The following is a 114,166-nucleotide window of genomic DNA, read 5'->3' as shown; positions in this document are numbered from 1 at the left end:
AAACATGTATATGAACTCCATGCTTGTCTTTCTCGCACAGCCTTTTTGTGAGTACTGTCTCTAATCCACGAGAGTTAATGCCATTATAAACTAGTTAGTCTTTATTCCTGTGGTGGCTCATATCTCACCACGCCTCATCTTGTGGACTACAACTCCCATTACGCATGACCATTCCCCATGCTCGCGGGGGCTGATGGGAGTTGTAGTCCAGAAGGTTTGGCGGGAACCCACGACGCGGGCTACCCTCGCTTTACAATAACTCCTTTGTTGCCTTTTGTGACACGACTCTGAAAGGAACTCTTGGCGCGTTCGCTGTTGGATAAAAAGAAAGCGCAACGTCGCCTCCCGCCTTTATTTTCCGCCCTCCCAGCCAATGATGTTTGAAGAGGAAACCCAAACTCGCCACTCAGAAGCGAGGTGTCGTCACACCCGCCGGTGATTCCCTATTGGCTCAACTGAAGAACGCAGGAAAGAGATTGACGTTCGGGGCTGGCCAATCGGCGTCCTGGCTTGTCCTCCGCTAACCGCCTGCGTTGGGGAGATGGTGGCAGGTTTGAATCCTCTGTAAGCGCTGAATGAGAAGCGAAGGCGAGATCCTGGGTGCTGCAGCGGGAAACGAAGGTAGGAGAGCGAATCTGGGAGGTGAAGGATGGACTCAGAACGGAATATATGTCTTGCATTATTATTTTTATATTATGCACAGCTTTCGTTGTATAGTTTATGTATCTGTTTATCGTGTGTATGCATGCATGCATGTATGTATAGATAGATAAATAAATAAATAAATAGATATTTATCTATTTGATTTGATGTTCAGAAGTTTAAGCCTCATGAAGTTCCATAGGGCTTACTCCCCCGTAGAAGTGCATACGTTTGCACTGACGTTCTTCAATAGATTTCTAAAAAGAAAGAAAGAGGGTTGCAGGGAAGACTTAACCACGCACTTCAATACATGTCTGCTCATAAGAAACTCTCGTTGCATCCAGTGGGGCTTCCTCTCAAGTAAGCGGGGGAATAGAATTGCAGCCTTACTTCCAGGTAGGTGTAAATTTAAAATGAATGGAAATTTTGAAGCCATTGAAAACTGCTCCCTGGCCCTCTCCACCTGTCTGGGAAACACAGTTCTTGGAGGGTTCAAAATGTTGCATTTTGCAGGACTTGTGCGTTTTGTTTTGTTTTTTGTAAGTGCTCTTTACATATCAAAAGCCACTTCGTTATTCCAGGAACATAAAACTAGCATCTGGGCCCAATTCAAAGTGCTGGTTTTGACCTATAAGCCTTAAATGGCCCAGGACCGCAATGTCTCTCTCTTTTTTAAAAAAATATTTATTAAATTTTCACAAATTATATAAACAAACACAACAATTCAAACAAACACACATACAAGAAAAAACAAGCATAATTTCAAATCCTTATTTTCTTAAAACTTACTTCCCCGACCTCCTCATACCTTCCCTTTCTGCATTCCAATTTCAAATATTCAGTTCAGCAAATCCTCACCCTTACTTTTATGTAGTTATTAACCTTTCTTTTCTTTTAACTTAATCTTTACAGCTGTAATCCATTTAATTTCTAAAACCACATCATTCTAACACTCATTGATTTTACAATGTTTCTTAAGATAGTTCTTGAATTTCTTCCAATCTTCTTCCGCCGTCTCCTTTTCCTGGTCTCGGATTCTGCCAGTCATTTCTGCCAGGACCGCAATGTCTCAAGGTCCACCTCTCTCCGTATAAACCGTCCCAGACTCTGCATTCATCATCTGAGGCCCTTCTTCATGTGCCTCCTCCATGAGAGGTTCAGAGGGTGGCAACACAAGAACAGGCCTTCTCTGTAGTGGCTCCCCATCTGTGGCATGCTCTCCCCAGGGAAGTTTGCCTGGTGCCTTCATTATATATTTTTACATTAAGAGTAAAAATGTATCTGTTCTGCCTTCTAATGAACTATTCGGTTGGTTGCCATAGGTTACCAGGAAATTCATGTAGGCAAGTGAGAGCTGGTGGAAAGGGAAACTATCTGTCCAGTCTGTTTAGAGACTGGTGTTGAAAGTCATAGTGCCTCTGATCCTGGGTGAACCGTGTAGACATCATGTCTACTAGAAGCCATTGATAGGCTGATCTCCCATGAATTTGTCAAATCCCCTTTTAGAAGTTGTCTAAGGGACCATCGGTTAGTGGGTCATGCTGCCTTATTCAGAGCAAAAGAAGCATCAGCTTCTTTTTACAGTGTGTTGAGTCCCTCATGAGGAGAATGGCGCTGGGCACCTTTGTAATGAAGGGCAGGATATAATTGTAATTAATATTAATCATAATACCAAAAAAGATACATTGACATATATAATCAAAACAATATAAGATCATAAAAACATAGTGCCTGGCAATGGCATACCTGCATAGTGGATCAGCCAAAATATGATGGTGATCGACTCACCTAGGTCTGTCTCAGTCATCACAGTCACTGCCTCCTTTGCAAGTTAAGCTGCATCTTAGCTGTTCCTGGCCAGGGGATTGGGGTTGTGAGGAGCAGTGTAAACCTTAATTTTCTGCCCTTCTGTCAATTCCTTCTGGATGAGTGTTAATTATGCCTGCATTTTTGGTGGTGTAAATTACACTGAGCTCTATGAACGGGGCAAGTGAAATTAAGGGAGTTTGGGTGCAGCACAACTTTGTTTATCCCTCCGCTTGCCCCCAACATGCTCACTCCCTGCCTTGACAATCCCCCCTTTTTTGCCCTCCTAATCAGAGGGGCAGCAGAGCTTCCCTTCAATTGCCATCAGTAGATTTGCCAGGGTAGGTCATCCATGCCAGCTTGAGGCCTCTTCAGCTGGGGAGATACACCACATCATTAATATATATATATATATATATATATATATATATATATATATATATATATATATATATATAAAATTAAGATTTTCCTATAATAAAACTGCAACTACAGAAAATGCAAACAGAATAAGTAAAGTATGGAGTGCTCTCTTAAAAGTAATTCATGGCCCTTACCACCCACAGGGGACAATAGTTCTTCCCAGCTCTCACCTGAGATCTTTCCTTTCTTCTCCCAGCCTCTCACCCAGGGAGGCTAACCTTTCCCTGTTTCTCAATCAGGGTCCTCCATAAACCATCTACTACCTCAGTGATTCTGCAGTCTATGGACCTTAATAAAGGCCCCAGATATAGAACTCCAAAGGGAGGAGAAAAACAAAAGAAAGAAGGGGGGGGGAAGGAAAAAGTGAGATAGGGAAGAATAAAATAAAAAGAAGAAAAGAACAACAACAATTGGCAAAACAATAAAATAAAACACACAACCACATCCTGATCTCCCCCATATCGCTCATCTGAAGGTTAGGATTACAGCATGACTTAAAAATGTTTGCGTACTTGGTTTTTATTTGTATAAACTACTTAAAAATTGGCTTTGACGTTAAGTGGCATATAAATTAGTAATAACTGAGGGCTCTATCCACGCACCACCTTTCACCTCAGCCTTCGGCTCTGTAGTCTCTGTAGTGAACAAGTAAGACCCCTGCCCCATGTCACCAGCCCACTTTCTTTTACACACACACACACACACACACGCACACACACACACGGTATATCACCAGTCAACAGTATAACAAAACAAATAACATACATAAAAGAAAACATTTCTATATGTAAAATATTCCTTCCACCTATAATGACTTCTGCCCACTTTCTAAATTAGTACATAACTGAGGAACAAGACTCATAGACACAAAATCTATCCTTTATTTCAGTCATATGGACCAGCCTTTTCCAACCTGGTGCCCTTCCAACAATTTGGGCTGATAGGAGTTGTAGTTAGAAACATTTAGAGGGCACCAGCTTGGCAAAGCCTAGCAGAGAAATGTTTGTGGACACTCAAAAGGGCAATGCCTTTAAGGTCATTATTTTTCTTTTCTCCCCCCCCCCCCCTCTTTGTGAAGCCTTCTGTTCCTTAAGGGGTTGGAATCTGACGAGATGAGCTGGGCTGTGGAAGAGTGGAAGGAAGGCCTTTCCACAAGAGCCCTTCACAAGATTCAAGAACTTGAAAGTCAACTTGAGAAGCTCAAAAAAGAGCGGCAGCAAAGGCAGTTTCAGCTGGAGTCTCTGGAGGCTGCTTTGCAAAAGCAGAAGCAGAAGGTAGTATAACTATATAGATATAAATATAGCACCAATTTAGGGGACAATCTGATATTGCTAGTATATTCTCATAATTTTTTCATTGCTTCAATTTAAAAGGAACATACTGGAAATATGTAGTATTTCTGCTTCTAGCAAGTTTTTACTGTTCGACCAGTTTAATGACTAGAAGCTGAGAGGGGAAGAGCCACAGTAGCCAGAATCACCATGAATGTCATATATTATCCTTGGGGGCAACTTAAAAAGGATGACACTATAATTTATGTACAAGGACACTACACTGGCTAGCTTTAGTTTAACACTTAGACTTTTCATATTCCTCTCCAATGTTATGTTGATATCCCATTGAAAAACAGTCCGAATAAAAATAGTAACTCTTCTCCAGAACTGATTGACGAGGTTTTTCACAGAACAGCAGTGAAAATCATCATCTTCATCACTTTTAATTTGTATACCGTCTTTCTAACTTACAATACTCAAGACGGTTTACAAGCTGAAAAAAAACAAAGAATGTACACCTTATAACAATCTACTGCAATACAAAAATGTGATAATAAAGCATAACTTTTAAATAAGCAACCTACATCAAGTCATACCGGGTGTGGCTGTGTACTCTTCCGATTAGGTGGAAAATGAAAAAAACGAAGGAGCGACGCTGAAGAGAGAAAACCAGAACCTGATGGAACTCTGTGACAGCCTAGAGAAAACCAGGCAGAAACTTTCTCATGAACTTCAGGTGAAAGAAACACAAGTCAGCGTTCAAGAAGGACAACTCCTCTCGAGCAAGAAACAAACTGAAAGGCTTGAACAAGAACTTAAAAGGTGAGGTTCTACGAGCCGAGCTCCTCCCAACCAGGGGTTAGCCATCTTTGCTCTATTAGATGCAAGGTAATTTGCTTCTAAGTGAGTATGTAAGTAAGTTATTTGAGCTTGGATCACAACGAAATCATGGCTAACTTGTCCCAATGATTTTAATGTGACCTAAGTTCAACTGATTTAGTCTGAATCCAAACTTACATTTCTTATTATTAAGGTAACTTTATATGCCTTTATTTATTTTTTTATTAAAAAATAGATACAAATACGAACTAGAAAAAAGCCAGAAAACTTTTGCTGCTGCAGATATATCTTTCAATAGTACACCACAGAAGAACTTTGCTGCTCCTTCAACACCAAGTCACAATGGTATGCTTTGTTTTTATCTTAAGAACTTTATGAATAGAATTCCTAGATGTTTTTTGTACCGGTATGTTTTTAAAAGTCAACAATGGTGCAATCCTGCCCACATGGCCAACTGTCATCCATATTACAGTGGTACCTTGGGTTAGGAACTTAATTCGTTCTGGAGGTCCGTTCTTAACCTGAAACTGTTCTTAACCTGTAGCACCAGTTTAGCTAACGGGGCCTCCTGCTGCCGCTGCACCGCTGGAGCACGATTTCTGGTCTTATCCTGAAGTAAATTTCTTAACCTGAAGCACTATTTCTGGGTTAGTGGAGTCTGTAACCTGAAGCGTCTGTAACCTGAAGTGTATGTAACCCGAGGTACCACTGTATATATTAATTGTGTTGCGTTCACATTGAGGGCAAAGTGCCCAGAGAGTGACTGTGTTCACATGTAGTGGTAAACCGAGGTTCTTAAAAAGCAAACCCTTTATTATTAAAATATATATATAATTGTGCATATAAGCATTTTCAAACTTCCTGGAAAATCAAAAAGCCATTTACAGTAATATTGCGGATTTTATCAAAATGCCACATGAATAAAACCAACCTTATTAATGTAACAAATAATGCTTAAAACTTAGATTTTATCTTTAGTTTCTTCATATCAACATATAATATAATCTATCCCAGTATCTTGTGTTTTGAATGCTCTTTTTATGTACAGTATTGCCCAACCGGCCTCCAGACTCCAGTTTTTCTCTATAATTTCCTTGTTTCCTTAACATTATGTCCAGCTTAACAACTGCTTTTTGCTGTCAAATATTTCCATCTTTCCTCGTTCCCAACTATCCTTCCTCACTTTTGCATGCATAATTCTGACGATCGTTAAATGTGCAACACTTGGATATCAGTGTTCTTTGTTACTCTTTTTCCTTAACACAATTCAACAAACATAAAATTAGTAATCCAGGGCTCTTTGCTCAATACACCATATTGTGCTGGTTCATATAAACAGTTGCCCCTGATTTGTTCCTCCTCTGGTGTGAGTGGATGAACAAGCCAGAAGAGGACAGCTTAGCCTTATGCCTGTACAGTGGTACCTTGGGTTAAGAACTTAATTCGTTCTGGAGGTCCGTTCTTAACCTGAAACTGTTCTTAACCTGAGGTACCACTTTAGTTAATGGGTCCCCTTCTGCCGCCGCACCTCCAGAGTACAATTTCTGTTTGCATCCTGAAGCAAAGTTCTTAACCTGAGGTACTATTTCTGGGTTAGCGGAGTCTGTAAACTGAAGCGTCTGTAACCTGAGGTACCACTTGTTAGCCAGCCACTCATGGTTGGTTTCTTACGGAAAAACAAACCACAACCCCAGGTTCAGACATAACACTAGACCGTCCTCTATACAGTGGTACATCGAGTTACAAACGCCTCAGGTTACAAACTCCGCTAACCTGGAAGAGTTACCTCAAGTTGAGAACTTTGCCCCAGGATGAGAACGGAAATCGTGTGTCGGCGGTGCAGCGGCAGCAAGAGCCCCCATTACGAAAGCACGCCTCTAGTTAAGAACGGTTTCAGGTTAAGAACAGATTAAGTTCATAACTAGTGGTACCGGAACAAATTAAGTTCATAACTAGAGGTACCACCTGCTTTGTTTGCCCTAGGGATGGCGAATCTGCAGCCTTCTAGAAATTGTTTGACTGTACCTTCCATCAGTCCTAGCCAGAATGACCAACGGTCAGGGATGAGAGGAATTGTAGTCCAGCAATATTTGGAGGGCCACACATTCTGAACTTCTGGTTTACTTTTTTTTTTTTAAAGATATTTATTAAGGTTTTCAAAATATTACAAAATGGAAAAAGAAAAAAAGAAAAAAACAAAATAAAAATAGTTAAAAACAATTCAATCTTTCAGTCACTTATCTTTCATTTGCTTATTTCCTGGACCTCCTCACGCCTCCCTTTTCTGTCTTCCAGTTCAATTTGTTAATTTAGCAAATCCCTCCCCTCTTTATTCATCCTAGTCTTCAATCTTAAAATATTATAACATTAAATTTTTACCTATTAATAATCCATTTTCTCATATTCCCTTATAGCATTACAGCTAGAGACCACTTAGTTTCTATCCAACATCATTCTAACATTCATTAATTTTACAATATTTCTGTAAATAGTCTTTAAACTTTTCCCAATCTTCTTCCACCGACTCTTCTCCCTGGTCTCGGATTCTGCCAGTCATTTCTGCCAGTTCCATGTAGTCCATCACCTTCATCTGCCATTCTTCCAAGGTGGGTAGATCTTGTGTCTTCCAATACTTTGCGATGAGTATTCTTGCTGCTGTTGTAGCGTACATAAAGAAAGTTCTATCCTTCTTTGGCACCAATTGGCCGACTATGCCCAACAGGAAGGCCTCTGGTTTCTTTAGAAAGGTATATTTAAATACCTTTTTTATTTCATTATAAATCATCTCCCAGAAAGCCTTAACCTTTAGGCACGTCCACCAAAGCTGAAAGAATGTACCTTCGTTTTCTTTACATTTCCAACATTTATTATCGGGCAAATAATAAATTTTTGCAAGCTTGACTGGTGTCATGTACCACCTGTATATCATTTTCATAATATTCTCTCTTAGGGCAATACATGCCGTAAATTTCATACCTGTGGTCCACAACTGTTCCCAGTCAGCAAACATAATGTTATGTCCAACATCTTGTGCCCATTTAATCATAGCAGATTTCACCGTTTCATCCTGAGTATTCCATTTCAACAGCAAGTTATACATCTTTGACAAAATCTTAATTTTAGGTTCTAACAGTTCTGTTTCTAATTTTGATTTTTCCACCCGGAAGCCAATTTTCTTGTCCAAATTGTATTCCTCCATTATCTGATAATAATGAAGCCAGTCTCACACTTTATCTTTTAATTTCTCAAAACTCTGCAATTTCAATTTGTCTCCTTCTTGTTCCAAAATTTCCCAATATTTTGGCCATTTGGCCTCCATATTGAGTTTTTTCTGAGCCTTCGCCTCCATCGGTGATAGCCAACTTGGGGTTTTATTTTCAAGTAAGTCTTTATATCTTGTCCAGACATTAAACAATGCTCTTCTGACAATATGGTTTTTAAATGCTTTATGTGCTTTAACCTTGTCATACCACAAATATGCATGCCACCCAAAAACGTTATTAAAACCTTCTAGATCCAAAATGTCTGTGTTCTCAAGAAGCAGCCATTCTTTCAGCCAGCAGAATGCTGTTGATTCATAATAAAGTTTAATGTCTGGCAGGGCAAATTCACCTCTGTCGTTTGCATCAGTTAATATTTTAACTTTTATTCTGGGCTTCTTGCCCTGCCAGACAAATCTAGAAATGTCTCTCTGCCACTTCTTGAAACAGTCCATTTTGTCCAAGATTTGCAATGATTGAAACAAAAATAACATTCTTGGCAATACATTCATCTTTATAACAGCAATTTGACCTAACAAGGAAAGCTTCAAGTTTGACCATATCTCTAAGTCCTTTTTCACTTCTGACCAACATTTCTCACATTTCTCATAGTTATCTTTAAATAGGTTTAAGTTCTTAGTGGTCATAATAACCCCCAGGTATTTTACTTTCTTAACCAGTGTTAAACCTGTCTCCTTCTGAAACCTCTCTCAATCGGTGTTAAATTTTTCTCAAGCACCTTAGTTTTTAACTTGTTCAACTTAAATCCTGCCACATGACCAAATTCCTGAATCAATTCTAATACTCTTTTAGTACTAGATTCTGGCTCCTGTAACGTCAATACTAAATCATCTGCAAAAGCTTTCAATTTGTACTGTTTAGCTCCGACCTGTATACCTTTGATCAAACGATCCCTCTGAACTTCTGGTTTACAAGATGCCATTCTTCTAGTTGTCAGGAAGCTCTTGCTTTTTCCACGCTCTGGTTTCTTAATCCAAGTACTTTAGCTTGCTTCTGTATGCAGACAGAGCCATTGTGTATTGTAAAGGATGCTCCTTACATCAGAATGGCATGATTTGCTAGTATGCCATGTTGAGAAACATCACACTTCAGTATCTTTGTTCTTTTTATAAGGACACACACAGATGTATAACATTTGCTTCACAAGCTTATTGAGATGTGTATATTTTTCACGAACAGATTCAAAGTTTGAGGAGCTTCAAGTAAAATACAACAAAGAAACAGAAGAAAGGAGGAGGTTGGAAGCTGAACTGAAGAGCATGAAGTGTCAAGTAATGGTATGAAACTAGGCTTAGAATGCTGTTAACACAAAGAATTGGTTCAGAATAGGAAAGGTGGAGTTTCTCAACCAAAAGATAGCTAAACAAAATAGTGAAGCAGCCCACAGTTGACTTTCAGATTGCAAAACTGTCATACAGGTTGAAGAATGATGAATGGGTAGAGGTTTTGATTCTCCTCATAAAAAACAGTATGCTAGAGAGTGACCTCTGTTGTTTGTTCCAGCTCTCAGTAGTCAATTCTTTTTCTCTGAAGAATCTTCTGTATTGAGGCCAGTCCAATTAGGTAAGCATTTTTCCCCTCTCTTCTTTTGTTTTTAAAAGAAAACAATCCCCTCGCATCCTGAAAGTACTATAAGTCGCAGAGAAATTGCCCGGCAACAGGCTTCCTCCTCTGTGTTCTCATGGCAACAAGAGAAAACGCCAAGCCGGCCTTTATCCAGTAGTCAAGAAACTCCTGTGAGCAGCGGGTCAATGCCATCGCATTTTCCTTGGGAATCTGGGACAACTCCTAGTCACAAAGACTGGAGATCGGCAAAGAAAGAGTTCACCAGCAGCGTCTCAGACAGTTGCAAGGACTCTTCATTCACTGACAAGATGAAAATCCAGAACCAAGGTATCTCGCAAATATCATAACAAACTTGAACTCGTTCTTGAACTTTGCAGTTAGTCTCCTGCAACACAATGCAACTGATGTCCTTGCAATGCTGGCACTACAGTGGCATAGTAGTGCTCATTCCAGATTGCAAATGCTTGCATCAGTGATGGAGAACCTGTGGGCCTCCAGATGTTGGATTCCATTAGCCCTGCCACGAGTTGGGTATGATGGGAGTTGGAGTCCAACTATATCTGGGGATCTACAGGTTCTGCATCCCTGAGTTACATGCTTGCCCAAGAACAGGACATTAAAAGGTGTCCTGCAAACATCATCATCATCATCATCATCATTATTCTATCTAGAGAACTCCAAAGAATTTAAGTATTTCCCCTCCCCATTTTATTATAAATATCAATACATTACAAAACAATATACAGTGGTACCTCGGGTTAAGTACTTAATTCGTTCCGGAAGTCCGTTCTTAACCTGAAACTGTTCTTAACCTGAAGCACCACTTTAGCTAATGGGGCCTCCCGCTGCTGCCGCGCCACTGGAGCACGATTTCTGTTCTCATCCTGAAGCAAAGTTCTTAACCCGAGGTACTATTTCTGGGTTAGCGGAGTCTGTAACCTGAAGCATATGTAACCTGAAGCATATGTAACCTGAGGTACCACTGTATACTTAACATTACCTTACATATATTACATACAAAACATAGAACACATACCTGATCTTCACCTCCCCTTCTACCTACCTACCAACCAACCAAGATGCGAACATACTGTGATTATTGACTTCCAGCCAGTCTCACTGTGTAATTTTGTCACTCATTAAATCTATGCACATTTCATAGTTTATTTTGTTTTTCTTTTGTAATAATTACATCTTTTCTCTCGTCTAACTTCTCTGTTTATTAGATTTATTTATATATCTGTCAGGACATTCGTATTTTCTATATAAATTTTGAGATAGTCTTTAAATATTGACCAATCTTTATTGACTCTTTGTATGGTGTTTCCTCTTAATCTCCCAGATAATTTGCAAGCTGTGAGTACTCCATCATTTTTACTAACTAGTCAATTTTTGTGGGAATGCTATTGCTGTTCCAATTTTTGGCTATTAGAATCCTAGCTGCGGTGGTCATGTATATAAATATGGGTCGGGCAGTTTTTGTAATTTCTCATGGCATAATACCAAGTAAAAGAGCTTCAGGTTTTTTGTTAATGGAGAATTTAAACATTTTTTAAAATTTCATTGTAAATAACCTCCCAAAATTCTCTTATTTTCTTGCACTCCCACCACATGTGGATAAATGTTCCTAGTCCTTCTTTACACCTCCAAGACATATTTGTATTATTTTTATATATCTTTCCCAATTTGACCGGGGTTAAGTGCCACCTGTATTGCATTTTCATTATATTTTCTCTTAAATTACAACATAAAAGTGAACCTAATATCTTTTTTCCCATAATCATTCCCAATCACTCATAGCTATATTATGCCAGAATTTAAGTATGATTTTTTAAGAGGGTTTCACGGCAGATGTGTTTACAAAGCTAAGCTAACAATGCATTTTACAAACTCGTATGCAGAGATGATTTCGATATCTCCCTGTAGAGAAGCAAGCAAACTCTGTCCAAGGTATATGAAGCAACACTATATTATTCACACTTTTGTGTATATGCAGAGTTAAGATCCAGGATTCAAGAACTGGAACGTAACCTGCAGATTCAAACACAGGATTTGAAATCAACCACGGCTAAACTTCAGGAAACTAAGCTGCAGCTGGAACATATAAAAATGGAGTTGACAGAAAAAGATAAAGCTCTGAACAAGAGTAGAAACGAAGTAACTAGAATTAACGCACAACTTGACCAGACCACGAATCAGGTAAGGTGCTTTCTTAAATCTTAGACTTTTTAAGAGGCATTTCCTACATGCATGCACAATGCTCACTGAATACTTTTGTGGATCTGATATTGGAGAGACATTCATATAATCTTAGAATCATAGAATCATAGAGTTGGAAGAGACCACAAGGGCCATTGAGTCCAACCCCCTGCCAAGCAGGAAACACCATCAGAGTACTCCTGACATATGGTTGTCAAGCCTCTGCTTAAAGACCTACAAAGAAGGAGACTCCACCACACTCCTTGGCAGCAAATTCCACTGTCGAACAGCTCTTACTGTCAGGAAGTTCTTCCTAATGTTTAGGTGGAATCTTCTTTCTTGTAGTTTGGATCCATTGCTCCGTGTCCGCTTCTCTGGAGCAGCAGAAAACAACCTTTCTCCCTCCTCTATGTGACATCCTTTTATATATTTGAACATGGCTATCATATCACTCCTTAACCTCCTCTTCTCCAGGCTAAACAGGCCCAGCTCCCTTAGCCGTTCCTCATAAGGCATCATTTCCAGGCCTTTTACCATTTTGGTTGCCCTCCTCTGGACACGTTCCAGTTTGTCAGTGTCCTTCTTGAACTGTGGTGCCCAGAACTGGATATCTGCTGAAGCAATGCTTTTCAGTGGACCTCGGTACTGGTTGTTGTGGAGCAGAACCATGGAACCACCCTCCCGACATTGCCTATGCAAGCCTGATGTGGTGGAATTCAACTTTGTTGTCCAGTCTACCATCTAATTAATCTAGTTTGCTGCCTAATATGATTTTAAATTTGGGATTGACTGGCCAACTCTCTCTCTCTCTCTCTCTCTCTCTCTCTCTCTCTCTCTCTCTCTCTCTCCCCAACCAACCAAAAAATAAAATAAAATCCTGGCCCTAATTTTAAGTCTTCCATTATGCCATATACTGAAATAAGTTATGGCTATATCTATTGAGTTGTTGTCTTTGCTAGTAAGAACTAGGAAAAAAGCATTTTAACATCAGCAATCCTACCTGAGCAGGTGAAACGTAGTCTTTCCCATTGCTCTGTGAGGGTGACAGCTTCCTTACCTCATGCTTCACAATTATTCATCTATAAACCATTCATTCTTATTTGTTTTATTCTAAGATACTCTACTGGTTTCCCCCCTTCCGGCTATAATTTAATTCAGTTCATATTAGTTCCAGATACGTCTAACCCTTGTGATATTTAAATTACTCATTTTGTAGCATACTGCATCCGAAGAAAAGGTGAAAAGGCTTTCAGAGGAGCTGAACTGCCAGAGACAAAATTTTGAAAGAGCCCAGCACTCTTTGCAACAGAAAATGAAAGAGAAGGAGAAAGAGTACCAGGAGGTAAAGCCAGGGAAGGGGGAAATTTTCACAAGTGAAAAGGGGGGTTGGGGGAGCCCATGGGTCCCTGGAAGGATCCTGCTAATGTTCAGTCCTGCATCGCACTTCCATCAGCCCACATCCACAGGAGAACAGCCTTACTTACAGCTGTGGCGTTTGTCCTCCTAGGTGTGTGACATCATACTGGGTCATAAAGAAAGGGTTAACTAAGTGTGAAATGATTAACCAATAGGAACCCAAGGGGAGGAGCTGAATTAGAGTTGTTAAGAAGTCAATCTGGAGTTAGAGAAGGGAGAGGGAGGATAAGTCTGTGGGTTGGGCTAGTTTGATGTGAGAGAGAGAATTTGTTAAGAGGAGTCAGTTAAACAGTTGGGATAATCAGTTAGAAGGTATTAGGAAGGTATAGGCCGGTAAAGAAACTAAGGTTAAGAAACTGACAAGAAAAATTATCTGAAACCATAAACTTGTTAATGCATATAAAATAAACTTGTTTATTTGGTTTAATGTTAACAACTGTCTGGACTCAGTGTGTACCCGAGAGAAACGGGTTGGTGGCAGCGGGGAAGCGAGCACAGTGGTGGCACAGGGATCAATAGACTGTCAAACGTCCGGGGACCCTGTGTGATCGCCACCACAGCACAATCCATTTTCATGTCTGCTCAGAAGTAAAGCCCCATTCAGTTGAGTGGGAGTTACTCCCAGGCTGTGTGCACATAAGACTGCAGCTTTTGTAGTGAACATAACTTCTAATGTACTTTGCACAGTTGCAAAGGAAATTGCTTACACAAAGGTCTGGCCAAATTGGTTTAGAAAAATCTTTCCTTTTCTCCTTTGGTAAGGAAAATAAAATGTTTGGGGTTGTTGCTTGATCCTTGGGATGGGATGGGAGACAAAAGGGCGTAATCCAGAGAAGTTGGCATGCAGTGGTGGTCTTCACACATATCACTGGCAATGAACGGAAGCAAGTTCACCGGCTTGTTTCTTGATTTCTTGGGCATCTTTCGAAATACGAGGACCATCAAGGTTTAAAGAAGATTTGCATTTCTTTTAAGAATGAAGACCAGCAGTAAATTAGAAATATATATTCCCATTTCAGTCCATGGAAAAAATGCTTCTTTTTACCTTCTAAATAAGTGCATAGGATTGCAGCTTTAATCTGCCCTGCTCCTTAATATTTCTTTCATTCCAGCCCCAGATTTCCTGCCACAAGTTGCATACCAGCAGATACATTTGATTTCTCTCCTACGTCCTCCAACGTTGCCTACTTAGGCTAGGATCCGCACATCTACTTACGCTAACATGCAGGATGTGCAATTTCAGTGGAGTTTTTGCCTTTCCCCCTTTTTTTCCTTTGAACTCCTAACCTTCATGCCATGTCACAAGCTGCTTTTGAAACTCTTCTGGTTTCCAAAGCAATTTGCCATAGGAGGGCAGCTGTTCAAGAAAAACTAAGTCTCTAAAGCCCCACTGGGCTGATGGTACTAGTTTTACAGGCCATAGATGCGATTCAGTGAATTGCATATGCAATTGAATCCTTCCCACCCTTCTTGTCAACGAAATCATTATGAAAAAGACTGAAGTGGAACAGTAGAAAATATCTATATATTCCAATTTCCTCATTGTTCCCTTCTTCGTAAAAGGCTCACCAGCAAAAAGACATGCAGGTCTTCAGGGTGCATAGCAACTGAGAAGTTTCACCCATTATTTTTTTTCTTTTCCTTCACCACCTGAGATCAGGTCAGGAATATCTGACAATTTACCACTTTCCTGGTTTATAATCATTTTGGTTTTCCCCAACGCCGCTATTTTAGGAAGCGTCTCTCCAGCTCAATCAGGTGAAAACGAAATTGCAAGGGGAACTGCATCAAGCCAAGAACAACTACAATCTTCTTCAAGCAGAACTCGAGAAAGTAGGTACTTTTTAAACATGACTGGTAAGGGGGAGGGATCCTAGAGCTTTATAGAGTCGGATGGGATCTTGGAGGTGATCTTGTGCAGCTCCCTCAGCACAAGAATCTTTCAAGTCAATGACATTTTTTAAAATAAAAAAACAAAACAAAATCATCCAGCCACTGCTGAAATAACTCTCGTAAGGGACAGCTCACCATATCCTGAGGCTGTTTGGTTCACCAAGAGCTCTTTAATTAATTAATTATTTTTAATTTAGTATTTTTATTACATTTATATATCCCACTTTTTCTCCAGGGAGCTCAAGGTGGCGCGCATATCACCTTCTGTATTTTTTCCTCACAGCACCCCTGTGAGGTAGGCTAGGCTGAGAGATAGTGAGTGGCCTGAGGTCACCCAATGAGCTTTATGGCCAAGTGGGGATTTGAACCCTGGTCTCCCAGGTCCTGGGTACTAGACCACCCTGGCTCTCTTAATACTGAGCAGAAATCTGCCTTGGTTCTAGGCCTGCTCTCTGAAGCAACAAGTCAGTTCTGTCTTCTGTCTTCTCCCCTTAGCCTTCTCCAGGCTCAACAAACGTGGCTCTTTCAAATGTTCCTTATAGGTTTCTAGACCCCCTCATCATTCCAGTCACTGACCTCTAAAAATATGCTTCTAAGTGGCCTCTTCTGTGAGCTGCACTGAGAATATTTCTGTATCTTTTAATGTCACACGTGGCTGCAAAGTAAAACTTGCCATCTTTCCCCCTTTAGACCAAGTCTGCAAAGCAGCAATTGGAAAAAAAGGTTGATGATTTTTCACAGAAGTTGAGTCGAGCGGACCAGGCTGCTCAGGCAATGCAGCTGAAGGAAAGCGAACTGAAAAAAGCCTGTGAGGTAAACAGAATTACAGGAATAATTGCATATTTACGACCCATGGCCTGGTGTCGCTGAGGTGAATCCCACTTGCCCTTTCAGTTCTGGCAAAGAAGAGATATATTTAGGAGCAGGACACTGCATGACCCAACCAACTGCACAGTTAACAATATCACTGTGACCTGGCCCAGAGCAGTCAAAATGGCTGCCAGCCGCGATCTGCAAGCCAGAGAGAGCGCAAGTGTTAGTGGCGAGAGATAATGGAGGTTTTTGCCTTATGATCGTGTATTGACCATCAGCCGATATATATTTGAACTTGCAATCTGCAGTGAAGGGCCTGGTTAGGTGAAGTGTACTGTTCCTGCAAAGTTGAAATTATTTAGCCACTCCCACTGTAGCCCCGTGAAACACAGCCCACAGTTTTCTGTAGGAATCCCCTCCAAATCTCTGGAGAGACTTTTCAAAAGGTGGCATCCAGGAGACTTTTGTGGTATCTTCTGCCCTCGTTACTGGTGCATTCAGCCAAACGAGGCAAGCTGCAGATCCGTCTGGAAACGCCTGTGACTGCTTCCCATCCAGTGAAATGCAGCAGACTCGATTGCTGCTGCTGAGCCTCTGGTCCACGCAATGGCCAGGCTCCCAGACTGGCTGAGGTTTTGCTAGACCCCCGGCTACCTAAACTGTTATTGGGGAGGGGGCGGTGACACTGCAGGGCCCCATCATTAATAAGAGGCTCCTGCAAACGTTAACGGAATCTACAGCTCCTTGCACCTGTCATCTCAAAAGAGTGATATGCATAGCTGTCAACTTTTCCTTTTTCTTGCAAGGAATCCTATTCGGAATCAGGGAAATTCCCTTTAAAAAAGGGAAACGTTGACAGTTATGGTGATGTGCCTGCTGGTAGCATCACTGGGAGAACTGGGATGTGGGAGGAGAAAAGCCAAGCCGGGGGGGGGGGGGTGGCAGGGAATAAAAAAGTATCTTGTTGCTTCCTTGCGCACAGTTTGATTCTGAAGGCCAGAGCTCGTGTCTTCTGTCAAAGTCCCGTGAGCTTATTGGTCCGGCCCCTAATGATAATCACACAGGATGCAAAGCCCCGTTGCTCTCTGCATCCGTTTAAGCCACTTGACCGTGATCGTATTCCAGCAGCGCTTTTTAAATCGCCGGCTAATGGTCCTTAGGCTTGTGCTTAAAACTGTTAAGGAGCCTTTAACTGCAGGATGCTCATTATGCGCTGCGCATCCCCCCCCCCCCCAAAAAAAGTCAGAAAAACCCTGAGCTTTTGCATTTGGGCACTTGTGTGGGAAACGTTGGCGCTGCAGTTTGCCTCTTCCCTTTCTTATGGGAGCTGAGTGGGGGTTGCGGCACGGGGCGTGCGGGGAGGACGGGCGATGAGCAGAAGCAACAACAAGTTTAATCTTGCTCTCGGGCTGATTTGCTTAAATAGCTGGAAATACAGACCTGCTTTGCCAGCAAATTTCCAGCTTATGCTTCCCATCCTGGTTGTCCCTTCTCTTAAATTTGGCTTTGGTGCGTTTGGTGCCCATCTGCTAGTAGTAACTAGATGGATAATTGAGGGCTCGAGACCAACAAAGCCCTGCCAATGCCATCTGTTATCTTAGCGGCTCAGGAGTGGGCGGTATGTGTTTGTACGTGCCATTTTCTTTAGGAACTGGCTTTTCATTTTTGCTTCCCAAGAGAGAGTGAGTTATGATGACAGGGGCCAGTTCTTTTTTTTCTTCTAGTGCTTTCAAGGTTCAGTGCAGAGTGCTCCAAATTGTTTCACACTCCTTCCTGGGGAAGAGTTTAGATGCAAGGCGATTGTGTGTTTAGGATCTACTGTGCAGGAGGGCGGCTAGCTTTTGATTTATCTATCCGCGAGATACCTGCTTTCTGCAGAAAAGACCTGGCCCCGAAGCCTCCATGAGTTCTAACCCTGTCTCTGATAGCAGTTTTAACTCAGAGACCTTTGGCTGCAGACTTTCCCTCTTCCATTAAGCACTAAAGGGGCCGTGATTGGGTTGTGGTTCTCTGATACTCCCCCCGCCCCTCTTTTTGACCTGCAAAACCCCCTTGTCCTGGCATAATTTATAACAGGCTAGAGGTTTCCTTACTTAGCATATGCCACTTGGCAGCTGCTTAGAGTGCACTGCCTGTCAGCTGTAGCCTGCCAGTGTGATAATATTTCTGCTGCCGTTCTCTTGGTGTATAAGAAATGATAGGGCAGTTGTCAACCGATAACTCACGCTTGATGGAGGAGAAGGTTGTTTGCGTTTGTGGAAAAGTGTGGTGGAATTGGGCTACCAGACCAAACATGGCTTCTTTCTGGAAGCCCTCTAAGCCAGAAAGTACATAGCATAAAATGCTTTTTTTGTTTCCCACAGCTGAATTGCTCAGATGTGTGCAGAACATGTCAGGAAGTCTTCATTCTCTTTTGCATCTTTTTTATCTACTTAGTTCAGACAGGGAGAGGGTAAAGGTAAAGGTAAAGGGACCCCTGACAATTAAGTCCAGTCGCGAACGACTCTGGGGTTGCGGCTCATCTCGCTTTAAAGGCTGAGGGAGCCGGCGTTTGTCCGCTTCCACAGACAGTTTTTCCGGGTCATGTGCCAGCGTGACTAAGCCGCTTCTGGCAAAACCAGAGCAGCACACGGAAACGCCGTTCACCTTCCCGCTGGAGCGGTACCTATTTATCTACTTGCACTTTGATGTTCTCACCCCATCTTGGGATTTGAACTGCCAACCTTTCAATCAGCAAGCCCAAGCTGCACAGTGGTTTAATCCACAGGGAGAAGCCTTATATTTCAGTGAATACTGTCTTGAACTATTTGTAAAATTATGGTCCCGATGTTGTGCAGTTGACTTTGTATTATATCTGTAACACATTTTTGTGGGTTTTTTCCCCTTCTAAAATAAGCCACATTGAGGACTATAAACCTTTAAATGATTCTAAGCACGTTTCAGGGTACTCTCCTCTTTTTTTGGAATACACTGAGGGACATCATTGCATCTGGCAGACATTAGTTGGGATTTACATTTAGAATGGGTGTTTCTTAAGCAGCTAGTGTAGCTTCAAGTTCCTTTCGCATTTTAGAGACTTTAGCCCTACAGACCACCTTGATACAGTCCAGAGCATATAGACCATGTCTGGACTGGTAAGGCTTTCTCCAATAATTATTTACTTATTATTTAAATAATTTTGTACTGCTTTGTATGTAAAAAAACAAACAAAAAATTCCTCAAAGCGCTCCACAACCTAACTTAAAGCATCAAATGAAGCATTGCAAAAGCATCAACATAAAACCTTACAGATGAAGGTCAAATACAAAATAATGCATTTCAGCCAATGTATTATCAGGAAAAGAAAACATTTTCTTAAATACAAAAAATACAGGAAGATATCAAATACAAAAATACAGTAAAACTCCACTAAACAGCATCATTGGCAACTAAACGAAATAACTGGAATAGAAGCTGTGCCTACACTCCTAACCACCCCTCACACGGTGGGAACCTCTCCAAAATGCACCCTTAGCAGTCCTCCTAGTCTCACTCATGCATTCCCACCAGGAACACAGATAACAAAGCTAATTCCCAGCCAACCTTTTATTACAAAGCAAACATCTGGTCTACAAAAATACATAGCAGCATTAAGCATAATTGACAACCAGCTCATTCACCCACCTCAGACTAAGGCCATATATATAGTATATAAAGAGCAACATTTCCACCCTCCTTCCTGTCTCTCTCCAATGCAAGGTTCAGTTCAGTCTCTCACGCTGAGAGACTGTATTAAGCAGCTCTGAAATGCACAAGTGCAGGAGAATCGAGACAGTTGCTCGGGGCGGCAAAAATGCAGTTCTAGCTACTGCCCAATAATAATACACCACACACTTCCTCCTACCGGGTAATGCATTCAACAGTTCAAAATTAAAGGGGTTGGCGCCCTCACGGCGATCCCTAAAGGCCTTCATTTCAGCAGCCCTCTTATCTTGGTCTGTGGGCTGGGAGGCAAGTCAATTAGCCACAGCCGTTTCCACTCTTCTCCTGATGATGGGACTGTGTGGGCCAGACAACCTGAAAAGGTATAGCCGGCTAGATAATTGCAATGTTCCTACATGTAAAGTGCCTGAATTATATGTTTGGGCTTGGATGGTAGGCTATACATCCAGAAAGAAAAGAAAGTATGGTTTAAGGTCACTGTTGTGCCTGGAATCACATTGGAGACTTCATCTCCCTTGATATTTTCCCTAGCAAAGCCTTCTCAGCAGTTGTTTTTGTTTTATTTCTTACTGGACCCCCTATTTGCAATTTAAAAGTTCCCTGCAAGCAGTGGCTATACTTTAGCAAGCTGGAGTTGTCTATGCACTCTCTCTTCCCTTTCTCAGCACACTGATCCTACTTCCATTATGTCTGAAAGCAAGGAACTGTGGTTTGAAGGTCAGCTTATTAACCAGGATCTTAAACGATGGGTAGTAAACCGACATTAAACCACAGTCCCCCATTTTGGGCATAATGGGGGAAGTGTGGTTTAAGCTTCTGAGAATAGTACGAAAGGAAGGGATTGGCTACCCAAGATTGCTGAGCAAGGGGAGAAGACCCGCTGCTAGTTCCTGGCTTGGTAAACTATGGTTTAGCAAACTCGGAATGTATGTCTCAGCTGGCCCAGTGAGTCAAAGAACCTTAGTCAAAGGTAGCCAATTCTTTAACTGTCACTTGTTTAATTCTTGCTGTCCAAGGAAACAAAGAAGCAAAATGGCCTCCTTCACTGCCAGTCGGCTCAACAGTTGCAAGAAATTAGTCAGTTAAAAGAAGAGCTCTGTGTAACCAAACGACTTCTGCAGCAGAGTCAAAACATCATTGAAGATATGAAAAGTGAGTCACCATTTTTTTTTAAGGTTTCCTCCCCATTCCAAACCTTATTCTGTGTTTTGAGGTCCCTCTGTATAGCATATACTGAGTTAAATCTTGTTTAGCATGTTGTAAGCAGCTTGGGCGACCATTGTAGTTTTCGATAACTGGACAAAATATAGCAATAATAATAATAGTAATAGTAATAATTTTTTTAATTTATATCCCGCCCTCCCCAGCCAAAGCCGGGCTCAGAGCGGCTAACAACAATAAAAGTAACACAGTTTACATAAAATCACAATCAATTAATTGAAATGCATTCTAAAGTCAATTCATTCTAAAATCAATTCAAAATCAAATTAATGGCTACCATTGGGCTAGAGTTCTATGCAATATGCATTATGTTTTGCAGTGTACAGGGAAAAAGATAAGATCCAGGTGTGTCTGTGTAAACATTAAGTTACCAGATGAGAACAAGTGGGATAATATAGATAAATTAAACGAATAACACTAATAAAGAAAATAAAGGAATCTTACTTTTTGTAAATTAAATACTTCCCCTTTTCTTTCAATCACTTGGATTGCAGATAAAAATTGCTCTCTGGAAAAAGAGTTAAAACTACTTGAAGAGAATTTGAGCAAACAAGAGAATCCTCTCACTTTGGAGAAAATGAAACTTGCTGTTTCTGAATTGGAAAACCAACAAGATTCTCTCCAGCAGCTTCTGAAGCACAAAGAAAACACCATTAAAGAGCTCAGTGTAAAACTGGAGGATCTGGAAACTTTGCAGAAAGTTCTTACAGAGTGTGAAGGACTTAAAAAAGAGGTTGAGCTTCTTTCCCAGTGGAAAAAAGAAAGTGGGCAACTCATAAATGAACTTGTTTTAGAAAAAGAAGATTTGATGAGTAAGATTTGCAGCCTGGAAAGGGCCTTAATGACCGAACAACTTAAAAGTAATGAGAGAGTAAAAGCTTTAGAAGGTATGAATGAAAACCTTTGTGTGGAGATTAGAAATCTCAAAGATATGGTGGAAGACAAAACAGCAGAGCTAGAAGCAGAAAGAAAAGCCCACAATGACCTTCAGGATAAAACAGCAGCATCTGAGGAAAAACACAGGAAAGAGAGAGAGAACAATTCGCTGAAATTATCTGAGTTCACCAAACAAGTGGATGTTCTACAGAAAAGACTGGAGACGGTAGCAGAAGAAATGTTGGAAAAGGACAGGTGTATAGCCTCTTTGGAAACATCCTTAGCTTCCCACGTGCAGTTAAAATCCAGCTTCCAGAAACAATGTGAGGAGTTGGTCCGAGCCAGAGATGAGACAGAAAGAAAACTGGCTGCAGCAGAGCAAAGGCATAAAGATTTTGCTAGGGAGAAGGAAAAGCGCATAAGTGAGTTGGAAGCGGCTGTTTCCGAAAAGCAGGACTTGGTCACTAAGACTTTTACGGCTCTCGAGGAGAAAAACAAGACATTGCAAGCACTGATCGCAGAATCGAATAGGCAGCAAGCAGAGATTCTGGATTTAAGAAGCAGTAACTCTTTCCTTGAGGATACAGTGCAGCGCCTGAAAGTTACGCCTCAAACAGTTAGCCACAAGGAACCAGATTTGTTGGCACCAATATCCTTAAATAAAAAGCTAATTGAAGGAGTTAGTGATGAAAATCTCGGCTTTAAGATTGATATCAGTGCCATGAAGCAAAGAAATCTAGACTTAATGCAGACAAGCTTCCATCTGCCCAGAAGCCAGAAGGAGAGGGAGGAAAGCCTCTTGGAGCTGTCAGAAAGGCCTAGAGAGAAAAGCTTGTTGCTGTCTAAAGCCGAAGAAGAATCAAAAAGGAAATGTGGATCAGTGGAAGCAGAGGATAAGAACTTAGAATGTCCTTTAAGGGAGCAAGCATGCCATTCTGAAGTGGAGAAAGCCACATTTGAAGAGCGAGAGAAGCAGCTCATGAACGAACACGAGGAGCTGAAGTGTAAGGTCATGACCTTGGAGAAGAAAAATAACACTCTGCTTCAGCAGCTTGAAAAAATGCAGGCAGTACCTGAAGAAACGGAGATTCTAGGACAGGAAAGGGCAGCACTTCATAAAATGCAGCATCATAACGCTGTGTTGCTGCAGGAGAACGAGGAACTTGTCAAGGTACTGGAAATAAGGGACGAACGTGCAGCTGGTGGCTTTACTGTGGAGAAGACTTCACTGGGACAGCTGAGAGGATCTGCGGAAGAAAAGGAGGAGGAACTGAATAAATATCAGGTTCAGCTAGAGCTGCTTCATATGGACCTTGAGGATAGAGAGGCCTCAGTAGAGAACTATGCTGATCAACTAAAGCAGCTGGAGAGTGCTCTGAGAGCTATGGAAATAAAACTGGAAGAAAACGAAACGGAGAGAGAGAGGCTGAACCACGAATTGCAAGCTCTTAAAGATGTGGAAAATCCACATTTAGAGCTTACAGAAGGGGAAGGGAACGACCAATCAGCAGCCCATTTCAATGCTGTTTCCAAGGACAACTTTAGCGGACAGATAGGTGCCAAGTGTTCGTCAGTTCCTCATGATCTGACGCCCAGCCAAAGTGATTATGTCCGATTAGTAGCCTCCCTGCACATGACAATGAGCAAGCTCAATGAGTTGGAGAAGATGTTCGAACACCTGCAGATTGAAAAGTCAACATTAGCATCGCAGCTGAAAGACTCTCAATTGAAATGCATCGCAGGCGCAATGGCAGAAGAGCTCATCGGCAGAATTAATAATGTAACAGAAGAGAGCGCTGCTTTTTCTGGTGGCTTAATAGATCACAGTAAAATAGCAGCCCAATCTGATATTGAGCAAGTGCCCTTAATAGCTCTGGAATGCTGTGATGGACTTGACTGCAAAGGTTTGAAGCCATCCAGCAAAGAAATTAAAATGCACTTTGACGGGGTCAAGGAAAAAATCTTCTCTTTGACAAATGAATATAGCAGCTTGCAAGAGCAGCACTCGGGTATGGCCTACAAAATATCAGAGCTGCAAAGCTATATTGACATGCTCAAGGAAGAAAATGCTGCACTATCAACCAGCCTCGACCAAGTCACAAATTCTTCCTTCACAACGCAGGTAACCCCTCTTCTAATGAATGAAGAATTTCATTCGGATGGAAAGTTCCCCATGAGATTTCCTTCTTGCAGCAAAATCTCGTGTACAAGTTCAACTCTTATGGAATCTGATATCGACTCTGATCAGTACAGACCGTCAAATGAAATAAGTGACCTAGATAGTAACAAACAAGCTGATCTAGAAAGTACCCCTGAGGAACACGGACATTTTCTTTCAGAAGGGAATGACAGTGACACATGGGCCTGTATTATGAAGAAGAGGCATGCCATGCCTGAAAGATATCATTTAAAAAAGAGAGTCGAATACCTTCTACGTGAGGCTTATGAGAAGTCCTTCAGGATGCTTGAAGAATCATTTGAGTCGCATAAAAATCTTGAAGATGAAGAGATCCAAAAGATCCAAGAGCTGCTCCTTTCTGTAAGGAAGGAAGTTGATGGTCTCCAAAAGCAAAATATATCGGAAAGCAAACAGTGGCAACAAAAACTTAATGATGTGGTCTTGCAGGTGGCATCTAAATTGCCAGCCGAGAAGAAACATCCTGATCTGTTGCCTCAGGAACTAGAGGAACCACTGCAAGGCCTTGATTTAGGTTCTCAGTCTCTGCTTTGTGTTGACACTGAACACGTAAGTGTGCCTAATTTCTTATCATGCAGTTTTGCATGTATGTTCAATAGATTACCCATGTGTACTGTTTTGGGAGGGAAGGGAGGAAGTCTCTAGACTGGGAGCAAAGGCTGTTTAAAAAGCACAGCGGCTAACTTCAGATGTTTTGTTGGACTTCAAATCCCATCATCCCATCATCCCTGACCCTTGGCCACATTGGCTGGGGCTGATGGGAGTTGTAGTTTAACAACATTTGAAGGGCACCCTGTTTTAAAATTTCTTTCTTTCACACACGCACCCAATTTGAAACTATTTTGATAACTTTGAAATGCTGTAGTTCTTATGCTAAGAAATAGTGTGAATCAAGGTACGTAAAGATTTGGTTTTGTATATAATTTCTGAAAGAAGAGCTCATAACTTACTCATTTTTAAAGCCTCAATTTATGGCCATTATTGCCATTTAAATTCTGTCCCTCCCTGGCTCCAGTCAAGTAATATGCTCAGAGAGGGAAAAAGAGTATGCTTGATAGCAAAAAAGCAATCTTGTTGAGTATGCCAAGGTTGCTAAATATTAGTATTTCAGTTCCAGGTTCTTTCATATACAGTAGTACCTCGGGTTACAGACGTTTCAGGTTACAGACTCCGCTAACCCAGAAATAGTACCTCGGGTTAAGAACTTTGCTTCAGGATGAGAACAGAAATCGTGCTCCGGTGGTGCGGCGGCAGCAGGAGGCCCCATTAGCTAAAGTGGTGCTTCAGGTTAAGAACAGTTTCAGGTTAAGAATGGACCTCTGGAACAAATTAAGTACTTAACCCAAGGTACCACTGTATTAAATCCAGCAACAACAGCTATGTGTGATTATTGCTAGGTAAAGGCACCCCTGACCATTAGGTCCAGTCGTGGCCGACTCTGGGGTTGCGGCACTCATCTCGCTTTATTGGCCGAGGGAGCCGGCGTACAGCTTCCGGGTCATGTGACCAGCATGACTAAGCCGCTTCTGGCGAACCAGAGCAGCACACAGAAACGCTGTTTACCTTCCCGCCAGAGCAGTACCTGTTTATCTACTTGCACTTTGATGTGCTTTCGAACTGCTAGGTTGGCAGGAGCAGGGACCGGGCAACGGGAGCTCACCTTGTTGCGGGAATTTGAACCGTCAACCTTCTGATCGGCAAGTCCCAGGCTCTGTGGTTTAACCCAAAGCGCCACCCGCGTCCCAATTTCAGGTTAAGAATGGACCTCTGGAACGAATTAAGTATTTAACCCGTGGTACCACTGTATTAAATCCAGCAACAACAGCTACGTGTGATTATTGCTACAGAGGGCCAATTTATGTAATAGGGAATGACATCAGTAGGTGGGAAGAGCCTGCTTTGATGAAATGTTACATAAGAGATGAGGTGTCTTCAAGCATTCTGAAAATGTGAGCACCAAGTTGTGTAGCCAGTGGGGCCCACATGCAAGTCCTGCCCCCAATGTCATCATGTGCTCTGCCCCCACCTGCCCAAACTCCCCAGCCTTCCCTGTGTTGGACTAGGAAGGTCTGTGCTGCAATTACGTTTGCATTTCTCTGAAAGTGAGTAGAGCTCTCCACACAATCAGAGCACCCTGCAGAAAACAATTTTCCCGGGTGATCAACAGGAGTGCCCATATTAGAATATTAAAGTGTGTTCTTTACCTACCAAAACATTACATATCGGTTCCCATTTTATTCGGCAGAGGTCATTGGCATTGTTTTTGAAGATGTGTTTATTATTTTTTTGCCACCCTGGACTCCTTTGGGGAGGAAGTATCACAGTTAAATGTAAATATATAAAAGAATAAATATATCAATTTGATAAAAGTGACTTATTAATTAAAATGACTCTCTTTTTTCCATCTACTTCTAGCAAGTCCAGATTCCCAGTAAGCGAGCAATTGATCCCTTGGGTCAACTGGAACTGTATGGCATGTCTAGTGAAAGCACAACATTTGAAGTTGAAAATAGTAAAATATCAGCAAGGGCAGGTGAAGCAAATAGAACAGAAGATGAAGAATCTATTTGCCAAGCAATCGGCATGAAATTTAGAGAAAGTGGCCTTCTGGACTTAGATACAGAATCCAGAAATGCAACAGATATATCCATAAGTTCTCCAAACTATCCTCCTGAGTTATCGTTTCTTCCTTCTCAAAACACTGATGCGATGTCTGTGAACACCTTGGAAAGCCAAAGGGCCCCTGAAAAGCCTCGTCTAGAAGAAGAGCAGACATGTAATAAAATCTCCAAGCCCTTCCCTGATGTGGAGGAAAGCAGTAAAAGAACTGATATTCTACTAATGGAGATCCAAAACCTAAAGTCAGGCCTGGATTCAAAGGACAAAGAGCTGGCTGCCGAGAGAACTGCTTGTGCAGAGTTGGACAAAACAGTTGTAGCACTTGAAAAAGAAAAAGGAGACTTAAATGAGTCACTTAAGTCTGTTACTTTTGATAACCAACAGTTGTCTTATAGCCTTATGGCTCTTGGAATAGAACTTGAGAAGGTAAAATCTGATATGGAAATGTACAAGGCAAGACTGTCCAATACAACAGAGACTCTGGAAGATTTGGAAATGGACAAGGCCGACTGGACTGAGAGGCTTCTTGAAACTGAAAATGAGCTGAGGAGGATAAGATCTGAGAAAGCAAATATTGAGAACCATGCCTTATCCATGGAGACCGACATCGAGGAGCTTCAGTTAAAGAACGAGCACTTGGAAAAAGAAAACGAAAATAAACTGAAAAGCATTTTTGGCCTTCAAGAGCAGCTTCATATACTCGTCACTGAGAGAAACCAATTTAGTCAAGATCTGAGTGCTTTGTTGAAGGATAAAGAAGAATTGGATCAAATGTGCCAGAAAATGCAAGAGACTATCAAAGAACTTGAGTCAAGTAAAGGGGATTCTGCTGAATTTATCAGGATATTGGAAGCCGAAGCTAATACTCAGGCAAAATTGCTTCAGGCCGCGAAGGCCGATGCTCATCAGTTATCAACAGAAAAGGACAGACTTCTGCTGCAGTTACAGAATCTGGATCAGGTGATGAGGGCTCTTGTGTTAGAAAAAGAGGCAGCGCAAAGCCAAATAGAGCATCTGAATGAGGAAAAAGAAGTGAGCCTTAGGGAATATGAAACTTTACACAGCAAGTTAAGTATCTCTGAAATGGAATATGCCAAGATATCAAAGTCTCTGGAAGGGTCGCTAATAGAAAAGGGTGAACTTGCAACTAGGCTGAACTCAGCACAGGAGGAGTTGTCTCAGCTGCGTCGGGGCATCGAAAAGCTCAAAACAAAAATAGAATCCGACGAAAAGAAAAGGTGTCACCTTGTGGGGAAACTGAAAGAAAGCGAACGGAAAGCTGACTCCCTTGCAGACAGAATTGAGAATCTCGAAAGAGAATTGCAGATGTCGGAGGACAATTTGGAAGATGCAATTCTTCGGGCAGAGACAGCTAAAGCAGAGACAGAAACAGCCACTGCGGAGATAGAAATGATGCGTGCGACTTTGCAAAGCTTGGAATGTGAGGTGAATGCCTTAAAGTTAGAAAAAGGATCTCTAGAGAGAGAGCTGAAAGAAAATCAGGATAAAGTATATGATTTAGAAGGTCTTAATTCCATGCTTGTGAAGCAGCTGGAAGAAAGGGAGAAGGAGAATGTGCAAATTAGAGGTGAATTTGAAAACGCACTGGTGTCGATGGAATCCCAGTTGAAACTGGCCCGTGAAGAAGTTAAACTTTCTCATTGGGAAGAAGAGAATTTCAAGACAAAAGAACAGGATCTGATTGATGAAGTTGCTAGTGTCAAAGAAGAGAATGGACGGTTGGCTCATCATCTACAGGAAGCCAAAAACAAACATTCTGAAATGGAGCATTTACTAAAGGTCCTCGTCCAGCAATTCCAAGACCTCATACAAAAGCTGGATGACAGCGATCCTTTTCTGGAGCAGTTGCCAAAAAATGAAACTCAGTCTAGTCTTGAGGCTACAGAGGTGGAGTTGGAAGCTGCAACTTCTGAAAAACCTGCCTTCCTTCAAAAGGTACAGCATATTGTTGACATCATGGGTAGAATATCTTGTAAGTTAATAGGTTCCTTCTGAAATTAAAGGCTGATTTGGGTTTTTTTTTTAATATTGGGGGAGTTTTATAGAATTTGCATGTAGAGATTAAATACATTTTAGGTAAAGGTACCCCTGCCCGTACGGGCCAGTCGTGTCCGACTCTAGGGTTGTGCGCCCATCTCATTTAAGAGGCCGGGGGCCAGCGCTGTCCGGAGACACTTCCGGGTCACGTGGCCAGCGTGACGAAGCTGCTCTGGCAAGCCAGCACCAGCGCAGCACACAGAAACGCCGTTTACCTTCCCGCTAGAAAGCGGTACCTATTTATCTACTTGCACCTAGGGGTGCTTTCGAACTGCTAGGTGGGCAGGAGCTGGGACCGAAAGACGGGAGCTCACCCCACCGCGGGGATTTGAACCGCCGACCATGCGATTGGCAAGCCCTAGGCGCTGAGGTTTTACCCACAGCGCCACCCGCATCCCTAAAATACATTTTAGCTGACGCCAAATAACAAAGTAAGATTGAGTGACTGCAGATGTGGTTCTCAAAATCCACTTTATTTGAAGAAGACAAGCTGATATTTAAGTTTATAGTTCTATTGCAATCATAACTGTAAAGTAAGTTATCTGTAAGTATAACATGATATACAGTATGTGGAGCAGGCATAGGCAAACTCGGCCCTCCAGATGTTTTTGGCCTACAACTCCCATGATCCCTAGCTAACAGGACCAGTGGTCAGGAATGATGGGAATTGTAGTCCAAAAACATCTGGAGGGCTGAGTTTGCCTATGCCTGATGTAGAGCATAATCTTATGGATGTTTTCTCAGAAATAGTACTCAGTATTCAGTGGGACTTACTCCTAGGTAAGTGTGCATAGGATAGTAGCCCATGTCTGTTACTATGCTACTTACAGCGTACATAGTAAAGAGTTGCTGTGATGTGCAACACAGCAGCAGTGTTTGCATATTACGGTAAACCGTAGTAATGCTTTACTGCGAACACACAGAAATCTTCCCTTTTACCCATCTCATCTAGATGGCAGGAAGAACAAACCATGATCCCTGGCTTAGTGTTATGTCCGAACTAAGGATTGTGGTTTGTTTCATTCCGAACAAACCGAGGTTTGCTCAAATGGGAGGATTGCATTGGGAGCCTTCTGCATGCTTGCAGTGAACTATTAACTGCATGTGCCAACTGGGCTCTGCTTTTGGATCTCTGGCATAGACAGTTAGGGCCTGTCTGGTGCAAACCAAAAGACATCAGTAGATGTTTGTATCGTTTTATGGAATTCATTAGATGCTCTAGTTAACAGGTCCTGTTAAGAAATGGCATAGTTGCCCCAACAGTGTGGGTGTTATGGAAGGAATGGAGAACATCAATGCACTTTAAAGGTAAAGGGTAAAGGGACCCCTGACCATTAGGTCCAGTCGTGACTGACTCTGGGGTTGCGGCACTCATCTCGCTTTATTGGCCGAGGGAGCCGGCGTACAGCTTCCGGGTCATGTGGCCAGCATGACTAAGCCGCTTCTGGCGAACTAGAGCAGCGCATGGAAGCGCCGTTTACCTTCCCGCCAGAGCGGTACCTATTTATCTACTTGCACTTTGACGTGCTTTCGAACTGCTAGGTTGGTCCATGCACTTTACTTTGAACTAATGAGAAGTCCTCTTTTGCATTTGGCTGGGTAATTATTTCTTTTGCAGCAATAATTGCATGAATGTTTACCGGTTTATTTTTATTTTGTTTTGCAGGCAAATAACCACCAGAAAATAGTGCAACTCAAGACAGAATTTGATTCTTTCCATCATAGATTTCAGCATTGGCTGAAAGCCTACACAGAACTAAAGCAGGAGAAAAAGGTGATGGTGAAGCAGATTCATGAACTTGAGATTCAACTGAAGAAGATGGATCCAGGTATGTAGCGCAGGCATCCTGCAGGCAGGCCTCCTCCCTCAACCCCGCCTGGCAACAGCAGAGAGGAGGTCCCCACCTCTCATTTTTCATATGAAGCTTCTGGCAATTTCTTAGCAGTTAGGTACAGTGGTGCCCCGCAAGACGAATGCCTCGCAAGACGGAAAACTCGCTAGACGAAAGAGTTTTCCGTTTTGGAGGTGCTTCGCAAAACGAATTTCCTATGGGCTTGCTTCGCAAGACGAAAATGTCTTGCGAGTACCTGCGGGTTTTTTCCCCTTTCCCCCCCTTTTTCTAAGCCGCTAAGCCGCTTATCAGCTGATCCGATAAGCCGCTAAAAGCCGCTAATAGTGCTAATCCGCTAATCCATCAATGGGCTTGCTTCGCAAGACAAAAAAACCGCTAGACGAAGAGAATCACAGAACGGATTCTTTTCGTCTTGCGAGGCACCACTGTAGTTGCTAAAATATTTCAACTCATCATTTGGTGCAGATGGCCCACAGCATGCATGGCCCACAAATTACATCTTTTAAAATACAAATTAAAGCAATTATAGCATTCTCTGAAAAACCACATTGGAAACCGTCAGAGAAACTAAAGACAGGGAATGAAATAGACACCCAGTGGGTGGGAGTTTCACAACATTGGTGCCACTGCAGAAAAGGCCATGCTCCAGGAGGACTGAGGAAGATCTTTAGGTCTTAAGATGAACTACATATCTAAAGGAGTCGATAGTGTTTGGTGTCCACTGCTGCTGAAATGGTCTTTACAATATTTTCAGGGAAAGTATATTGAAAGTCTCTGTTGCTAAGCCTTCATTTATTAATGCCTGTTCTTGCATTGCATAGGTTCTGATAGGAATGCCACTGCAGAAGAGATAAGGTTGGAGCTGGAAGAACTGAAGGAACTGGTTGAAGAGAAAACTGCAGAAGCAGATCAAAACCTGGATAAGTACTGTACTCTGATAATTGATTATGATAAATTAGAGGAAGAAAACGAGATGCTAAAGACACAAGTCTCTCTTCTGAACACTCGGCTCAAACAGTCATCAGACTCTTCCAGTTCCCCTCTACAAAGTCCAGGAAGCCAAACAAAAATCACTAATGGGCTGCTTGTGGAAAAGGCCTTATCTGAAGATGTTACTAAGATTCCTGTGAGGAGGCAAAGGTGTCATGAAAACCGAAGCAATGGTGAAAGTGCTACATCTCCTTTTCCAGAGGCTGCCTCAAAACAAACTAAAAGAAGAACCACATTTCAACAGCACAGCCCAAAAGTGTCCCTAGAAAATGCAGAATTTGAGTCAGATGGTTCCACAGAGGTGGGAGGCAAAGGTAATCACTTTCACAACAGTATTGATGTTTGTTTAATAACATTCCTGTTATAGCTTGATACAGAGGGACAATAGAGGTATCTGAATCTATCCCCCTATGTTTGCCCTTTACCATTTTGTATTCTCAATATGACCAGTGGAATAAAATTTAAGGCTGCCATTACAGCGCATAAGGGTGTAAAATTCTGCATGTAAAGTGATCATCTTCTTTGGCAATCACTCATAGCCAAGTAAGATTGTCTTCCATGAACATGGTCTTAACACAGTGAGTCTGTAAGTGACTGTGGAAGCCAATTCTGGATCCACACATCCTTCCACAGTAGGGACACAGGTTTCCGGATGGGAGTTGATTATGGTGAGGGTTTGCCAAAGGTGCCTTCCTCTTAGCACGTTTCCCCCTTTCAACTTGAGTTCAAGTGTCTTCAAAGCCCATGACAGCTTTGGTAATGGCTGTTCTCCACTTGTAGCGCTCACAGGCCAGTGTTTCCCAATTGTCGGTGTTTATACTACATTTTTAGAGATTTGTCTTTAAACCTCTTGCGTTGACCACTAGCATTGCATTTTCCATTTTTAAGTTCGGAATGGAGTAGTTGCTTTGGAAGATGTTGATCAGGCATCTGAACAACATGACCAGTCCAACAAAGTTGATGTTGAAGAATTGCTTTGACACTGGCGATCTTTGCTTCTCCCAGTACACTGGCATTAGTTCACCTGTCTTCCCAAGTGATGTGTAGAATTTTTCAGAGAAACAGTGGATGGAATCTTTCGAGGAGTTGGAGATGGCGTTTGTAGTGATGAGAAAGTCGTCTAACGCTATTGCCAAACCTTTACAACCGCAGAAGTGTAATATACCCAAACAAACGGTTGCCTGCAAACTGCTTTTTCCTGCGATCCCTGTAATGGGAGATGTTCACGTGGAAGGCTTTTCCCCAATCAACATTCTCAGAAAAGGCTCAGCTGGATTTAGGATTGTTGCCAACAACAAGAGTGAGGGCAGCAAGATACAGTGGCCGCATTCTGGTGAGGCCAAGAGAGGCCTTTGTGGCCATTGGAGCTGCAGCTTGCAAACCACTTAACCGCTGATGAAATTGCTAAGGATATCATGGGACTACTCAAGGACGCAAGTCCGTGGGCTCAGTTCCATGAATGCTTGACTCCTTAATAGCCTTGGGGTCAGTGGCCTCACATTATGCAGATACTAACTAGCAAAAGGAAACCATTATCTTTCAAGCCGAAAGCACCCACCTGGGAGACTGCAGAAACACTTTACCTGTAGTACTTGAAATGAAAATAAGTATATGTTCCTGTTGTAAGGATTTGTGTCAGGGAAGGGCTGTGGATCAATGGTAGATCATCCGCTTAGCATGCAGTAGATCCAGGTTCAGTCCTTGGTGTTTCCAGGTAGATCTAGGAGCATCTCCTGTGTGAACCCTTGAAGATCCACTGACAGTTCACAGCTAGGTGGACCAATGGTCTGACTGTAGAAGGGAACTTCCTATATGGCTCAGTTGGTTAGAGCATGGTGCTGATAATGCCAAGACTGCAGGTTCGATCCCCGTAGGGAACAGCTGCATATTCCTGCACTGCCGGGGGTTGGACTAGATTATCCTCAGGGTCCCATCCAGCTCTACAGTTCTATGAGAAACCTAATTGACAAACAACACACCTCTGTAAAACCTTGCATAGTCTTCAGATGCTGCAGGGCCGGAATGCATACTGTATAGCAACAAACTACCATTGCTATTATTTATTTCTTCTTTTGGGTATCTTACCCATCCTTCAGCACGTTGCAACAATATAAAAACACAAGATTAAAATCAATTTATACAATTTACAGTCAGAAGAATAAGGTAGTATATGGGGCCTAACTTGTTTAGGGATTTAAACACTACAGTGGTACCTTGGGTTAAGAACTTAATTCTTTCCGAAGGTCCGTTCTTAACCTGAAACTGTTCTTAACCTGAGGTACCACTTTAGCTAATGGGGCCTCCAGCTGCTGCCGCGCCGTCGCCGTACGATTTCTGTTCTCATCCTGAAGTAAAGTTCTTAACCCGAGGTACTATTTCTGGGTTAGTGGACTCTGTAACCTGAAGCGTCTGTAACCCGAGGTACCACTGTAATATGAGCACCTTGAATTGGACCCAAAAAGCGAGCTGGCAACCGTTTTTAAACAGTTGGTTGTTGTTTTCCTTTTTATTTCTTTTTTGTTTTTCTTCCTGTCATAGTTTTTAAAATGTAACAAACAATGATCACCACGCACTTTCCTCCCTCAGGATCTTCTGATGTTCCTCCAGGAAATGGCATTTCCCACGGGGCATATCTAATTCCCAGAGCGAGCCCCTGTCTTGTCCGCCCAAGCTTGAGATCGCCACCGTTTACTGATCACTCCCAAACAACTGAGAGCGACTGCTTGCTTGAAAACCAAAAAGCAACACCAGAGGGCAGCAAACTACAAAAGGTAACTTGCGCGTATTATTAAACATGAGTTTGAACTTACCAGAGCACAAGAAATACAGATTGTGAATGTATCTGAGCAAGTGCTTATGGGAGTGTCACGTTCTACTTATACAAGTTGTGAGCATATCAGCGTGAAGACGGGAAAAGTGAATATAGGAGGAAGTGACCATAAATTAGCAGCAGAGATTTTGTATGGCCCTCCCCCCCCGACCCCACCCCCAATTATAAAATCTGAAGAGAACTGTGTTGTGCAGATTTGGCTTACAAATCATGAAACTTGTATGGAATACATAGTACATGTTCAAGAACTTAAAAGGGATGTTTGTGTGTTTTCGTGTCTTCAAAACACTTAACTGAGTACCTACCTGGAGTGAGTGCTAAATACATAGGTGTATAGTTGCAGGTAGGTAGCTGTGTTGGTCTGCCGTAGTCGAAACAAAATAAAAAATATTCCTTCCAGTAGCACCTTAGAGACCAACTACGTTTGTTACAGTGGTACCTCGGGTTAAGAACTTTGCTTCAGGATGAGAACAGAAATCGCGCGGCAGCGGGAGGCCCCATTAGCTAAAGTGGTATCTCAGGTTAAGAACAGTTTCAGGCTCTTAACCTGAGGTACCACTCTATTGGTATGAGCTTTTGTGTGCGTGTACACTTCTTCAGATACCTGGTAAGGTTGATGGACTTCATTTCATGCGGTTCAAAGTGGTGCCTTCCATAGTTCTAGTTACAGGTAGATAGCCGTGTTGGTCTGCCGTAATCGAAACAAAATAAAAAAAATCCTTCCAATAGCACCTTAGTTTGTTATTGGTATGAGCTTTCGTGTGCATGCACACTTCTTCAGATACCTGGTGTATAGGTGTACAGTGGTGCCTTGCAAGACAAAAAGAATCCGTTCTGTGATTCTATTCGTCTAGCGGTTTTTTCGTCTTGCGAAGTAAGCCCATTGAAGGATTAGCGCTATTAGCGGCTTATCTGCTGATCGGATCAGCTGATAAGCGGCTTAGCGGCTTAGAAAAAGGGGGGGAAAGGGAAAAAACCAGCAGGAACTCGCAAGACATTGTCGTCTTGCGAAGCAAGCCCATAGGAAATTCGTTTTGCGAAGCACCTCCAAAACGGAAAACTCTTTCGTCTAGCGAGTTTTCCGTCTTGCGAGGCATTCGTCTTGCGGGGCACCACTGTATAGTTAAGGTCTAGTTTTCTTGTTCTGAAAGCTTTGGGTCTGACTATAAAATCTACCCAAAAAGCTTATAGAATAACACAGAAAAGAGGCCTGCTGAATCTTGCCAAAGGCCCATCCTTGGCCAATCGCTTACCTATGAGAAGCCTGCAAGCAGGGTATGAGCACAATAGCACTGTCCTAATTTGCAGTTCTCAACTACTGATTGACAGGTACACTGCTTCTAACACTGGGGATAGTACACATGCCTAGTGGTTTTGATAGCCTTATCCCCCATGAACCGAATCTTACCGTCTGTGCAAAACCCTGCACCTGTCTCATTTCTTGCTGGATTTCTATACCTGTGGTTCCTGGCACTGGATACCCAAACCAGCTGCTTGGAGCTGTGTATGGAATTTCCAGCACTGGGCATTTGTGCATGCAGTACCCAAAGTAGTGGCTGGTGTTCTCAGTTCTGGTCCGTTTTTGCATGGTGCGGAGTGGAATTGAAGAACTAAAGCCGGCCTCACCCCTTCGCCTTTAGGAATGGGAGTGTTGCATTCATGTCCTCTAGTTATCTCAGAAGTGGAGATTTACTGTTCTCAAAGCTTTCACACCAACTTGGCCTGGGCCTACTGCTGTTTGTAGATCTCTCTGAATCAAGGCTGTTGGTCGCTGTACTGCTTCCAGACTTTGAATCTCCCTTCCTAGAGAATTTAGACTGGCTCCCTCCTTGTTGTCTCTCTGCCATTGGACTTTTTATTCCATCAGGCCTTTGGAAACTGACTTTTTAAGGCAAGGGCAAGTGCTGCAATGGTTTTCTTGTTGTTACAGTATTTTTAATCGTTTTCTTTATATTGTTTTCATTCCATTAGTGTTTAGTTAATTGTTAATGGCTAACTTTTCTATGTTTTTTGCTTTTTCTGTTTTGCCTGCTTTTTTGTATTTTTATCTGTAAGACGTCTTGAGTCTCAATCTGAGAAAAAGGTGGGGTATAAATACATATAATAATAATAACAATAATTCAGCATAATAACAATAATAATAATATAATATAGCCACAAAACACAGAATTCTTTGCTAATTTCATCATACATCTAGAAAATTAGGATGCCAAATTCTAAAACCAGCAGTTAAGTTTTGCACTTCATTCTACAAGATGTTGTTGGTGTATCAAGAGACAATGGAGTGTGCCTCTAGGGGTGAAGTCAAACCACTGGAGAATCACAGCGCCTGCTGTGGCTGTAAAGACCGGCAACTTGCAACTGCTGCCTCCCACATTCTACATTCTGACAAAGGTCTTGTTTGAAACATCTCTGCTCATATGACCCAGTGCCTCAGTGCTGGAATAATAGCAATAACAAGTCCCTCTTCTCCTTACACCTTTCTCTGTCAAAAAGTGGACTTTGAGCAAGGCCCAGCCAGCTGACCATAAGAGGCAATGCTGAGCCTTATACTGGAGCAGCGCAAGGGTTCAGTCGGCCAATCCAATTGACTTTTGAAAAACATGGCTTTCAGCTCCGCTACTAGACTCAGAAATGTGAAAAGTAGTCCTCGCCATTGGAATCAATAAATGTCTTCCTTGCATGGATTGATACACGTATACTTTTTCTGTGTGTTCCCAGATAAATGATGTGCGGCTACAAGAAATCCTAGCTGCTGGTTCGCCCTTGGACTTTGCTCCCAGGTCTCCCCTTTCAGCTTGCAACCAGTCAGCCCAAGCAGTTGATGGAAGATCTGCTAGGACCCCCAGTGCAATCGAAACGAAAAGCCCTCCAAGTACTGAAGAAAACGAGCTGGACAAAGCCTGCCACGTGCAGTAAATCTGGATTCTGGACTTGAAATGGTGAGAGCAAAGGGTTGTTTAGGAACTGAAAATCCAGAGAGCAGATTTCATTTGGCTGGTTGACATCCGATGCTCTTTTAAATGTGTTGTGGGAGGAGGAGATTACTGGGTTGTTTTTGTTCTTATCTTTATTATGTATTTTGCATTTTTTATATTGCAATTTTACATTGTGAACCGCCCTGACATCTATGGATGAGGGGCAATATACACATTTAATGAATAATAATTTTGTCCATTTAGTTTTTTCATCCACCTCCCCCCTCCCAGAATACAATAAAAACCTAAACAAACTATTGCTTTTGTGTGACTTCTTTCCTGATAGTTTTAGAAACTCAAAAGCTTGTCCCGTTTTTGTGACATTTTGGTTTGTCCCGATAAAGGTATTGCTCTTTTGGAGATTTTCTCCTCTTATGAACCAATACAGTTTGTGTGCGACTTAGAAAATAGTTGTCTTGAAAAGGAAAAGGGGGAAGCAAACTACAAGGAAATGGTTGTGTACAATAGGTCTGCTCTGACATCATTTAAAGTAAACCTTTTTGGAACAGTAATTTTCAAATAGGAACACGCTGCCTCAAGGACACTCATGCTCCCATCAAGGTTACAAAGTACCTGAGGGATACAGATTAAAGACTTTAGGGAACAGAAATAGCTTTCTACCTGTACAATCCTGCTAAGTGGATACCACCCCCTCACCCCTGCTTTTTTGCCTTTTTTTAAAAAAAACTGACTTTTCCTGGAATCGGTGCTTCATTTAATAGTGGCGGCATGTAACTTTTCAATGCTTTAAATCTGTCAGTGGCTGGGTTTGCAACATTAACAATAGTTTATAAGCCAACTGTGAACCCAGCATGGTTTGGTGGTAGTTAATAAGCCATGGTTAAGCTACTGTGCTGGGTTTAGAGCATGAAAACCATGGTTTAATAAACCATGGTATGGTGGGGTGCGTTGAATTTTTCAAATTTCAAAAATGGGTGCCAAAGTATTATGACATGACTTGGTAATTCTAAAGATATTTTGGCTAAATTAATATAATTCAGTTTCACCCTCTAAAATGGTATGCCCTAATGCAGGGGTCAGCAACCTTTTTCAGCCATGGGCCAGTCCACTGTCCCTCAGACCATGTGATGGGCCGGACTATATTTTTTTTGGGGGGGGGATGATGATGAATGAATTCCTATGCCCCACAAATAGCCCAGAGATGCATTTTAAATAAAAGGACACATTCTACTCATGTAAAAACACCAGGCATGCCCCACAAATAACCCAGAGGTGCATTTCAAATAAAAGGACACATTCTACTCATGTAAAAACGCGCTGATTCCCAGACTGTCCACGGGTCGGATTGAGAAGGCGATGGGGCCGGATCCGGTTGCCTGCCTTAGGTTGCCTACCCCTGCCCTAATAGTAAAAGGCCTGTTTCTCCCAAATCTATGCAGACAAGCATGAAAAGAATGGTAAACTCTAGAGTTGCCATTATCCAGAATTTCCCAGATCGCTCTTGTGAACAGCTTTTGGTGAATTTTTTGAGAGAGAGAATGAGTCATAAAAGCTCAACAACCTTTGTCTGGATTTTCACTTTTTGAAATATGGCAACTCTATGGTAAGCAGTTCTGCCAACCTAGGAGTTCACTTTGGTGTTTCAAACAGCTCCCACACCAAGCACACACACCGATCCTCCAGTTCATTCTAGAAATCCAGCCCAGTTCATTTTAACCCGTGGAAAGTCGAGTCCACGAAGCTCACACCTCTCTCCCTCTCTGCGTTTTCTCTTTCAAAAGCAGGAGCCAAGGAGGAACAACAGGCATTGCCCACAGCCAGAGGTGCTTTATTCATTTGGGGGGGGGGGAGCCTCTTAGCTGGCGTTTTGAGCTGTTCCCTCCCTTGTCCAGAAACAGGAGGAGCAGCTTGCAGCGGGAAAAGGCTCTGCAAGAAATAGGAAATCCTATCACAGAATTGTAGAGTTGGAGGGGGTTCTGAGGGTCATCTGGTCCAACCCCCTGCTATGCAGGAATCGCAACTAAAGCATCCATGGCAGGTGGTTATCCAACTTTCTGTTCAAAAAACCTCCTGGGACGAAGAGTGTGCCCCTTCTTGTGGGAGTCTGTTCCACTGTAGGAACAGCGCTTAGTGTCAGAAAGTTCTTCCTAATAATAATAGGCAGATGTATCATTTTCTTGGAAATGTTATATAGCTTTGGGGATAACCAAGAGTTGGAAAAGTAAAGCGAAGTAAAACTCAATGAGTTTTGTGTAGCCTTGCCATTTCCAACCCGAAACAGAACTGAGCTCAAGGAAAGCACTTTTAAGAGGAAGACTTGACCCCTGCCTTGCAGGCCTTTTCCCACCTGGCCTGGGAGGGCAGGGCCCAGACTGACTCCAGCTGCAAAAGCTGAGGTTGCTGAACAGACTCATGGGCTGGGGTGTTTTTTAGGGTTTGTTGTGGGTGTGTGTGTGTGTGTCAGGCTGTTGCAGCTATTATTTTCTGTTACAGTGGTGCCTTGGTTGTGGAACGTAATCTATTCTGGAAGACCGTTCGACTTCCAAAATGTTCAACAAACGAGGTGCAAAGGGCAGTCTGCTAAGTCAATGGAGAAAATTGGAAAAAAGCGCAGTGGAAGCCATTAAACTTCTGAGGCACATTCGGAAACAGAAGCATGTCTGGGTTTTTGGTGTTAGGAAACCGAAACATTCATCTTCCGAGACGCTCAAAAAAACAAGGCACCACTGTATCTTTATGTGGAAATTGTTTAATTGTATTGTGTACCTTTTGATGTTTTATTAACAGTTTATGACAACTTTTGTTATGTTAGTAATTATGTAAAAAAAATTAATGTTGCAAGCCGCTTTGAGTATGGTTTGAACTATGGAAAGGTAGAATACAATTGAAATCATGTATGTATGTATGTATGTATGTATGTATGTATGTATTCATCCATTCAGTGGTGTTGCTCACTTGATGTTAAAGCTTCAGTCAGTGGAACAGGAAAGGAAGGAAAAGTCCCCCAACCCCTAAATTTACTCAAGGGTTGGGAGATCATCCAGAGGAGATTTAGGGTGGTAGTTGTTATGTATGCAGGCATTGGAGGCCGAAGTCAGGCTATATGCATTCAATGCAGGCCTAGGCCTTAAGGCCTCCAGGAGCTCCATCTGCATAACCAAAAACAGAGAGGATTCTAAATGACAATGACATTTACAATGACATTGTTAGGAACTGGCAGGCAGCCAGTTGATAGGGCCATTGTTGTGATTTGCTAATTGCAGCATTAAAGTGACCTATCACAGACTGGGTGTGTGTTTTGCCTTGGCCGGTTTAAGGGATGTGGGTGGCACTGTGTTCTAAACCACTGAACCTCTTGGGTTTGCCAATCAGAAGATTGGCAGTTCAAATCCCCGCGATGGGATGAGCTCCCATTGCTCTGTCCCAGCTCCTGACAGCCTAGCAGCTCAAAAGCATATCGGTGCAAGTAGATAAATAGGTACCATTGAGGCAGGAAGGTAAACGGCGTTTCAGTGCGCTCTGGTTTCCATCACGGTGTCTCATTGCACCAGAAGTGGTTTAGTCATGCTGGCTACATGACCCGGAAAGCTGTCTGTGGACAAACCCCGGCTCCTTTGGCCTGAAAGCGAGATGAGCGTTGCACCCCTTAGTTGCCTTTGCATGGACTTAACCTTCCAGGGGTCCTTTACCTTTTACCTTTACCTTTAAGGTAAATATACTGGTCCAAGTGCCCCTGTTTGTCAGTCTTGTTCCTGTTGCTGCAACAAATCCTTTTGAGCTGAAATCTGGTCTTGGGTCATGCCTGAACCCACCTACACCTGTGGTCACCAAAAATTGCTTTGCTTCCTATCCTGCAAATGGGAGCTTGCCCACCATCTGAGCAAAGGGGTCAGATATAGCTCATGTTTCGGCATACTTTCAATCGCTGTTTTTTTAATGTGTGCAAGCTTTGTACGTGTTATTACCGACTAGTCTTGGCTAGAAATTTATGGACACATTAAGAAGGGAGGATATGGATGGGGGAGGATATTTATTACTTTGTTTTATTGGATTTAACATCAGTATGTAAGCAGAAGCTCTAAAGATGAATGGATGGTCGTTGTCAATGGAAAAGGGATGGTAACAAGAGGCTGGGAGCTTAAATGGGGTCTGCAAAAAGGATTTTGTAAACGGCAGTCGGAGTTTGCTCCCAAGAGGAATGCCCTTGTTAGGCAAATGCAGATCCTTCTTCAGCAGTTGGAAAGCAAGGACATAAGTTGTTGTATGAGGACGTGAATTGCCTGCGTCTTGGAACTAAAACTTGTGCTGGTTTTAATCAGAGTGATTTCATTTGCTTTAATAGAGCTATGCTGATTTATACTGGCAATTATACAGGAGCACCGCACAGTTTTAAATAAATTTATAGTCCTTTTGAAAATAGTCAAGATTAGCTCGTTCCTTTTCTGTCTTTCCTGCGTGGGCTTGGAAAACCCCTGAACGAAGCCAAACAGAGTTGTCTATATGACAGCTCACATTAATGGAATTATAATGATGTCACATATACAAATAATAATCTCTCTTTTTCTCTCTTTTCAACTATATAGATGAGGGTTTTTTTAGCTGTCTCTGATATATAGCAACCAGTTTGGCAGGGAGCAGGGTGTATTCCAGTATTTTGGGGGTCTAGGGTTAGTGTGGTGTAGTGGTTAAGAGCTGTGGACTCGTAATCTGGGGTTCGCGTCTCCGCTCCTCCACATGCAGCTGCTGGGTGACTTTGGGCTAGTTACACTTCTCCGAAGTCTCCCAGCCCCACTCACCTCACAGAGTGTTTGTTGTGGGGGAGGAAGGGGAACAAGATTGTTAGCAGCTTTGAGACTCCTTAGGGTAGTGATAAAGCAGGATATCAAATCCAAACTCTTCTTCTTCAAAGTGAGCCCAGACACGGGACACTTTCCAGAACAGCCCTTTTGTTCCTCTCTTACATGGGTTGTGCTGCAGCGTTCACTAAGTGGCAGCAGTATGTGAGCTTGATGAAATCCTGCAAGATCTCGCGAGATTTCAGTAAGATATTGCCAGTGGTGGGGGGCACCTCTTGGGCTTCTGCCACCCAAGGTGGCCGCCTCACCAGGCTTCATGGGCAGGGCAACCCTGATTTTATCACCCTGTTTTAGAATTAGTTGCAGAAAAATGCCGAATGATATGGTCATTTTCACCCCCGGTATGGACTTTTTAATCTACTGCACTCTTTTTGAGATACCTGACACCAAATTGTTGGTACAAGTTAGTACTGTATACTAGTTCAGCTATGCTTTTCAGAAATATGTCTGGTTTCTTTATTATTATTATTATCATTATTATTATTATTTTGGGGGAGGGATTGTCCCTCAGAGTATGATGGAACTCCACCACACTTGGCACCAAACATCTCTCCACTAAAGAAAAAAAACCACACATCTTTTCAGTCGGCACCAGGATTATCCACACAAGCTTTCCATATGCACCAGATGGATAATCTTCCCAAATCAATTCAGGACAGCTGGGGGCAGCAGATAACAGTAGGTCAGTAATATTATATGTGCATCTAAATGGGAAAGGTTCAAGAAAGGCACATTATACATTTTATCTCCGAGGGATATACCATCCTATTTATACTGATTCTAAATATGCTAGTAAACAGATCTTAAATACAAGAGAAGCACAGTTAAGCACAGCAGAATGCTGAACTTAATGATAAACATTAAATAGTCTGTCTGAACAGATCTTGGGCCTTGAGGCCAATGGCTCATTAAGTCAGGAAAGGCAGAAAGAACTGGGGTAAATCTGACTCTTGCCATAAACATTTAAGCTTTTTAGCCTTCAGCGCCTAAATGTGCTTCTCTTACGTCTTTTTGCAACTGTGGATTGTGTGTGTGTGTGCGTGCATGTGTAGTAATAGCTTTGTTCCAACCTCACAGTGTTCATCAGTCTAAAACACATTTACAGAAATTTTGCAATAATTAAATATTCCAGGTGGAATCCAGTGTCACATTCTTAGGAACGTTCTGTCTGCAGAAGCATTTCAGCCTGTCAGGTGGAATGATCCTCCCCCTTATGCTTTTATGGGGTTTCCCCTGACTCCCCTGAGCCAATTTTGGGGGGCATGTTGTGGGGGAGGAGAGAGGGGAAAGCCCCATGGAATAAGCAGAAGTTTTTGTGTGAGCCTTCTGCTGACAGGGCTCCCTAGGTCAGGCCCTCCAGATGTTTTGGGACTACAATTCCCATCACCCCTGACCACTGGTCCTGTTAGCTAGGGATGATGGGACTTGTAGTCCCAAAACATCTGGAGGGCCGAGTTTGGGGATTCCTGCCCTAGGTAAATCCCATCCATCCATTCACTCACTCACTCACTCACTCACTCACTCACTCATTCACTCCAGTGTTAGAAACTGAGATATGAAAGCTAGGAGCTAAATTGCACTTTGTACCTAAGTTATGAGCGCAACAGCGGAATGTCTAGGTACTTTTTTATAACAAGAATGCAAAGCTGAAAATGAATGAACTGCAGCTAAAATCTTACGTTCATTTCCACATGGTCTAGTCCTTTCCCTGCTCACCACACTAATATTCTTAAGAGGGTCTCTTCTCCAGTCTTCAAAGAATAGCTGGATGTGGGGAGGCAGAGAAAGGTCCCCCTTTCCTTCCTTCAGTTTTAATCTGAATTCTCAGGAGCTGTACTGTACCCAGAGCTCAGAAACTGCTCGCACCAATGAAATTCCCTGCTGCAAAATGCACCTTGGAGTGTCGAACGCTGATTCACTCACATTACTCAAAGTCCAAACTTCGACTTTTCACCTGCTTCTAGTAGTCAGTGCATTTGGATGGAAATTGATCCTGCATCTTCAGAAGAGCGGTAGGAAGCAGGATGAGATACTTTTAGTACCATCCTATCCATCCTATCCTATCCAGGCACGCGGGTGGGGCTGTGGGTTAAACCACAGAGCCTAGGACTTGCCGATCAGAAGGTCGGCGGTTCGAATCCCTGCGACGGGGTGAGCTCCCATTTCTTGGTCCCTGCTCCTGCCAACCTAGCAGCCCGAAAGCGCGTCAAAGTGCAAGTAGATAAATAGGTACCGCACCGGCAGGAAGGTAAACGACATTTCTGTGTGCTGCTCTGGTTCGCCAGAAGCGGCTTAGTCATGCTGGCCACATGACCTGGAAGCTGTATGCCGGCTCCCTTGGCCAATAAAGCAAGATGAGTGCTGCAACCCTAGAGTTGGTCACGACTGGACCTAATGGTCAGGGGTCCCTTTACCTTTGCCTTATCCATGTCTATTTAGAAGCAAGTGGACATAGCATTGCAGCCCGACTTTGGACTGTATGGTACCCTAGAAAAAGAAAACATATAAGAAGAGCCTCCTGATTCAAACCAATGGCCTATCTAGACCAGTGCTCTGTTCTCACGGTGGCCACCCAAAGAGAGAGACAGAGACAGAGAGAATAAAATCATTTTAATGATAATGACCATTTCATTATACTTAGCTTGAGTTTTAACCACAGTTGGCTGAAACCGTTGCTTCCTTCTTTTCGTTTTGTACAGTTCTCCTAATGAACTTTTAAAATGCAGCCAGTTCATTTTCAGCTTCTCCTTGTGCCTCCTGGTCCTTCAATTTATGTCCTTGTTAGCTCATTCACATGACTCTGCTCAGACCAACTTCTTTCAGAACATAAAATTATACTCAATGACGAGAAGGAAGGAGTGATGTATTCATTGTGTCTGGAAGTAGCCAGTGATGAGTTCCCACATTATTCATTCCAGGAAAAATTAGCACAAAGACTGGATCAGAATTGTTTTTGCTTTCATCTAGAAAATAGAAGTGCTGCATCTGGCAAGTTAATCCTTGGAAGGAGGCTGCTCAGATAGTTACTGTCCAGTGGCCTCAGGGTGTTTTAGAGTTCCCCCAAGCCTACTTACTGACCACTCCCTTTTGTGTAAGGATGATGCTGTTACCAACAGTCAGAATGAGTTAATTATTAGGACATACAATATAAAAAATGTTTGCATGGAGAAATCTAGGATTCAACCGCAATTCTCTTCAGATAGTAATAATAATGATAATAATAATAATAATAATAAATTTTATTTATATCCCGCCCTCCCCAGCCGAAGCTGGGCTCAGGGCGGCTAACAACAATCAAAATAGTCCAACATTCTAAAACATTCATTATAAAATTAATTAAATCAAATTAAAATGAAATCAATGGCAACCATCAAGCAAAATTTTGTGCAGATTGCCAGAGGAGGGGGTCAGGCTGCGCCCTGACAAAAGGCCTGGTGGAACAGCTCTGTCTTGCAGGCCCTGCAGAAGGATGTCAGGTCCTGCAGGGCCCTAGTCTCTTGTGACAGAGCGTTCCACCAGATTGGAGCCGCGGCCGAGAAAGCCCTGGCTCTAGTTGAGGCCAACCTAACCTCTCTGGGGCCTGGGATCTTTAGGGTGTTTTTATTTGCAGACCGTAAATTTCTCTGTGGGACATACCAGGAGAGGCGGTCCCGTAGGTATGAGGTTCCTAGGCCGTATAGGGCTTTAAAGGTTAAAACCAGCACCTTAAACCTGATCCTGTATCCATCAACAGATAGAGTTGGGTGTCATCGGCATACTGATGGCAACCCAGCCCAAAACTCCGGACAAGCTGGGCGAGGGGGCGCATAAAGATGTTAAAAAGCATCGGGGAGAGAATCGCACCCTGAGGCACTCCACACACCAAGGAGTGGCGCGATGACAATTCCCCCCCAAGCGCCACCCTCTGTCCCCGACCGGAGAGAAACGAGCGCAGCCATTGAAGGACTGTGCCCTGGATCCCCACGTCGGCAAGGCGGTGGTCCAGGAGTTCGTGATCGACCATGTCGAAGGCTGCTGACAGGTCTAGAAGAATCAGCAGCCCCGACCCGCCTCGATCCAGCTGCCTATGGAGATCATCTGTTAGGGCGACCAGAGCCGTCTCGGTCCCATGACCAGCGCGGAAGCCGGACTGGAATGGATCGAGAGCAGATGTTTCATCCAGAAACCTACCAAGCTGTTCAGCAACCGCTCTCTCAATCACCTTACCCAGGAATGGAAGATTCGAAACCGGGCGGTAATTGGATAGATCTAAAGGATCTAATGATGTTTTCTTTAAGAGCGGACGCACCACTGCCTCCTTCAGTTCCCCTGGGAATATCCCAGTGCCAAGGGACAAATTGATGATATCACCCAGGGGGGCCCGCACCCGTACAATGATTCAAGTTAAGTTTCATTAATGTTTACAGTACTCTGAATGGCTCTCTACATTGTAAATTTCCTTCCTCTCTTATGATAAAGTCTGTTATGCTTATTTGAGTCCGATGCTTCAGAAGACCATTTGTGACTTAAAAGGTGGTGGCTGTGTTGAGACAGCTTCTCCTGTGCTTCAAGCAAGTGTAACAGACAGGAGAATCTGGCAGATGAGGGCAGATGTTCAAATCATCCTTCAGGGCTTGAAAAATTCTTTGCATTTTTACCTAATTAAAACAAAAAAAGGGGGTGAAGAGAAAGTTTGTTAGGGCTATAAAAGTGTTGCACACATATATGTACTGTAGTTGCATTCCTGTAACTGAACAATGCAGGGCAACAGGAATGTATTCTGTATGGGCCTCATTGCAATTTCAAAGAGCTTTCAGTTGTCAAACTGCCTCTAGATATTCTGGAACAGGTACGTATGCCAACACCTACACTATCATCTATCCAAGTGACCAAGGCTGATCTGAACACGTATTGAAATGGGTCTAGATAATCAATGTCATCCATGAATTCCTGTAGCTGCCCCATCATGACCCACTCCAACCCCTTTCCTAAAAAGGCAGTATTTGTGAGGGGTCAGTAATTAGTCCAGACCAATAGGTCCAGGGACAGCTTCTTTAAGAGTGGTGATACCACCATCTCGTTCAAGGCAATAGAGACAATCCCCTTCATTAATGAACTGGTAACCATTGAATGTCCTTCTCCCTACCACATATGAATCATCTGTTCCTTGATTTAGATGTCTTGTGATTACATATCTTTTTGTCCAGACTTTCCATAAGATTGGACCCTGCTATTTCTGAATTATTGTTTTTACATGTTTTTATAATGCTGTTTTATGATATTGTTTTATTGTATTCATGTTAGTTTTGTATACTGCTTTTAAATATTCAAAATATTTTTAAATGTTTAAATACTTAAAAGATTTTTAGAAATGCTTTTGAATAAATGAACAAAACATCTGGAGGGCATCAGGTTGGCATAGACAGACCTATGTCTTGTCAGCTTGACTCCCAGAAAGTTCACCTGCCCCCTCACCACATTTCCCTGCATTTTATAGATCCATTTTTGTTGTTTAATATCTGACTTAATGTGCTATTCAAGAATCATAATGCAAATACCTGTCCTTCCTTGTCCTTTCTCAGCCTTGGCTCTTGAATTTAATATCAAGAGCAGTACGCAGCAATCTAAATTTTTACACGGTACCCGTAGAAACAATTTATGGGGAAGAAACAAAAAAACAAGAAATCCATCTTTTGTCACAATCGTGGTTGTTTCCTCATTTGCAAGTGTTTCCATTATGTACTTTTGGAGGCCTGAAACTTATTAATGTCACAGAAACAATTGCTCAAATTCAGTTGGCCAAAGAATCTCCCTGAATGGAAGTCGCTTGTGTTGATTGTCATATGTGAGGCAATTCAGGTGCGATCCTGGAAGCAACAAGCTGAGCTGAAATTTCTCAGAAGACTTTTTACCCCCATGAGAAATATTCTGAGGTTTTCCTCTCTCACTCTTCTTTTAGGGAAGAAGGTGAGAATCTTTCAGGACCTTCTCTGAATATTATTCGCTATTGTTTTCTGGCAGGAGACAAACACAAACCCCTCATCCTCCATCCTGGAATGGCTCAGTACAGTATGAATGATAGAGAATGATAGCTAGGCTGCCAACACGGTGGCAGCTGTTGTCGCTTGCAGCAGCAGCAAAAATAAAAAGTAAAGAACCTTTTGGTGGAGCAGGGCGGGGGAGAAGGCATGCATAAAAAAAGCCCCGCTGGATCAGACCAGTGGCCTATCTAGTCCCGTTCTCACTGACCAATCGGATGCCTGCGGAAAACCTGCAAGGAGGACCTGAGCGCATAAGCAGTCTCCCCTCCTGCAGTTTCCAGCAATTAGTATTCAGAAGCATACTGCATCCAACCGCAGAGGAAGAACATAGCCCCCATGGTTTCTGGCCACTGATAGCTTTGTCCTCCACGAACTTGCCTAATCCTCTCTTATAGCCATCCAAGTTGGTGGCCATCATTGTGGGAGGGAAATGAGCTGCATGAAGGTGTATTCTTTGAATGGGAGACTGAGAATATAAAAAAATGCAATCAATATTAAAATTAGTGAACACAACTGATCTATTTGAAAACTAGCAGGTCAGCACACATCAAAGTAGCCTTACTCTGAGAACAACACTGATGGTTAACACATTACATTTCCGACCCTCACAATTATGCACAATAATTATGGGCTGTTCGTTGGCCTAGTTTCACACTTCACTAAGTTCTACTTTACTAGGATTGCCATATTTTTAAAAATGTAAAATTCCTGACACCCCAAAGTTGTTGAGCCCCAGAATCTCCAAGAGCCAATTCTTCTTCTTCTTAGAGCAGGGAAGAAAGGGATTCCCCCCAACTTTTTTTAAAGTGTGAAAAAACCCCGGGAGACACCCCCCCATGAAAATGGCCAGGCCCTTTGCACCCCTTTCTCCAACACGGCCCCCCGCCTTACTTTCCTCTCTACTACACCCCGCCCAGCTGCTCAGGCCCCCAACAGCCCTCAGAAATGTGTAGTGAGGCGCTGCATCCTCACCCACACCAACTTACCACAGCTGGTTATGTCCCCCTTCCTCACAGTTTGCTGCCCTCGCTATCCAGGCCTATCCAGGTCTCGTTTAAACTCTTTCCTGCACACACACACACACACACACACACACACACACACACACACTGTTCCCTGCCCGCCCCCATCTCTGCCTCGACGGTGCTGCAGCTGGAAGTGGATGGTGGCCATGAATGGCTGCAGCCCACTCTGACAACATGAGGATGTGTTTGCTGCCATGTACCTGATGGGTGAGCCGAACCAACACCGCCACCTCAATCCCCTCAGGCCAGGTGGCTGTGCCAGCAGCTCCTGAGTGCCCAGCGGTAGACCCCCTCTCACTGCTTCTGCCACCATGACTCCGCGGGACACCCCTGGCACGGGGTCCCTTTTTAAACCAGCTGGGGTGGCTAGACCGCTGTGTCACCTTCTTCTCTCCACAGCCTCCTCACTCCCCCCCCCTGCTAAGGGAAATGACATTTTGTCACTTCTACTGCTGCTGGGGGGCAGCCTCCCCAGGAAATAAAAAAACAAAAACGAGGGGGGGCGGGTTGCCATACATTCGGGAAATTCCAGAGATTTCTTAACATTTTTCCCGGATGCTATTTTAGGCGTCCAATTTCTGTACAGTGGTGCCTCAGGTTAAGAAATTACTTAGTTCTGGAGGTCTGTTCTTAACCTGAAACTATTCTTAACCTGAGGCACCACTTTAGCTAATGGGGCCTCCCACCGCCGCCGTGCCGCTGCTGTGTGATTTCTGTTCTCATCCTGAAGCAAAGTTCTTAACCCCAGGTACTATTTCTGGGTTAGCAGAGTCTGTAACCTGAAGCGTGTGTAACCTGAGGTGTGTGTAACCTGAGGTACCACTGTACATGTCTGAAATGTATGTATGGCAAGCCTAACTTTACTGCTTCCTGTCCAGAGAAACAAACAGTGCTATATTGTCCCTGTGTGAATTGTAAAACACTTGCAATGTTCAACAGATACTCATTACTTAAAACCGACAATCTCAGCTGTAACTATCATTGCCGACTCAGAAGTTAAGCTGTGTCCAGCTGAGCTAATCCATTCTATGTGTGTATATAAAATAAAATAAAATAATATTTATGCACAATGAACAAAAAAATAGCTATTTCTTTTTCACTGGCACTGCAGAAATGTTATTCTCTTTCAGGACTGCATTTAGGCTATATTAATATGCCTGGACTGTCTGACAGGGGGGGGGGGGAAATGGGTTTATTTTGGGATTTAAATGGACACTTTGCTTTGGTTGCTGTGGAAACCCTAGATTCATTTAGGGACTTTAATAGTCCCTTCCACAGGGTTGCTGTGAGTACTTCTTCACGTAATTAATCTGTGGATTCCTAGGATGTTGCGATGACGATGCTTACTAATATAATAGTATATATAGGTAATTGGTTAAAATACATGGAACAGCAGTACAGAAATGACTACAAAGTCATAATACCAAAAGTACATCCTCTATGTTCATAGACAGCACACTAAATTGTTAATAACAATAATTTATTATTTATACCCCAGCCACTCTGGGCGCCTCCCAACAGAATATTAAAAACATGATAAAACATCAAACATTAAAAACTTCTCTAAACAGGACTGCCTTCAGATGTCTTCTAAAAGTCAGATAATTGTTTATTTCCTTGACATCTGATGGGAGGGCGTTCCACAGGGTGGGCACCACTACCAAGAAGGCCTGGTTCCCTGCAACCTCACTTTTCACAGGGACGGAACCACCAGAAGGCGCTTGGAGCTGGACCTCAGTATCTGGGCTCAATGACGGGGAGGGAGACGCTCTTTCAGGTATACTGGACTGAGGCTGTTTAGGGCTTTAAAGGTCAGCACCAACACATTGAATTGTGCTCGGAAATGTACTGGGAGCGAATGTAGGTCTTTCAGGACTGGTGTTATATGGTCTCAGCGGCCACTCCCAGTCACCAGTCTAGCTGCTGCATTCTGGATTAATTGTAGTTTCAGAGCTAGTTGGGCTATTGATGATCCAATTTTTATGCTTTCTCGGTTGTTTCCCTTTTTTCCCTTAGCAATGTGGCACATTTGGAAATAGGGAGGCAGCTGACTGGGAACAACGGGAGGAAAGGCATGGCTACTTAGGGTGAAGACATCTCTCTTCCTGAACACTTGAAATATTTTAGTGACTCGTTTGAAATACAGCCACCCTACCTTTCTGTTCTACCCAGCTATTCAAGGTGATCAATATAATAATGAGTTAAAAACAGATCCAATACATCAAACTAAAATCTCAAAAAGAAAACAGCAGGAAAAAATTATGATGCCAGAATTGGAAGATTCCTCAAAGGTCGTCAAATCCAACCCCCAGCCAATGCAGAATATCCATTAGTGGGATTTCTTTACAGTGAATAAATGTGGGACTCCCTTGTCCCCTTGTTTCTTGTAGAGAGAAATGCTGAGCTACGAGATCAGACCACAGAAGCCGTAAAATAACTGCTGTGCCCTTACTCAGTTATATATAATTTTTGTGCAGTTTTGAGTGAGGGAGCACTTTTGAGATGCTGTATGTTTAAAGCCATTACACAAATAGCAGCAATATGAGGCAACCCTCTTATTTAACTCCACAGCTTTCCCAGAAAGAATTTACTGAGAAAGACACCTTACAGAAAACAAATCAGGATTGCAGCTCTTGAGCTTATTACCATCCATTGCACAAAGTAGTGTGCACTTTACAGATACATCTTGGTGGCTAATTTTTTTAAAAAAAGGGGGGGGGGAAAGAGCTCTTTCTGCTTTGCTGGATTGTTGGCGTTACTTACCCAGGTAGGCTCAGTAAAGTTCTCAAAAATATTTATCACAGACATATTATGGACTCTATAGCTGAAACGTGTTCAAGTCATAGATACTAAGGCTGCAGGTGATAAATGTTCTTTAATGGCTCATTATTCTGCTCTGCAAGTGACTCTTTATGAGGACAATGAAAAGTAGACTTCAACATATATCAGTGTCAAAGCAGAGCAACTTAGATTGTAACCCTAAACACACTTACCCAGGAATAAGGCCTATTGAATACAGCTGGACTTACTTCTGAGTAAGCATGCATAGGGTTGCACTAATATACAACATACAATAGGGGAGTGCAACCAAATAAGAGGATGTTAAGACAAAAACGTGTGGATTTTTTGATGAATATTGACAACTGAAGATGTAAAACACAAGAACATATGGAAGGGAACATTCATGGCTTGCGAAGGAAGTAGAAGTATCCTAAATCATCATCATCTTTTGAAAATACCCATTAATTGGATTAAGTTTTAAGGAAGTGCTTAAAATCCTGTCATAAAAAGAACTTACGGTATAAGTGCACCAAATGTCTGGTGTCTGGATTTAAAGTAGTTTTTTGTGGGGCAGGCAGAATATTCTCTAGGAAAAAAGGAACGTTTCAAGAATGTTCACCTTTTGTGTGTTTCCACAACAGGTGTAGCTACAAACACACACAGACACAAAGGGGTTTACACCTGAGTTGAATAGGATTCAGAATGCAGCAGTCTGATTGGTCCACAGGAGCCACCCAATCCAGCTCCAGGTGGAAGTGAATCTGCAACCTGATTGGCCTACAGGTGAATCCCGGAAGTAGCCAATCATGTGGGGCCTATTGTGTAAATAATGTATATAAAGCAGACATTCCATTCCTCCTCACCACTATGAGCTGAATAAAGAGCATGAAATCCACTCTCTACTCCGAGTATATTTCAATAATGTACAGTGGTACCTCAGTTTTCAAACGTAATCCGTTCTGGAAGACTGTTCGAGTTCTGAAACGTTTGAAAACCAAAAACTCAATATGGAAGCCTCAAAACAGAAAACTCAAAACGGAAAACGCCGTACTGTTTTTAACACTTGTTTGGGAGCTGCCCAGAGTGGCTGGGGAGGCTCAGCCTGATGGGCGGGGTATAAATAATAAATTATTATTATTATTATTATTATTATTATTATTATTAGGAAGCAGACTTGAAAGTTTGACTTCCGAGGCACATTCAAAAATGGAAGCATTTATGGCACTTGAGTTCCGAAACGTTCATCAACAGAGACGTTTTAAAACAGAGGTACCATTGTATATACATAGAAACATAGGAAGTTTCCTTATACCAAGTCAGACTGTTGGTCCATCTAGCTCAGTACTGTCTACACTGACTGGAAACAGCTTTTTTGGATTTCAGGCAGGGCTCTCCACCAGCCCTACCCAGAGCTGCCAGGGATTGAACCTGGGATCATCTGCAAAGCAGATGCTGTATCACTGAGCTGCGGTCCTTCTGCTAACAAATATACAACTTTGGTACAACAAAGAAAGAAGAAAAAACCCACCCAAGTTTCATAGTATATTGTCAAAGAACTGTATTTGTGTGTAGGACCGACCCAAGGCATTTTGGCACCTGAGGTGAATCACAAAATGGCGCCTCCCCTGCCAGGGAAGAAGGAGTGAGTGAAGAGCTACATCAGGAGCAAGAGGGGAAGAGGGAATTGGAGCCTATTCTTTTCAGAAACAGTGTGAACCCTGGAGAACGCAAAACAGGAATCCCTCAAGGAATCACAGAGTTCAAAACTCATGCATGTTTAGTCAGAAATAGGTTTCACTGGGATCAAAGGTGCTTGCATTCAAAGACAGGATCCTGCTGTGACATGGCTCAAAGGATAGGAGTCATTCTTGGGTGCCCTGCGGACAGAGGATTTGCAGTGGCAGCTCACGAAGTTTCGGCTGCAAAGATTGACAGAATTTAGTTCGCTGCTCGCCAGGAGCAGCCCAAGCCATTTTGCTGCCTATGGTGAATTCGCAGGGATGGTGCATTCCCCATTCTGTGCCCAAAATCTGACTAAACTGGACTTCCGGGGTGGCACCACCAGCAATGGCGGACTCCCTCTGAACTGGAGGGACTAGCTCCGCATGAAACGGGTCTTTTCCGCTGCAGCAAAGCGGGGACCCTTCTGGAAATCACAGGCGGATGAAGCCTGTGACCGTGGGCGTACGCTTCCCAGTCTCCAGATGCTGGGTTGAACGGCGAGAAGCTGCTGTCGGTTGCCATTCTGAGTTCCTTGTGTCCCGGAGCTGAAGCCTGGATACACGGTGCGAGGCAGCGGTGCGGCAGGTGGCAGTGCTGCGGTGCTGTGTGTGGCAGTCAGCTCAGCGGGATCCCACCTTCGTCGCCAGTGAAATATACTCAGAGTCGCAAAGTGATTTCATGCTCTTTATTCAGCTCATATTGGTGAGGAGGAATGAATGTCCCCTCAAAGTATCTGCTTTATATACATTATTTACACAATAGGCTGCACATGATTGGTTAATTCTGGAATTCTACTGTAAGCCAATCAGGTTGTGGATTCACTTATATCTGGAGCATGATTGGGTGGTTCCTGCCAACCAATCATACTGCTGCATTGTTCTTGGACCAATCAGACTGCTGCATTCTGAATCCTATTGTTCTAGGACCAATCAGACTGCTGCAATTTGGATCCTATTGTTCTAGGACCAATCAGACTGCTGCAGTTTGGATCCTATTCAACTCAGTACATAACAGGAACATTAAATATTTGGACTTCAAATAACTTCAAATAAGAACTGGCGAAATAAAAAGGAATTTGGACTTTAAAATTAACCCTAATTTGGTACTGGAACGGGAAGGTCTAAACAGGAAGTCACCCTTCCGTTTCCTTGTAGTCAGAACAAAGCAAAGACAACGCAAACTAGAGCCTTAAAAATCACTTTTAAAGGATTGACTTTCATCATTTAAAATCGCTGAACCCCCCTTCGGTAGCAGGAGAAGAAGGGGGACTTTTTTCCTGAGCTGTTTAAACCTGCAGAAGTGAAGCTAAAGCAAAGTAATTTTCCACCGTCCTGACCCTGGAGTGGGGTGTCAGGATTGACGTTTGAAGCTCATTGACCAGAAATAAATGTTTTGACAGATAGTTAAAAGAAGAGAAACATTGTGACTCCATTGTTTCCTTTCGTCTTTTAAAAGAATACATATGGACAAAATATCTTAAAAAAGAAACTTTGTTGCTATTGTTTTCAAGGAAAAGAACAACCAGAAGTTTTCCCCCCTAGAGGCGAACTGTGAAATTGTAACTAAATCCTGGGAACCTGCAGCTGTTACCGATTACAACTGTGGGAAAGGATTTGTGACCTTGTAGGACAATACCTTCAGAAGCACCGTTGGGTGCTTTCTGTAAAATAAGTGCCCTATTGGATCAGTTAAGTCAGAAGATGGATTTTATGACTGATGCGGCCAGAACCTTTGAACAGGTAGTGGGAAACTATATGGAGGCCACCCAGGAACCAAAACAGGAGCGTGCCATGACAGAACAACTGAAAGAAGAGGACCTTGCTGAATCTTGGGCGCCAGGGATGGAGGGACTTTTGGCCCAGCAAGAAAATGAGCCTTTGGACTTGACAAATGAACTTGGAAAAAACTAGATTTGGAAAGACAAAGTTTGGCTGGAAATGGGGGGTTGGATTGATCCCCCTATGCAGGGATGTTTGGACTTTCTGAATCTGGCAATGGGCCGTCAGAGGTTTGGAGCTGTTGGGACTTCCAATTTTGGAGGGAATTTGAAACATGTTTTAAAATACCACATGGAATCTAGTCTGGACTATGAGAAAGGGGCTGATTTGTTGAAAAGGGTCAAAAACACTACCAAGCTGGAGTTCCCACGAGTGAAAGGAAAATGGAAGAGATTTGAAGGCCTCGGATATAAGAACACCAGGTTAATGTGCTAGACTAATGGGATAAAAAGGACTGACAATCCCGGGACCGGGGGGAGGGGACGCTGGAAGAAGATTGGATTGTTTTTATTTCTTTTCTCTATCATTAGGAATGTTTTATAAAATTTATGAACGTTGGGAAAATGTTGAAATGAAATTACTTGGCTCTTGTAAAAATGTTTAAAGAATTAGGTAAAAAGGTAATGGTTATGAGAAACTGGTAAAAATAAGATTTAAGTTTTAAGGTTTTTTATAAGATAAGATGAAAATAGAGCAAGGTAATGTAATGACAGGATATTATGAATTATGGAAAGGATTTGCTGTGACAATTATTAATCAAGATACAAGAGATGGGAGGAGGAAGAGGTCATGGAAAGAAGGCAATGAAAGTGGAGAATTTGAAAATGATGGTTTTATTTTTTATTTTTTCTGTTTTTGTCTTTTTTCTCTGTAATTTTGTCATTTTTTCTTTGTAATTTTAAAAATTCTTTTCTCAATAAATATTATATATATATAAATCTGACTAAACTGGTAGCTGGATTTTACTTCAGCAATGGCGATAAAACAAAGTCTTCCACTGCACTCGAGGGCAGAAAGCTAGCTTAGAAGATGCAGGGCAGATCACATGGCACACATTTCTAGCCAATTTCCGCCCCTCAGAATTTGCCACCTGAGGCAGCTGCCTCACTCTGCCGGCCCTGTTTGTATGTGTGTTTGTTTGTGTATGTTTGTGTGTATTACTTGAAGGTCAACATGTTCAAATATCAGATCTTTCAGTGTGATCATATCAAAATGTCTTCATATCATGCAGGATTTGACTTCAAGAGGGATGAATTCAGAACTAACTGCCTAGCCAGTGACAATATAAATCCATTCATTTTGATGAACCATTTTGCGAAGTGCCGTTATCTAAAAAGAAAAATAACCTAAAATTCTTCCCTGATTGTGCTTTAACAGATTTTGTACAGCCCCACTAACTGTTACTCACACTAATGTCTGAACACTACCGTCACCAAAACTACCCATTCCACTTAGAATGACATGAAGCCACTCTACAACCTAATTACTTTGCAATTATCTAGATTACCTCTTAATCGTCCTTTATAGTGAACATAGTTAACTCCCACATAACCTCTTGTTTCAGAGAACACTGTCGAAGAACTCTAGCGCTTAACAACAAGATGAAACAGCCTTGTGGTTTTAGGATATCTAGTGCAATTTGCAGCTGTTTCCTGGTTTGCAAAAAAACACCAAAACAGCAACAACAAACAAACAAACAAACCCCACCCACACAATCCCAGTTTGTTTTGGCAATTTGGAGTTCTGGTGCTGAGTGATGACAAACCTGAAATGGGAATGTGATTTTGGGGCTGGCACAAAGAAAATTTACAAGATGGTTCAAGGGAAAGTGGAAGGTTTAGCTTACTCATGTGGTGGCTTCCCTTCCCCCTTTTTTGTTTTATGTCCATTTTGGGAGGACACTTAGCTGGCCAGCCACTTGCAAGAGTTCTGCTGGCAAGCGGTTTCTGATGGGCAGCCAGTGGCGATGATTTCCAACCTCCCAAAATAGGTTCTAGGTGGAACGTCATAGTGGAAACCTACATAGTGCATCTTTTTGGAGCAGGGAACTCATCAGTGCTCCATCAGCAGAGCTTTCATTCTGGCTGGCCAGCTTCCTAATCTCTATTACTCTCCTCCTGCCCCCTGAGACAAGGAATCAGAAGGAATCCACTGCTCCACCATACTACATACATTTTGTTGTTGTTGTCATTTAGTCGTGTCCGACTCTTCGTGACCCCATGGACCAGAGCATGCCAGGCACTCCTGTCTTCCACTGCCTCCCGCAGTTTGGTCAGAACTACATACATACCTAAGGCAAATTCACAGTCTTCTCTCCTCTCAGAATTACCTCATCTTCCTGGAAGCAAAATGCTGTTTTTCAACTCACCCTCTATGAGTTGAATTGGGGTATTTGATTGATTGGGGTAGGGAATTTTCTATCAGCCCTAATAAGATCCTTGTGGGCTTCCTGAAAGCATGTGGTTGGTCACTATGAGAACAGAAAACTGGACTAGAAACGTCTTTGGTCTGAACTCAGTAGGCCTCGTCTGATGTTCTCCAGAAGCTGAGAAAATAGTCATTACCCAGTGTCCCATAATTGTGGAATCATTTTAAAACAATAATGACTATACAGGAAATTAGTTTATGTTAGATAAGCATAAACAGGAGGGCAACAACTGCAAACATTTGTGAGGAGAGGGTTTGGGGGCAGGGAGACAGAATATTTTCATGAGTGAGCCACCCTGCTCCACACGATGTCAGTAAACTGTAGTGTCACCTGTCTTAGGAGGGACACTTTGCAATTCTGCCCCACCAAACCAGCCGCTACTGCATGCTGCTCAAAAGTTCCTGCAGTGTTCCTCCCCTGCTAGGGTTGCCATATTTCAAAAAGTAAAAACCAGGACACCCCGAAAGTTGTTGAACTTTTCTTTTTTGCAAACGCAAACACACACACACACACACACACACAAATTTTCTTTGCCAAAGATCCAGGACAAACCACCACCTCCCAAAAATTCCCCCCAGATGTCACTTCCACCTTTCAAATCCCGGTAATGTCCAGTCAAATCCAGCCCTATCCCCCACTTCTTCTGTTGCTGTACCATGAACAGCACAAGCAAGAGTTGGACTTGTTTCACCATCCAGATCTGGGTTCGCTGTTTGTTTCTCTCCAAACAAATAAACCTAGTACAGTGGTGCCTCGCAAGACAAAAAGAATCCGTTCTGTGATTCTCTTCATCTAGCGGTTTTTTCGTCTTGCAAAGCAAGCCCATTGACGGATTAGCGGATTAGCGCTATTAGCGGCTTATCAGCTTATCGGATCAGCTGATAAGCGGCTTAGCGGCTTAGAAAAAGGGGGGGAGGAAAAAAAACCAGCAGGAACTCGCAAGACATTGTCGTCTTGCAAAGCAAGCCCATAGGAAATTCGTTTTGCGAAGCACCTCCAAAACGGAAAACTCTTTCGTCTAGCGAGTTTTCCGTCTTGCGAGGCATTCGTCTTGCGGGGCACCACTGTATTTGAAGATTGTTTCAGGAAACAAACAAGCTGGACTCTGTATTGCTTTGTTTGCCATGCAACAGGAGCAGGGGAGGAGCACCGCGAGCACTTTTGAGAAGCGTGTGCCAGCACACTGCTCATTCACATCAAACCACTGGTGATGTGTGAACTGGACCAACGAAAGCATCATTAACTGAGATTTGCATTACGGCGAACAGTGCTATGACGTTTTCATTTTGGATTACAAGACTCCCTCCCTGATCCCGCCCATAACATTTTGTATTTTTATTTGAAGATGCAGCCACGCCTGGTGCTGCCTTGTATTTGCCGATTCCTCTTAACATGCACTTTGCACCATCAAAGCAGGTTTCGAGGAAGGCCCTTTGAAGCCAAGTGGACTTCAAAGTTGGTGGCAAGGCTTTGTAGTTCAGCTCATGCATCTAACTGACTCGTTTCTAAAACTGGAGGATTACAAATCCTCACTGGCTTTATCTGTTGCTTCAAACAGCAGAAATGCATAGTGGCAGGCTTGCTTTGCAATAAGGGCCTTCCTTCACTTAAAGGAGGACCTAGACAGCTGCATACTTTATCAAATGCTAAGTTACATTATCGGTTTATCGCCAAGGGGAGGGAAGGATGGAGGTTGGGGGTTTTTTTTGCCTGCATCACATATAATCCACTCTGGAGCTGTTAATTCATTCATTAGGCACCTAATTGTATTCTCTTTTTAATTAAAAAGGGTAGCAGCCCAAATGGTATATATTGTTATTCGATCTACGTAGACGCAGGGCTACTGCACTGCTGGTAACAGCACGTTTAATTACACACACAGGGAGACACAAATGTGTGTGTGTGTGTATGCTCACCTCATCAAGGTCATACCTTCTCTTTCTAGTGTGCATCTGAAATACATGGCTCACTGCCCTTAGAAAGAGAATGAAAAATGTACATCAGCAGAGACATGAAAGAGAGCCAAAATAAAGCAATGAAAACAGCAACAAGAAAAATAGATGCTGGCCTATTTTTCAAAGCAGTCAAGAGAAATCCTGGTTCTACCCTAGGATTTCCACTTTAATGTTATCAAAAAAAAAGTAAGGGCCACCGCCATAGAAACAACTTTAAGGTTTTCTGCACATATTATGTTTCTGTATGAAGAAGATCTACAGAATAGTCCTACGCATGTCAGTTCAGAAGCAAGTCCCTTTCACTTCAGTGGCGTTTACTCCTGAGTAAGTGTGTACAGGATCGCAGAGACAGCACGTGTAGAGCTTTGCACCTAAACATTTTATTTATTAAATGGGGGATGGGGTAATTCTTGGTGCTTTGTGCATGGAAATAACTACTGCCAAGTACTCCTCTATAGTTATTGACTCTTTTCCTGACGTATCACACTTTGACCAGTTGATTTACATCTTGTGCTATGTTAACTTCTGATGTTGAGATCGAAGTGTGTTTCGTAGGCTTTGTTAGTGTTTTGTAGAGATCTATATGCATGACTTAAAAGCATTTATGGATAACAAAAAGAAAAAACGAGCAACACAAAATGGTGAAAAATATGGGAAAACTAGAGGTTTCCTTTATTGCTATCTTGTGGGAACCCATCCTTGAAAGATTCCATGTTGGAAGTGTCAGCCTATAAGAAGAAATGCTAGATATTTGTGCTTGGGCCCATTTGCTGGAGTGTTTTACCGCCTACATTGATACTTTGTGTGAAAGTTTTCAAAGTTTTGAGGAACAAGTATTTGACCTTAGTGATGTCATGAGTAGAAATCATGTCTTCAACAGCAAAAAAAACACTAAACACTTCCACAAGCCCATGTCTGATGAAGCATGAGCGAATAAAGTTGTTTTGGAAGGCTCTCAAAAGTTCAGAGCAGAATCATTTTATCCAATTATTAATAGATTACTCACTTGCATGAAGTTCACATATTAGTGCCTACAAAGTTGCACTCAGCAAGTTTTGATTCCTCAGCAATTTGCCTGAGATGTCGAGTGAAAACATCTTCAATGCTGCTACAGATTTACAAGAATGTTACCCCAAAGACCTTGTTAAATCATTTCCTTAAGCATTTTTTTTCCAGTTTAAGTGTTTTGTGAAACCATCATGTTTGCCACTGCCTTCCCTAAACATTATATGAGATAACAAAATGGAGAGCGCTTTCCTAAATGTAGATGTTGCCCTCTGAATTTACTTGTGGTTGCCCATCACCAACTTCGGTGCCGAGAGGTGGTTTTCAAAAATGGCACAAAGAAAAAATGAAGTAAGGGCAAGCATGCTGAATGCAAGACTAAACACTTTGGTGCTGGTGAGTGCAGAAGCAAGTCTTCTGTGCAGCCTAGCATTTGAGAACATAATCAATGACTTTACAGAAGCAAAGGCAAGAAAAGGTCAACAGTAAGGTAAAGCTTCTTTTCTGTCTAACTCTTCATCATTTCACCTGGTACCAGACAACATATGTGCACCGTTAATTTTTAGGCACCTAACTCGCAACATTTCTTTTTATACTGCACTTTTCTAGTGCATTGTCTGCCATTGTTTTATTATTACCGCTGTGTTGTTAGTGGGTTTTGAGTTTTTATACTGCAGCAGACATATACACATATCTGAACAGTGTACAATTCTGAAAACCCATGATTGACTGGGACTGTAGTCCAACAACATTCAGAAGTTCACAGATTAGCCACCCTTGAATTAATTAACGATTAGAAAAAACTGAGTACTCACTCCCTGCGGAAACAGCTTCTCCTCAAAATGTCACTTGCAAGTTCCTGGAGAAACTGAAGGTACTTCAATTCTTCTTCTCTTCATAAGTATGAAACAGAATGCCAAGATAAGTAAATTAAAGAAATACTGCTTTTTATGCGTTACCAATTTTGCTAGCAACTTCAAGTACATTAGATGAAAGGCAGTTCAATGGGCATGACCTGTCAAATTTAAGCATTTTGTAGACCCACTGATTTGAATGAGACAATAAAGCTAATGGGTGTTACTCTTGCATTTATTTATTTTTAATGTTGTGATTGCTTCAAATACTGTCAGGGAACTGACATCAGAGCGAGAGGCGAAGGGGAGGCTCCCAGATTCTGCGGGCGAAGGACCCAGCACCAGGGGGAGAAGCAGCTCGGTAGAGGAGGAAGGAAATCAGCGCAACACCAGGGATAAAGGGGGGCAAATGGGGGAAGCGGAGGGAGAGCTCCGGGATTCTTCTCTGGAGATTAGTGAGGAGAGCACAGGCCCTCCACTACCCACGCCCTCCCTGCGCAAGAGACTCCCGCGCAGTGAGAGAAGGCGGCGACTGGGAGTCAGACAGCTTTTATGCTGGAAAAGGTTTAAGAAACGCCCACAGACAGATTCTGCCAGCGACTGAGACAGCCACGCTGAGATGGGCTGTGCAGTCAGAACGGTTTAACCAAGGCAATTAAGCCTAGAGAGGCGGCAGTTTACGCACGAGTAACTCATACCCATTACAAATACCATGAAGCATTTCAGAGGCCCTGGCTTCAACTCATGCCATGTCATGGAGATCCCATTTCACCTCTGGAATTCCAAAAATCTATCTGAGACTCCCCCACTTTGCTGTGGGACTCAGGAGTCATCTGAATCCAACACATACCCCTATTAGATATGCCGAACTTGAACATACTAAAAAGGGCCCCATTTGCAATATACATTTAAAGCAGTATCATACCACTTTAAATAGTTATGGCTTCTCCCAAAGAATCCAGGGAACTGTAGTCTGTTAATGGTGTTGAGAGTTTTTAGGAGACCCTCCCCCTAGTCCCCTCACAGAACTATAATTCGCAGAGTGGTTTAACAGTCAATCCCTCTTTCCAGGGAGCCCTGAGAATTGTAGTTATGTAGGATGAATGGAATACAACTCAGTACCCTTAACAAACTACAGTTCCCAGGATTCTGTGCAGGGGGCCATGGCTGTTTAAAGTGGTACAGGACTGTTTTAGATGTATAGTGCAGATGGGGCCTAGGGCTATTGGCCCCTTCAGCCAACTTACAGGCTGCTTCACAGCCTCATGTAGTTACTGCACTAAAATCCTTTAATTGCCAGTGATAGAACAAGATGGAACCAGTTGCAGGCTAAGTCTGCTCTGTCTCTGAGGCACAAAATGTCACATCAATATGGGAACTAAGTGCGAGAATCAGGAAATAAGGCAGGAGGAGAAAGTCAGTGACACAAAAGAAAAACATAGTTTGAAGGGAACACACCTTCAACCAGCAAGGAAATCAATGCAGAGAGTAAGGAGTTAGAGCAGGAGAGAAGCACAGCAGCAGAAATGATATTTATTTTGAAGAAATAAAGACTTCACTTTTACATAAGTCCAGACTCTTCATTAATAGTAAACTCTTTTAAAAGCACTTAACCAACTTTGACTGTACTGCGGTCTATGAACCAGACACATCCTCCTTCTTTTTCCTTGTATGCCTATATTGTACTGATCACTGACAAGATAAAAGTTACAAAGACAGAGAGAGGATTTGTCCTGCAAACAGGATGCTGGACTACATAGCCATTTGGTTTTTGGTGTGACCCAGCAGGCCTCTTCTGAAGTTCTTATAACTCAGTTATCTTCATATTCCAGGTTGTCTGAATCTTTTATAAGCATTAGGTTTTTAGTATTGCATTACATAGGAACGGGTGTGTTGCTGTTATTATTATTATGATTATTATTAAATAATGTACAATATACTTACTTTGCAAGAAGCAGTGAGTGAAGAGAAATTGAGTTATGTGGGTGTTTCTACAAAGGACAAGAAGAAAACAAGCAATTGCTTTATATTCTAGTATCGCTTAATCTTGTATTTTGTAATTCTACAATAGCTAGCTACCTGCTAGATGCATTATGTGAACCAACAGTGGTCTAACCACTGTTTTCTTTCTAGAAAAGTACCCTATTTTAATAGGGAAGCTCATAAGGTACACAGTGTGTGCGCATGCACAGAGAAAATATCCCAGAAATCTGTATGAGGAAAGGTATTTGAGAATTGACCATAACTATCTCAGGTGCAGTTCTTACAATATAAACAACACATACACACTCCTTTGTTTGTTTCTTTTACATGTCAATATTGTTTACAAAAGAAGTGCACTACATATCAAATTTGAGCCTGCTTTCTGCTTGGATGTAGATAATAAAAAATATTTATTATTTTAAATAAAATAGGGCAAATGCTCAGGTACAGGCAGCTCCCATTCTGTGCACATTCAAAGCATGTGCATGCCATTTTCTGAACCGGAAGAGGGCAGGGCATAACAGGGGAAGGGTGGGCTTATGCAACCCTTGTGCAAGTCAGGGTTTGCCTGTATAAGCTTCAGTGTTTAAAATCTGTGAGTCCCTGATCAAATTTCACAAGAGGTTCATAAGGGAGGTGGATGGTGTCCTTCATGCTGTTGGAAAGTTTTTTGATCCAGTGGAGACTTTCAGCAGTGGAACAGGCAGGGAAGGGATATTTGCTGATTCTCCCTCCCACTCCAGTCGCCTGACCCCACTCCCCACCCCACAGTCTACTCCAAAGGGTTGAGGGACCCTTCAGAACTTCACCGGAGGTGAGGTGGGGCTGTGGGACAGAGAAAGAATCAGCAAAAATTGCCTTCATCCCTGTTCTGCTGAAAGAAAACTTCACTGAATCAAGGACCTTCTGACAGCATAAGGGTTACAATTGCGCTGTTTCTGATCTTGTGAAAAATAAGTGAAAACCCAGGCAAATTAGTCTCCCAATGGTGCCCTATTGCCCATTGTTTTACCAAAGAGGCAAAACTATGATGTTCATTGTTGAGCCTTGCTTTGAAAGGTGCAAAACAGGTCTGGAAATTTTTGCTTAGGAAGGAATAGGCTAACCACACCATTTTTATACCAGCCTTTGTCTTTTGAAGCTCAGGAAGGCACTTTTGATTATACATGTGCTTTTGTGATACCTTAGGAACATAGGAAGCTGCCTTAAAGTGAGCCCACAACTGGGCCCATCTAACTCAGTATTGTCTACTGAGAAGCCCTGGATCCCAAGGGTTTCAGGCAAGACGTCTCTCCCAGCCTTACTTGGAAATGTCAGGGTTTGACTCCCTTCTGCATTCCAAGCAGATGCTCTAACACTGAGCTACAGTCCTTCCCTGCATTCTGAAACTGCTCTTATTTTCCATTTTTAAAAATTTGCATTAATCAGGAATATCCAAAAAGAAAAGTAAAAGGAGAAACTTTATGTTCAGACATTTTTCTTTACTATTTTCTTAAAGGGTAAAATATGGCAAAATGAAAGGATATTGTGTTCCTCAAGATCTCTAACAACATTATTTTAACTGAACATATTATTTGTGATTTTATGGTCTCTTTTTTTGCAGGGAGAATACTGGATTGGATGATTCAGCAATTATTGTTGGGTGATTCAGCAGTTATGTTTTTAAACACACATTGTCATATGCTTTAGGGACAGCTCAGTCAGTAGAGCATGAGACTTAATCTCAGGGCTGTGGGTTTAAGCCCCATGTTGGGCAAATGGATTCTATGATTCTACTGTTTATTTTAAGGCTAGGTCTGTTTTAGATCAAAATACTTGATCTTGAAATACTAGATTTCCCAAGTACAGTTTTCAATTATTTTCATACCAGTTAGAGTTAACAGCACCTAATAACATTATTCACTGTTTTTTAAAAAACCTTTAGCCATTCCTGTTTGTAATTGCTTTTTAAAATCACACTATGCTCAAGACCAGAATTGCTTATATTTCTGAATATTTCTGCTCGTGTAATTTCATTCAGCACCCAAACAGGGAACAACAACCTTGACTGGATGCCTCACAGAGTAATCTGCATAAGATCTTAGACATTCATCTTCCGAAGACCTGAAAAATGAAAAATGAAATGTTGTATAACACTGACAGGCCATGGCTGTGTTTAGCCCGCTACATGCAAACTAAGCTGATGAGTGGCCTACCTGTTAAACTTATTTGGTCTTTTGAACGATTGTTGATGAAGCGAGGGACTTTTCTTTCCATGTGGGCCATTATAATACCTGTATTTTGAAAGGTATGGCTTGCTTGCTGTTTTCAAAACTCTGGGAGTAAAAGGCTGCACTGTTTCAGTGAACCACTGTGCATGTCTGTCCAGGAGATCAGCAGCAAAAAAATTCTTCTGACGGATTTGAAGTTTCTTCTTTCTGGCATGGCTCAGAACTGGCAGGCGAGACTTGGTGGGTGAAAGGGGACGTTGCGGAAATATACTTCTGCCACTGTTTTGAGTCTGAGATAAAGACCACTGGACAATGTCATGGATCGCCTCCTCTGCTCTCAAAACTGGGGAATGACTACTTGAAAGCATCTTTTTGAAACACGGAGGAGAGTGCTGCTCTGTTTTCAAGGATCGCATTCGTCCACTGGAAGTGTAAGTCGGGCTGCTCTGTAGCCACTGCAGATGGGAGAAAAAACATTTCCTGACTACTTTTGTTACATTGTAGAGAAGATATTTTTTTATGTTGTAAGCCATCTTCAGCATGGTTTGAACTATGGAAAGGCGAAATACATAATTATGTATGTGTGCTTTTGTTCAGGACTGGCTCGGTTCACGGGTCACTGTAAACCACAGTTAATGCTACATGGTGTTATATTGTGACTGTGGTTTGCAGGTTTGCACCTACAAGACATCACTAGTGGGCCATCAGTTGCGTAGACCTGAAAAAACAATTTCTTCACAACATAGAAGTAACCACAATACTTCATCTCTGCAGAGATCTCTAAATTGTATTTGCTTAGATGTTACATGACTTCCTGCTTATAAGTCCAGAGAGAAAGTAGGCCTCTTCAGGCAGGCAGGTGATTGGTTTTGGGAGCAAGTATATTCTGCAACAGGGACACGGGTGGCACTGTGAGTTAAACCACAGAGCCTAGGACTTGCCAATCAGAAGGTCGGTGGTTCGAATCCCCTCAACGGGGTGAGCTCCCGTTGCTCAGTCCCTGCTCCTGCCAACCTAGCAGTTCAAAAGCACGTCAAAGTGCAAGTAGATAAATAGGCACCACTCTGGTGGGAAGGTAAACAGCATTTCTGTGTGCTGCTAGCGGCTTAGTCATGCTGGCCACATGACCCGGAAGCTATACACTGGCTCCCTTGGCCAATAAAGCAAGATGAGCGCCGCAACCCCAGAGTCGGCCACAACTGGACCTAATGGTCAGGGGTCCCTTTACCTTTACCTATATTCTGCAACATGTCATTGTTGCAATAATGAAGCATTAGTGGTAGATTTATACTGAACCATCCGCACATAATTAGCTGCTCAGTGATGCTTCCCCCAATGTTACTGCAATATTGCCATCTAAAGGGCCACTCTTGAACTATAGTGACTATTGTTTTCAGCCCAGCCAGCTCTTTGCCCTGCTAGGTTTCTAGTTCCATGGATTCTTTTTCATGCAAGGGAGTATTTTCTAACCACAAGGATTTCCTTCACTTTTTTAAAAAGCATGGGAAATACGCAAAACTCTGCTTACCCAAAGGCTGCAGTGGGACAACTTGATCACTTCAGAATTCTTACCCCATTATTGTGTGGCATGTTTACAGTTGAGGACTTGGTTGCACATAAATTTTACCTTGCCAGGGTCTGACTTAAAGGTAAAGGTAAAGGGACCCCTGACCATTAGGTCCAGTCGCAAACGACTCTGGGGTTGCGGCGCTCATCTTGCTTTATTGGCCGAGGGAGCTGGTGTACAGCTTCCGAGGTCATGTAGCCAGCATGACTAAGCCGCTTCTGGCGAACCAGAGCAACACACAGAAACGCCAATTACCTTCCCACTGGAGTGGTACCTATTTATCTACTTGCACTTTGATGTGCTTTAGAACTGCTAGGTTGGCAGGAGCTGGGACCAAGCAACGGGAGCTCACCCCATCGCAGGGTTTCAAACCGCCGTCCTTCTGATTGGCAAGCCCTAGGCTCTGTGGTTTAACCCACAGCGCCACCCGTGTCCCTAAGTCAGGGTCTGACTTAGAAGTCCCCAAAAGCTGTGGGGTTTTTTTAGGTGGGAGCAGGTTTGCCACGATGGCATCACTGCTCCTTGTTCAGGTGAGGCAAAAACAACAGGATGAAGTGAGTGGCTGGGATACTGAGCAGAAGGTGGCATTGAGCACAGCTTAGGTCATCGTGTCAATGTTTATGGCAAATGTCTCCGACTCACAGGAACATGCCAGATCACATGGGGCATGTGCCAATTAGTTTCAGTTGCAGAGTGGGCGAAACAAATGGTGCTGGGGAAAACAGTTTAAATTAAATACTGACTGTGCAATGCCTGGCTTAATGCTAATGTAATAGTAATAAGAAGTTTAATTAAAACAAAAACAAGCTACGTTGAGTAAGGGGAAGCCAGGGGTGCCACTGAGCAGCCACCAACCCAAAGGAGTTGTTCAGCACACAGGTCCTCCAACCTGGAAGAAAGCAGATTTAAAGCACATTTGAAAAATCCTGGTAATTTTAGTTTGTTTAGGTTGCTGGCAACTGTGAGGTGCAAACTACAATTCCCAGGATACTTTAGGGGAGGTAACATGGTTTAAATGTGCATTAAATGTATGGTCCCTTCTACAATTCTATGATTCATTCCAAATGCAAGATTATCCTGATTTTCCCCCCATGGTCATCACCAGACTATCATATGAAACTATGTCTGGAGATCCATGGAATGTTAAAACAATATAATTCTTTCAATGGTACAGTTAGGTAACTTAGACTCTGGACTTACTGGTCTAAAATGGGGAGGACTTCTTTTAGATGGTAGAGTGTGCTATTTCACGTAATTCATAAATTAAATATTATATAATAAGTTTAAAATGTGGTAAGCCAACCTTGCTGGGTTTCTCATTCTGTTGAGTGGGGCCATGGACCTCTGCCCTCCCCCCAAATCCTACCCTGATGGCATGACTGACTTCTTATTTTCTTTCCAGCTGCCAGCTTATATTCAAGCATTTATGGACAACCTGGAAGTCTTGAGGCTTGCTTTACTTTTTTAAAGGAGGAAAAAATTGAAAGCTGAGATTGTCAGAATTCTTAATAGGAGAGGAAAGTGCCAGCCATAGGTTGAGCCAGCTTGGGACGTTGTCCCTTGGGAACAAACCAGGAAGGCAGCCTTCAGAAATAAGTCGCATACAGATTGCACAATCAATATCCTCCGCATACTTTACAGTTCTCCGTGGAAACACTCCTGGGATGACATGGAGGTCCAGAAGGGATCCGGGACATTTCTTTCTTGTATTTCTCAACTGCTTTAATGAGCGCGTCTCTTTTCTGCTGGTCCTGGTCTGCACACGGGAAAACAGGAAGGGTTTGTAAGCACAAATTAAATGGCATTTCAGCTTCTTGGAGTACAATAAACAAGTACAATGGCATGGATAGAAGCTGGGCAAGGAGTGCTCCTGCAATTACATGTATACCTTCACCTAGCTGGGAATGGATGTCTCAAGTCTATTTCTTGTCCAGGTCACTTCTTCATCCAGCGCATTGCTAAACGAGAAAATTGGTTCCCCCACATAAGAAGCAGTGATGGCCACCACCTTCTACCACATGTGGTGGACATGTAAGGTAACAAAAGCATTATGGGAAATGATATACAGTGGTACCTTGGGTTACATACACTTCAGGTTACATACACTTCAGGTTACAGACTCCGCTAACCCAGAAATAGTACCTCGGGTTAAGAACTTTGCTTCAGGATGAGAACAAAAATCATGCTTCGGCAGCAGCAGGAGGCCCCATTAGCTAAAGTGGTGCTTCAGGTTAAGAACAGTTTCAGATTAAGAACGGACCTCCGGAACGAATTAAGTACTTAACCTGAGATACCACTGTATAATGAATTGGGGGGGGGGATGTTTAAAATAGCTTTTGTTAAAAAACCAGAAGGTTTTTTATTAGGAATTGTAGGTACTGATATTCCAAAGGAGCAGAAAAGACTTTTTATGTATGTGACAACAGCCACACGGATATTACTAGCCCAGAGATGGAAAGAAGACAAAGTCCCTGCCAGACTGGAATGGCAAACTAAGCTGTTGGATTATGCCCAAATGGCAAAAGTGAGTGGAAGGCTCAAGAACCAAGAAGACCAAAACTTCAATAAAGAATGGGGATTTTAAAAAAAATTATCTTGGAGACCACAGTAGGCAGATGAAAACATTAGCAGGATTGTAATAATACTTGTAATGTAGCAAATATTATGGGCAAAATGGAAAGACATAAAAGATGGATTATGAAATAATATGCAGTTGAAAAGGTTGACAATAGGACCCATGGACGGAAAGGTGGGTCAGAGAAATCTCTAAATAGAGATGTATTTTGTATTGTTATAATGCTGTATTTGTAAAATCAAATAAAAATTATTTCAAAAAAGAAAAAGAAAAAAAGAAGCAGGGATGGTCACCAACATGTATGGATTTAAAAGGAGTTTAGCCTTTTACAGGGCGTTTTTTTCAGCTGGAACTCTCTGGAACTCAGTTCTGGCACCTCTCAGGTGGGGGCCATTGCCATTATAAGAGAACAAGGTGAGTTCAAGCACCTCTTTTTGTAGTAAAATACCACCGGCCTTATCCTTCACAGATTTATCAACTGATGGCTACTAGCCATGATAGGAATGTTCTGCCTCTACTCTCAGAGGCTGTTTGCCTCTGAAAACCACCTGCTTTAAGTCACAAGAAAACACTGTTAGACTCAGGTCTTTCTTACAAGTTTTCCATAGGTATCTGGTTGATAACTGAGAGAACAGGGTGCTGGACTAGATGTGGGAGTTATTGTTTTTGTTTGTTACTATCTTATGTATTTTTGTGATTTCATATTGTGAGCCACCCTGTGATCCCTGGATGAAGGGCGGTATACAAATTGAATAAGTAAGTTCTGGGCACCACAGTTCAAGAAGGACACTGACAAACTGGAACGTGTCCAGAGGAGGGCAACCAAAATGGTCAAAGGCCTGGAAACGATGCCTTATGAGGAACGGCTAAGGGAGCTGGGCATGTTTAGCCTGGAGAAGAGGAGGTTAAGGGGTGATATGATAGCCATGTTCAAATATATAAAAGGATGTCACATAGAGGAGGGAGAAAGGTTGTTTTCTGCTGCTCCAGAGAAGCGGACACGGAGCAGTGGATCCAAACTACAAGAAAGAAGATTCCACCTAAACATTAGGAAGAACTTCCTGACAGTAAGAGCTGTTTGACAGTGGAATTTGCTGCCAAGGAGTGTGGTGGAGTCTCCTACTTTGGAGGTCTTTAAGCAGAGGCTTGACAACCATATGTCAGGAGTGCTCTGATGGTGTTTCCTGCTTGGCAGGGGGTTGGACTCGATGGCCCTTGTGGTCTATTCCAACTCTACGATTCTATGATTCTATGATAAACAAATAACCTTTGTGTTGCAGCTATAAGGAGTGCCGAAACAGCACTCTTCTCAGCCTCTAAGATCAGGGTCAGTCACTGGTCTTGAGCTTAGGAATGTAGTAAGTTGCCTTACACTGAGTCAGACCATTGGCCCATGCAGCTCAGCACTGTTGGCACTGACTTGGTTTCAGGCAGGGGACCTTCCTAGCCCTATCTGGAGATGCCAGGGATTGAACCTGGAACTGCAAAAGCAGATTCTCTACCATGGAGCTATGACAATTCCCTGCAGCATGTGAAGAACAAATGGGTTGCAGCGGTGGCACCACGATTCTTTCAAATGCTTTTGAGACAAGTGAAGGAGAAAGGGAAAGGAAGAACAGTAGGCTGTAGGCAGGAAAAACAGAGGAGTATTAAGAGACGCTAAGAGGGAAACAGAAGGGAGGGAAGAAAGAGAGAGGTGGACATCATATGATAAAAATAAAATAAAAGTGGGTCCCATGATATAGGCTGAGTTAAAGTTGGGTCTAAAAATGTTGAAGATAATTAGTCTCGGTGTGCCTTGTAACACTATATCCTCAGAACGATTTGAAGGACATAGTGGTGCCTCCAACTTTGAGATGTTAGAGGTCAGGTCAATGCAAAAAGTATTGCTCTAAAAGCACATCATCTAACACCCACCAGCCTCTGCTCCGAGTAAGGAATCTTGGAAAAAGCATCATCCTATATTACCTGCAACATGACTAGCAGTGTTTTGGGTATTAGCTGGGAAATGCCACAAGGCATAAGCCAAGAAAAAGCAATTGTTTGCAGAAAGAAATCCACTCATCTATTTTTCCATCCACAAACAATTGCTTTTCGCAATATTTTCATTAGCATTTTCTTCTGGTCATGGTAATCAGCTGTGTGCATTAGTATCTGGCACCCACTCACATTCAGGAGAAGTCGTGTCTGGCACCGTTGACTTAACAGAACTGATTGCCCATCACCACCACCCTGTTTTCCTTGCTCCTGTTGGCATGGCTATAAGTGACAGCTGTCTTCTCAGTCGCCATTATTCTTTTGGGAACATATCCAGGGCACTGTATAACCAATTTGTCGAACTCAGTACAAACAATGTGATAAAACAATTTACTCCATGCTAGAAAGCTAGAAAGCTGGATATGGAACAACTGATTGGTTCAAAATTGGGAAAGGAGTACAACAAGGCTGTATACTGTCTTCCTGCTTATTTAACTTATATGCAGAATTCATCATGTGAAAGGCTGGGCTGGATGAATCCCAAGCCAGAATTAAGATTGCTGGAAGAAATATCAACAACCTCAGATATGCAGATGACACAACTTTGATGGCAGAATGGGGGGAGGAATTAAAGGACCTCTTAATGAGTTTGAAAGAGGAGCGCGCAAAATATGGTCTGAAGCTCAACATAAAAAAAACTAAGATCATGGCCACTGGTCCCATCACCCCCTGGCAAATAGAAGGGGAAGAAATGGAGGCAGTGAGAGATTTTACTTTCTTGGGCTCCATGATCACTGCAGATGGTGACAGTAGTCACGAAATTAAAAGATACCTGCTTCTTGGGAGAAAAGTGATGACAAACCTAGACAGCATCTTAAAAAGCAGAGACATCACCTTGACAACAAAGGTCCATATAGGTAAAGCCATGGTTTTCCCAGTAGTGATGTATGGAAGTGAGAGCTGGACCATAAAAAAGGCTGATCGCTGGAGAATTTATGCTTTTGAATTATGGTGCTGGAGGAGACTCTTGAGAGTCCCATGGACTGCAAGAAGATCAAACCTATCCATTCTGAAGGAAATCAGCCCTGAGTGCTCACTGGAAGGACAGATCGTGAAGCCGGGGCTCCAATACTTTGGCCACCTCATGAGAAGGGAAGAGTCCCTGGAAAAGACCCTGATGCTGGGAAAGATGGAGGGCACAAGGAGAAGGGGACGACAGAGGACGAGATGGTTGGACAGTGTTCTCAAAGCTACCAGCATGAATTTGACCAAACTGTGGGAGGCAGTGGAAGACAGGAGTGCCTGGTGTGCTTTGGTCCATGGGGTCATGAAGAGTCGGACATGACTAAATGACTAAACAACAACAAACAACAAGAAAGCTTCAGAAGCAAAACTTGACATCCAGTCTACTCAGACAAGTACTAGCCCAGTCTTATGGGTGAGTGTTAATACTAGATTGTCGCTGGCTAGGGATGAAGGAGAAATTCAGTTGGCTTCACAGTTTTAATGCAAAGCTACCTAATATGCACTTCCTGAAACAATACACACACCAAGGGGCAGCCATCCTTCAAAATCCCCAATTTTGCAGTGCAGTTCTCCAAATAAAAAATACAGTGGTGCCTCGCAAGACGAAATTAATTCGATCCGCAAGTTTTTTCTTCTTGCGAGTTTTTCATCTTGCGAAGCACGGTTTCCCATAGGAATGCATTGAAAATCAATTAATGCGTTCCTAGGGAAACCGCCTTCAGACCAGGTCCGGGGACAGTCTGTCCCCCGACCTCTTCTGAAGGCTGGGGGGGGGGACAAGGGCTTTTCTTGCCACCCCCAGCCTTCAGAAGGCTGTTCTGAAGGCTGGAGGTGGGAAGAAAAGCCCTTCTTCCCACCTCCCGCCCCGCAAGCTCCGGGGACAGGAGGGCTTTGCTGCCGACCGCCAGCATTTTAAAAGCCCCTGCTGTCCCGGGGCGATTTTAAAATGCTGGTGGGCAGGAGCAAAGTCTCTGCTGTCCCGGGGAGATTTTAAAATGCTGGGGGTCGGCAGCGAACGCTTCGCTCCCGCCCGCCAGCATTTTAAGATCGCCTGGGGCAGCGGAGAAGTCTCTGCTGTCCCGGGAGGGCAGGCGGGGGGGAGCAAAGACTTTTGCCCCCCGCCGGCCTTCAGAAGAGGTCCAGGACCTCTTCTGAAGGCCGGCTGTGGGCAAAAGTCTTTGCTCCCGACCGCCAGCAATTTAAAACAGGTCCCCGGAGATTTCCCTATGGGCTTTCGTCTTGCGAAGCAAGCCCATAGGGAAATTCGTCTTGCGAAGCGCCTCCAAAACAGAAAACCCTTTCGTCTTGTGGGTTTTCCGTCTTGCGAGGCATTCGTCTTGCGGGGTACCACTGTATTTTCTTGTGAATTGAGGGAACGATTAGGCTGTATGATACCAGAGTCCCTTCTCATTCCTGGATCCAGAAAGGGTTAAACACTAATGGAGGATCCCATTGTTGAATTATGGACAAGGGCCATAATGGCCCTTAAGTATGGGTCCTATGAGCAAAGAAGTTGCTCTATGCCACAGGGCAAATGGGTGGACCCCCTCCCTCACCTGGCTAATAGTGAGAAAGACAAAAGAGTGTGTGGTTTGGGGGGGAGATGGGTGAGAAGCAGGCAGAGGGCGGAGAGTGAGATTTCTGCCGCAATCCGAAGCTATGACTATGGTAACTCCTCCATTGTAGGCTCAGGTTGTATATATGTGTAACGAAAGCATATATCATGAAGACACCACAGTTTCCACTGTGCCTCATTCCCCAAAAGAAATCATAAACACTGGGAAAGAACCTGGAACCCCAGGAATCTTGCACTGCTCAGAGATTAGAGTGGCATGCAACAATATCAAAAAATGCATACATTATGTGAAAGCATGCGAAAATGCATTATATTAGGGGAGATTGTTTGCAGAAATGTGTACATTAGTCAAAATGACATACAAAATGTGTACAATAGCGGGAAAGCACAGTAAAATGCTGATGAATCTTCTTTTAAAAGAAGAGTTTGCAAACTGAACTTAAGATTACTAAAAATGAGAAGGAACAAAAATTTGGAGATTCGTTCATCCCTATTGCTGGGAAATGAATGCCCACAGCTTCTATAAAAGCCACTTCCTGACATTCTGCCACAGTCCAGCATGGCCAAGGAAAGCAACATCAACCCAAGATGGGGCTAGCAAATCTGAACATGCTTGATTATGAATGACTGGGGTCGATGAGATGCCAGGGGCACAGGTTTAACCCTAACACTGTCCTTGAGATCACCCTTTTAAATCACCATTTGCTCCTCCTACAAGGGAAAGGCAGCAACTACTTTGCTGGGACACAGAAAAATTATGTGATGCTGCCATTATGCCGTTGCAGGGATGACACTACTGCTTGAATGCGTTATATCAGTCATAGGCAAACTCTGGCCCTCCAGATGTTTGGGACTACAATTCCCACTAACAGGACCAGTGGTCAGGGATGATGGGAATTGTAGTCCCAAACATTTGGAGGGCTGGAGTTTGCCTATGCCTGAGTTATACGGACACACTGCTTGTGGCTTCACTACCACACAGGCCACATTATTAACCACAAAAAGGTATAAGTGGGTAAGAGACTTACAGAAAAGAAAAAAACCGCAGTGCCTTTCAAAGGCACTTCTCACGACTAGCTCATCTGTTGCATTTATGGGTGCTATAGAGAGTTTATGGCATGTATGTAGATAAAATCATAAATGGGGGAGCTTTTTCAAATAGCTATTTGCTTACGTTTCAATAAACAATGAGTGGTACTTGACTTGAGAAAACTCAAATGCAGCATGGTTTGCAGTACTGTTACTTCAGAAAGACAAGGTCCGTGGCAATACAGAGGGTGGCAGTGTGTGAAAACAGGCAGGCTATTAAACGGCGAAAGATTGATACAGAGCGGAAGATTGCTATGGAACAAGCTGAGTGATTGGTTTTTTCAATTGGCTGTATAATCCTTTTGCTATCTGAGTAGCATTTAGTACTGTGTCAACATGCTGTTTCCACTAGGCACCTGCTGCAAACCGCTCATCTGTACACACTTGTAATTCTGATCACTTAACCTTAGAATAAATGTATGTCAATTGGTCTTCATAGCTACGCCTTTCCCCCTAATCTACCCAGAGCCAAAACCTTATGCTTAAAAAAAAAAATCTCCGCCAAGCAAATCATGCCCAAACATCAAAATAGGAAAATGGTTAGCATCTGAAAGTCCTTTAGAACAGTTTCGTATAGTTTTTTTTAATCAGACGTGCATCCCCATGATCAAATTAACCATTTGGAGGCAGGAACTAACCAGAACTCCCATCAATACTGGGAGAGGCAGCAAGATAGTATGGTTAAAAAGTCTGGCCACTTGAGCAGGTAGAATTTGACTAACATTAGGGCAGTGTTTCCCAACCTTTTTTGGGCAAAGGCACACTTGTTTGATGAAAAAAATCTCGAGGCACACCACCATTACAGCCTCGTGACGTCAGCGCGCAGCGTCACGCCGGGAGGGACGCACGAAAGTGTAAGTTTCAATTTTTTTCCCTCCCCCTTGCCGGGGAACCTCCAAGCTTTGGGGGTGGGGGGGGGGAGGAGGCAGCAAAGCAAGGCAGGAAGGAGAGCGCGGCTTGGCTGGGTGAGCTTTGGCAGGGGCAGGGAATGAGAGCCGCGAGGCGGGCGCTGCGGACGGAGGCGCTGCCCGCCAAGCTCGCAGGCAGCCAGGCAGGCAGACGGCGAGAGCCCCGCGCTGGGCGGCCTCTCCTCGCCGCCGCCGCCCCGCCTCTCACCGCCCGACTGGCCCGCCTCCCTCCAGGCAACATCTCGCGGCACACCAGGCAACATCTCGCGGCACACTAGTGTGCCACGGAACAGTGGTTGGGAAACACTGCATTAGGGCATGACCTTAAGCTGAACACTTGAGATTTCAGATTCATAAGTATTAGTATTATTAGGGATGAGTTATGGTTGCTTTTCACCTTGAAAGTAGCAATTTGGGGCAGCTGAAACCCTACCTGAAAACACTTGAATCTTACATTTTTCTGCCACTGTTCCCCTCTTTGTTGTTACTGCTTCATTTGTCATGGAGCAATTTCAATAAATAAAGGGTCACATTCTTGAAGTGATGGCATCATAGTGCTACGCAGCCATCAAGCTGGCTTTGAGTTGACGTCGCTATGGGCAAATGAAGCCAATTTAAAATGAGAGCAATGCTTCCTATATTAAATCACAGGAGCTAATTCTAGCCAATCAGGGATCCTGCTGACTAAAATGATCCTGGGAGAAAAGGAGGGGGGGGATCCCCGGAATGCTCTTTTTTGATGGATTGCAGCCATCAGGGTTGCCATATGTCCGGAATTCGCCAGACACAGTTGGGATTTGGTTGTCAAAAACTATGTTGAAAATTGCTTAAATGTCCAGGAAAATCTGGATGTCTAGCAACCTGGAACCTAGGCCAAAAAAGAAAAAGGGAGCGAGAGCAAGAGCGAGAGATGCTCAACAACTTTGGAAAAAAAAAAAGGCTCAACAACTTTTGTGTCCGTATTTTCACTTTTTGAAATATAGCAACCCTAGCAGCCACCCTTTTAAAGCCTTAAACAATATTGGCAAAGCAAGAGCCTGAGGTTTACTGGCCTATTTGGCATTCTCTCTTTGTTTTCAACATTATATTTCTCTTGAATGGTGAAAGATACTGAAATGAAATTTAAAATGCGTGTTTAGGACACAATTTCATGTTTCAAATTCAAATATTAGACCCCTTTCCATTCATAAGAGAGAGAGTAGGCTAACTATGCGTGTTGCGAAGGATCGTTTCCTTTTGTCTGTCTGTCTCATTGAACATCTTCCTCCGATGACCCAAGGTTCTAGTATTATGAGAGAGGAAGAACAATCTTTTGCGTCGGTTTCCTCACATCACGCATAATTGCCAGAAGGCAACTTGCAACAGCAGCAGTGTGGAGATGGAGAAAGAGAAGCCATCCCCTGAATAGTTATTTGAGCGACTGAACAAGTTGATTCTTCTGAAATGCTATAAAATTTCATTAATTTTGATTAATAGGGAGTAATAATCCTACATGGAAAAGAGCCTTGCTGACTTGCTTGAGTGATGGAGATCATTCCTATAGGCTGGATTTCTCTTGTGGCAATTTCACATTCGTTTGTATATTTCTACAATGAAGTAGCAAATAAATAAAGGGCAGAATCCACTTAAAATTAAGTATGCTTTGAATTCAGCGGGAGAGATAAGTTCACGCATAAGCTCTCCCATCTCAATCCAGTAGTGGGTGGCATGATGGGCTGATGCCACTACCTGACCTCTGACCATGTGCATTGCTGCCGCTTACTGGGGGGTAGAAGGGGAGGCGAGAGGCAGGGGGGAAGTTATTGCGGTGCAAACAAACTAGCAGGAGTGCCAGATTGGCTCTGCTGCCGTGTTTGCACCACACTGACCCCACCACCTTGTCCCTCTACCTCCTAGTACACAGAAATTATGCAAGTGACCAGGAGGTCAAGTGAGTGATAATGTCGCACTACACTGCCCACTATCGAGGGCTAATGAGTGCTTAACTTTGGCTGGCTTGTACCCAAATGCCCAGAAATCCACGTAGAAACATTGCTCTGAAATTCTGCAGTCTTAAATCAGCACTGAGCTCCCAAACAATTTACAAACTTAATAAAAAAAGGCAGTGTGCTATTCTAAACTAATTTAATTGACTAATATTTGCCCCACAGAGATTACTGCAGTGAAATAGCAGATAATAATAAGCAAGGTCTCAGCATGCTATGAGCTATAAGCTAAACTGCTAGGCTGACAGAAAAACAATCTGCTACACTAGGTAATTTCCCCCCCTTTCCAGAAATATTGGCTTCACAAAATAGTTCTATATATAACCTAAGCAGGCTGATAACTCATATTTATCTATAGCAGATGATCAGACCTTCTGTGCAGCTTCTAGATATAGATATACACTGGCATAAATATGTTTCCCTTTACGTATGAGTATTTTTTTTAAGGGGAAAAAATCCTACATACTGTGAGTGGTGATCCTTATGTAGTCAAACTGGAATCATACATACAGAAGAGGAATAAATCAATGGGCTTGGGGGAAGTCCATGGTTTGCAAAGTACCAAAAAAACAACAACCCCCAAACCTTATTAAAATCCCTAATAATAATAATAATAATAATAATAATAATAATAATAATTTATTTATACCCCGCCCATCTGGCTGAGTTTCCCCAGCCAATCTGGGCGGCTCCCAATCAGTGTTAAAAACAGTACAGCGTTACATATTAAAAACTTCCCTGAACAGGGCTGCCTTAAGATGTCTTCTGAATGTCAGGTAATTATTTATCTCTTTGACATCTGATGGGAGGGCGTTCCACAGGGCGGGCGCCACTACCGAGAAGGCCCTCTGTCTGGTTCCCTGTAGCCTCACTTCTCGCAATGAAGGAACCGCCAGAAGGCCCTCGGCGCTGGATCTCTCTTGTGGCATGGGGGTGGAGACGCTCCTTCAGGTATACAGGACCGAGGCCATTTAGGGCTTTAAAGGTCAGCACCAACACTTTGAATCATGCTCGGAAACGTACTTGGGAGCCAATGCAGATCTCTCAGAACCGGTGTTATGTGGTCCCGGCGGCCACTCCCAGTCACTAGTCTAGCTGCCGCATTCTGGATTAATTGCAGTTTCCGGGTCACCTTCAAAGGTAGCCCCACATAGAGCGTGTTGCAGTAGTCCAAGCGTGAGATAACTAGAGCATGCACCACTCTGGCGAGACAGTTCGCGGGCAGGTAGGGTCTTAGCCTGCGTACCAGGTGGAGTTGGTAGATAGCTGCCCTGGATACAGAATTGACCTGCGCCTCCATGGACAGCTGTGAGTCCAAAATGACTCCTAGGCTGCGCACCTGGTCTTTCAGGGGCACAGTTACCCCATTCAGGACCAGGGAATCCCCCACACCAACCCGCTCCCTGTCCCCCCAAAACAGTACTTCTGTCTTGTCAGGATTCAACCTCAATCTGTTAGCCGCCATCCATCCTCCAACCGCCTCCAGGCACTCACACAGGACCTTCACCGCCTTCACTGGTTCTGATTTAAAGGAGAGGTAGAGCTGGGTGTCATCTGCATACTGATGAACACCCAGCCCAAACCTCCTGATGATCTCTCCCAGCGGCTTCATATAGATAATAGAAGAAACAACCCAAAACAAGCCAATGAGAGCTAAGCATGCTTAGTAGCCACTGGGAATTTCAATTCAGTTCACATTTGAAGGCGAACGTACATATTTTGCACTTTCTGAAACCCTATGCAAACAGAAACACAGCTGATCCCTTTAAAACTCGCATTTCTCTGAATTTTGCAATGCACTTCTCCAGCTAAGTAACACGGGCAGAAATGCATATACTAGAGTAAAGTCTGCGTATGAATGAACATTAGTGAAAACAGATACAAAATGCATTATATTAAGAGGAATGGCTTTGCAAAATTGCATACAAAAATGTGTATATTAGAAGTTTGCCCTAAAATAGTAATGAATTTTCTTGAGGTCATTAAAAAAAAAAAAAGTTAAGGAAAAGTGGAGAACTGAACTTAAAATTGACTGAACTGAAACTGACCAATTTGCCCATCATGGCTTGTGGCATCCTGGGAGTATAAATTGTCCTATAAAGGAGAATATTAAACTTTGCTTTTGTGTTGTGGCTGACCCAAGCTTATTAAGCTTATTAATTTTATGCGTTGCAAGTATTATTTTTAGCCAGTGATCATCTTTATCTGCTATAAACAAACACAGCATGTTATGTTAATTCTGCCAGTATCCACAAGCTGAGTGTAATGCTAATGATGACCCAAGTGCCATTTCATTCAGATTTCCACAATTGCAACAACAATAATAATCATTATAATAATGAATGAACAACTGCCTGTTAGTACAGAAGAAGCTGCATGCACATTTTTGTCTCATCTGTACTTGCTTTATATCAATTAGTAGAACTCAGTGGAGGCTGGTGCCCATTTGGCACAAAGCAAGGAGGCCAACTCTAGGTGGCGCCAGAGCCAACGACAGGCCGAGCCAACTAATTCTAATTTTGTCCCCATCTTCCTCCCTGCTAAGTTCTACAAGGGGAACAAATAAGACGAAGCTAATAGCTGTTCCCTGGACTGGATGTAAGCATTGCTTGCAGTTTGTCAGGCTGACGATTAAAGAGCCTAAAGGACTCATCTTAGCTCCAAAGCAGCTTTTAAAAACAGAATTCAGTTTACCTGAAGAGGCAAAGACTATTATTGGTCGACTGTGGGATTTATACAGGCTAGCCCATCTTGGCTAACCCATCCAAGATCTCTTGTGAGATCCTGCATGACCCACAGGAATTCAGTTTCTAAAATTCTGATGTAAGTCAAGTCCTGAACTAATATGCGGATCAGAATGTAATTATCCATTGGATTCTGCACATTTATGCATTTTGCAGTACAGTTCTTTGTTCAAAAATACATTTAAAAATGTGTTTTGGATATGTTATTACCCCTAGATACCTTGGAATTTACCTCAAGATGGAAAAATGATCCCAGACCCATTTGCGTTACATTTTTTAAGGCATCTTGGTTATTGTTAAATAGATAATGTTCCCGATTTATTGTTATCCTAGCTGCCCTGAGGCCCAGTCTCAGGCGGGGAGGGTGGGATACAAATAAAAGTTGTTTTTTTTTAATTATTATTATTATTATCTACCCTGAATCTGAATTTAGTTGCTGTGTGTGAAGGACAGCCAACACGATGTACTCCAGATGTTGTTGGAATCCCACCAGTCCTAGCCAACATGACCAATGAAAACATAAGAGCCCCGCTAGAGCAAGCCAAAGGCCCATCTGTTCTCAAAGTTGCCAGCCAGCTGCTGGTATTGCAGAGGCATCCCAGGTGGATCCTGGAAGTTGTACACAGCCATCATGGATCAAGGAAGATGGAAGTTATAGTTCAACAAAGCTGAGAGCCAGTGTGGTGTAGTGGTTAAGAGCGGCAGTCTCGTAATCTGGGGAACCGGGTTCGCGTCTCCGCTCCTCCACATGCAGCTGCTGGGTGACCTTGGACTAGTCTCTCAGCCCCACTCACCTCACAGAGTGTTTGTTGTGGGGGAGGAAGGGAAAGGAGAATGTTAGCCGCTTTGAGACTCCTTAAAGGGAGTGAAAGGCGGGATATCAAATCCAAACTCTTCTTCTAGTCCAACCACACTTTGAGGACACATTGGATGGAATTCGACATGGTGCTATTATAAATGCTCCATCTGCACAAGCACATCAACTTGCCAGACGGAACAATCCCCCTCCCTGTGTACTTTTCTGGGGGTTCTCACACACCCACCCCAAGCTAATTACCGGGGGGAGGGGCAATTGTTAGCCAGCTATTGTAAGTCATCAACGATGACTGCTATTTTTCTACAAAAAGGGGTGCCAGAACTCTCCATGAATGCCTCCTTTGTTCTCTTATAAAATGGCACTCATCTGAGAGCTGCCGGAACTGAGTTCCAGCTGGGGGAAAAACCCTGTCAGCTACCATCGAACAATTTATACATTTATCCTTTGTTATTACCTGAATTTATTGTTTTCCATCTGTGGGACAGGTGACGTACATGCTATGCTTTCAAAGAGTGAATGCATCTTTATGAGCTTTCATGGCTTAAGGATAAAAATCTGATGCCATTCAGTATGACGGGTGATTATGTTAAGGCCCTTGTTTATCACGGCACTTGCCATTTTTTGTAACCTTCACGGGTTTTTAAAAAAATGGCTCCATATTTATTCGGTGGTAATGTCGTTAATCAGGGACAAGTCTTCTCCATTATTGTTTTAAAATGTATTAAAGAGGTAACTGCATACCTCACACAATAGAAAATTGACAATGTCCCCACATCACTCTGACATACTCCTTGTTTATCCAGTAGTTTTACAAATGCAAACACTAATCAGGACCTTCTTCTGGTAGATATTAAGTCATTTTATGTCTAAAGAATTGTTTGCTCATTAGGCCTATTAACTCTGTGCCTAGAGCTTACATTGAGTGAGCACCTTACAGTATTTATTTTGAGTGGATGCCTTATTTGAAATGCTACAGTAGAGTTCTATAATGTCCAAATGGATTATAAGTCCCACTGAATTCAGTGGGGCTTACTCCCAGGTAAGTAGGTAGAGAATTGCTGCCTTAGATAAATAAAATGAGTTCATTAGGTCACAAGAGCCACTTCAGTGTGAGCCTGTGTGGTGTAGTGGTTAAGAGCGGTAGACTCGTAATCTGGGGAACCGGGTTCGCGTCTCCGCTCCTCCACATGCAGCTGCTGGGTGACCTTGGGCCAGTCACACTTCTCTGAAGTCTCTCAGCCCCACTCACCTCACAGAGTGTTTGTTGTGGGGGAGGAAGGGAAAGGAGAATGCTAGCCACTTTGAGACTCCTTTAAAAAAAAAGGGAGTGAAAGGCAGGATATCAAATCCAAACTCTTCTTCTTCTACAGATCTGACTTACCTGTGGCAGTGAACTGAGCATTTTGGTAAATCAGTACAGTCTTTTTTCTTTTTTCCTTTTTTTAAAGGAAACAGCAGCAACAACCATGAATGCAAAAGTGAAAGTTAAGACTCAGCTATATTAGTCAAAAAACAGCATTTTGAATGCATTATAAACATGCAACACCAAATAGCGCTGGAGAGCAAAAAAATTCTATGTGATTTTCCATTGTGGTTTTTTTTTCTTTTGTAATGATTTAATTTCTGACTTATTTATAGTGGGGGGCTTTTCTGTGTGTAGATCCACCTTTACTTTTACAGAACTGTAAGTAAGGCTTTAAAAGCACTGGGAATTATCTAGTCCAGTAACAAAAATAGTTTGGAGGAGGGAATCCAAACTCCAACAGGTAACTACTGAGACATATTTAAAATACCTTTCCTTGACATTTGTTCTGTATGTTTTGGAAACTGAGAACATTTTCTCTCCCTCAGCTAGTAGATGTTCTGCTTCGTTGTGCTGTTTGTTTTATTCCCCCCTTAGTCTCTGTATTTAGAACTGCTTTAATTTCCCCTCTGTAAATCCATTAGCAACTGATCGCACCTTAGGTTGTCCCTGTGTAGCAATTTAATCCTGTTTAGGTCAGAAGAAGAAAACTGATTTGCAGCTGGCCTTGCATTGACCTTTCACCCCATCTCCACCATCTCTTTTATCTCAAGTCAGATTCAGCCTTCCATTATTCCTTATTCTACAGCTAGGTCTTGGATCATCTGCAGATTATTTGCTGTACAGGTTGTGCTCAAGTTACTGTTAAATTATTACAAGTTATCCTGCAGCATGGTTTCTGACAGGATTTCTGACAGGCTGCCAAGTTCAAGGTGTTACTATTGGTATTGAAACCCTTAATGGTGTGGGACCAGTTTAGTTAAGGGATCACTTTACCCCATATACGCCCACTCAGTTGTTTGGATCTGCAGAACTTGCTTGTTTACATGTGGCATGCAATGCCTGCTCTTCACTTGTAAGAAGTCATTCCTTGTACTTTGGAACTCCCTGCCACTTGATATTAGGTAGCATCCCTGTATTCTTTCAGACACCTGCTAAAAACATTTCTGCTTTGTTGGGCCTCTTGAGACACAAGATTTGGTTACACGTTTTACTGTATTTGAACCATTTTTAAAATATGTCTGGTTTTTAATTTTAATTTTGTCGAAGTTATTTCTTGCTCTAGGCTCCTTCTGGAGGAAATGTGGGATATAAGCATGATGTATAAATGAATAAATTAAAGATTGATTTACATGAAAGCGTGGATTGGATGTGAGTTTAGCTGACTGGATATTGACACAGCCCAATGTGTGTTGAGACAAAGAACATTATGTCCAAAATGATTCTAAGCGGTTAATCTAGTCATTGTTACATCCCCTCCAGATCTTGTCTTTATACTTAGTAGCATCTTCTGTATCTCACAGCACTGATTTTCTTCAGCCTAAAAACTCTCTTGACATTACTTCAGTCAATCAAGTGTTCGTTACGGTTGGCCAACCAATAAACAGAGTACAAAATATAAAGTACAAATGCATAACCTCAGCAGAACAAGTTATTAATCACTAGCGTTGACATGCTAGGAATTAACAATCATAGCAAATCTCAGCGATGTGACAACATTCAGATATCTTGCCACCTGTTCAGTAATAGGCCCGTGAAGTAAAATACTCAATGTGGCCTCAAAGAATGAACCAGGAAACACATTGTGAATCACCTAATCCAGTGATTCTCAAAGGATGTGGCACACCACATGGGTGTGGCAGGAGAGGGTGGCAAATGTGTCGGGAAGATTCAAGGACAATCAATATTATATTTTGAAAATGATTCATGTTCTTATGTAGCTGCATTGTTTTATACTTTCTGGCTGTCCCATGATCATATTATAAAGTAGTGTTCTGTGTTAAAAATCCAGCACTGCTAGGAGTTATTTCTTTTTGTTTTCCAATGTATTTCTTATATAAAAAAAATTGTTGTGGGTCAAGCAAATTTTTATTTTGAAAGTGTGGCCCAGATTAAAAAAAAAAGTTTGAGAACCACTGATCTAACTCACTGATAAAATCTACAGCAGAAGAATGGGAGACACCGATTCAAAATCTCAAATGATTACAAGGATAGCACCTATCCTTGAAAGGAACTATGGCAAATCTGCCGCCTAGGATCTTAGAGGGTAAGGGATCAAATCAAAACCCAAGATGTGCTGGGAGGAGGGAGGTTTGGAATAGGCAGATCTCTGGCTGAGCTACACCAGCTAAAGCCAGAGACACTGTAGACCAGTGTAGGACCTCCATTGCAGATGAGCCAGGGCTGAGCTGAAGTCTCAAAAGAGGGGTGTTCTGGGGCTGGGCAGGGGAGACCTATCCCATTCCAGTCCCCTTTCAGCTTGGCCACATGACCTGGCAATCCCACAGTAGTTAACTTGGCAAAAAGAGTGGCACAAGTCAAACTCTGTTTGAAAGTCTTGCTTCCCGTCTGCCATGTTCAGGCCACCTCAGCCAGCAGTAGCCCTGCTCCTGAAAGGAGTTGGGAACAAGGAAGCTCCACCGGCATAATTTACCTTGGCGTCAATCACTCTGGCTTCCTCTTGCTTGGATTGCTGTGTAAAACATTGACATGGGCCAGCTGCTCTTCTTAGGTATAGTGAGAAAATTTAGATGTGGTATCCATTGGTTAGAGGTGGACATAGGGCGGATCTACATTAATGGTTTATAACATTAAGGAAGGGTTAAGGAATAATTTTCATAACATAGATGGACACATTGCATTCTGCTTCTAACAGAGCAACCAGGAGCCGGCAATAGGGAAACTGCATTGTTACGGACGCAACAAGGTAAGGAACATTTTAAATTTACCAGTATGCCCTGTGATGTTTCAGAATGATGTATCTAACATCGTTCTAATAACGATAAAAGGGTCAGTGTAGATCCAGCCCAAGAACATGCTCCATTTGCTCCTGCATCATCTATATCCATAGATTTGGCTTGCAATGGGTGCAATGACAGCAGATAAGACAAACCCACAATATTCCCCCCAATTAACTTGCTTTTCCATAGAGACACAACAAGAGTCAAGCAACCCATGTTCTGCCACAGACGGCGGAGAGGCAGAGGAGCAGATTCAATGCCATTGACGAACAAGCTACTTAATGAGCTAAGACTAACTTCCAGATTAAGGGCAGAGCTAGCAACACATTTGCTATGTCGTACATTCTTCTCCCTCTCTTCTCAGCCACCTTTTCGCTATGCTATGCAAGTCCTGCTGTTTCTCTCATAAGAAGGAGGACTGGTCTTCTTTAATCATTCTAAGGCACTTCTGCAAGGAATGTTGTTTTGGGAGGAATGCTTGCTCAGCAGATAATCTGCCCAGTAATGAGAATGAATCTGGAAGGTAATACGAGGGGTAGCTAATAAAGTCCAGAAGCCAACCCAGAATTCAGTAGTAACTCTGTATGTGGAGTGGGGTGGGGGAGGTCTGCTTGCATGGGACCCACTGTGACATTTGGAGTTTATTCAAACCAGAAAATCTAGAGGGCTGTAGAATTATGAAATGGCTTCCTCTTTCCACTCCCCAGAATTAGGATCATACTCCCAGGGGCCCTTCCACACACCATCCTTTTTCGTGCAAAAAACATTTCATCCATTTCTTATTTGTTGCTTACAATCTGCACATCTTTCTGCAGGCTCTTTATGGAAATAACCAACAAAATTAAATAATTTTATTCATTTCATTTCTTTTCTCTACCAGCTTTCCTCCCGTGGGAGCTCAGGGCAGTGAACGGCATAAAAACACAATCTATGCAATAAAATATATTTCTAAAACAAAAACAACAAAAAACAACAAAAACGTGCAATGGGATACGAGCTGCCAAAATTTTAGTAAACGTTGATTTTCTCAAAAGCCTGGGTGAGTGGAAATTTTCACAGTTGGTGTCCAAATGTGACCAGTGTATAGGGAACAGGCACACCTCCCTATGAAGGGGGTTTGATGAATGAGGTTTTGCCCCATCATGGCGCCAAACGCATTGGTGGCAGCGGCATTATTTAACTAGTCAGACAGGTGACACAAAGACCACAGGAAAGTTGATATGTGGACGCATAGTTAACACACACACACACACACTTAGATAGGAATAAATCCCCTTGAACCTGAGCCCCTTTCAGGTGTTTGCCCTCCCGGGATTAACAATCATGTGCGGGGGCCAGTGAGGCAGCCCTTCCCCCTCATCATCCACACAACTGGAGGGATGGCCTGGAGTAGGCTCCCTGTCCTCTGGTTAGAACCCTGCCTGATTAAGATTCTAAATCACAGAGGGAGCCTATGCACACCTGGGGCAGGTTACACCCTATTGTTAATGGTGGGAGGGCGACTGCCTGAAGACGGCTGCGGTGCCACTGAATCTTAAATAGACATGCATAGGATTGTGCTGCTATAGCTGACCTGTGGAACTCTCCCTAGGCCATGTTCCTTCTCCCCAGGACATGCCCCTGGCAGTGGCGTAGCATGGGGGGTGCAGGGGGGGCCGGCCGCACCGGGCGCAACATCTGGGGGTTAGGGTTAGGGGGCGCAAATCCACGGGTTAGGGGGCGCAAATTACTTGCCTTGCCCCGGGTGCTGACAACCCACGCTACGCCACTGGCCCCTGGATGTTTTGGCCTGGCTGGAATGTATCCTTGAACCTCTCACTTGTCTGAATGGAGGGGAGGGGAGGATGGAGAGGTGTGAGTGTAACCATTCCTGAATTTTGTGCTATTGAAATATAACATACAAAGGTCAAAGCCATATCCATTGCAACCTTCCCCTGTGCCCCCACCCAGCACCGGAATGTGGCCCCTGGAAATTTATCCGCAACAGAGCGCGGCCCTCATGCTCTAAAAAAGGGTCCCCGCCTCTCTTTTAAAACATGGTGTAAATGCTTTTAAGTCTGGATTTATCTCATTCACCCCAAGAGTGCGAGAGGTTTCAATGCACTTTGAAGCAGTAATCTTGAAATCCGTATCTTTTGTATAATCCATGATATATTTTTTTCAACAGGGAGGTTCAATGTATCTAAACGAATCACTTCCTGCCTATAGGGGGTGTTGGGGTACAAAGGAATGCACCTGTGCTTATAAATGAATGTCTTATAATGGATTGCAGCCTTAAACTTGAAAAATCAGTTTGTGCTTAGATTTTTGGATTTTACCACTATTGTGAGAAGTGTGCATGCACACGAAAGCTTATACCAAGAACTAACTTAGTTGGTCTTTAAGGTGCTACAGGAAGGAATTTTTTTATTAAAATACATGTTAGCCGAATACTTTAATGAACTGATACAAATAATTCAGATGCAACAGCACCCTTCCCACACAACACAGACAATACTAAAGTAACGGACAGTACTATTTTTCTTTGCCAACAGGTCAGTGCTGTATGGGATGCTGAAACTATTGTGGTTTGGGGGAAATGGCATGAAGGTTTTAGGAGAGAACGAGAGGGATCATCCAAAGCAAATATTTCCAGACCAAACAAGGTGAAGCCAGACGTTATTTTGAAAGCAAAACAAGTTATACTTACATTTAATGCTCGTGTTCAAACTCTTTGGAGCAGATGAATCAACAGCAGCTGAATTAACAAAACAAAACAAAAAGTTGTTTATCTATGTTTTCAGTATTTTGCTTTCAAATTACAGGAAAGAGTAATGAATGACCTGCTTCTAAGCGATAGGGTTGTTGAAAGTCTGGATTCAATTAAAAGTGTGCTCTTAAGTAACCTCCTTCTCTAAACCTTTTATTTAGAAATCTAACCGCAATATGGGATATATAAAAGAGGAAATTATTTGTGGTAGGTTTCTATTTCTTCTTCGTTGATTATGAGGCCAAATCCTCAGCTGTAGCTTAAAATTTTGGTGGCTAAGGCTGCATATGGAGGAACGAATGTGACCTGGGGTGCATAGCATCATGCTCCCTACACAGGTTTAGTTTAATGCTTGAAACAGAGATAGTGTGCTCATGGTTAAGATGTTTGCATGGCTCCATCTCATTACCATGAACAACTGCTGGAGCCCTGCATTTTAAAAGATTAAGCATTGCATGTGACATTGATGTGATAAGGTTATCTTTCAACATCTCAACTCAGCTGTTACCTTCTTCCAAGATAATAATGCCCACTCACATCACAAAGAACTCATAACCCACCTACTCTCAGCAGCCATAAACATCAAAACCAGACACTGGAGGGACCTGTCAGGAATAAGTATGGACCAATGGTACCAAATAGTACGGGAAACAGCCTTACTAGAAAAATTAACCAATGAACTGAAACTGGTGTGAGGACAAATAGAGGAAGATGCCTTCACCCCCGTATGGCTCCCCTTTATAAAATACACAGCCCAACAAGACAATGACAAAAATCCATCAACAACATACAAATCAATATGGCTAACCTGATCCAAAACACCCACCCACCCCACTCACACTTGAAAACAAAGATCACCACAGCCAATCACAAACAACCACACCCTATGCCAACCCCAACTTCTCTCACCACCAAAGGAACACAAGCGAATATCAAAGAGAACCTGCACAAGCGACGCAGATGCAAAACCCCATGCATACGTTAAGTAAAATAGAAACATCGCTACCTGATCCCACCCACACCCACCATGGCCCCCTCCACCTCTTCCCCCTTTTCTTCCTAATGTAACACTAATGTCTCAACAAATGAAACTGATCTGTAGAAAACGTAACTTGAAAAAAGAGACATTGCACATACTTTTGTAAGAAATCTTTAATAAAAAATACATTTTAAAAAAACCTCCAGCTGTTACCTTAGTAATTAACTGAGTAAATAGTATATCATGCATTAAGGGGGGGGGAGAGACCTTCAATATATTATTTTTAATATAGGACCAAACATCCAAATTAATAACTTCAGCCACAACTTGGCTAGAGCATACAGAAAGTGTATTCAACACATCAGAAAGCCAAAGGGTCAAATCCCTTATATTCTGAATGGCTTTCTTCCTTTGGGTGTGTTTAACACCTCAATGACTGCAAGCAGAATACTTCCTGAGTTTGGGCAATGCAAGGTATTCTGATATCTTTACTCTATTCCTATGAGCAAACAACAGCAGTGGTATGCCTTAGCCAGCTGAAAGAGCAGAAGACTTTCAGCTCCCTGTAGTCACTGGGCTTGTGATTTACACCAGCTGATTATTTTGTTGCACTCACTTGAATGTAAGGTCAAGCGAACATCAGAGGGGTTTGCTCTCAATTAAATGTTTCCAGGGCTGCATACAGGGGGTAGAGCAGGGACCCCAGACTCTTCATTTTTAGGTGTGTGTGTGTGTGTGTGTTTTTAAGTATGTCAGCCAAATGTTTCTGAAGAAAGTTAGAACATGTGGAAGCAACTCTGATGCTTTGACACTTGGTAGGCAGCACCACTGCTAAGGATACTTAATCACCGTTGCTAGGCAGACAGTGGAAAAAGTGTTGACCACCACCACCTGGGACACAGAAGGGGGCCACCTTACAGCAGCAGGGAATGTAGGCGAATATGGTGGATAATATTGGGGTATGTTCGTTAAAGCATTTTTCTTGTGTCCACATTATTTCAATCACTCCTCAAGTGTTCCAGCTTTTGCAGATTAAAACACAACTGGCTGGTTTGGGGATGTTTTACTCAGAAGTAACTCCCTTAATACAGGGTTTTTAATTTTTCTTGCATATACTATTTTATCTTTGAGGGTTTTTGTTTTTTTACAATCAAGCGGTGAATAGATTTTATGAAATAAATAAATAACAGGCGAGCATCCTGGGGAGAGCATTCCACAATGAATCAGCAAATACAACCATAAAATAGTTAAACACCTTATGTTAAAATTCTTATAGGCTCTACACAAGGATATACTGCATTTCGTATAGCCTATAAGAATTTTAACATACACATATGAACACACATACATATAGGGAGAATGTTTTGTGTGTACATATGTTTTGCTGAGCGTCGTGAAACTGCACATACTTGTTGTTCGTTGTTGTATATTTGCATCTTGATTTTCCTCCCAGGAGCTCAAGGCTGCATTGTTGAAATATACTCGGAGTTGAGAGTGGATTTCATGCTCTTTATTCAGCTCATAGTGGTGAGGAGGAATGGAAGTTCCCCTAGAATGTCTGCTTTATATACATTATTTACACAATGGGCCCCACGTGATTGGCTAATTCTGAGATTCTCAGAATCAGGTTGCGGATTCACTTCCACCTGGAGCTGGATTGGGTGGCTCCTGTGGACCAATCAGACTGCTGCATTCTGGATCCTATTGTTCTAGGACCAATCAGACTGCTGCATTCTGGATCCTTTTCAACTCAGTACATAACAATTGTCTTCCCCTTCCCCACTTTTATCTTCACAACAGTCCTGTAGGGTAGGCTGTGGGCTGGTAGTTTTAGACACTAAAGTTTTGAAACCGCACATACTTAGAATATTGCTAGCTTGTTACTTTTTCAGGGTCGGCAAACTTTTTGTTTGTTTTGATATTCAGCTAGTATGGAACCTCCTGAGATAACAAAATCCCAACCTTCCTCTTCTTCCATTCTAATCAAAGCCTCGCTGTTCTGCCTACAAATTGGCTGCTAAGAGCCCTGAGAAATCAAGAGTACTGTACAGAAGGGTTTATTCTGCAGACCTGTTTAGACAAATGGTTCCCAAGCAAACACATGCATCGATGGGAGTCCTCCTCAGTTGCTCCAGCAACAGCCACCTTATCCTTGTCAGAAATCACCAGGTGTTGCTCAAGCCCACCTCAGAACTACTGTTCTTTGGTAGGGTCAGATTACATGGATGCATGGAATCTGTTATATATATTTATAATTTAGAAAATTGTTTCAAATTAGCTTTGCATCTCCCGAGTTACACATATATACAACAAGCTATCTGCTTACTAAGGCACAGCAGGTGGGCTCTTGGAGTCAAACTTCAGGATAATGTGAAATCCCCAGGATCGAAATAAGACAACCTGACTGGAAGGAAAATGCCTCTCTAATCCAAAATATGTCAGTAAATGAGCTGGGGAGTGAAAGCAAAACCTTTCCATTCAAGATGAATGTTTTCTGTTCTTAGGCATGATACAACTCATAATAAAACCAGAATACCTAAGGGAACAATGAATGTTAGTTTGGCTATTTCAATACCCGCACCTCAGGGATACAATAGCATTATGGGGGGGGAGTCATAAGCAGTGCACTACCTATATTTTCACATGCAGGGCTTTTATTTAAGCATGCCTGCTATTTTTCTCCATTTCCCCTGTTTAGCCCAGTAGGGAACTGGTGGAAAAGATTTGCAATGCATGAAAAGAAATCCTTCACAGATTTTAATTTTGTGCTTTGATTCTTTCAAATGACTCTGTGCAGAGTTTAAATGCTCAGAACTGAGCTTTGAGGGAGATTTCTTCTGAATGCCTGAAACCTGGGTCAGATGTAGCTGCGACTTGCCACTCTGTGTAAAAAGGTTTGCAGCTTAAAAAGAGCATGCTAGAGTTTGTTCCAGTGAGCAGTTTCAACGTGGGAGAGAAAGTAAGACTTGAAGTTGATTTGGACAAATGAGATCTTCCATCCGAGGTCCTGGCGTGTGAAGAATTCGTCCCTATAAATTTTGGCTTCGGCTTCAAGGAATGTAATGGACTGAAAGAATTGGCTGAAGGTCATGCGAGTCCTTGAATTAGTTCCTTCATGTTCTGTTGGGAACCTCTTCTTTCTTCACAATGTGGGGGCAGAGAGCAGAGATAAGGTGCTGCTCACCTTTGTTGTTGTTGTTGTTTAGTCATTTAGTCGTGTCTGACTCTTCGTGATCCCATGGACCAGAGCACGCCAAGCACTCCTGTCTTCCACTGCCTCCCACAGTTTGGTCAAACTCATGTTGGTAGCTTCGAGAACACTGTCCAGCCATCTCGTCCTCTGTCGTCCCCTTCTCCTTGTGCCCTCCATCTTTCCCAACATCAGGGTCTTTTCCAGGGAGTCTTCTCTTCTCATGAGGTGGCCAATGTATTGGAGACTCAGCTTCAGGATTTGTCCTTCCAGTGAGCACTCAGGGCTGATTTCCTTCAGAATGGATAGGTTTGGTCTTCTTGCCGTCCATGGGACTCTCAAGAGTCTCCTACAGCACCATAATCCAAAAGCATCAATTCTTCGGCAATCAGCCTTCTTTATGGTCCAGTGGTGGACTTGTAATCTGGTGAACCGGGTTCGCTTCCCCCTCCTCCACATGCAGCTGCTGGGTGACCTTGGGCGAGTCACACTTCTCTGAAGTCTCTCAGCCCCACTCACCTCACAGAGTGTTTGTTGTGGGGGAGGAAGGGAAAGGAGATTGTTAGCCGCTTTGAGACTCCTTAGGGTAGTGATAAAGTGGAATATCAAATCCAAACCCTTCTTCTTCACTTCCATACATCACTACTGGAAAACCATAGCTTTAACTATGCAGACCTTTGTCAGCAAGGTGATGTCTCTGCTTTTCCCCCAGCTCCTGCCAACCTAGTAGTATGAAAGCATACCAGTATGAGTTGATAAATAGGTACCTTGACATCTTGACTTGACATCGTTCCGCAGGGCCTGCAAGACAGAGCTGTTCCACCAGGCCTTTGGCTAGGGCACAGCCTGACTCCCTCCTTCGGCAATCTTCACGGAGCTCTGGCCCAATGGTTACCATTGGTTTAATTTAAATTAATTTTATAATGAATGATTTTAGAGTGTTGTGTTGTGTCGCACTGTTGTACTGTTTTATTGTTGTTAGCCACCCTGAGCCCGGCTTCGGCTGGAGAGGGCGGAATATAAATAAATTTTTTTATTATTATTATTTTTCCCGCTGTGGCTGGAAGGTAAACAGCATTTCCGTGTGCTTTGGCTTCCGTCACAGTGTTCTGTTGCACCAGAAGCGGTTTAGTCATGCTGGCCACATGACCCAGAAAACTGTCGGTGGACAAACACTGGCTCCCTTGGCCTGAAAATGGAGAAAGTGGAGAAAGTGCTGCACCCCAAAATCAAATTTGACTGGACTTAACTGCCCAGGGGTCCTTTACCTTTACCATCTCTAACCATGCTGGCTGGGGTTGATGAAGCCCAACAACGCCTGGAGGACCACAGTTTCCCCATCCCTGTTCTAAGTAGTGACTACCTCACTTGCTAGACAAAACAGGGAATTAAAACTCAAATCTCAATATGTATTTAAGATTTTTAGACATAATGTTTGGAAACGTGATCCCTTAGAAATTACTCTCACACTCTTGTTTTGCATTTGAGAAATACTCTCTTAGGCCTAAGTTTTTCTGCCAGTTGCTAAGATGCCAGTCAACCGCCAAAGAAACAAGTCCCGTTATGTGATTGTAGCTATCAGCTTGATGGGCACACTTATTATTTGACAGTCCAAATACCTTTGGCAGATAGCAATTTTCTGTAATGTGTAGACATGTGATCTTGAATGATGTACTGGCTTGACAACTTGCATGAAGAACTGGGAGAAAAGGCTAAGAAAACAAAAAACAAAAAGTTTTTTCAGTCAATGGGTTTAAGAAGTATCTTGCACATTCATTTATTTTGAAAGATCTGGATTCTTACACAAAGAAATACACTGTATGAGAAATCTGAAGCAAGATAAGTCATAATTCAGCATAGCTTCTCTACTCCTGTTTGATTACTCAGTCACTACAGTTTACAATAAATAATGCATGAGTTCTCTCTCTGTATTCTTATTAAATCACAATTTTTATGTATCATCTGCCATTGAAGCTCTCATGAGAACATGGTGCTTGCTGTTGTTTAATCTTCAATATCATCTTCATTTGGAAAGATTTAAAAGGGATGGAGGCGGAAAAGCAGAAATAAATGAATGCATGCCTACTTTCACTGCACTACAAATATGCAGCCAGGACTTTGTTTTTTAGATTAAATGAGTAAGTGAGAAACATATAAAAGTTCGGGAAATCTGAATACCTTCTTCCATTACTTCTGCTTTCCAAAGTTGTCACTCTAAAATATTTATCACATGTGATGTCATCATGTAACTGTAACTGTAGTCCTGTAAACAGGGTCATTAGCTGACCATAAACTAAATTAAACTGTAGCTGAGGGTTGCTATGGGGCCAGTTGCATAAAAACAAGTGACAATATTCTTTTTCTCCTTCAGGTTTTGTTTTATATACCTTGGAGAATTGTGGATCTTCACTGCAGTAAGAGCTTCTCCCCCACTCCCTAAAATGCAAATACAGTGGTACCTCAGGTTACATAAGCTTCAGGTTACATACGCTTCAGGTTACACACTCCACTAACCCAGAAATAGTGCTTCAGGTTAAGAACTTTGCTTCAGGATAAGAACAGAAATTGGGCTCTGGCGGTGCAGCGGCAGCAGGAGGCCCCATTAGCTAAAGTGGTGCTTCAGGTTAAGAACAGTTTCAGGTTAAGAACGGACCTCCGGAACGAATTAAGTACTTAACACGAGGTACCACTGTAGCAGCTGCAGGGGCATGATCCATATTGGAACCCCGACATGCAATACAGGCAGGCTTTAACCTTATGCCCTCCTCTGAGGTCCAGGTCAGGTCCCTGACGCCTGCATTTAAAAAAATCTCCTGTCAGCCTCCTTGCATTCTGCCCTACCAGTACCAATGGTCTTCTGCTGGAAACAGAAGTTGCAGAGATGGGAAGCAGAGCTCACCCCACCGGCTCTTCAGTGACAGACCTGCTCCATTAGGCTTCCTCTTCCTCAGCCATCACCTGGGGGCATCCGGCTGGCTTCATGGGAGAGATGGGAAGCAGAGCTCACTCCATTAGCTTTGCTGAAAGACCACCTGTATCAGGAACCTCCTAGCCCTCAGCTGCACCAACTGGTTATTATAAGAACAACTGTTTAATAGTAGGTGCCCAAATTAGATCTGTTCATCTTCCCTCTCTGTCCCTTCTCCCGTGTGTGTGTGTGTGTGTGTGTGTGTGTGTGTGTGTGTGTGTTTAGATTGTAAGCCTATGGGCAGGGACGGTCTTATTTTAATTGTATGTAAGCCAATCTTTTTACCTGAAGAGTAGGTTACAAACTAGGGTTACCAGATGTCCCCGGTTCCTGGGGACAGTCACTAGATTTGCAAATCTGTCCCCAGACAAATTCCGTCCCCAGATTTGCAAATCTGGCCCCGGACAAATTCCGTCCCCAGAATGTCCACAGATTTGCAAATCTGTCCCTGGGAAACACGGCAGTGGCAGCCTCAGCAGCCCAGAGCCAGCATGCAGTTGACTCTGGCTGGCTTCAGGAGCTACTCACTGCTAGCTGCCGCTGCCGCTGCCACTGCCGAGGGGGAAGAAGGGACATCTGGTGGTACAGATCTCCTGCCCCCTTCTCCCTTTGTTTTGACAGATCGGGGGAGGCTTGGGAGTCATGGGTGGGCAGCCGTTGCCCAGGAGGGGCGCAAGGCATGTAGTTTCTCTGTCACGCAAGGTGCAAAGCCCTTCTTTCACACCCTGTGAAACATAAATGCGCAGAGTTGTTTTTTTTAAAAAAACTGGGCAATGGCCTCCCGCCCGCAACTCCCGAGCCTCCCCCGATCAGTCAAAACAAAGGGGGAAGCGGGCAGGAGATCGGGGGAGGCTCAGAAGTTACGGGAGCTGGCTAGTTTTTGCCCAGTTTTTTAAAAACTCAGAGCTTCACAGGGTGCGAAAGAAGGGCTTTGCACCTTTATACAATATGCATGTGTGCTTGGGCCCAGGGTCTTTTGCCTCACCATCCGCACTACTGACTCCCTGTTGCTACTCAGCTTCAAAAAAGAAGAAGAAAAAAAGGTGTCCCCAGATTCATTGAAAAAAATTTGGTAGCCATATTACAAACCCTCTACCTAAGTAAGTAAGTAAGTAAGTAAGTAAGTAAGTAAGTAAGTAAGTAAGTGATAAGATAGAGTGATATCCACTGGAAGCGAAAAGAAATTGCAAAGCAATGTTAATGTTTATTGATCCTGAAAAGGCCTTTGATAATATTTCTTGGAGGGAGGGACTAGAGGAAGTCAACCAAGATGTTTAAAAGGTTGGATTTGTAAAGAATTCAGTTTGTTGTTATTGTTTATCTGTTTATTGTTCCTTTCCCCCCCTTTTTTCGATCATTGATGTATTTTTCTTCTTTTTTCTGTATCATTCTGCTTTGTGGTTTTTGTTATTATTGTGGAAAATCTAATAATTTTTTTTTTTAAAAAAAGATAGAGTGATATCCAACTGTGTGGGTCCATTTGGTTCATGGGCTTCTGTTCATGCCAACAGGACTTTCTTATCCCCCCTGCACCCCCCACATGTGCCCCCAATCTGTTCCAGATGGCTGGGTGACCCCCCTCCTGGAGAGAATTAGGGGCATGGGGGGCCTGCAAGGGGAAGACAAGGTCTGTCATGTCTGCTGGTACAACGCTGGCTCTCACCCACAGATATTTCACTGGGTCAGTTACAGCTGGAGCTGTAAAAGTGATTGACTGTTGAATGCTTTGTGCAGTCAAGGGGCAATGTTAATTGTCAGTGTTAGACTCCAGCATTTTTATTTGGTAGGAAGGCAGCGATAAAAGCAATCTGAAGTGGGTGTCCATATGTGATGGGCAGTGTGGGTCACAGTAACCCTTTCCGGCAACTCCAAGTGAAAGTGGTACCATTAAAGTAATTTTCCTGAATGCATTCCCCATTTGCACCGGCACTTGTGGCCACAGCAGTCCAGTCCTGCTGGTTGGAACGGATGAGTAACATGTACAGGAAAGCAGGAAATGAGTGGCATTTCTGGAAGCTTGGAGCTGGATTATGGGATGAGTCACTTTGGCTCGTGTTTCATTTGGGAAAGGCCATAGCGCCGCAAAACTCATGCTTTGTATGCAGAAGGTCCCAGGTTCAATCTCTCACATCTCCAGGGGAAAGGTAGGTGTTGAAAACTCTGGAGAAGTGATGCCAGTCAGCTTGGATAATACTGAGGTTGTTGCTGCTGCTGTTGTTGTTAATATCCCAGACAAGGACTCAAGGCGGCTTACGCAAATGAAAGACAAAAAGGCTAATAACATATAAAGGATAATTACACTTGCTGAAAGTCTGAGGGTCCCGCTCCTGCCTCTCTCCACCAGGCCCAGGGCAGGGCCTGACAGACTACAAGAGGATTGCTGCTGCCTAGCAGCAGAGTGTACTGTTTACTTTCTTTTAAACTGCTTTTTAATTGTTTTTTATATAAAAATAAATTAATTGTTTTAAACAATTTTAATGTGTTTTTTTGGGGTTATTCGGCTCTTTATATTTTGATTACGTATTTTGTGTTTTTATATTGCAATTTTGCCTTGTGAACTGCCCTGAAACCTGCGGGTATAGGGTGGTATATTAATAATAATAATAACAGTTAAAAAGTAATTGAACTATAATAGAATTAAAACAATATAAAAACAAATCTATTAAACCAAAGATAGTAAAAACTGCACAGCATTATTTAAAAGCCCTTTCCTCAAAAAACAGTTGGTCTCCAAAAGTAAAACAATCTTCACCTGCTGGTGGAAGGACAACAAAGGGGGAGCCAGTCCAGCCTCCTTAGGAAGGGAGATTCAAAGTCTGGGAGCAGCCACTGAGAAGGCCCTCTAACTGCTGAAACTAAATTTGCCAATATGTGACTGAATCCCACCCGAAAAATGTCCTGGGTCTCCTGTAAATACTCCCCACTTTGGTTGCATTCACACGGGAGTAAAAGGTCATGAAAATGGAGTAGTTTCCACATTATATTTGAGCATTCACATGACGTAAAAGCCACTTCTGCAACTATAACGGAATACAGTTCAAGTATAACACTCATTTCCACATTATTTTCAAACAGGTTTTTTTCTGGAAGCAAATAACATGGGAATGAGCACTAAGGTGTTTTTGAAATAAGACTGTACGTAGCACTTGTTTTTGCTAAGAATGCTTTAGTACTTACAGCTACTTTTGATACTCATATGTCCTCTGAAAGGTCCCATCAAGGAATACTTTGGGATCATGGCTATCTGGGACCCTTGAGGAGAGAGGGAAAAAGTGGGCATAAGTAGTAAATACTTAGAATGACAATTTTTATCGTTTGTCATCATACAGTGGATGTGAGTAAAGAAAACAGGACAACTCAGTTTGTTTGTTTGCTTATGTTGCTTTGGTTATTTATCAGTAGTATTCAGATACTGCCTCCAAAGCCAGCTTAAAAAAATAATCAAAACCACAAAACAATATTTGAAATACCAGTAAAATTGAAGATTAAAACCCAATTCACGGTACTTTAATACTATGGAAGTTGAAGCCACATATATTTATTTCAGGAGAGACTTTCAGGTCTATTGGGCCACTACTGAAAAGGCCTCACAAGTCTGGTAGATCCTGAATGTATGCTCAGCAATTGGGACTTCTAAATCTTTAGGCATATAAGATGCCTCATACTGAATCAGAGACCATCGTTGCAGTAGCTCGCTATTGTTTACACTGATAGCTAGTTGCTGTCCGGAGTTTCAGACAAGGATCTTTCCCAGCTTTATCCAGAGATTTGGAAAACAGGCAGAATATTTAAACAGGATAATTGACAGCTCTGCTACAAAATGAGGGGATCCTTTAAGAAACACCTATGGATCTGCAGACATATATTGAGTAGTTAGGGTGGAGTGCACCACCTCTCAGTTTTGGTAAGAAATGCCCCCTCCCCCCAATATTGTAAGATTGGGTCTAAGCTTAATGGGTTTTTGGAGTCTCCTCTATTCCTGTATTGAAGAATTGATGCTGTTGAATTATGGTGCTGGAGGAGACTCTTGAGAGTCTGCAAGAAGATCAAACCTATCCATTCTGAAGGAAATCAGCCCTGAGTGCTCACTGGAAGGACAGATCGTGAAGCTGAGGCTCCAATACTTTGGCCACCTCATGAGAAGAGAAGACTCCCTGGAAAAGACCCTGATGTTGGGAAAGATGGAGGGCACAAGGAGAAGGGGACGACAGAGGATGAGATGGCTGGATAGTGTTCTGGAAGCTACCAGCATGAGTTTGACCAAACTGCGGGAGGCAGTGGAAGACAGGAGTGCCTTGCGGACTCTGGTCCATGGGGTCAGGAAGAGTTGGACACAACTAAACGACTAAACAACAACAACAAAGACTATCTTCTAAATAAAAAAGACACTGCTAAAGAGATGAAATTGGGTGAGGAAGCTTATCCTGCCAGATGCCCTTTGGAGAACGAGTCTTTGCATAAATAAAGAGTAGGCCAAGTACAGGTGATGTGTTGCTAAAGAAACCAAATAGCTGGAAACCCTTCTCTCCCTGGACAAGTCTTTCTCTCTCCCTACTCCTGGCTGGAGATAATGTCATTCAGGTGTCTGCAAGTGAGAATTGTCAGGCAGTTTGGAACTGGGACTGATAACATGGAGGAAACCAATGGTGGGGACCCCTGTAACCCACTGGGAGGAGAAGGAGCATTAGTGCTATGAGCCTTCCATCTCATGCTCAGCCAATACATCTGTGCGCATAAACCTTATATCAAAGAAAACACCACCAATCTCCATCTGTCTTCATTCCAAGAAAACCATACCCAAGGTTTGTGTTGGGGCCCCCGAAACCTCTTAGCGCTTGGAGAATGGGATGTGTGTAGCCATCTTAAGGGCTTTGGGAGCAATACACAAATACTCACAAATCAGATTTCATAACGCATGAGTGCCGGTCCAGCGTATTACTAGGTGGCAGACAGAGAGGATACAGGACCCTTTCATGATTATGCTATACTTCACATGATGATCCTGGATGATCTATTCATGTATAAATCCAGAAAGGCTATTATATACACCCCCCCCAAAGAGTATGGGGAAATGAGAGATCCATTGTTAATTTATTTGGTTCTGCTGTATCCAAAAGTCCTTGTTTTGGAGCTTATTCTGCCAAAGCTGCAGTGGAAGAGTTCAGTGAGCTATTGCCCTGAGTAAAGTAAGATTGAAAACAGAAAAGAGAGAGAAGACACCACCATGGGGACCCAAGAAAATTAATTAGCTCCCTGCCAGGGCTCTATGATTTTACCTTCAACAAGTAGCAATAAATTGTGAAGCAAGCAAGGAGCTTGATTTGAAAATACAGTCGTCGAATGGAAGAGAGGCTCTAGTAAGCTGTTCAAATTCACAAGCCTTTTCATTTTGTTTGTTCTGTGCTTTTTTCTATTTGCTTAGATAATGGGTAGGCAAACTAAGGCCCGGGGGGCCAGATGCGACCCAATCACCTTCTCAATCTGGCCCGCGGATGGTCTGGGAATCAGTGTGTTTTTACATATATAGAATGTTCCCTTTTATTTAAAATGCATCTCTGGGTTATTTGTGGGGCATAGGAATTCATTCATTTTTTCTCTCTTCAAAATATAGTCTGGGCCCCCCACAAGGTCTGAGGGACATTGGACCGGTCCCCTGCTGAAAAAATTTGCTGACTCCTGGCTTAGATTCTATCAGTTCCTACATTCTCTAATAAAAGAGTGCAAAAATAGTTTTCCTTCTAGTCCACCATCTTCCTCCTGGGAAGTCCGCTTTCCTTCATGTTTTAGGTGCATACTTAAATATCGTCCCATTTATAATTTAATGCACTGTTCTTATTTCTCACTACAGGAAAACCACCACCACCAGCAGCAGCAACTTAGCTAGCTGCCTGAAGCATCTATTGCAGTGTGAGTAGGACACAGCCTGGCATACATTTGTGCCTTAGGCAGCCTGGTCCACAGCAATCAGCAGGTGAAACTTTGCATGGCACAAAGTTAAAACACCATCAACTCCTAACTTCTACAACACATTGCTGTTAAAGACACAAGAGCTAATGAAAAGGGGAAAGAGTTGTGGCTTCAGTGGGGCACAGACTTGGCTACAGCAGAGTGATATACTGTAGGTATTGTTCTGCCTTCTGCACCTACAATGTGCAGCCTTTAGCTTCCTGCCTGTTATGTATTGAGTTGAATAGGATCCAAAATGCAGCAGTCTGATTGGTCCTAGAACGATAGGATTCAGAATGCAGCAGTCTGATTGGTCCTAGAACAATGCAGCAGTATGATTGGTCCGCAGGAGCCACCCAATCCAGCTCCAGGTGAAAGTGAATCCACAACCTGATTGGCCTACAGGAGAATCCCAGAATTAGCCAATCACGTTGAGCCCATTGTGTAAATAATGTATATAAAGCAGATATTGTGGGGGAACTTCCATTCCTCCTCACCACTATGAGCTGAATAAAGAGCATAAAATCCACTCTCAACTCCGAGTATATTTCACTGCCTAAGTGAGGTAGAGGCAAAACAGCACAGGGAGGCTGTGTGTGTCGCACTAGTGACTTTCTCTTATTTTTAGAATTGTAGTAGGGTTGCCAAAAATGCTGGCCGTCATTGATACAATGTTTATGGGTGTTGTGAGGGATGAGGAAATGATGACTAGCAAATCCTCTAAAGTAAGTCTAAGCTGCGTTGCAGCTACTATGGTTTCGTTCTTTCAGCTCAACATTATGAAACTGCAGTGGTGTGAAATTGGGATGGCACTAGTTCTGGAAGCATCACAAAGCAAGTTCTGATACTTATCAAATACAGCAGGTCTTGTACTTTTGAAAGATCTTCTGTAAGAGCAGGCTTGACCCTACTGTGCTTGATAAATAACATAAGTTGCATCATGGTTCTCTTAGAACTGGTTCCATCTATGGAGACATCTGGTTAATCTTCCTGAAGTACAATGAGAAGAATGGCTTTTGTTGTTGCTGTTATCTTCTCATCCAGAGCCTGGTTCCTGTATATATATGTGGATGGGACAGGGGTGTGTTTGAACTCTCATGCCTCTTGAGCTTTGAGAGACATGAAAAGTGCTCCCTCAGGAACAGGCAAATAGTATCCATAATGGCATTAATGGAGGTGGGGATGTTTTAAATTGTGAAATTGTTACATGTAAACTTTTTATTAGTTTAGTTTCATATAAGTTAGTTTGCTTTTAAGGGCAGAGGGTCAAGGCTGCCTTGGGAGTGGGCCTTAACCAACATAATGGCTGGGGCAGGTACCACTAGGGTGGGTGCAATCGGATACCCAACCTCAGTGATGATGGGCAGGAAGAGGAGTTGCTTGAGGGCCAGACCATGTCATTACCGAGAAGGCAGGTATAGTCACTGTCTGAAGACTATCCCTGCCTTCAGGTCTGGCCTTGGCCAGAGGAATACAGGTACAGTGGTGCCTTGCAAGACGAAATTAATTCATTCCGCAAGTTTTTTCTTCTTGCAAGTTTTTCGTCTTGCGAAGCACGGTTTCCCATAGGAATGCATTGAAAATCAATCAATGCGTTCCTATGGAGACCGTCCCGGGACAGAGGGGACCTCTTTTGAAGCAAGGGGCGGAGGGGAGAAGATCGCTTCTCCCCGTTGCCGCCCCTTGGTTCAAAAGGGGTCCGGGGACAGAGGGGAAGGCGGGCGCGCGCCTTCCCCTCTGTTCCCGGAGATTGCAGGGCTGGCAACGGGGAGAAGCGATCTTCTCCCCACCACCCCTTGCTTCAAAAGAGGTCCGGGGTGCGGGGGCAAGCTTCGTTTTGCGAAGCAAGCCCATAGGGAAATTCGTCTTGCGAAGCAACTCGAAAACGAAAAAACCTTTCGTCTTGCGAGTTTTTCGTCTCGCGAGGCGTTCGTCTTGCGCGGCACTGTATCAACAGGGGCATCCCATATGACCCACAGTGGTGCTGTGTAATGCCAGGTCAATGATTAATAAGACCAGTGTCATCCATGATTTGATCATGGATGAGGGAATTGACCTGGCATGTGAGACAGAGACATGGTTGGACACAGCAGCTGGACCTCTTCTTGCCTCTTCCTTGTCTACCAGGTTTCTCTTATGCACAGCAACCCAGGCCGTGTGGGAGAGGGGTTTTTGCAGTGATTTTTATGAAGTCTTAATTTTCACCGAGTTCTTACCTTAACTATGGTTGGCGCAAACCATAGTCTTACATTATGTCAGAGCCCAGCCACTGTGTGTCCATCTAACCCAGTCTTGCCTTATCTATCTGGCAGGGAACGTAAGAAGAACCTCTTGGGTCAGGCCAATGGTTTGTCTTTCCCAGAATCCCATTCTCACAGTGGCCAACCGGATGCCTATGGGAAGCCTGTTGGCGCAAGAGGACTGTCCCCTTCTGCAGTTTCCAGCAACTGGTGCTCAGAAGCCTACTGCCTTTGACAGTGGGGTGTCTTTTCCCTTTGAATCTTTTCAATTAAAATGTCAGGGACAGAACCTGACCTTTGGTACACAAAAGATCTGATGTCGCAATGGTCCTGTGCTTCTTTGGTGATCAAGGGGCTAGTCATTTGTCCCCTTATCTTGCCGCTCTCCTTCTTTCTGTCTGAATAGGGATTGCATTTTATAACTTTTTGGCATAATGAAATTTACACTTCTGTCGGGCCCACCGGCAGCACGCAGGCTTTCAGCAGAGGAGAACACACCAGGCAGTCCATTCATCAGCATTTGACCTCCACATGGGGGAAGGACCGGAGAACCTGATTGCTTTCTATTACAGTCAAAGCACCTCTCAGACTAGCAGCCATGCTGTGGGGCTCATTACAGATGTCGCAGAGGAGCGGAATTAAACACCTTTCCCAGTGATGGCAAAAGACATTTTTAGCCCAACGGAGCCAAAGCTTTGTGGAAGCAAAACACTTCTGCTCGTTTCCATTAGCAAGGGGGAGGGGGGATACGATTCTTGTCTCTGGTGCAGATAAGGGGGAGATAGGAAGGCGTGGATGGGCAGGCACGCACTACGAATGAGAGTAGAATATCTTATCAATGCAATATTAGTAAAAGGACTAGCAAAACACCTGCCAAAATCATGGGTGAAGCATGGTTAAAGACACGTCGCTTCGGGAGGACATAAGAAGAGCCTGCAGGATCAGGCCAATGACCCACCTAGTCCGGTATCCTGTTCTCACAGTGGCCAGCCAGATGCTTCTGAGGGAAATGCAGAGGGTGAACACAAGCCTTCTTGGTGGTGGCCCCCCATCTATGGAAAACTCTTGCAGGAAGACAAGCGTGGTTCTCTCTCTAGTCAGTTTTTAGGTGTTGGACTAAGACTTTTCTGATTACCCAGGCCTTTGGTTAATTAATGTTGCCTCCAATAGTGGTGCTCAGCTTTTGGTGGGGTGAGTAGTATTTGGTCCTTACTAAATTATTGCTGCACGAGCATTTTATGCATCTTGTATTAGTGTCTTAATTTGTTCTGGTTTTAAATGCGCTGCATTTTATTTTTGCCAGGTTTCTTTGAGACATTTTACTCTAAAAAGTGAATGAAAAATACGAAATGAAATTTTTGAAAAGCTGTTTTCCCTTTGTATGTTATCGTCACTAATATGTACATCTTTACACATATTTTTACCCTAGAATATCTAGCATGTTACTTGGCTGGAGAATTGCACTGCAAAATTCAGGGAAGTTCAAATTTCAAGGAATGGCTACAATTCAGTTCACTTACTGGTTCAGTAAGTGCGAATTAGGCAAACTCACCTTGAAATGCAAACTGAATGGTTTCACGTGTGAACCCTCCCAAAATCCAGCTGAATGTTCTCAAGTAAGAAATTTGGCCCAGCGCTAATCTAAAAGCCAACATTTCCTATGCTATTCAGAATTTGCTGCTGGTGTTAACCCATCTGCTAGCACAATTTGCCTTATGGAAATTTTGAATTTCACTGCCAGATATTACTACTGTTGCTTGACCTTTTTGGAAAGAGAGAGGCAGTGGTTGCTGCTGCTGCTGCTGCACAAAACTGTTTCCCTTCAGTTATCTATTCGCCTTTTAAAAAGGTATCTTAATGCATTCTCAATCAAACCTCATGTTGAGATTCAGGGTTTGCTGGTACTTGGATGCAATTGCTGCTTTAAAAGCTACAAACACTTACCGGTAAATAGAGTTGATTAACCGATTAATGGATTGATTAGAGCTTAAAAATAGAGCAGCAATTAATCAAAGCCAAGTGGCTATTCTTCTGCCATTAGCAGCACACAGATTCAGTGGCAAAAAGCAAAACAAAAAGACCAACCTTCAGTTAAAACACATGGTTAAGACTTCACACACTAAAATGCAAATGTATACAGACTATCCTTTCACTGTTCCAGTTGTGATAAGTTTGTTCAGTAGGTTCTCTCTTAAATATTGTCTCTTTTGCTTCCTCCTGATGTAACTGGCGCACAGGTGCTAATTCTGTGATGGACAGTAAAAGAATGAATTTCTAAATTTTGCATCTTACTGCTTTTTAACATGTGCTAATCTGAAGCTACAACTTTTATTTTTCATGGGAGTTTTTAACCACTTAACTTCGCTGTGTCTTCTGTCCTGGAGATAAGTTCAATTTAAGAGCTATTGCTGCATCAGATGATTACATGGAAAAAACAGGCATCTTTGGCCAGACAACACAATACCCTGACCAGGCTTTGAGTGCAGGATGTTTCTGGCAGAAACAGCCAATGCGAACACCTGATCTGGATTCACACCCTGGCTGAGGGCTGGGAAAACCTGTAGGAGGGTTTTAGCTCTTTGTCTCCTAGTGTTACGGTCCTGATCTGGAGTCCCTGCACCAGCAATTTTTATTGTATAGGGGTATTCCCGTTTTATTGAATGGGAGTATTTACCAACATGCCATACCCTCCAACACTTCTCCAATGAAAATGGGGATGTCCTAAAGAAGAACGGGAGATTCCAGGATCAAATCATAAACTGGGATCGCTTCTCTAAATAGGGGACACTTGAAGGATCTGCGGTGCATATTGCAGGCATGGCTCCCTTTGATACAATGCTGAAATGCATTTATTTGTTGGCCTCCTTTTAGGGGCTAACCCATCCCCAACATATAATATTGAGTTTAAAACCATAAAAACCATAAAAATATAATTTATTTAAAATGAACCCCCCAAAGAAGAATGAATGATAATACAGCATTCATCCCTGGAAAAACAGCCCTGTTACTGCCAAACAATCAGTTTGTTCTGTTACCAATGTATTGGCATTAACAGGGATAGTTATAAAAAGAAGGGCAAGAAGGGAAAGAAAGAAATGACTAGGTGAATGTTGTGGTGTTAGTTGCATATGCACAAGGGCCAGTAGGTGGCACGATGCAGGAAGGTCAGAGTTTGCATCCAGGAAAATAAAGTTTCCTTATGCTTTTCCTCTCCCAAAATGATGTCCTGGCTCCCTATCAATCCTGCAGATGGTACATGCTGTCTATCTAAATCTAGAGTGTCTCTCTTCCTGGCTGTTAGGTGAGAAGTTATTGTGTAAACCTCACATTTTAAAGTATAAGGGGTTACACATGGTGGTCCCCACTCTCCTTCTTCCCTTCAGATGGCCATTTGGCAACGCAAAGAGATGTTCTGCAGTAAAATGACAGTTGGAGCAACTAAACCAGTGACAAATCTTGGCCCCTGCTACTTTCACAGCCTGCCATTAAATGATTTGCAGAATTGGGAACACAACCTTCCCATTTCACATACTTAAAGTGTCCTTGCTCCCCGCATCGTATAGCAATACAATTTTATGTTGCCTCGGTGCAGACGTTTGCTCTATTTCCGGGAATCCAATAGGGGAAAAGGAAAGAGGAGTGTCTTTTTTTGGAAGAGAGGCCAATGACTGAGGACACCTCTCGATGGACTGTAGACCTGCTAATTGCTGGCCTTTGCTGTACGTCAACCCGGAAACTAGCAAGGATTAGCTTCGTGAATCAGCAGTATTTGCTTCACAATTTGCTCCACTATTAACACCCGAGGTTCCTACTAATTGTTCCACCGCTGTAAGTTTCAGCACATGAAGGTGCGGGCTTTAATCACAACACTGCCGTTCCAATATTGTGTTAATGAGCCCTGGGCACACAAACACCAGCAGTGAGCACTTTTTAATAAGAGCTACAGAGCAACTCTCATTTTATTAAGCAATGAGACAGCGGCATATTATTGCCCGATGGGCTGGTGCTCAATAAAGTCTCCGTGTGTCAAGGCCTGACACAAATTGACTGCCCATCAGATTCTAAATCACAGCTGCTCTATCCACCAGTGTGGCCGGATGCAGGCCGGTTGTGTGTGTGTGTTGTCTGGAGCTCTGCTGCCTCTCCAGATAGAGCCAATCATATCTGATCCCCATTGCTTCCCAGCAGTGAGCAGCGCTGAGCCTGATCTCTTACAAAGGTAACAAAGGCGCCTTTTGTGCAGTACAAGGAGAAGTCACAAAAGAGATGGTTGCAGGGGAGGAGAGAACAGAAGTATCTCTTCCTGGTGCTGGTTCAATAAGGAGGCAACAAAGAACCTGTATCTCATTTTTCTCTCCCCCATTTGTTTTGGATCATGTCCACAAGAGCCTTGCTCTCAGCACTATATTAATATTGTTGGGGATTTTGTAATCGTACCATGTCCTGCCCTGACTGCAGGACCATCAGGAATGCAAATATTCCAATTGTTCAGGGCAGTTTTAATCAACAGGCAGGCAAAATGGCTCATGGAAACACAGCTATGATGTTTCCCAGGCCCTACCAGTTGAAGTAGCCCATTATCCCATTCTGCCTGTCATTTTGCCAGTGTGGCGTAGAAATTAAAACATTGGATTAGGAGCTGGGAGATCAGGGTTCAAATTCCCACTCAGACATGAAGCCACTGTTTCTTAGCCTCACCTACTGTCAGGGAACTGCCATCAGAGGCACGGGAGAAGGAGAGGGTCTCTGATTCTGCAGGGGAAGGTCCCAGCGCTAGAGGGAGACTCAGCTGGGAAGAAGGGGAAGAGAATGAGTGTAACACCAGGGATCCAGGAGAGCAACGGGACAGGGAGGTGCAGGGGCTCCAGGACTCTTCATTGGAAGTTAGTGAGGAGAGCCCAAGCACCCCGCTGCCCACACCCACCCTGCGCAGGAGACTCCCGCGCAGTGAGAGGCGGAGACGATTGGGCGTCAAACAACTCTTATGTTGGCAACGCTTTAAGAAACGCCCACAGTCAGATTCTACGAGTGACTAAGGGCAGCCACGCTGAGATGGGCTGTGCAGTCCGGAGGGTTTAACCAGGCAATCCGATGCTCAAACGGAGCAGGATTACGCACGAGTAACTCCCAACCACTACACCTACCTTATAGGGTTGTTGTGAGTACAAAATGCAGAGAGGGACCTTGAGCTCCTTGAAGGTAAAGTGAGATACAAATGGAATAGTTAGCAAATAAAATGAACAAGACTGTAGTAGGGCTGTGCCAATGTTATAGAGAGTGGGCCAAGAATGCCAAACTGGACGCCATGCTGTTGGTGATTCATCCTCTGTTAAGGTCCCTTTGCTAATTTGCACCATTAAAAAGAAGAAAAAATGCAACCTTCGAGCTACAACAAATATGTATTTGACTCGCTCTAGTTATGCCTTTTAAAAAGCAATACACAGACTTCACAGGTGAACTGAAAAGTTATACAGTACAGTGGTGCCTCGGGTTACATACGCTTCAGGTTACAGACTCCGCTAACCCAGAAATAGTACCTCAGGTTAAGAACTTTGCTTCAGGATGAGAACAGAAATCGTGCAGTAGCAGCGCAACGGCAGCGGGAGGCCCCATTAGCTAAAGTGGTGCTTCAGGTTAAGAACAGTTTCAGGTTAAGAACGGACCTCCAGAACGAATTAAGTACTTAACCTGAGGTACCACTGTATGCTGCTATCAATAGTTACTAGCCATGATGGCTATGTATTACTGCCAGGACTAGAGGTGGCATGTCTGTGAATGCTGGCATTCATAAGTGGGTAGAGCGTTCTTGCACTCCTGCTTGCAGGCTTCTCAGAGACATCTGGCTGGCCAGTTTAAGAACAGGATGCTAGACTAGATGTGCCTTTGGTCTGATCCAGGAGCACTCTTATGCTGCTAAATTCTCAAACCTGGAACAAGATACCGGGCCCAGAGTATAATGTCAGATATACTTCTATCTTGGAATGAGAGGCTGCTTGATAACCCCATGTCAGTGTTCTCTGAGCTCTTTAGCATATGCTGCTAACATTCCACAGACGAAAACGGGGACACTCTTAAGCACATATAATACCTCTATTCTGACACCAAGTATCACCGCCTACAAACTCCCTCTACAATTATCACACATCACAGAAGGTTCTTCTCTGCCTGCTGTTCTGCAGCATTCAGTCGCACTGCACAGCCTGTTCTGCAACAGCGTCTGAAACGGGGTACATTTGTAAAATGACCATTAACAGTTTGCTTTTCATACCTTAATAACCTTTTACAGAATGATTACAGTCCCGGAATGGATCTGGTTGGATCTCATTGTCACTGGGGAGGGACAGTAATGCATTGACAAGGGTGTGTGGTTGATTAATTGGTTAGAGTAATAGATCTTTCAGACGATTAACTTACTTTTAAAACAGTAAATGAATTGGGCAGATTTTTGTAATGATCTGCGGTGCACACTCTTATAAAAACTGCAGAACGCAAGCACCGTCCAATAAAAAGTATTCTCATTCCTCCCACATGCAGAAGGAAGCCGCCTTTTAAGATGTGTGCATCTGCTAAAAACAAACAAAATACAATTCTTGCCTTTGGAAAAGGTGGTTGTAGCCAGATTTATGTCAATTCACTCAGCTAAAACTCATGCAATTGATTGCTTAAAAGTGTCTTAAATTGATTAAAATACTTTAAATCTCTCTTGGGTTCCTCCCCCTCCATTTAAGCTGCCCACCCCCCAGCTGCCTAGATAACTTTATGTTATGGGACAGCATGAAAATGTCATAAAATAGTTAATAAATATTTTGAGGGTAACTTTTGCAAACCTTGGGCATCCCTCTAGCTTGCTGATACCTCCTTCTTGTGTGCAGCTGCTTTATAATATTTACATGCCTATTAAACATGTGTGAGTGACTGGCCCAAGGTCAACCACTGAGTTTTGTGACTGAGCAGGGATTTGAACCCTGCTATCCTAGGTTCGTATAGTAAAAGCCATGGTTTTCCCAGTAGTGATGCATGGAAGTGAGAGCTGGACCATAAAGAAAGCTGATTGCCAAAGAATTGATGCTTTTGAATTATGGTGCTGGAGGAGACTCTTGAGAGTTCCATGGACTGCAAGAAGATCAAACCCAGCCATTCTGAAGGAAATCAGCCCTGAGTGCCCACTGGAAGGACAGATTGTGAAGCTGAGGCTCCAATACTTTGGCCACCTCATGAGAAGAGAAGACTCCCTGGAAAAGACCCTGATGTTGGGAAAGATGGAGGGCGCAAGGAGAAGGGGACGACCGAGGACAAGATGGTTGGACAGTGTTCTTGAAGCTACCAGCATGAGTCTGACCAAACTGCGGGAGGCAGTGGAAGTCAGGAGTGCCTGGCGTGCTCTGGTCCATGGGGTCACGAAGAGTCGGACACGACTAAACAACTAAACAACAACATCCTAGGTTCTAGTCCAACACTCTAACCACTGCACCGCACTGACAAATTGGGACAGTTGAGACATGCAAGGAAGGCTAGAGTCCATATGTAAAGAGAATACAATGCATTTGATGGGAAGGGGTGTGGGGTGTGTGAAGCAAGACCAATTTTGCTAATTTTGTGCTATGAACAACAACAACAAAAACCCACTCAACTCCTGGTGTCCTCAGATCTCCTGTTCTTTTTGAGAGCTACTGCAAAGACTGGAAATAGAACAGAGAGGGAAGAGACATATGCTTCAATTCGAGCTTTTAAAAACAAGATTCTCTCTCACACACACTCCCTCCCTCGCTGAACAAACAGACTTCTAGTAAAGAGGGAAGTGGGGAAGAAAGAAAGGAACAAGCCCAGAGCCTTTCTTACCCTGCTAAAATGGCTAAAACCGTCTTGTTCTGGGCGCAAAGGAAAGTGAGTGTGTTTCTCAGCGTTCTCTCAGGAAGTCTGCAAAGGCTATAGGAAGGTGTTAGTGAGCAGTGAGATGATTCCCATAACAACAGGAACTACAAACCTGTCACCCAGGGAGCAATGAATAGTTCAGGGCAAACAGGCCTCTACTTGGAAACCTCAGAGCTTGGGTCATTCTAGGCCAGACCGGCTTCTGCACTGAAATGCTTTTATGTCCTTGTGGAATTATTTTTTCTTGAGAGCAAGAGCACACATGTGGGGAAATGAAGACTTTAGCTCCGTACACACTTTACATTTAAAACTCATGGCTCTCCCACACTGAAAAAATCCTGAAGGCTATAGCTTGTTAAAGGTCCTGGGAAATGTAGTTCTGGGAGGTGCAAACTACAGTTTCCAACATTCTTGGGAGGCAGACATGTGCTTTACATGTGCGGTGTGCATGCAGGCTTTTTTGAAATTATTTGGGAAAAGGTGGGGTGAAGAAAGTAAAACCAATCCTAGAAAAAAATTTGGACTGGCATTTTTGTACACTCTCATTGGGGGCATGACTATAGGAACTGTCACAATGAACTTTTATATTTCAAAATGTGTCGCTATATCCCCGACTCAAGGTGGTAAAGCTGTCCGTGAGCAACTGCCTTACTACCTTAGTGACATCATTTCTGCGCTGCAGGCAGCACTCCCCAGACAGTTTTTGCTCTGGTTTAGGAGACATTCTCTTCCAAATAAGTGATTTTTGTAATCCCACCGAGTTCTTCATAAAAAATGCATTTTTATTTCAAAGCAGTCACGTTTATTTGGGAGTTTTAAAAGCTGCTTTAATTATCTCTATTTATAGAAACACTTTTTTATTTTTAGTCCCAAGTCTCAAGATTCCTGCAATAAAGATTAGAAGCGTATGCCTGTGTGTGTGTGTGTGTGTGTGTGTGTGTGTGTGTGCGTGTGTGTGTGCAGAGAGTTAGGGAGAAATCAATGCGGATTTTCAGGTTTGAGAGAAGACGCAAAGCGCTTGGGATGTGTGATTAACAAGTTGTGCTTGAGAAGAAACATACCCACCCCCACCCAAAAAAGCCGTCTGTCAGTGTGTGATCTCTTCTTCACTTGATCCAGCTAATGAAAGTGTTAATGGAATCCATAAAGACTCTCCATGCATAGTAGAACCCTCAGTTTTCATGACTTGGGCAGGGATGGAGGGGTATGTGTGAGTAGACTGTACGGCCCACTACAAGGGGCAGATTGCTATAGGGGAGAGACTGCTGGAACCCCCAGGGGCAAGCTTTTAAAACTGCCTAGCAACCCCCACCCAGCCTGGGACCATTTTAAGAAGAAGTTGCTGCCTAAGAATTTACTTCTCTCTCTAATATTTTTGTGGGCACTGCCCTTTGCCCAGAGCATCACTGCATTGGGTCATTAATACATACGTTAAGATTTTGCTGCCTCGAATTTTTACAGTTTGCATCGCATTTGAATTTTGCACATGTGAGCCACCTTGGGGGCGTTTTTTTGTTTTGTTTTTGCTGAAAGCCAGCATATAAAAAAAAATAACATAACACAACACTGCCCCTCCCTGACATGAGTTTAATTAAAACTTGAAAGTAGCGTCTGAAGAGGGCTCCAACATCACGGATCGC

The 114,166-nt window shown here is 43.0% G+C and overlaps 2 protein-coding genes across 10 annotated transcripts; one reads left to right on the top strand and one right to left on the bottom strand.

The window, feature by feature from the left end:
• Window positions 1–464: 464 nt before the first annotated feature.
• CENPF (centromere protein F) lies at window positions 465–37,731 on the top strand. 2 transcript variants are annotated; one of them, XM_081185940.1, is made up of 17 exons: window positions 465–621; window positions 3,966–4,145; window positions 4,771–4,967; window positions 5,221–5,330; window positions 9,446–9,543; window positions 9,868–10,159; window positions 11,829–12,031; window positions 13,248–13,373; window positions 15,182–15,280; window positions 16,031–16,153; window positions 20,872–21,007; window positions 21,571–24,698; window positions 26,565–28,724; window positions 30,493–30,655; window positions 31,501–31,983; window positions 34,256–34,440; window positions 37,221–37,731. In XM_081185940.1, exons 2-17 carry the CDS (start codon window positions 3,984–3,986, stop codon window positions 37,416–37,418), a joined length of 7,863 nt encoding a protein of 2,620 aa, XP_081042066.1. In that variant the 5' UTR covers window positions 465–621; window positions 3,966–3,983; the 3' UTR covers window positions 37,419–37,731. The 2 variants fall into 2 exon arrangements, with proteins under 2 accessions (XP_081042066.1, XP_081042065.1); XM_081185939.1 differs by having other exon boundaries at window positions 3,950–4,145.
• An 8,937-nt stretch (window positions 37,732–46,668) lies between these two features.
• On the bottom strand, window positions 46,669–112,563 carry LOC308582675 (spermatogenesis-associated protein 7-like). 8 transcript variants are annotated; one of them, XM_081186082.1, is made up of 12 exons: window positions 112,494–112,556; window positions 112,281–112,333; window positions 99,646–99,720; window positions 95,120–95,212; window positions 89,272–89,319; window positions 69,257–69,378; window positions 66,041–66,510; window positions 65,888–65,948; window positions 63,807–63,853; window positions 61,824–61,901; window positions 59,965–60,022; window positions 46,669–46,931 (listed from the first exon to the last, which is right to left on the bottom strand). In XM_081186082.1, exons 3-12 carry the CDS (start codon window positions 99,704–99,706, stop codon window positions 46,800–46,802), a joined length of 1,170 nt encoding a protein of 389 aa, XP_081042208.1. In that variant the 5' UTR covers window positions 99,707–99,720; window positions 112,281–112,333; window positions 112,494–112,556; the 3' UTR covers window positions 46,669–46,799. The 8 variants fall into 8 exon arrangements, with proteins under 8 accessions (XP_081042208.1, XP_081042209.1, XP_081042207.1 ...); XM_081186083.1 differs by lacking the exon at window positions 112,494–112,556 and adding an exon at window positions 110,923–110,984 and having other exon boundaries at window positions 112,286–112,302; XM_081186081.1 differs by lacking the exon at window positions 112,281–112,333 and having other exon boundaries at window positions 112,494–112,563.
• Between the last annotated feature and the right edge of the window lie 1,603 nt (window positions 112,564–114,166).

The sequence above is a fragment of the Podarcis bocagei genome (genome assembly GCF_964188305.1).
Source record: "Podarcis bocagei genome assembly, chromosome: 3".
NCBI classification, from domain to species: Eukaryota; Metazoa; Chordata; class Lepidosauria; order Squamata; family Lacertidae; genus Podarcis; species Podarcis bocagei.
This window is presented reverse-complemented; position numbering and strand designations above follow the sequence as displayed.

Coding starts and splice junctions, on each gene's coding strand:
- CENPF (XM_081185940.1), top strand. CDS start 3,984: ATGAGCTGGGCTGTGGAAGAGTGGAAGGAAGGCCTTTCCACAAGAGCC. Junction 30,656..31,500: donor ACTGAAGAAGATGGATCCAG/GTATGTAGCGCA, acceptor TGCATTGCATAG/GTTCTGATAGGAATGCCACT. Junction 34,441..37,220: donor AGGGCAGCAAACTACAAAAG/GTAACTTGCGCG, acceptor GTGTGTTCCCAG/ATAAATGATGTGCGGCTACA.
- LOC308582675 (XM_081186081.1), bottom strand. CDS start 99,706: ATGATCCCAAAGTATTCCTTGATGGGACCTTTCAGAGGACATATGAGT. Junction 89,320..95,119: donor AAAATTGCTATCTGCCAAAG/GTATTTGGACTG, acceptor TTGTTAATTCAG/CTGCTGTTGATTCATCTGCT. Junction 66,511..69,256: donor TTTCCACGGAGAACTGTAAA/GTATGCGGAGGA, acceptor TCCCATCTGCAG/TGGCTACAGAGCAGCCCGAC.